The sequence below is a fragment of the Pinus tabuliformis genome, chromosome Q (assembly GCF_031772625.1).
Source record: "Pinus tabuliformis cultivar Carrire ecotype Pingquan chromosome Q, CPIR1, whole genome shotgun sequence".
Lineage (NCBI taxonomy): Eukaryota > Viridiplantae > Streptophyta > Pinopsida > Pinales > Pinaceae > Pinus > Pinus tabuliformis.
The window spans coordinates 1,147,343,675-1,147,487,853 of NC_142296.1; the positions used below are offsets into that span (position 1 = coordinate 1,147,343,675).

A 144,179-nucleotide genomic window follows, 5' to 3' on the forward strand; every position below is an offset into this window, starting at 1 on the left:
ACATTTCACGGACGATGATGGCCAACGAAAATCATTAAGGGGAAAGAACCGAGGGGTGTCCTTGAGGTTCATCTCCTCCTTGCAACTAATGAAATTTAGGCGAAAGGGGTGTCAATTGTTCTCAGTGGTCACTCTAAACGAAAAGAGTGACTCTGAAGGTCTTGATAAACACCCAATTCTTGTTGAATTTAAGGATGTATTTCCCGAAGAACTACCCGGGCTACCCCCAAGGAGGGAAATTGATTTCACCATCGACCTTAAACCAGGCTCGGAGCCTATTGCAAAGGCACCCTATCGGATGTCGGCTCCAGAGCTAAAGGAATTGCAGTTCCAATTAAAGGAACTACTAGACTTGGGGTTCATACGACCTAGCACATCTCCATGGGGAGCCCCAGTGATTTTTGTTAAAAAAAAGGATGGGTCTTGGCGACTGTGCATTGATTACCGCCAGTTGAATAAAGTGACTATAAAGAATCAATACCCTTTGCCTAGGATAGATGACTTATTTGATCAAATGAAAGGGGCAACGGTGTTTTCAAAAATAGATCTGAGGTCGGGATATCATCAGTTGAGAATCAAAGAAGAAGATATTTCGAAGACAGCCTTTAAAACAAGATTTGGGCATTATGAATTTGTAGTCTTACCCTTTGGACTGACAAATGCCCCGGGTGTTTTCATGAGTTTGATGAACGGAATATTTCGGGATTACTTAGACAAGTTTGTACAAGTCTTTATCGATGACATTTTGATCTACTCAAAGACCCCAGAAGAGCATGATGAACACTTGAGGATAGTTCTTCAATGTCTTAGAGAAAACCAATTGTACGGGAAGTTGTCAAAGTGTTCCTTTTACCAAACCAAGATTCATTATCTTGGACACATTATCTCTGGGGAGGGTATTGCAGTAGACCCAGTAAAGATCGAGGCCATCATGGAATGGCCAACACCAACCAATGTTCATGAAATACGAAGTTTCATGGGCATGGCAGGATACTATCGTAGATTTGTCGAAGGGTTTTCAAAAATAGCAAACCCCATTACTGAGCTCCAAAGAAAGAACAAGAAATTCATCTGGACTGAAAAATGTGAAGAGGCATTCCAAAGGTTAAAGGTGTTATTAACGACAACACCAATTTTGAAGGTGCCGGATATGGAACAAGAATTTTTGGTTTGCACTGATGCCTCCAAAGAAGGATTGGGTTGTGTGTTGATGCAAGAAGGAAGAGTAATAGCCTATGCATCAAGGAAACTCAGACCCCACGAAGAAAAATACGCAACCCATGATCTAGAAATGGCAGCAATTGTTTATGCACTAAAAATTTGGAGACACTACCTTCTAAGAAGGAAGTTTGATCTTAGGACTGACCATTGTGGGTTACAACACATATTCACTCAAGATCACTTAAATGCAAGGCAAAGGCGATGGTCTGAGCTAATTAGTGAATATGATTTCGATATCACCTACATCAAAGGAATAGTGAATAGGGTGGTTGATGCTTTAAGTAGGAGGCCGCGGATATTTTCAGTCATTCCCTTGAAAACAAATTTGAGGGAGAAACTGCTTGAATTACAAATTAGAGACGCCTGGTATCAGGAGGTTAGAAAAAGTTTGAGGGAGGATGAAATGAGGGTCCCAAAATATGAGGAATACTCCCTTGATAATGATGGGCTACTACGATTTCGAGGAAGGATATATGTACCACCAAATGAAGATATTCGCCAATTAATCTTAAATGAAGCACATCGCGCTGTATACATGGCACACCCTGGTGTTAAGAAAATGAGTGCGGATCTAAAGCCACTCTTCTTTTGGAAAGGGATGAAGAAGGACATCGTGAACTTGGTAGCTAGATGCTTAGAGTGTCAGCGAGTAAAAGCCGAGCACAGGCATCCGGCAGGCTTATTGCAGCCCCATGAGATACCAAAATCTAAATGGGAAGTTATATCAATGGACTTCATTGTGGGACTACCAATGACCTCAAGAAGACATGATTCCATATTTGTGGTAGTGGACACGTTGACCAAAAGCGCCCATTTCATACCAGTTAAGACTACATATAAGGCACCAGAAATTGCGAGGGTTTTTATTAATGAGATTATGAGATTACATGGAGTGCCTAGAAAGATCATATCCGATAGGGGAGCAGTGTTTACTGGAAGATTTTGGACCAGTTTCCAAGAAGCTTTGGGAACCCAGTTGAACTTCAGCACTGCTTATCACCCAGAAACAGATGGGCAGTCTGAGAGGACAAACCAAATCCTTGAAGACATGCTTCGGATGTATGTGATGGACCAACAAAAGAGATGGGAGGAGTTTTTACCACTCGTAGAATTTGCTTACAATAATAGTTATCAGAGTTCCATAAAGATGGCACCATTTGAGTTCTTATATGGAAGACCTTGCAGAACACCTCTCAGTTGGGACCGACTAGAGGACCGAGTATTAATAGGACCTGAAGTGGTGCAAGAGATGGAAGAACAAATGACCATGATTAGGAGGAGGTTAAAGGAAGCGCAAGATCGACAAAAGAGCTATGTTGATGCTCATCGAGTAGACCGAAGTTATGAAGTGGGGGATAGGGTGTTCCTGAGAGTGAGGCCCCAAAAAAGCTCTATAAAATTTGGAAAAGGAGAAAAATTGTCTCCACGGTTTGTGGGACCTTTTGAAATCTTAGAAAGGAAAAGCCCAGTGGCATATAGGCTTGCCTTACCTCCATCTTTAGCACGTATGCATGATGTGTTTCATGTGTCTGTTTTACGTCATTATATTTCAGATCCTTCGCATATTATTGATTTTGGTCATTTGCAGGTTTCGGACGAGGGAGCAGTGATGACTGAACCAGTTTGCATACTGGACCAGAGAAATTTGCAGCTTAGACGACGGTTGGTGGACCAGGTCAAGGTCCAGTGGGACAATTATAGTCCTAGTTCAGCTACTTGGGAGGACGCCGAGGAGATGCGTCACCGTTTTCCTTACCTATTCCAGTGACTTCGAGACGAAGTCTATTATTAAGAGGGGGTGTATGTAGTGCCCGCTCTAGTTGACTGACAGTGATATGACACAAACATTTATTTAGCCATAAGGCCCACACTTTATTCTTTGAGGACCTCAGGTTGAGGATCCGGGCACTTGACACTATTATTAGTGATTGAGATATTCATGGTTGTGATGTTTATGAATGCTTTCCATTGATATTATGATAGCATGAATGGTTATGTATTGGTGTTCGGATGATTGCAACATTAAATAGTCTCTGTATCTTATCTATTGGTGTTCTGATGATTGCAACATTAAATAGTTAAGTTTGGTCTCTAGTTGAATTTATGATGATGAGGGTAGTAAAGAATATGTATGCTCTCTACTAAAAGCATGATGATGATAAATTTGATGGATAGGCATATTTTCTAATTGCTGTTACGATGTTGATAGATTAATAAATATGTATTTTTCCATTGATGTTTAATGATGATAGCCATGATGGATGTGTACCTACTTCCTTTAGTTCAGGCTTACAATGGACAATGATGTGAATGACTAGGGATTGTTAATGATGCTATTATGACAATGACTAACATTGAGAAACCTTGTTACTGATGATTATTGAGTATGGCAGGAAACCATCAGAGGCACTCGCATATGACGAGTTGATGACACCTGGTTTGATGAAAATTCATATTATTTTTATATTTGAAAGTCTAAGTCGATCTTGAAATCTGCCATATATGTTTAACTATATTCTGATGATATGTTAATGGTTGCAGGCACAGATTAGTTGCTTGACCGAATGACTCACATATGGGTGATGGGGTTGTACAAGTGGATGGAACTACATGGGAGGGGTGGGACAGAGTCCCTGATCTCACCCACTAGCACTCCCGCCGTGACTTGGGTTGGAAGGGTTGAAACACCTTCGCCTTGAAGATCACGATGCCATGAGGGCAAGTCCCAAAGTTGGGTCGCTCATGAGGACTTTACCGGGGGGCGCGCATCAAGGCGGATTCCTTGATCCCCGACACCATTAGTCTCACTATAGCAGGCAACATAAGAGATGATAGTAGTCTATGATGTTGCACTATACTTTCCCCTCGTAGTCACTGGATGCTTGAAGGGCAAGTGGTGTGGCACCCTTGGAACTTCAGGAGAATTTCTTGAAGGGCACAACCAACTTGGCACCCTTGGCATCACAAATAAACTATTAGGTGTGACACCCTTGGAACTTCTAGGGAAGTTCTTGAAGGGCACAACCAAACTGACACCCTTGACATCACAAATAAACTATTAGGTGTGGCACCCTTGGAACTTCTAGGGAAGTTCTTGAAGGGCACAACCGAACTTGGCACCCTTGGAATCTTTAAAGATAAATAATAATAAATAAATATAAGCAAGGAATGAAAACTAGGTAAATTTACATCAAGGGTAAATGGTGATTAGAAACCAATGTAATTAAATCAAAATGAAACTTGGAATAAGGAAGATCATAGGAAGAATTAAAATAGAGTACCTTAAAAACTCTATCCTTCCCATGTTGGAAAGTACTAGGAAGATTATGTTGTTTAATCAGGAAAAAGGGGAAAGACAAACATAATTGTAAGGATAAAGATTAATCCTAAAACTAATTTAAACCTAATTAAGAAAGAGGAAGGTGAATTAAAATGAGAATAATAAATTAAATTTAAAGAAATGTAGAGAAGCTCCATGTGTCATCAACCAACATAAGAATACCCATCTAAGAGATAACCTGAGTTAAATTAGGGAGTAGATTGGGGATAAAATCCTGACTCATTAATTGACTTCAAGTAATGAACACAAATTAAAGAATAAAAGGGGGGAATAAAGAGACAACTAGGAGAAGAAATAGGAATCTTGTTGAGGTGAGGAAAATATTAGTTTTAAATAAAAAGTTAAGTAAATAATTTTGGGTGACCCTTGATGAGAAAGTGACACATGGATAGGTGAATAATCAAACTATTAAATTATAAAAAAAAAATATAATTATGCATGACATGCCAAGTGTCATCTAGGAGGACTCTTATAAAAGAAGGGGCAAGCCATAGGAGAAAGGACTTTTTGAAACCCTATTGTTGGATGGATGAGATGTTGTCAGAGCAGTGATTACGAAGCTACAGTGAGTTTGGTGAGGTAGAGGATTTTTAGAGAAGGGACTCTTGAGCCAAGGTGTTCTCTCCTCTACTAGCTAGTGCCTTCCTCCATTGTACAACCCCATTGCAGCTCGGGGGTCCGCGGGGAAGAAGAGTACCCAAGGAGTAGGCTGGGAGGTTAACCAGTGAGTCTTCGCATTCGATCAAGTGCGTCATCATTCACTCGCGGAGGTGACCAGCTACAAGGGAATACCAGCAACAGCAGAGCAATTGGAGTCTCGCCTTCTGGTGAACGGTACATATGTATTTCATGCCTATTGATCTTAGTTAACAGTATGAAAATGTTATGATATGTTTCATGAAATGAGTAGCAGGAATGTGTGTGTTAAATAAATTGAATTTCAATGCGCTTCTTCTCTGGTTGTATTTGTTGTTTAAAAAAAAAAAAATGTATATAGTCTCCATACGGTCCTTACAATGCATGGCGGTGCTACTCCACATCTACAATGTTTGATAATATGTGTGCTCTCATAGGTGAACACTTCTTCTGCAGAGAGTTGTTGAAGCACTTATAGTTTCATCCACAATGTCAAAAGAAACATGTTAAATGTAAATCAGGGAAAGAGCTTGATTTATGTTCATTACAACTTGTGATTGTTCTCCCATTACTTTAAGGAGGCAAAAACAAATAAAGACTTAAAGGTTTGCGAAAAAATTCCAAAGGATAATTTGGAGGACAGAGTGTTGTATTTAGAGAAATTGGATGATGCTCTTATCCAGGATGATGATGATAGTGTTGAAATGCCACCCCCATCCACTACCCTTGTTCCCATGTTCAAGTCTTCAACATCAACAACAAAGGCTTCATCTTCAGTTCCATGGCCACAATCTACTTCACTGCCACCACATGGAGGCCCACACAATAGTCATGGTGGTGTACTGAGAAGAGATTAGTAGATAGATCATAGCTTCACAGTTAACTATCTTATTTGACATAGTCTATAGATGATATATTAGAGTCTTAGAAATTATTGTTGTGAATTTGAGCTTTTTAGCCTCCCTACTTTAGTGTGCCGATGGTGTGGCCTATTCTGTGAACATTATTGTTTGGTTATGTTGAACAAATGACAGTTGCTTCATTAGTTATTTGAATATTTTTAGCTTCATTAGTTATTATCTTGCATATGCTTAAAATTTGATACTTTGTACCTTTTATTGTCTGTGATATGATTACAAATTTGATGTTTGTTGGTAATCAATAGAATCTAGATGGTTGGTGCTCGAATAATTAATTAGTAATGTACTATGGATGTCATTTCTATCTTAATTTATATACAAATATGTGTGTTTTCATTTCTTCTACAACTAATTTGGCATTCTAGATGTATTTTTTGAATATAAATACATATATATATATATATGGAAAATAGCACTTTTTGACACTTGCTTCCAGAAAGCACACTTTGTCCTCACTTAGTACAAGACTGATACATGCTAAAAATTTATGTGGCAAAAATTTAGTATCTGTCCTTACATTTCTTGGTTTACATTTCTTGGTTTACATACTATTGGGAAAAAAAAAAAAGTTACTGAAAGATGAAGCATGCAATTACATAATCAATTAAATAAACAAAAATACTTCAGAATTTGTACAAATAACCATACTCGACATATGCAACGCATGTTTCAATCATGTTAGTCATGCCATAACAGTGGAGGGTCTAGAGTCGAGGGCTATTTTTCTTCCGTATAGTTCGAGGGTATAGAGTATAGGGATGGGGGATATGTGCTGCCATGATCAATGGTTGGGGCTCTTATGTGAAAAGAAGGGGGAAAATCACATATGCATTGCTCCTGCAATACCAGCTGCTGCACCAAGAACTGTTGTTGGAATGAACACGTTCACAACTGTGCCAACAGTGGGCCCTATAATAGGTATCTTCGTAACAGTTCCTTTTAACAAATGGACCACCAAAATACCTCCCACAATGAAAAAACCTAGTCTTTTACCCCTCTCCAGTGCTACACGCTTCAAAACTTTTCTGGCTATCTCGTCAAAGCGTTCTATGTTGATAGGTCGTTCAATGTTGATAGTTGGATCACTTTGTAGCACTGCATCAATGTCATCTTGAGTAATAGGCCTAAGGCACAGTTTCCCAACCTTCGCATCCAGTTCATCTTTTATCTTCTGCAGTTGCAAAAGATCAAAAATATGTATATTAGGATAACGGGAATATAGCAACATATCTTGAGATTTCATCATAAATTCCTCTAAAGTCATTAGATACCCATTAAAACCTATGGAAATGTCTCTGCCCACACATTAACAATACAAGAAAGTTCACGGGCGATATCTCAACCTTACCCAAGAAAAACCAAAACAAAAAGGAAGAGGAATTTTTGAAGCATAGAGAAAATCTGTGTTAGAATTTTCAATTTCCAACCTTCCGCACTATTGCAACATAGTATATCAAATTTCCCTAAGGATACTATGTCTTAGTACTATGGAACGTTCGAAGTTAAAAATTCCAACAGTTTTTCCTGACCCTTGAAATATCACTATCATGTGGAAAAGATGAATACAAGGAAAATTTATGCACACCCATAAGAATGTCCTAAGTCTATTGCCATCAACGTTACTGTAACTTGTTCAATTTTCACGTGTTACATATTATGTCATTTTATGAACCTCAAGTTCTATGTAGTCAACAACAGTACTATATGACAGATAAGGAAATTTACAACATAAAAATTTTAAAAAATGCATCTTATATTTACAGAAAAATAATTACAAATTAAGAACAAAAAGGAGGATGTATATAATGAACATCATGATCACTTCCATAATGTAACTAAAAAAGAAATAAAGTCAGAATAAACCATGCGTTGTAAATAGTGAGCATCCTTGATCAACAGTGCACAATTGGCTAAATGCTGATGGTGTCCCTCACTATGCTACATGCTACAAAACAGGCAATGAACTGGCCTCATGCTCAAAAACAAATTTACACCTGATTTTCCAAAGAATGAATAATGCTGAAATCCTCAAACAGTGCCATACCCCTGTCAAAGAAGAACAAATCAAGAAACCACAACCACAAAACAAAGCAGCTTGGCGAAAAACCCTGCCCTGAAATGGGAATGAACACTGATCTTGCAAATACCTCCAACAACTCTGAGAAAAATACAATCCTTGAGGATGTGCTTCATTGTCTTTTGAGTGGCTACAAACATAGAAAAGTGCATCCAAGAGCCTACTCTTGGCCAAACGGGTTTTAGATAGGATCCCCAAATACAACACCAACCACATAAATCCCCTCAGCTTATAAGAAAGCCGACAAATCCATCTCCCCTCCAGGTCAAAAGACATCCCCAGATACAGCACCAACCATATAAATACCCTCAGCTTATAAGAAAGCCAACAAATTCATCTCTCCTCCAGGACAAAGGACACCCATCATGCATTAAGGACCAGGGATAACAGATGTCAAAGATGCAATACCATAAAGAGTCGTCAGCATAGTTACCAGATTCACCTTAAGGCACCCCACACCTGCATCCAATTTTTAATGGAATCTCGAACCCATGTTGGATTCTTGGGATTTTTCGTATTTTGGAGCAAATCTGTTTCCTAAAATTGGATCTGTTTCCAATATAAGTAGATCCAGATCGGAATGACAGAATTGTGGAAGATTTACCCCTTACTTGCATGTTTTGAACAATTTTTAACATCATCAGATCCAAGAACAATGAGCACACAGTTTACATGATAATTATTTGCTAACTTGGTCAAATTTGAATAATTTGTTCCCAAATGCTCAAGCTGATCATTTTAGAGTTAGTATTATTGTAGTTGTAATCATCATGCTTATATCAATACTGTATTTTAGTAATTCTGTACATTGAGTTGTCCTTAGAGTATGCCTTCCAGAGAACTATAACTCTCATCTGCACGGTTAAATTTCACTTGCAATGTGTCTCTCTACTTGATGGATCTCTCTTTGCATATAGCTTTTGTCGTTAATGTTGTCATAGGTTGGTAATCTGAATTCAGAAGCATTCACACTACATAGTTTTCCACTACTTCTAAATTTTGTCTCTCCTCTTGCAATTAGAGAAATCCGTTTTGCTTCTTCTCACCGTTCTTCAATTTGGCTAATAACATTTTGGTGTTATAGCTGTAAATATTTGATGATGCTATCTACTTAGCAATTGCAGCCATTGAATCTCCAGCAAACTTGGTGGTTTTGTCCCATTCCTCAATTGGCAATGAGTAAGAAAGTGAAACGGTTGATATGTTTTAACTCAAGTTTCCTTGGTTTTGTTTTAATACAAAATTTAAATTTTTAAATATTGATTTATAAAAAAAACAGTTAGGGTCCAGGTTCTGAATCTTGATTCCTAATTTCGAAACAAGCACAGCACTTGCACTGGATTCTTCTGTCAATTTCAATAGCACCCACAATTCATGTTACTTCAGTCATCATGAATCGCAATAGAGGGTGACCAAAACTTCATCCCTAATCCCTCCAGAAAGACTCAGGCATCCCAATATTCAATTGAAAGTATCCACCTCTAGTACAAGTTGTCACAACTCCATAGTCACTAGATGATAAAAGGAAAGCAATCTATACTCCTAGCTAAATGGTTTATGTTATAGAAAAATCTAGCACCCACAAAATATAAAGTTTCAAGTGCAAGGTGTTATTTGTGCGACTCAGGAAGGCTACTCATCGTCATCTTTCCAGCTCTTCCTTTGTCTTTAGGTTGGCTCTTCTCCAACTCAAGGGGGCTTACCCCTAAGGCAAGTCCAAGGTTTAAATGTGTCAATGGAGTGCTCAAGGACTTAATGTGATTCGGTTTCTAATCTACTTTGCAAGTGTTTCGATGAAGTGTGTATGTTTAGATTCCCAACCAAGTACATAGGGTAGTGAATGTTAAGTGCAATAAACCCAAAATAAAAATATCTATTTTATTATTTAACTCATTATATGTTACATTGATGCATGGCCTGCATTGTATACAAATAGGGTGTAAGAGTCATGACTTTTCATATGGCCACAATATACATTGGAATATAGTAATTTATTAATTATTTACCTATATCTAATCCTATTTTAAATATACTATATTATGTGTTTAGACTTTTGTCAAATCTCAAGTTTAAATGATGCTATGTGGAGATGTTTTCTCTGATTTGCAAATAAACAATGCGAGCAAAATAAAGTACGAAATGCTGATGCTCACTAATGCAATATAGAAATTATTTTTCTCTGTTAAATATGAGTACAAAATGCAGAAATTTACAAGTGAAATTCTAATGTAATATTCTAAAATGCTAAATACTCAAATTGAGCCTAATATGTGATCTAAAGGTGAAGCTCAAAGCTCTAATACAATCTGGAAAAAGTGGATTTCTTAAACTTGATGTAACACAGAAATTTAAACTAATTATAGAATGTGGAAAATCCCGTATTCCATGGGAAAATGGCCCCCAGGGTGGGGGGTGTGCCTCGAACATTTCCCATGCTTCGGGGACAGGGAGACACCTGGGGAAAGACTTCCCCACGTCCCCTTTTGGGGAAACTCAGGGAAATGTATAGGGAAATGTTTCCTAGTGTGGGGGTCATGTTTCCCTAAAAGGGGGACATCTGAGCACCCCTCGTCCCCTATAAGGGAGACACCTATGTGCTCCTCTTCCCACCCACAAATTTTTTTGTCTAACAACCCATAAAGATAGAAAAAGAAGGGATAGAAATTTGAGCAGTCTAGGAACTTGGTCAGTAATGGTAATATTAAATTCTTAAAGTACAATTTCATATTCTATTTGGATTCTGGAATTCGGCAGACTTAATAGTATTCATGATTTCAGGAATAACAAGATTATAACATTTCCACTAGATTGCACAATGGTGAATTTGCATGGGATGAATTGCTATTATTGGGATTTTATAATTATTCTTTTTATCTTTTATGATTTTAGAGACAGGGACCCCAACGTCACCCCATCCCCCCTGAATTTTCCTAAAATTTGGAGGTGCTCCCACACATCCCCCTTGTGTGTCACCCTGCTCATGCGCTCCCGTCCTAAAGAATTGGCGAAACATAGGGAAAATCAGATTTTACCTAGGCTATTATGAAATTTGAGGTTTTAGGTCATCATGCAAGGCTTGAAATGTGATTTCTGAAGTGTTGAAATTGCACAAAACTCAAAACCGGGATCTAAAATATCATTTCTAACATGCATAAAATCAAATTACTCTAGTATAAGGTATAAAATTAAGATCCTTAACTAAAATTAAATTTCTAAACAAAACGTGTGGTAAAAATTACAAAATACTCAAAATAGAAATTTATATGTGATTTCCAGAATATAAAAGAAGTAGAAATTGCTAGGAAAAAAAAATATTTGTTTCATTGTATGATGGATGAAAGAGGTAGACTAGTGCCTAGCCTATCCCTGGGCTAATAGAGTCATAAACTATTCATGAGGTTCTAAATTTATCCATTTTTGAGGATCAAAGGGCTGCCCCAAAGCATGCTATAAGAATCCTCTATGGCCGAAAACTTGAGCTAGGCATTATGCAAGAAAATTATCCTAAAAGGTATCAATTTCAATATCAAACCTAGCTATTTGCTTGCCTAAATATCATTAAATCTAGTTGCTACTATTTAAGAAATTAGATTATAAGTATCTAAAAGAAACAATATAAAATAAACAAGAGAGAGCTCACACACGAACTGATCCACCACTTGAAGTTGTTTCTTGCTTGGATGGCCTTGGTCCAATCCCTTGGCTCCCAGAAATAAAGCTCCAACCCACAACAAATTGCTCACACAACATAAAATCAATGATCTCCAATATATTTTCTCCAAGAAGTAATGCTCTAATGTTATCTTACTCAACAACCAAAACAAATGAGAGTGGCTTTTTATTTATAGAGTTCTACGCTCAACCTCCTCACAATAAAAAATAATAACCTAGTGATCGTGTTTGATGAGTCAAACAAGTAATGAAAAAAAGTCACAATGGATTTGAATTGGTCATCAAGTAATAGTATGATTCTACCATGAAAGAATCAATAAGCTAAAGCACATAACAAGGTGGTCTATCCAACATATAATAATAAAATACTCTCCATAAGGGCACACTCTAGGAGATGGTTCAAGGTGGTTGCAACCACTATCCCAAAATAGAATGTAACAACCTGCAGCAAGTGTGCCATCCAAATAGCACAAGTGATCGACAAAGAGAGGGTATAACACTCCAAAAATAGCATGAGACCACGTCAATGAATAACGTAACAGTCTCCAAGAGAATCTCAAACCATGTGAAGAGTCTCCCAAAATAGCAAGGGTGTATGAGTTCCAAGTCAAAAACTCTTCATCAAGGTGAACACATAGTGTGACCATGGCTTATTCAAAGGTGTAAATGGACATTCCAACAGAGCAAACCACCTAGAATGACTAGAAAAGTAGCTAAAATGAATGTGAAAATAAACAAATGACTAGGGTGTGTTGTCGCACAAAATGTCTAGGCACTGCGACAACGGCTCAAATCGAGGGTTGTCACACTGATATCCAATCACTCCATTTGAGTTGTCTCCGAATAGCAGATTAAAGCGGGTAGGCCCTATGGAAATGGAAAAATGATAGATTAGTTGGGAACCAACCAACCTGGGAGACACAGCTAAGCAACCAATACTTGTTTTAGATTGCGCAAGGTTTTAAAAGTTCAAAATGATTTGAATAGAATGATACCAATGCCTTGTGGAGTCAACTATCTTGCAAAGAAAATAAGGTTCAAGTAAAGGATGGGAAACTGTTGCTGAAAAGATTCCACTGTCTCATATGCAAATGCAAAATTTAAAACCATGTGAAATGTAGAGACTTAAGTCTCAAAAAGGTGGTGTTCTAACTTCTAAATGTGAACGCAGATACTTATTCCAGCACTGCAAAATGTAAAATCTGCACAAATAATTACTGAAATGCACAATGAACTGAAATGTAAAATGATGGAATAAAACACCTTTAAATTCAAAAATTCATTTGTATAAAATACTCAATCAAGATCATTAGATGCATAAGTAAAACTACATTAGTCATACTTGCATAAGCATGTAAAAAACAAATAAACTTCAGAAATTAAACTAAATGTTTTAAACTCAAATCACATTAATGAAATATCAGTGTAGTAATCAGCGCTTACATCAAATGTTAAAACCAACAATATATTCTAAAACATCAGTGATGTAACCATGCAATATTCATAAATTTCGATGTATAACAGCAGAAAATTTTAAATGACAAACTGATAACTACAATTAAGAAAATTTCTAAGTTTAATTATTTCTGATCTATGGATGTATTTGATCTAAAAAACTCATAAATAAACTACCAAACAGCAGTAAAACAATTTTCGGAAAATTGTTTGCAAAAGTTACTGCAGTTAACTTCTATTTCTGTGATTATAGAGTGGTAAAAATGTAAATTAAATCTGCTGCTAGAGTCAGAAAATTTCTGAGTTTAATTCTTTTTGATCTATTGATATATTTGATCTAAAAACTCAGAAAATTACTAAAAAAACAGTGAAATAATATTTAGAAAATAGCATGCAAAAATTTCTAAAAGTAATTATATTTCTGAAATGTATTGCAGTGAAATATGCAAACTAATTTGCTGCTAAATTTCAGATAACTATAATTTTATGTCAGTATTAATCTTGCTTTCAATTAGATAAGACGTAAGGGTTTAGAGGATGTGCACCAATCAGCCCCTAGGGGCTTGAAAACACTTGAAGATGGGCTGCCCAAGTCACTAAAAATTCCCCAATGCAAATGCCAAACTCAGAAATTTTTTGTTAAATTTTTTAGGGAAATTAATGGAGAAAATTTAGTGATAAAGGAGGGTGAAGAAAGGAAGGCTGAAAGAAGAATGATGTGAAGCCGTAAGGAGGTGGGAGATGGCCAATGCAGGGCCTCAAGGCCCTAAAAAAAAATTCCCACAATCTTCTTGCAAATTTTCTTCAACTTTGTAAGTAAGATATTCTATAAGATGACTTCATAAATTAAAAACACAGTGGACTCTTTTAGATTATGTAAACTGAGAGTCGATCCAGCTAAGGACTTCCCCAAACGCTCAAATTCTGAATGATAACTTCTGCACACTTAAATCTGTTTGTTAGGTTAATAGGGATTTAAAAAATGATCATAAAATTGTCAAGAAATAGAGATACCTGCTACTTCTATCAAATTAAAATGCTTTTCTAAAAAACCCAAAAATCTGTGCAAAATCCCTGTACACAGATCAATCCTCAAAGGCTATTAACCAGCAAATGCAAATAAAAGCAGCAAAGGATTAAGAACAATATTACCACATAAATCTGAAAGAAGAACACCGCGATCTGAAACCCCAAAGTCTTTGCGTTTTATTAATCAGAAAAAATTACAAGAGTTTTCTTAGAGCAAGTACACAATTCAAAAATCGAATCCAAATAATAGAAAGAAGCCTCTCATTTATAAAAAAAAAATTCTCCAATGGCTAATTAGCTTCATCCCCGTTAAAACAATCTCAACCGTTGATGAAGATCAAATGATCTTTTAATCATCACCGTTGAAATAAAGTTACTTTTTGAGGAAATTCGAATTTCACTTTTAATTAACTCAAAAATGATTATTTTGAGTTAGTTGCCGCAAAAAGTTGAATTTGACTTGGCCCAAGGGTTCAAAATATCTTGAAATTTTCAATTTTCTTGGCTAGGGACCTCCAAAAATTAAAAGCTTTAAAACCCACGAATTTTAAATGTTGGAGAATTTAATTTTGCCTAGGACCTTAATTAATTAAATTTTTAGCTTTAGCATTTTAATTTATTTTAGCCAGAAATTTTAATTAATTGACTTATGAGGGGATTATTAATTTTAATTTTTCCAACCCTCTAGTATTTAGCCATGGTGTCTAACTATGAAGGACCATGCACTAAATATTTTTTTACATGAAATATTATATTTCTAGCCCATGAAGGGGGAACACCCATTCGTTATAGACCCTCAATAATTACCCATTTCTACGACAAAATATGATCTAGTAGACTAAGTGACTTGTAATAAAATAATATAACCAAATAGTTAGAATTATTCCCAAATCACTTTTACTGATACTCGATAAATAATCCACCCTAACTTTGGGGTGAGGCTGGAGGGAAAAACTTTGTCGATCATCCGTGTTTAGAAACACACATGAATCAGTGAGACTAAAAACCTCCTAGGATAGAAATCATCATCAGAAAAATAAATTTACCTAGGTTGTTACATACATTTGTCTTACTGGGATCATTTACATTACAAAATGCAGAATGGGTTTACATAACTCCAGTGTACATATAGATGATAATGATGAATCTGTGGATCATCTGAGTGCTCGGACATGATGGAAATCCCTACACAAAAAGATGTATAGCTATCGGGTAGTTGACATGGAGTGGTCAATAGGAAGCACGCATAACTAGCCCTCAAAAATTGTGTAAGCTCAACCACCTCCTCAACACGTGCCAATAAAAAAGAATGATCAATAAGTGTGGCACGTGTATCGCTAGGATTCAACAGGTTCGTGAAGAACTATCAGTTGTAGGGGAAGTCGTGGATGATTCAGAGCTTGTAAAAGTAGCCTTGAAGGGTTGTGCCAAGCAATAGACCATTTTTGTGGAGGGGATCCTTGTTAGGCAACAACTTCCAGATTATAACTAGTTATGGGATGACATTACCTAGAAGGAGATCTGAGAAAGTTCGATGACTGGTGGGCAGCGCAAGGGTGGAGATGAGAACCTTGCTCTTGTTGGGCAAGTGAATAAGGGCAAGGGAAATCCAAGCATAACTAGGGTGGAGGAGCACCTTCACAAGGGAAAAAGGATTATCAACAAAGTTAAATGCTTTGCATGTCAAAAGTTCAATCATTGTGCCAGACAATGTCCCAACAAAAAGAAAGGCGAAGGGAAAACTTCTACAGCAATAGTAGCGCAGATGGATGATCATTCCAAGAAGTTTGAAAAGGAGTTTGCTTTGGTCTCTTGCTTTTTTGGCACCATCGCTCGTGGTCGGTAGTTTGTGGGCAATGGAGCTTCTCATCATAGTGTCATACAAAAGGATCTCAAGACCTCTTTACCAACTTTACCAAGGAGCACCAAGATCTCCATGCAGAGCTTGGAGATAATGGGAGATGTGTAGTAGAGGGCGTTGGCAGCATATTCCAAGTGGACTCAAGGAGTCCTATGGAAGTTAAGGAGGTGTTATATGTATCGGGGTTGAAGAAGAACTTGCTCTCCATATTGGCCATGGTAGACAGGGGACTTAAGGTCAACTTCATGGGAGATGAAGTTTCTGTGAGGCCTAGAGGAGTTGATCCCAGGATGAGGCGTGTGATATGGATCAAGGAGAGCAACCTATATTTGTTGAGAGGACAACTTGTAAAGGCCCTGGTGCATGACAGTGACAAGTACAATGAGCTTTGGCACAAGAGGATGGGGCATCTACATTACAGGGCTTTACCACACTATTGGGGGAGATTGTCACTGGTTTTCTAGAGATCAGGGTGGAGTAGGAGGGTGTGCGTAATGGATGTGCACTTAGCAAACATGCCAAGGCAACCTCTCCTCACAGTGAGACCAATTCCAAGAGAGTATTGGACTTGGTGGATTCGTATGCATGTGGTCCTATGTCAGTAGCGTCAATCACAAGGTTCAGTTACCTTCATATATGACTATTCCGAGAAGACATAGATCTACTTCTTGAAGACCAAGGATGAGCTCTTCAATGGGTTCCAAGAGTTTAAAACTCTTGTGGAGAATCATACTAGAAAGAAGATCAAGGCGGTGAGATCAAACAACGAGGATGAGTATACCTCCAATGAGTTCAAGGGTTTCCTTAGGGAGGGAGGAATCAAGAGAGAACTCATGGTGCCTTATAGCCCTCAAGAGAATAGGGTTGTGGAGAGGAAGAACAGGACCACAGTTCGAGCAATGAAGGTAATGATCCACAATTAAGACTTGCTTATGTTCTTGTGAGCGGAGGCTTGCAATACAACAATATACCTACAAAACAGGAGTTCTCACAAGGCAATCAAGGGCAAGACTCCTTAGGGGGCAACTTTTACAAGAGTGAGACTAGAGGTGAGCCACCTTCTTATATTTGGTAGTCCATTTTATGTCCATATTCTATCAGAGAAGAAGACTAAGTTGGAGCCCTCTTCTGAGAGAGGGATCTTTGTGGGCTATAGTGAGGTCTCAAAGGCCTACAGGGTCTACATTCCAACACAAAAGAGAGTCACCATCAACATGGATGTTAGATTCGAGGAGCGTAGGACCTTTAGGAGGTCACATGATACTAAGCCAATGGTGATAGAGGAGTGGGAGTGAGAGGCACCGAAGGTTGAGGAGGGACTAGCGACACCGGCAGTGGGGAAATAGCCTTTAGTTTAGGAGGAGCAAGGTATTCCTTCTAGCTTTACCAGGAGGAGGTTGAGATGGGCCGAGCAAAATTTGAGAGATGCAGAGGAGCATGTGGAAGCTCCTAGTAGGATGTTCAAGCAGAGTAGAAGACCAACTAGATTTTCCAGCTACATGGCCTTGACAAACAACATCAGTGATTTCGAGCCTTCTACTTTCGAGGAAGCAGTCTGGAGGGATGCCATGGTGGAGGAATACAATTCCATTGTGAGGAACGATATATGGGACATAGTGTCGAGGCCTGAGACGAAGTTAACGATCACTTCTTGATAGATCTATAAGATCAAGCATACAACATATGGCAATGTCGAGAAGTATGAGGCAAGGTTCGTGGCAAGAGGATTCTCCTAGAAGAAGGGAGTGGACTACGAAGAGACCTTTGCACTTGTCACTAAACATGCATCTATCAAGGTGGTCCTATCTATTGCTTCAAAGATGGGGAGGAGGATACATTAGATGGATTTGAAGACTGTCTTCCTCAATGGGGTGATTGAGGAAGAGGAGTATGTTGAGCAGCCTCAGGGATTTGAAGTGCATGCGAGGGAGTTTCATGTTTGGAAATTGACGAAGGCCCTTTATGGACTTAAGCAGGCATCGCATGCACGATGGGTACTTTCTTGGATTGGGCTTCACCAAGAGTGTGGTGGGCTCAAACTTGTAATATGTACTTGTTGAGGGTGAGCTACTCATCTTGGTCCTCTATGTTGATGATCTCTTCTTGATGGGATCAAAGAGGCTCATTGGGATGTGTAAGAAGGACCTTGCTTCAGAGTTCGAGATGGAGGATATTGGGCTGATGCACTTCTTTTTGGGATTGGAGGTGTGGCAACAGGCAAGAGAAATTTTCCTTGGGCAAGGCAAATATGCAATTGAGATTCTATGTAGATTCAGGATGGGGGATTGTAGGCCCGTGTCTACATCCATGATCACCAACTTCAAGAAGATTGATGTTTTTGAGAGTGAGTTGGTGGATCCCACTAACTTATTGGGCCCTTGATGTATCTAGTCAATATTAAGCTAGATCTATGCTTTGCAATGAACACACTCAACGAATTTATGGTGGAGTCGAGGCAAGTTCATTACAGGATTGCGGGGGAGCGGTCCCCCCCCTCTCGAATCCGCTCCCAGAGCGCACTCCCTTCAGGAGAGACTCAAGAGCGACCCCGGGAGCATGCTCCCACAGGGAGCGACCCTGAGAGTGAAATTTTCGCCCCCTAGCCTTTTTTGCAATTGAGAGTCGTTCCGACCTCATTGGATTTCATATGGACAAAGTAGAATTTTAGAACTCATTCAAAATCCAGCAGACTTATCAGTTTTCTAGGATTGGGGGAATTGCAATGTTTCCATTAGATTTTGTCATGTATTAGGGTATGGAACTCGTTTTTAATCAAGAGCACCAATCCCTCTATGTACCTTGATGTTAGTGACATTGTTTGTCGAACTCCTCTATCATGACCCTACTAAAAATGTACCCATCACTCAAGCAAAATCTTGACTTGACATGCCATGTTTTTTCTATCTCATGTTAATGCTTAGAGGATGATATTAATGACAAATATCCCTATGCAGATCCAGAGGTAATGACAAAGATACCTCTGGATATTAATGCTTAGAGGGTGATATTAATGACAAAGATCCTGATTTTCAAACAAGACTAAAAAATTAGACATTTCTCGTGGCGGGAAGAGGCCCAAGCATTAGCAATAGATAATAGATTTACTTGTCTTTTCTAGTTTCTAGTAGTTTTTATAGTTGTTGACTCTCTCATATTTATTATGATATTTTTTGTAAACAATATATGACAATTTAAGTTTGGAGTTTGAAGTTGGCAATTACAACTCATTGGTCATGAATTATGAATATGATGCTTCGTGAAAGTTGAAAGTTGTTTCATTTCATTTCATTTTATAACATTTCATTTCATGTTAGAATTTTTATATAATTTTGGTGACCAATGATGATAAATGTTACGTATTGAATTTTGAAAGCTTGAAACTTTAAGATTGATGAATCATAAAACTCGATATGTTGTATGTTACTAACTTGTGGACGTGGTTGACAAAGATTATAACTTCTAGACGATTGATGTTATATGGTTCAATCTATGTTTTTATGCTTTTTTATATCTAATTCATCATTCTACATGCTTTTGTTGACATATATGCATCAAAATATACAAAATATATATTATATAAAAATTCGTTCCCAAACCGAGAGCTTTTGAAAATGTCACTCTGCCCCCACCCCTGCTCCTAAGTAACCTTGGTTCATTAAGAGGCAACAAAACATGTGTTGAAGTGCCTTCATGGTATAGTGGATTTTGGATTGAGGTATGTCAAAGTTGGTGAAGTACAGTTGTAAGCGTATACATATTTTGATTGGGCAAGGAGTGCAATAGATGGGAAATCTACTTCTAGGTTAGTTTTAGCTTGGGTTCATCAATGACCTTGAGGTTCAACAATCAACATTCAATGGCACTTAGCTCAGAAGATGGGGAGTACATGGCAATGAGTCTGGCAAGTGGTGAGGCCATCTGACTTCACAAGATGCTCATAGGTTTATTTGATCTCAATATGGGACCTACCATTATACACTACGATAACCAAAGTTGCATCAAACTTTTGGAGATTCCAGTGTTTCATTGTAAGTCCAAGCACATAGAGATCAGATATCACTTCATCAAAGATATGGTCAAGAGAGGTGTTGTGAGATCGCAGTACATACCTAAAGGGAAGGAGGTTGTAGATATTCTCACCAAGCCTCTAGTGAAGGGGGAAGTTCAAGTTTTACAAGGATTGGGGGTGGTAGAGAATCCCTTCCTAGCTCGGAGGCAGTGTTGACTTTTGTTGTTGTGGAAGGTATTCTTCTAGCTTGGTGTCTTAGCTGTTGAAAATGTAGCGAGTGAAGGTCTTCTACCTTGTGCCTTAGCCAGTGAAGACCTCAATTTGTCTTTCTCTAGCATGAGTGTGAGCTCATGAGTTAGACTTCAGTTAGGATGAGTTTATTTCTAGTTTACTGGAATGATCATCAAGACGGCATGCGTAGAGTTGGAGCTTCAGTTACGTGGTGTCTTCTTCAATTTGACTACAAAACGAGGTGGCAGTTACAAGTTCAGCTAGAACGAGTTAGTTTTCACTATTGATTGAGGGGAGAACGAGTTAAGGCTCCAAGTGTTGATTGGAGAGAGAATTAATTGAACTCTCAGTTGACACGCAATCACAACTTGACTTCTAAAATTGAACTGGGTCTTCCTTGCATGCTCTAATTGTGTCTATAAAGAAAAGGACGAAGGCACATAATTAACATATTGTTGTGAGATCATTCTTTGATTATGTGTGCACAAATTGGAGGAGCTTGTGTCCTAAGAAATAGGAGATCACAAGTGCGCAAGGAAATAGGGACCTAAGCTATAAAATAGGGGCCTCTTGTGTGCTAGGAAATAAGAGAATTTGCACAAGGATATAGGGGTTGCTAGTGCGCAAGCTAAGAAACCAGGTTCATCAAAACCCCCTCTCGTGTCCCGAATCCCACGAATCAGACATGATTTGTTGGGACAGGGGTCCTGTGAGCATGTCCAACGTGTCCTGGATCATAGGAGTCGACAGACAAGCGAATCCTAACAACGTGCTCCACGTGTCTCAATTTCGGAACACGTGTCCCCTCAAAAAGTGTCGCGCGGCCAATTAATCCTGATTTTGGGCTCATTTGGCACTCATTGTTGAGTGTGTCTTCTATTGTGAGTGTGTGGCAGCTTCTAGCAAAGGGTTTGGGAGCATTTTGGAGGTGATTCAAGCAACAAGTGCATTTTGGAGGTGATTCAAGCAACAAGTAAGTGCATTTTGCTTCTTTTTTTGCATTTTTACTACAACAATTTGCATGTGCATTTTGTTGGCATTATGACTGATGTGTTGTCCTTGATGAGGTGTCCTTTGATGGAAACCTACTTGATGAAGATGTCAACGAGATGTGTCTACATGTGACAGAGAGTTTGATCAAAGGTATAGCAGTTCAGAGATAGAGAAACGATAAAGATGAAGTTTGAAAAAGTATACACAGGTTTCGTGAAGCAAAGTCGAGTATACACAAGTTATATGAAGCAAAGTCGAGTATACAAAGGTTCTATGAAGCAAAGTAGCGTACACACTGAGGTTTAGAGAAGCAAAGTAAAGTATACGTGGGTTCTGTGAAGCAAAGACGCGCATCCACACACGTGTATGAAATAGCAAAGGCACGTACAGTTTCTACATCATGGTATTTTAAATACCAAGGGTCCTTACCATGGTATTGCCCTGTGGTATTGAGCCCAGCAATAATTGTTTTGATCCCATCTAAGAAAACCATCAGCTGGAGTATAGTTTTGACCTGTGGTATTGGGTAAGGGCTACGCTATATAAAGAGATGAAGATCAAAGTGGTAGTGGTTATGCAAGTGATGAATATTTTATGAATAGTTAGATCTGAAGCAAATATGCATATAATGGATTGTTAATGTTTTGCTTGATCTAAAACTAAGTATACACCCGAGAATTTGATGATGGATCAGATATAATAAATCTGAGATGACAATCTTGATTATAAGGTGATTTGATCTGTGTTGGTAGTGTCTTGACGCATGATTTTTTTGTGTATGCCGAGATTTGGGTATGTCTGAAGTTTTGTGATGCAGTGAAGTTTTTGTGCGAGTAAATGCATAATTGTATGCGGTTTTTCTAGCCTAAAGGGCGCGTATACATGCGGTTTTGATTCTGGTAAGTCGCGTATATATCTTGATCTATATGCGGGCTTGTTTCCTGAAAAACGCGTATACATGCAGATATGCTTTGAGGAAAGCGCATACAGAAACTAGGGTTTTGATGAAAAGGATGTCTGATCAGTTTAATCAATCCTGATATATTTCTCATGTTTGTCAATGAAGTCTTCTTGATGATATGGGCTTAAACAGTGATGTTTTGATTAAGGATTGATTGATTGAAGAATGATGATGATACTTATTGTTTGTGATTGAAGTTCAGTGAAGGTTTTGTGATTATTTCAAAATGATGCAGTGGTTTTGTGTATGACACAGTGTTTAGTTCAAGATGACAGTGGTTCACTTTCAAGATTCAGTGGTTTAATATCTGTACACGAGTATGCTTTATGAAAAGCGCGTACACATGCGGGTTTGCTACTGTAAAATAGCATATATATTTTGATATATGGTTGATCAAGGTTTGCAGTAACAAAATCTGGTTTTTGTGATGTGCAGTATGTTGATTGGTATTCTGGTTATAGTGATCTGACTATTTTGGTTGTTTAAGTTTGGGTTTCAGTTGATTGGTTGAGTTTTGGTTGATTCAGTTGATTCAGTGATTGGGTTTCAGTTGATGGTTGATTCAATTGGGTCAAATATTGGTTGTTTCAAATGATGATTGAGTGATTTGTTGCAGTGATCAGTTTCAATTTTGATATTTGTTTTTGGGCTTAAATGTTGGTAGTGGATTCAATATGAAAATTTGATGAAACAATGCCTACAAGTTGTAATGTATTGTAGCAAGTGGATCCAGTATGAAAATTTATTAAACGTGGTCCCCGAAGGTGTTGAAGGTTGGAGCCTTCAATGAGGGAGTTGAAGCTTCCTTCCAGTGGTAGCTGGTAAATCTAATCAGGGAGTTGGAGCTCCCTTCCGATGGGTGCCAGTAAACGAGATCAAGGAGTTGGAGCTCCCTTCCAGTGGGTGCTGGAGAACGAGAGAAGGTTGTAGCCTTCTGTAGGTGGGTGCTGGTATGAGTTTGCGCCAGCAATGGTCTTTTCCCACATTGGGTTTCAATCTTAAATCCTGGTGTTCATGTGTGATGGTTTATTTTGTTCTTACTGCACATGGTTACTGTTTATATAATGTTGAATAAGTACTGATGCATTGGCTTAAGATAAACAAAAGATGAATTAACTGAAGAAAATAAATAAATAAATAAATAAAATGAAAAAAAATGTTTTACTGGATATACGCTACTTGTATGAATAACAGTCACGTACAAACGTGGGTTCCCTTCAGTAAAGTCGCGTACAAAAATCAGGTTGTGAAATTGAAAAGTTTAATTATTTGAAAATATTGATTCATCCCCCCCCCCCCCCAATTTTTTTCCCAACAATTGGTATTAGAGAAAGTCCTTCAAAGGAAGCTTGATCGCTTGAAGGAGATCTGTCAAAACAATGGGTAAGAAGCAAAAGAAGAAGACATCTCAAAGAAATTGTGACAGTGAAGATTTTCTATTAGATGGAAGCGAATATTCAGATTCAAAATCACCTCCCTTTGTATTAATCCAAAATGAAGATGATCAAACAAAAGAATTATCAGGTATTGATTTTTGTTCCACTTGTGATCCATTTCCCTGTTCATGTAATATTGAAGATAGTGAATATGACGGTGAATCAACTGAATTTGCTCTTATGGGTAAAAGTGAAATAAATCTAATGGTCCTAGAAGTAGAGGTTAAAAGGCTCACAGATAAAATTAGAGATCAGCAAAATATATTTGATAAAAGGGATTGTACCTACAAAGAAGAGATTACCAGGTTAAAGACTCAGTTGCAAGAGGGAAACAAAATAAGGAAGCAGTACAAGGAAAAGGAAGATCAATGTCAAAGGCTACAAGATGAAGTAACATCATTAAGAAATCAAGTGAATGAAAAAGATACAACAACCAAGGAACTTAAAGAAAGAACCAGTTATTGTGAAGGACTTGAAGCAGAAATCATTTCTCTCAAATCCAATCTTGAAAAGTCAAACAAACGATATGAGGAGACTCTTCAAGTATTCGAAGAACAAGGAAACAGGTTTAAGAAGGAAATCATTGAGTTAAGAACTCAATTGGAAAAGACTAGAAGTGAAAAAGAGGTTGAGGTAAGTATTCTAGAAGGTAAGTTAGCAGAAAAGGATAAGCAATTGAGATTTCAAGATAGCTCAAAGATATTAGACAATATCCTTAGCAATCAAAGGTCTCCCTCCATCAAATCTAGTCTTGGATTTGTTGAAAATGAAAAAGAAGAATCTAGCTCACAAGCTTGTGCAAGCAATCATAAAGCTATCAAAGCAAATTCTGAAAAACCAGATAAAGAAGTGAACAGTCAATCAATCCAACAACCAAAGAAAGAAAATTTTCAAAGGAAATCATTTTCTCCTAACTATAGAAGTAACAATCACAAGAATGTTGAATGTTTTATCTGTCATAACTTTGGACATGTTGCAGCCAACTGCAGAAGCAGATTGTTTCAATCTCAAGCAAATAGCCACTTCACAACAAGATCAGCTCCTAGACATAAAGGATGGTTTTATGGGTATTGCTTTTCTTGTAACTCATTTGGGCATAAGGCCATTGATTGCAGGTCTAGTATGCAAAACAAAACTAGGAGATGGGATAAGTTCCAACACATGGGTAAAAAGTGCAAACAGATTTGGAGGAAGAAGGAACATCAGTCAGAAACATAGGGAAGATTGACCCTACTACAGTCCATTATTTTAAAAGCTTACTTCTCACAGTGATTGCAGAAGTGATGTGAGGTACATGACCTCATGAGAACATAAGATGATTATCAGGTCCTCAGGATCAATGATGTATAATCTTAGGGGGAGCAATACATGTTTTGTCTTGATGATGTTTCCCATGATTGTTTTGATATTCATGTTGCTTATATTACTGACAGAGCATCTGGTGTAGTAACAATGAATAGGTACAGACAGTACAGGCTCAGGGGGAGTTGAAGGTGTGAAATTTCAGTATTTCACTTTTTGTATGTGGATCCTATAAAGACAAGCCACGTATATACACGAGTTCTAAACTGAACAGACGCATATATCTTGGTATGATGAAGAAACAGTGGGACAGACTCGGGAAAAAGGTTTGATATGCTTCAGTCAATTATTGTTTGGCTTTCCTGTTCTGATGGTTGATGATTACAGTCTATTATAAGTTGTTGATACCTTGATGGATGACTGATTGACGAAGATACTTTGATGTCCTCACTGATGGATGAGTTGATGTGATCAGATCTAACAGTGAACAACTGGCACAGGTTTAGGGGGAGCATTTGCTATGCTTCTAATAATGCATTGTTGGCATTATGTTTGCTTGGTACGTAATAATGCTTATCAATGGTGATGATGCTTATGTTGCTGAAGTTTTTAAATGATGCATCATGTTATGTTGCGGTCATGGGTTGCCTATGATGAAATCATGGATGATACTTATATATTGCTTGAGCCACATAGTTGTTATGATGCTACTAATCAGATTTATGGATGATTCTTTTGATGATGCATATGGTACATATGTTATGTTGCTTACATGGTAATCTTCATAAGTTCAAGGAGATAGATAGAGCTTGATTATACAACCTCATTATTTGATGATGATGAGTGTCGCTCATTACTTTTATGATGTTGTCATTATGCCTTCAAAGATGCATAATTTTCATATGGTGCAGTTATGGATGATGATTCCTATAGTGCTTGGCTCTCACATGGTATATTGTTTCTTTTGATGAGATGAGTTACTAACAAAGTTTGACAAATGATGGTGAGCTCATGGTTTGCTTTTCTCATTGATGAGAAGAGAGATGCATACTGCTATCTCATTGATGAGAAGAGAGATGCATACTGCTATCTCTATGATGGATGAACTACAGATAAGGATCTTATGGATGACTACTTAAGTTGCATGTTGATGAAGTGATGTTGGTGTGATAGTTCTTGCATTAAGAAAATTGGCCAAGAGAACCGTGTTACTGCAGGTTTCATGAAGACATGGCTATTTGGAGACACGGCATACTTAGTCACATATTGATGATGTTAAGTAATGATGAATACTTCTCCCTATCTTACTTTATGATGATATGCTTGGTTCTCACATATGTTGATTGATGCATGAGTTGTTAATCATGGTTGATGCTTATTAGTTGTGGGATGTTAGAAAAACTCCCTAGCAATGATACATGTATGATATGTTGGGGGTTGTTGTGGAAAGAACGTGTAGTTCTTGCTATGATTATTTGATGATGATGTTCTTGTCATGGATGATGACTATGGTGCTTACACGTATACATGATATGATGTGAATGGTTTTGTGAAGATATGGTTATTACTGTTATATCTACTAGATGATACTTGGAGACATGACATATGCTTGGTTGATACATGAAAAACTATGCTTTGATGAACATGGATTAAGGCTTTTTCTACTAAGGGAAAACAGCAACTTGGCCTTGATGAGGTCAAGAGGATAAGTTAATAGTCGACCTCTACATGTTGCATACATGGTCACAGATTGATGATATTAAAACTACATTGTCTTATATTGTGAATTAATGATGGAAATGTACATGTTGTTGTTCTTGGTGTTGCTAACAGTTGTTGATAACTATCATGGTCTTATTGAGGTCTTTGTCTTGGTTATACATGTCATATTTATCATTTGATGTAAAGGTCATGTAAAGACCTATGATGTAATCATTGTAAAATTCAATCATGTATGGACTATTGTGGTCAAGTCCTTTTGGACATGTGATGTAGTTTCTAACCTCACTGTGCTTGGGAAGTTGATGTAATAATGATATCAAATATGTAAACCCACTTTGATTGGGTGATTGATGTAAGTTTGAGTCCTTGGTGATAGCAAAAGTCATATGAGTCATAAAGTCATGTACTTCATTGTACATCCTTCAAAAATTTCAGCATGTGCTCAAGGGGAGCATGGTCAGTATTCAGTGTTCACAATCAGCAGTGCAAATATACCGAAGCCTTCATTCAGTATTGGTCATCCCTTTGCCCTTGATGTCAAAGGGGGAGAGCAACTTGGTGTTTGAAAAGCTTGGTTCTTAGCTTGATGTGTTTTTGTTAAAATTGGCAACTAGGGCCAAACTCCACATGGGTTATCTTATGACAGCTGATATTTTTCTTGGATTCCTCTCTCCGAGAGGTATAGGATTGATCTAAAGATCATCCGATTCTGACATGTACAAATGAAGATATGAATTTATTTATGTTATGGACAAATTGTCAAGGTCGGCCAGCAAACTCAGGTAGGCTCAGAAGCCCAACAGTCACGTATATTCATCCTCAACGCTTGCCTATAAATACATGATGCCTCATCCTCATTTGAACATCACTCATCTTCACACATCTCTCTCTCCTCATCTGATTGGGTACGGATTTCTTGGCAGCTTCCCTCTCCACACGTGCAAAGGGATGGAAGGGCTTTTTCTGTTTCAGCGTTGACCAGGTTTGACCGAAAATTTCAAAGGTTGTTTTTGGGTTGCATTGACCAAGCATTAACCTGTTTTTAATGCGATTTTGGGTGGAGGAATTTTGTCCTAGCTGGCCATAGATCTGGGCACGAGAACCGAGGCAATATGACCTCTTGTTTGACCAACGTTGATTGTACTAAGGCTGACCACAAGGTTGACTTTTGTTGACCAATTTTGATTGGACTTTTTCAGACTATTTTGGGTTGATTAGACTTGTTGGAGGCCAAAGTTGACTAGGTTTGACCGAGCTTAATTGAGGAAGAAATCTTCCCTGTTGACCAGCATTGACTTTTCTGGTTAGGGCTCTTTTGCTGCTGTTATAAATTATCAAAATTTGTAAATTGTACTATCTCTCTCTGTTGAACTATTGAAGACTAAAAGAATATTTGATCAAGGGTTTCCCCACATTGGTGTTTGTCCTTGGCTGGTGCCATATCTTGTGTCCTCTTGTCTTGGCTTGTCTTCTACTGTTTATGTTTATGTTCTATCAGCGTTTTACTTACATGTTTATGTGATTGCTAAACTGAAATTGATATTGGGCTCTTAAAGAAATTGAAGTAAAATTGCTCTAAAGCATAGAACATACCATTGTTGCCTAAAATTAATAGTTTTACAGGTATCTACAGGGTGTGGTGACCAAACACCAAAGTGGTTGCCATCAAATCCAAAGGAGGAGATTGTTGGCATTATGATTGATGTGTTGTCCTTAATGGATACCTACATGATGAGGTGTCCTTTGATGGAAACCTACTTGATGAAGATGTCAACAGGATGTGTCTACATGTGATAGAGAGTTTGATCAAAGGCATATCAGTTCAAAGACAGAGAAATGCTAAAGATGATTAATGTGTTGAAAGGCATAGCAGTTTAGAGACAGAGAAATGATAAAGATGAAGTTTGAAAAAGTATACGCAAGTTTGGTGAAGCAAAGTAGAGTATACACAAGTTATATGAAGCAAAGTCGAGTATACACAAGTTCTATGAAGCAAAGTAGCGTACACACTCAGGTTTGGTGAAGCAAAGTAGATTATACGCGAGTTCTGTGAAGCAAATCCACATACACACGCGGGTATGATGAAGCAAAGGCGCGTACAGTTTCCACACCATGGTATTTTAAATACCAAGGGTCCTTACCATGGTATTGCCCTGCGGTATTGAGCCCAACAATGGATGTTTTGATCCCGTATAAGAAAACCATCAGCTGGAGTATGGTTTTGACCTGTGGTATTGGATAAAGGCTAAGCTATATAAGGAGATGAAGATCAAAGTGGTAGTGGGTGTGGGTGTGCAAGTGATGAATATTTTATGAAAAGTTAGATCTGAAGCAAATATGCATTTAATGGGCTGTTAATGTTTTGCTTGATCTAAAACTAAGTATGCGCCTAGGAATTTAATGATGGATCAGATCTAATAGATCTGAGATGACAATCTTGATTATGAGGTAATTTGATCTATGTTGGTAGTGTCTTGATGCATGATTCTTCTATGTATGCCGAGATTTGGGTATGTCTGAAGTTCTATGATGCAACGAAGTTTTTGTGCGAGTAAATGTAGATCTGTATGCGGTTTTTATAGCTTGAAGGGCGCATATACACACGGGTTTAATACTGGTAAGTCGCATATATATCCTTATCTATACGCGGGTTTGTTTCCTGAAAAACGCATATACACACGAATATTCTTTGAGGAAAGCGCGTACAGAAACTAGAATTTTGATGAAAAGGAAGTTTGATCAGTTTAATCAGTCTTGCTATATTTCTGAAGTTTGTTAATGATCTGGGCTTAAACAGTGATGTTTTGATTACGGATTGATTGATTGAAGAATGATGATCATGATACTTCTTGTTTGTGATTGAAGTTCAGTGAAGGTTCTGTGATTAATTCAGAATGTTGCAGTGGTTGTGTGTATGACACGCTGTTTAGTTCAGGATGACAATGGTTCACTTTCAAGATTCAGTGGTTTAAGATCTGTACGCAGGTATGCTTTATGAAAAGAGCGTACACACGCCTCAAAGGCCTTTCGGATTTACTTTGCTTCATATAACTTGTGTATACTCGACTTTGCTTCACGAAACCTGTGTATACTTTTTCAAACTTCATCTTTATCGTTTCTCTATCTCTGAACTGCTATACCTTTGATCAAACTCTCTGTCACATGTAGACACATCTCGTTGACATCTTCATCAAGTAGGTTTCCATCAAAGGACACCTCATCAAGGACAACACATCAGTCATAATGCCAACAAAATGCACATGCAAATTGTTGTAGTAAAAATGCAAAAAAAATAAGCAAAATGCACTTACTTGTTGCTTGAATCACCTCCAAAATGCACTTGTTGCTTGAATCACCTCCAAAATGCTCCCAAACCCTTTGCTAGAAGCTGCCACACACTCACAATAGAAGACACACTCAACGATGAGTGCCAAATGAGCCCAAAATCAGGATTTATTGGCCGCGCGACACTTTTTGAGGGGACACGTGTTCCGAAATTGAGACACGTCGAGCACGTTGTTAGGATTCGCTTGTCTGTCGACTCCTATGATCCAGGACACGTTGGACATGCTCACAGGACCCCTGTCCCAACAAATCATGTCTGATTCGTGGGATTCGGGACACGAGAGGGGGCTTTGATGAACCTAGTTTCTTAGCTTGCGCACTAGCAACCCCTATATCCTTGTGCAAATTCTCTTATTTCCTAGAACACAAGAGGCCCCTATTTTATAGCTTAGGTCCCTATTTCCTTGCGCACTTGTGATCTCCTATTTCTTAGGACACAAGCTCCTCCAATTTGTGCACACATAATCAAAGAATGATCTCACAACAATATGTTAATTATGTGCCTTCGTCCTCTTCTTTATAGACACAATTAGAGCATGCAAGGAAGACCCAGTGCAATTTTAGAAGGCAAGTTGTGATTGCGTGTCAACTGAGAGTTCAATTAATTCTCTCTCCAATCAACACTTGGAGCCTTAACTCGTTCTCCCCTCAATCAATAGTGAAAACTAACTCGTTCTAGCTGAACTTGTAACTGCCACCTCGTTTTGTAGTCAAATTGAAGAAGACACCACGTAACTGAAGCTCCAACTCTACGCATGCCGTCTTGATGATCATTCCAGTAAACTAGAAATAAACTCATCCTAACTGAAGTCTAACTCATGAGCTCACACTCATGCTAGAGAAAGACAAATTGAGGTCTTCACTGGCTAAGGCACAAGGTAGAAGACCTTCACTCGCTACATTTTCAACAGCTAAGACACCAAGCTAGAAGAATACCTTCCACAACAACAAAAGTCAACACTGCCTCCGAGCTAGGAAGGGATTCTCTACCACCCCCAATCCTTGTAAAACTTGAACTTCCCCCTTCACTAGAGGCTTGGTGAGAATATCTACAACCTCCTTCCCTTTAGGTATGTACTGCGATCTCACAACACCTCTCTTGACCATATCTTTGATGAAGTGATATCTGATCTCTATGTGCTTGGACTTACAATGAAACACTGGAATCTCCAAAAGTTTGATGCAACTTTGGTTACCGTAGTGTATAATGGTAGGTCCCATATTGAGATCAAATAAACCTATGAGCATCTTGTGAAGTCAGATGGCCTCACCACTTGCCAGACTCATTGCCATGTACTCCCCATCTTCTGAGCTAAGTGCCATTGAATGTTGTTGATTGTTGAACCACAAGATCATTGATGAACCCAAGCTAAAACTAACCTAGAAGTAGATTTCCCATCTATTGCACTCCTTGCCCAATCAAAATATGTAAACGCTTACAACTGTACTTCACCAACTTTGACATACCTCAATCCAAAATCCACTATACCATGAAGGCACCTCAACACATGTTTTGTTGCCTCTTAATGAACCAAGGTTACTTAGGAGCAGGGCGGGGGCGGAGTGACATTTTCAAAAGCTCTCGGTTTGGGAGCGAATTTTTATATAATATATATTTTGTATATTTTGATGCATATATGTCAACAAAAGCATGTAGAATGATGAATTAGATATAAAAAGCATAAAAACATAGATTGAACCATATAACATCAATCGTCTAGAAGTTATAATCTTTGTCAACCACGTCCACAAGTTAGTAACATACAACATATCGAGTTTTATGATTCATCAATCTTAAAGTTTCAAGCTTTCAAAATTCAATACGTAACATTTATCATCATTGGTCACCAAAATTATATAAAAATTCTAACATGAAATGAAATGTTATAAAATGAAATGAAATGAAACAACTTTCAACTTTCACGAAGCATCATATTCATAATTCATGACCAATGAGTTGTAATTGCCAACTTCAAACTCCAAATTTAAATTGTCATATATTGTTTACAAAAAATATCATAATAAATATGAGAGAGTCAACAACTATAAAAACTACTAGAAACTAGAAAAGACAAGTAAATCTATTATCTATTGCTAATGCTTGGGCCTCTTCCCGCCACGAGAAATGTCTAATTTTTTATGCTTTATGAAGAGAAGGGTATCTTTGTGGGCTACAGTGAGACCTCAAAGGCCTTTCGGATTTACATTCCTGCACAGAGGAGAGTTGTTGTCAGACGGGATGTGAAGTTCGAGGAGGACAGGGCCTTTAGGAGGTCACGGGAGTTAGAGTATCTGGATCAGCCAGACCCTCAGCAGCAGTTGAGTCAGTCGCAGGGATCCAATGGGCAGGGATCAGGAGGATCCGGAGGTACATCTATGAGGATGTCAGGTCCGTCAGTGAGCAGTGGCTCGTCGAGCCAAAGGGGTGGTGCTCCGGGCAGCATGCAGAGCAGTTCACAAAGCAGTTCACTAGGGAGTCCACTGATGGACAGTTCACACGGTACCTCAGCTTCTACAGGTTCAGGTGCAGGCAGGACGACAACAGACAGACAGTCAGGAGTTCAGGCTACTGATGGTGATGAGGAGGAGGAGTTTCATTCTCCTATGGGAGAAGCATGCTCAGGGAAGAGAAAGCCCAAGTGGCTTCAGGACACCTTGAGAGATGCCACATCTGTTGCTGAGCCGAAGAGGCCGGTCAGAGAGAGTAGACCACCTGAGAGGTTTTGTAGCTATATGGCGATGGTTACCAGCATCCTTGACTCTGAGCCTTCTAGCTATGAGGAGGCAGCTAGCCAGCAGGTCTGGAGAGTGGCCATGCAGGAGGAGTATTCTTCTATCATGAAGAATGATGTTTGGGAGGTGGTGCCGAGGCCTGAGGGCAAATCCGTGGTTACTTCCAGATGGCTTTACAAGGTAAAGCATGCTGCAGATGGCAGCATTGAGAAATTCAAAGCGAGGTTTGTGGCTAGAGGGTTCTCCCAGGTAGAGGGAGTTGATTATGAGGAGACCTTCGCTCCCGTGGCTCGATATACTTCGATCCACTCCATTATATCGATAGCAGCAGAGATGGGTTGGAAGATCCACCAGATGGATGTGAAGACCACATTTCTCAATGGCTTCATACAGGAGGAGGTGTACATTGAGCAACCACAGGGCTTTGAAGTGCATGGGAAGGAGTCCCATGTGTGCAGACTGAAGAAGGCCCTTTATGGCCTGAAGCAAGCTCCCAGAGCTTGGTACTCCAGGATAGATACATATTTGCAGGGGATGGGTTTCACAAGAGTGAGGCAGATCCGAACCTTTACTTTATTGTGATTGGTGAGGAGCCTCTCATTCTGGTGCTGTATGTGGATGACTTGATCATTACAGGTGCAGAGAGACTCATAGAGCACTGCAAGAGAGATCTTGCAACGGAGTTTGAGATGAAGGACATCGGCTTGATGCATTACTTTTTGGGTTTGGAGGTGTGGCAGGAGGAGGGGCATTTCTTCTTGGGGCAGGGGAAGTATATTGTGGACATCCTTAGCAGATTCCACATGGAGGATTGTAGACCCATGTCGACATCGATGATCACCAACTGGAAGAAGCTTCATGCTTCGGATTCCGAGTTGGTGGATCCCACATTGTACAGGCAGCTGATTGGTTCCTTGATGTATTTGGTCAACACTACACCAGATATCTGTTTTGCAGTCAACACGATGAGTCAGTTTATGTGTGAGCCTAGGAAGGTTCACTGGGTGGCTGCAAAACACATTTTGCGATACTTGCAGGGGATAGTGGATTATGGTCTGGACTACAGGCAGGGAGATGGAGTGAGATTGGCAGGATACACTGATTCTGATTGGGCAGGTTGTGCTTCTGATAGGAAGAGCACTTCAGGGTGCTGTTTTGGGTTGGGTTCAGCAGTAGTGTCATGGTTCAGCCGGAAGCAGCAGTCAGTAGCACTGAGTTCAGTGGAAGCAGAGTATATGGCAGCCAGTCTAGCTAGTTGTGAGGCTATCTGGCTTCGCAAGATGTTGTTTGGCTTATTTGGTCAGCCGTTGAGACCTTCAGTGATTTACTGTGATAATCAGAGTTGCATTAAACTCACGGAGAATCCAGTATTTCATGACAGGTCAAAGCATATCGGGATCAAATATCATTTCATCAGAGACTATGTTCAGAAGGGAGTTGTGAAGCTTGAGTATATTTCCACTGATGAGCAGGTTGCAGATATCCTTACCAAAGCCTTACCACGGGGCAAGCATGTCTACTTCAGAGACAAGATGGGTGTGGTGAGGAACACCTTCCTCAGTAAGAGGGAGTGTTGAAATTTGGTACCGGAGGACAAGTGGTTCCCTTAGGCTTTGATCTTTGGCCTACGGAAAAGTGTCCAAAAGAATTTAATTTTTCTCCTAAAGTGACTTTATAATTTTATAAAGTTAAATCTAATTTAAAAGTGACTTTAAGTGATAAAGTTACTAAGTCTAATTTTAAAGTGACTTTTATAAAGTCAATGAAAAATTAGAAAGGAAAAGTGACTTTGGAAATAAATGACTAAGTGGGTCTTTATTAAAGTGGGGTGAATTAAAAAATAAAAAGTGAGATTTAAATGAGCATTTAATCTCAGCCATTGATCTAAATCTATTTCAGCCATTGGATTTAGAGATCACCCAAAAGTCACTTGGGTCACCCAAAAGTCATTTGGAGTTATATTAAGGGAGGAAAAGGAGGAAAAGATAACATTCGATTCAATTCTTTCATGAGCAGATTGGGAGAAGGAGAGCAAGAGAGCAAGAGAGATTTCTGAGCAGGGAGGAGAAGGAAACAGCAGCTTGGCACACATTCCAAGGCAGCAGTTGAGCAGATTTGTACAGCTAATTCAGCACACAGTGAAAGGCAGATTTTGGCACGATTTTCGAGGAGAGGTTTGCACAAAAATCGAGGAGCAGTTTGCTGGTTTTTCTGCACGCAAAACGAGGGCCATACAGCAGCATTTAATGCTGAAAGTGGGCACGAAAATCGAGGAGACCGTACAACATTTATTGCTGTCATGTTTGCTGTAATTTCCAGTTTGCTGTGAAGCATGGGAAAAGAGATAAGTTGTAAATTTGCTTGCTGATTTTTTTGCTGAAAATTTCTCACTGTAAAGGGCAATTTTCAAAAATAAAGAAGAGCTCTCAAACTGGTTATCCCCAAGAGTTGTAGGGGGTTTTTCCAGGGTCACATTGACCAAAAATCTCAGTGTTTAAATGTGTTTTAATGGCTGTTTATTACTGCTGATTTTTATTTCTGCAATTTCCAGCATTCTATAAAATTTCCAGAATTTGTGTTTTCAGCAAATTTATTTTTTTCAGCTTGTTAAATGTATGATTATGGGAAAGGGCATTTAACTATATGGGAGAAATAAGGAGAAACTGAAAACCGGGGTGGGAAAAACAGAAATTTCTACAGAAAAAGAGGCCAATGTTGGTGTGGCAATGGTGGTTGCATCATCTAAAAAAACAAGAATGATGATCCCCTTCCATTCTTAAGGAAGAGCAACAACAAATTTCCATTTGAGAGTTTTGGTGGGGGTGTGGGTCAAGTAGCAAAAAGAAAGGCAATGGCACTTGGTCCAATGGACAAGATTTTTCAGAAAGAGAGACGGGAAGAGTTTGATCTCACCATTGCATTCTTTTTCTATCAAAACTTCATATCCTTTAATGTTGCACGTTCACCTTCATTTCTTGAGATGTGTCGAGCTCTAACTCAAGGAGCTCCATCAGGGTATGTGCCTCCTAGTTCAGAGAAGCTTAGAACCACATTGTTGACTAAGGCAAAGAAAAAGGTGGACAAAATGCTTGAGCCTATTAAATTAGCATGGCCAACATTTGGGGTTAATACTGTTTCTGATGGATGGACAGATCCAGCACGCAACCCACTCATCAACTTCATGGTGTCTTCCTTGAATGGACAAGTTTTCTTGAAATTAGTAGATGCATTTGGACAATACAAAGATGCACAATATATATTGAAGATGTAGGTGTTGATTCTTGTGTGCAAATCATTACAGATAATGCACTTGTTTGCAAGGTTGCTAGCATGATTGTGGAAGCTAAATATCCACTAGTATTTTGGACACCTTGCATTGTCCATTCCTTGAATTTAGCACTTAAATCTATTGCTTCTGATGTGCCTTGGATTGGAAGTATTATTGAGGATGCACGACATATCCGCAACTTTGTACAAAATCATACAAATGCCCTCACAATCTACGAGTACACCAATCTATCATTGTTGAAGATTGCAGATACACAGTTTGCCTCTTCATTCATCATGTTGAAGAGGTTGAGGGAGGTCAAGACCGCTCTTGGGGCCATGGCTATTTCAGTATTTTGGTCTTTTTGGAGACAGATAGATCAAGCAGCCCCAAAAAGAGTCAAGGACACAGTGTTAGATGATACTTGTTGGTAGAGGGTAGATCTCACTATTAAAATCATGGACCCTATCATTGCTTTGCTACGATTTGCAGATACAGACCAACCCATCCTAAGAGAGTACGATTTGTAGATACAAACCAACCCATCCTAAGAGAGGTTTATGAGGGTTGGGCTCAAATGATTGAGTTCGCGAGGACCATCATTTTACAGAGTGAGTGCCCTAAGTATGAGACATCATCAGAGGCCTTCTTCACCACCATACAAGATATTCTTGTCAACATATGGGACAAGAATTGCACACCTTTGCATTGTTTGGCTCACTCATTGAACCCAAAATACTACAACCATGAGTGGCTAAATGGTGGACCTTTTCGCAGATTCGCTCTTCACATGGATGATGAACTTTCATAGGGGTGGAAGGATGCATTGAGGAGGATATTTCAAGATAGAGCATCCCTTGATGAGGTGGAGGATGCCTTTCCAAATTTTTCCACTGGCATTGGGCAATTTGCAAGCTCTGATTTGATTAGAGACAGGGGGGCTAAGAAGCCCTATTCTTGGTGGGCAACTCATGGGGCAACAAGCCCTCCTCTACAACAGTTAGCCATGAGGCTCCTCTCTTAGGTGACTTCATCCTCTTGTTGCGAGAGGAATTGGAGCACATATGGGAATTTGTATAGTGTCAAGAAGAGCAGGCTTGGGAAATCTAGGGCAAAGACAATGGGGTATGTGCAAACCAACCTTCGTCTTATTTACAGGCAGAGGGATGAGTGGTTGAAGGGAAAGACAAAGATGTGGGATGTCTTCCCTGATGATATGGTTTTGGACAGAAGTGTAGAGATGGCATTGGCCAACTTGGATCTTAATGAGCCAATGCTAGAGCCTGTCAGTTTTGATGATGGTGATGCTATTGAGGGGTCATCCTCCACACCAACAGATACAGAGGAGGAGAATGCAGCAGAGGAGAGCAGTGGTGACCATGACAGTGATGTTGATTTTGATGATGATGATTGATGACTCATGAGTCATGAGCTACCTACTACCTTGAGGCTTGTAGTTGTTTTGTATTTGCTATTTCTATTTTCCATTGGCATTGCTACTACCTATGTAACACATTTTGATTTTGATGACTTAATGAGAAAACTATAGTTTCTTGTCTTTCTCCTATTGGATCATTGATGAATCTGTCACAATTGTATTTGTATGCATAATGTTACTTTGTAAAACTTACAAATTTTAAATTTACAATGTAGAATCTAGATCTATGTCTGAATTTGTATCATGAATGAGAATTTGTGTAAGAAATATTTATTTAGTATTAATTTTTAATATATATATATATATATATATATAAGTGTCCTATTCTGGGGGGTCAATGTGTCCTTGTCGGACACTCGAATTTTCGTGTCCTGCGTGTCCCCATGTCAGATGACTTAGCTAAGTAGGGACCGATCCAACAAACTACAGGGGTATTTTGCTACCAACTGGTCACATTTATGGCTTCTGTATAAGGGCAGGAACAACCAAATCTAGGTTGACTCAGAACCTTACATGAAGCACACTGTCACACCCTTCGAGGGAAAGAACAAACCAGTTGCTTTCACAGATCCTAGCTTTGGAAATTGCTTCTTGGAGACTAACCTAGGGTGTTACCTTGCTCAACCTTCCCTAGTCCCACTAGACACACAGTTGGAACTCCTTCCTAGTCCAACTGGCAGAAATGACCTTTGTACAATAGATAGTAGTAGTACTAGTGTAGGGCATAGTTCTTGTACATATGATGTTTGGACTTTGTTTTTTGATGGTTCTAAGACACAAGAGGGCTCTGGAGCTGGTTTTGTTTTAATAGACCCGTGACAAAGAAAACACCTGATCTCTAGCTGCTTGGAATTCGAGTGCACTAAGAATGTTGTGGAATATGAGGCACTCATCTTGGGCTTACAGAAGGCCATTGACCTCAAATTTGTTCTTAAAGTAGTAAGTGACTCTGAGATCGTCGTACAGAAGGTACGAGATACTATGCATTGTGTCACCTAATTTGAAAAGTTATCAACAAGAGGTATGGCGTTTAATTTCTCAATTCCAAGCTTTCAATATTGTATCTGTTCCTAGAATGTGTAACGTAGCTGTAGATGCATTAGCAAATGTTGTTGCTAGGTTGTCACCGCTTAGGGACGGTTTTTCTATTGAAATTCTTTATAAGCCATATGTCCCCGATAATATCACTAATTTATGCGTTTTTAGTGATGACCAACAAATACTTTATTTCATGGCGAACATTGAGGTATTCAAAGATGCAGCCATTGGCGAGGACAAGCACGATAAGCGTTGCAAGATGCAGCTTGGGCAAGCAAGGAGAACCCCATGTCGAAGGGTGTGGTATCATTAGAGAAGTTGTATGACTTGCAGAATCGCTTTAGAGGACCAGTCAACGTCAAAACCCACAGTTCAATGTTGTCACATGAGTAGACCAATCTTGGAAAAAGAAAAGATCCAAAGTTTGTTAATCTCGGTACTTGTTGCACACCACAAGAGCGACAAGCCTTCATCCGCTTATTCAAGCAATATTGAGATGTTTTCATGTGGACATATGATGAGCTCAAAACTTACGACACAAATAATCCAACATGTCATCCCAATTAAGGAAGAGGCCAAGCCTTTTCAGCAGAAGCTACAAAAGGTGCATCCGACGCTTAAGCCCTTGATTCAAAAGGAGTTGAGGAAGTTGTTGGATGCTTGGATCATTTACAAGGTGCAACATTCAACATGGGTGTCAAATTTGGTCCCAGTAAGGAAGAAGTTCAGGTAAATACGCTTCTACGTGGACTTCTGAAATCTCAACCGCACCTCGAACAAAGACAATTACCCTGTGTCGTGAATGGAGCAGATATTATAACACAGTATTGGGTTAGAAATGTTTTCTTTACTTGACGAATATTCGAGTTACAACCACGTTCTAGTCTCCGAGCCTGATAGACTTAAAACTACCTTTCAAACTAAGTGGGGCATGTTCGCATTCAAAAGAATGCCTTTTGGGCTAGTTAATGTTGGTGCAACCTTTCAATGTGCGATGGACATCACCTTTTGTGGACTGACCGGTCAAAGCGTGGTGGTGTATCTTAATGATGTCATGGTGTTTTCAAAGAAGAGATCCGCCCATCTATGCCATTTGAAGCAAATATTTGAGCGATGTCAAAAATACAAGATATCTCTTAATCCCAAGAAGAACATTTTTGCAAGGTCCAATGGAAACCTCTTGGGCCATATCATAGCGAAAAGTGGGATTAAAGTAGACCCTGAAATGGGCAAAGCAATTATGCAGATTCCCTTCCCAATGAACAAGAAAGCCATACAGTCCTTCATGGGGAAGATAAACTTTCTTTGCAAGTTCATCTTTGATAACACTCAAATTGTGAAGCCTATGCAGGAGATGGTGAGGAAGGATGCAATTTACAAGTGGTACAAAATGAAAAAGGATGCATTTTCTCGTATTAAGCAAGCTATCGCAGAAGAAACAGCCTTGTACAGCCCATATTTCAACAAATATTTTCTGCTCTACACCTTTGCTTCTAATACTTCTCTTGTCATCGTGCATACGTAGAAAGATGATCAAAACAATGAGCAGCCCATATCTTTTATGAGTGCTAGCCTCCAAGGACCTAAACTTAACTATCTTGCCATCGATAAACAGGCGTATGTAGTCTATGAGGCGGTGAAGCAGTTCCGGCCCTATCTCCTAAAAAAACATTGTATTATCTTTGTTCCACACCCAGCAGTTAGATCGTTGTTTGTCCAACAAGAGCTGGGTGAGAGAAGAGTGAACTGGATAACCAATTTACAAGAGTATGATCTAGAATTCAAACCAGTTCACATTATTAAGGTCCATGGTCTATGTCAGTGAGCAGCAGCAGCGATGAACGCAACAAAAGATGATCCATTCGGTTGGGAGCAGGAAATCAAGATGAATAATGTTGAGCAAGCCATCCCCACTACTATCGCAGACTCTTGGTAAACAGATGTGTGCCAGTATCTTGAGCATGGCACTTTGTCCTCTCACTTATCTGCACGACAAAAGAGGGTAGTCAGGTTGAAAGCATTATCTTACTAGTTAGTGCATGGGATGATTTACATAAAGCACCATAATAGAGTATTGCTCAAATTCTTGGAAGCACATGATTCAGAGAAAGTGTTGCGTGATCTCCATGATGGACCAGCCAAAGGACACTTCGCGGGTGACACTACAGCGCATAAAGTCATGTGGGTTGGTGTTTATTGGCCCACATTATTCAAAGATGCTCACGCATATGCTCACAAGTGCCTGGTCTGTCAAAAGTGTGTTGGCCGAGGAAAGAAGTCAATCACCCCGTTACAGCCTATCACTATGGAAGAACCATTTTAATAATGGGGCCTAGATGTCATTAATGAGATTTTTTCGCACTCATCGAAGCAGCACCACTATATTCTCACTGCCACTAATTACTTTACACGGTGGACAAAAGCGGTTCCACTCAAGCAAGTGAATGATCAGGAAGTCATCAACTTCCTCAACAAAATATCATTTCTAGGTTTGGTGTTCCGACTTCACTTGTTTTTGACAATGCAATGTACTTTTCATCATTAAGATTATATGATTTTGCATTAGAAAATGGTATTGTATTGAAACATTCTGCTAATTACTATCCGCAGGGAAATGGTCTTGCTGAGTCTACCAATAAGAACCTTATATGTATCATTAAGAAGACCATTTTCTCTAAACAGAGGAATTGGCACTCCGCTTTGGTGAATGCCTTATGGGTTGACCGAGTCACACCTAAACCTTCTCTGAATACGTCTCCCTACTTCCTGGTGTATGGAAAAGAAGCCATCCTACCCCCGAACATCTATTTTCCTTCCCTTCAACTTTCACAAGAATCCCAGGGCAAGCCATGCTTATTGGTTCAGAGTAGGATAGACACCGATGTAGGAAGAGAGACAAAAGGCTAAAGAGAAATTTTATCTTCATCAAAGTCATATCAAGAGGTGGTTTGATAAGAAGTCTGCAGGGAAAAATGAATTCAGTGTGGGTGACCTAGTCTTGAAGTGGGACAAAGCCCACGAAGACAAAGGCAAACATACTAAGTTCCAATCCCTGTGGATCAGACCGTTCACTGTAAACGAAAAGCTTGGCCAACACACATATCGTATTCAATCTTTAGACAAGAAGATTGACTCTCTTCCTGTTAATGGCCAAGATTTAAAACAATATTTTCAATGATGGTCTAGGGTTGTGCCCTACCCTATGTACATAGTTTGTTTTCTTGTTTCTTTGTTTGTTTGGTCTTGTGTTTTGTTTTCATTCATGTAAATAAGCGTCATGTGTGAACGTGTTTTCCAGCTTCTTTGTGTGTGGCTGAGTTGAAAAGAGTCTTATGACACTACAACATTTGGCTAACCTTTGGTCCTCCTTTGTTTTGGTTACGTCTTTTGGTCAATGATGTTCTAATGCAAAATACAATCCTTTCGTAAGGAGAGTTTTGTGTTGAACCATGATACCTGTGTTTATTCTGGAAAACCTTATGCCCATGCTCGATTCTTTATGTTTCGATATTTTCACGCTTATCCAATCAAGTAGAAGATGAAAAGGGGAAAATCTAAATGAGCAAACCTAAATCAAAGGTCCTTATATGCTTCTCTGTAAGAACAACCTCTCTCGGTCCTCCTTTGTTTTTGGTTACGTCTTTTGGTCAATGATGTTCTGACGGAAAATGCAATCCTTTCGTAAGGAGAGTTTTGTGTTGAACCATGATACATGTGTCTATTTTGGAAAACCTTATGCCTATAATCGATTCTTTATGTTTCAATGTTTTCACGCTTATCCAATCAAGTAGAAGATGAAAAGGAGAAAAATCTAAATGAGAAAACCTAAATCAGAGGTCCTTATATGCTTCTCTGAAAGAACAACCTCTCTTGCTCTCAATAAGTCGAGATCCTTCTTCCACCCACGAAATAAATAAGTGCCTACGAACAGTCCTATATAAATATATAAATAAAGGCGAAAGAATCGAAAGGCTTCCTGCGTAGAGAGGTGAAGCAAGCAACTCTGCCAGGGTATTGTCTGGGCTCGTTGGGAACGAAGCAATGTTTATGTTCCGATAGTGACTCTGCCTAGGTACTGTCTAGGCCTGCTGGCAGCAGAGCAACACCAGAGATGAAAAACTATACACTGAAAATCTAAAGCTCGCAAACTATAACCCTTTCCTAATTCGAAACATTGCGATATTTTTTATCTTATATCTGTGCTCAACCGAGAAGGGACGAAGGGGACTATGATTATTCACGGGGTAAGTGGGGAAACCAAAGTGATCTGCACGATGAATCAATACTCCCTAAAGAACTAGACCCTGCACAAAAGAATCAACCTAGACAAAGAAGTTGGAATTCTACCAGTGTGTTGCCAAGTGTTGTCGCTGCTACAACACCCTCCAAAATTTTGGCCTACACCCAAATTTCGGAGCCTACCTTGATCTTGCATATTGTCGTCGCAAGCATTAGAACTTGTTACATGTGTTTTTTCAAGTGTCTTTGTCCCATTTGCAAGAAAATCAAAGTGTCGTCTTTTCGCATGTCAAGTGTCGCACATCGCATGAAAGCTAGTTTTGGTGGTTTCAAGGGGTAATCTTTGCGTAAATGAGTTGGTCTTACCATGTAAACATATGTCGCACTCATTTCCAAAGTTTTAAGCATTGTCGCACAAGTGTCGTCACAGTCGTCGTAAAGTGTATCTTTGGTGTCACACTTGTCGTCGCAAAGTTGTCGCACTAAGGGAAGTATGTTGTTCATGTTTTCTGGATGATCTATGTTGTGTCATCAAGTGTTCTAAGTGTGTGATCACAATCAAGTCTTGTCACTGTTCACATCAGCTTCATAGATCCCACACTTAGTCAAATTCAGAAAACTTCCCAACCAAGCAACTTAGCCTCATCTGACCCTCCTGAACTGCGCATTGCGCAGTCTCAGCCCTCAAGCAGCAACCCTGCCTCTTGGCACTGCACAATGCACAATTCCTGCCTCCTAGGACTGTGCACTGTGCAGTCTTAGTGCTCAAGCCCGGCCCCTGAGCTCCAAAATTGCGCAATCCATCTCTCCATCCAGGCCTAAACTGCAGTCTCAGTCCTCAAGTCTAGCCCTTGAGCTCTTGAACTGGGCAATTGCACAGTCACCTGGCCTTCCTATCCTTCCAGCACTGCGCAGTGGGCAACTTCAGTCATCAAACCCTCAACCTGGCTCCTTGAGCTCCCCAACTACGCAATCAGCAAGTCTAGTTCAGCTTGAACTGCGCATTGTACAGTCTCAAGGCTTAGCCCTGACCCTTGACTGCCTGAGCTGCCCAATTGCGCGGTCACTGAGCCTCTCCCTCAACCTGCGACTCAGTTCTGGTTCAGTCAGTGGATCATCTTGTAGCCATCTTAGACTAGGGGTTTATGGGACTGATGTTGTCTTGTCATGAGTGAATTTCAAATGGAGGAACTCTACCATGCTATGACAGGATGATGAAGAAGGAGATGGAGAAGGAGTTGTCATGAGTGAATTTCAAATGGAGGAACTCTATCATGCTATGACAGGATGATGAAGAAGGAGATGGAGAAGGAGAACATGCTAGAAGACACCTTTGTAGCTGAAGATGCAAGTTGATCAATTAGGAGAATGCAAAGGGACATCAGTTTGCGACCGCAACTCAAGACTTGATAACACTGAAGACTCCTCATCTCTAAGCCATTTGGAGGTGGACAGAAGATCATTCTCAAGAAGACACATAGCAAGAAGCAGCAAGAATGACTTGACATTGCCATATCATGAATCATCATATGCCACATCATTTTGTGGATTACATAAATTCTTCTTTGAAAATGTATTGTAAAGTGGAAGTCCAAAGAACATGTAGAGAATATGAAGAGTCATGTAAAGTCGAAAAGTCATAGGGAAGTCAAACAGTCATGAGGGTAGTCAAAGAGTCACAAGGGAGATGAAGGATCACCCCATTGGTTATATATACACCCTCATTGTACAAGCAAAGGACTTTTCACCTTGGCTCCCCCCACAAGGCATCAGAGAGTCAAGCTAGTTCTTTTGGGGAGCAAGTAGTGGCTCCAACACTCCACTATTGGAGCTAGTGGAGTTCGTTGTATATATGTTGTAGGAATTTACAGGGTAAGTTCCTCAGAAAGAATACCAAAAGGACACCGCTCACAACCAGATCACAGATCAATACACCAGTATTTTTGACGTGGTTAAAACCCTCAAAGAGGGAAACAGTCCACGGCCTGTCCCAACGTGGGTACTACAGGCAATTTATTAATCAAAGAATGAAAATTTACATAAGCTTCTCTCATGCACGGATTACCCGAACAATGACCCTCCATGCGCTTTAAATAGAACTCATGGACCAATCGGGTGTCAAGCCACGGATCAAGTGTCGGTAATACCGAGGAGAGAATGAACCGTCGGATCACTACATATCGTGACCGTCGGATTGTAAGTTACAAAATGTACAACGGTAAAGAAACACACTTTACCTAACTCTATACCTAACTCTACACTAGACCAAGTTGAACTTAACTATATCCTATGTGTCGGAATATCCTAACATCCCCCCTTAAGAACAACTTGGGATAGGATTGAAGGATTTACAAATATGACACAATAGGAGAAGGAAGGAGGCACTAGAGCCTATCCCCCCTTAGTGACAACTTCCTGAACTCCAAGCATATATCGAAGTTTAGTGAACTTCGCCTCTGTGAGAGCCTTTGTGAAGATGTCTGCAACCTGATCATCTGTTGGACAATATTGCACTTCAAGAACATGGTCATGAATGAGCTTTCTGATGAAGTGCATGTGTAGTTCAATGTGTTTGCTGCGCTGATGCTGGACTGGATCTTTGCATAGCTGAATGGCACTTTGATTATCACACCAAAGTGTGGTTGGATGCTGCTGCTCAAAGCCAAACTCTGATAGGATCTGACGAAGCCACAAGGCTTCCTTACTAGCTTCCACGGCACCACGATACTCTGCTTCTGCTGACGAAAGAGAAATGGCAGCCTGTTTCTTACAAGCCCATGTAATAGGTCCTGAACCAAGAGTGAAGACATAACCGGCAGTAGACTTCCGATCATCAGGGTCACCAGCCCAATCAGAATCAGTGAAACCAACTAACAGAGGAGCTGCTTTGGCACTGTAATGAATCCCAAACTGTACTGTACCTCGAACATAACGAAGTATTCTTTTAGCTGCTTTCCAATGACTTTCACGGGGGTTTTGCATAAAACGAGCAACAAGGCCAACAGCAAAGGAAAGATCAGGACGAGTATGGGTTAAATACAAGAGTTTTCCTACAAGTTGACGGTATAAGGTAGCATCAACTTCAGGAGAAGTACAAGAGACTGAAAGTTTGACTCCAGACTGAAAGGGAGAAGGGGCTGGCTTACAGTCTTCCATGTGAAAATGACGAAGAATATCACAAGCATACTTGGACTGGGAAAGGAAAATACCCTCCTTGGATTGCAAGACTTGAAGACCGAGAAAATAGTGTAAGTGTCCTAAGTCTGTCATTTCAAATTTCTTTTTAAGGCTGGACTTCACATGGTTTATAAGGTTGGGATCACTACCAGTAAGAATAAGATCATCAACATAAAGAACAAGGATGATAAGAGAGTTGCCCACTTTCTTGGTGTAGACAGTATTGTCAGAATGACACCTAGAAAAGCCAGATTCTAAAAGAAAGCTATCCATTTTGGCATACCAAGCCCGAGGAGCTTGCTTGAGGCCATAAAGGGATTTCTTAAGTCGACAAACAAGGCTGGAGTCTGTTTGTATGAAGCCAATGGGTTGTTCCATATAGATTTCTTCCTGCAAGTCCCCATGCAAGAAGGCAGATTTAACATCCATCTGATGGACTTCCCATTTTAAAGAGGCAGCAAGGGAAAGAACAAGGCGGATAGAGTTCATTTTGGCAACAGGGGAGAAGGTTTCAGTGTAGTCAATGCCTTCAACCTGTGAAAAGCCCTTAGCAACGAGACGAGCTTTATGTTTATCAACTTTCCCATCTGGTCCATACTTGGTTCTGTAAACCCATTTACATCTAACAAGTTTGCGTCCCTTTGGTAGAGGAACAAGATCCCATGTATCATTTGTCAACAATGAATGATATTCTTCATTCATAGCTGCTTCCCAATGTGGATGGCCTGAAGCTTCTGCAAAAGTGTCAGGATCATGATTTACTGGAGCTTGAGCCAGTAAAGAAGAGGCTCTTTCAAACTGAGAACGTGTACGTCGCTGATCTGTAGGATCACCGGCAAGATCACCTGCTGCATCCCGAGTAGCACGGACCCATCTTGGAAGTTGAGGATCCTGAGAAGGTGGGGGAGGATTATCATCCTCGCTTTCATCATCTGAAGAAGAAATGTTTTCAAAAGTAGAAGAGATAGGAAGAGGTGGCACATCCGCCGGACTAGGCTCGCAGGCCGATTTATTTTCATCAAATTTTACATCTCTTCTAATGATAACATTTTTGGACTTAAATGGAATAAGTCTATAACCTTTTACATCTTCAGAATATCCAACAAAAGTACATTTCTCACTCTTAGGTTCTAAAGCTTTATGCTTTTCATCTGGAATATGGGCCCATGCTTCACTTCCAAACACACGAAAGTGACTTACATCTGGTTTAATGGAACTCCAAGCTTCTTCTGGAGTGATATTCTCTAGAACCTTAGTAGGAGTGCGATTGATTATATAATTTGCACAATTAATTGCTTCGGCCCAAAAACTAAGACTGAGTCCTTTAGATTGCAGCATACAATTAGCCATTTCCTTTAAGGTGCGATTTTTCCTTTCAGCTACACCATTTTGTTGTGGAGTGTATGGAACAGTATGTTGCATTTGAATTCCATTTTCGGTGCAAAAGTTGATGAATGTGTTTTTAACATATTCTCCACCATTATCAGTTCTTAGCTTAAGAATTTGATGTCCAGATTGTTTTTCAACAAAGGCTTTGAAGGCCAAAAATGTGTTAAATACTTCGCTCTTGAGTTTTAAGAAGTATACCCAAGTGCGTCTGGAGAAATCATCAATGAAAGTTAAGAAGTACTTGCAGCCAGAGAATGAAGCAACAGGAAGAGGACCACATAAATCACTGTGCACAAGCTGTAAAGGGGCTGAGGCGTGCCAAGAGGCACGTTTGTCAAAACTGTCCCGATGATGTTTTCCGAGTACACATCCGGAACAAACACCATCTCTGCAAGATACCATAGGAAGACCTGTCACCATATTTTCTTTACATAGATGCTGAAGGGAGCGATAGTTTAAGTGACCAAATCGCTCATGCCAAAGTTTGCTCACTTCATCATTATGAGCAACAAATACTGAGGGAAGATTTGATGACCCAAAGTTGTGAAACTTATACAACCTTGTGGAATCATCAGCAAGACCAGTAGCTAGAATCTGTTTAGGATCTTTTAGATCCTTGATTACAACATCATGAGGTGAAAATTCAACAATTTTACCTTCACCTGAATGAGTTATCTGATAGACAGATAGAAGGTTGCAGGATAAGGTTGGAACACATAATACATCATTAAACTGACCATTGTCTAGATGAACAGTTCCAGTCCCTACAACATTAAGAGATCTATCATCACCAACATATATATTTTTGGTGTTACAATCATTTAAAGAAGAAAACATGGCTTGGTTTTTGGCCATGTGATAAGAGGCTCCAGAATCAATGAGCCACTCATGAGAATGAGAAGAAGAAGAAGATACATTTAATGCATAACCAGACTGAGATGATTGACAACGACATGCAGAAAGTGCCATTCCGGAAGTTGAAGTTGAAGTAGGCTCCACATGGATGTTATGTTTCTTCATTGCGGCTTCCAAGGCTTCCATCTTCTTAAAGCATTTAGATTCTAAGTGGCCATCTCGATTACAAAAGTTACAATGTCTATCAGTCTTCTTCCATTTGTTTTTATTGGTCTTATCATTTTGCTGAAATGATCTTTCATTTTGAGGCTGAGTTGGTTTAGGACCATTCTTTTGAGGATATGACTTCTTAGGATTCTTTGAATTTGGTTGCTGCTGGGCGGCTAACGCTTTCGTGGAAGAGTTTCCAAGATTAAGAAGACCAAGGTGTAAGAGTTTTTCTTGTTCTCTTATTAAGGAATCACAAAAGGAGTCAAAGGAAGGGGCCTTGTAGTCTTTTCCTTGACAAATGAAAGCTTCCCTTGTAGAATGGAAAGTGGAAACAAATACAGAGTAGGCTGGTCCCAACTTAGTAAGGATGGAATAAATAAGGTTACCATCTTCTTTCTTAACTTTAACACCTTCCAAGAGATATCTAAGGGTCTTGAATTTGGACAAGAAATCTTCAATGCAAGAAAAATTATTAGGATCCAAAGTAAGCAACTCATTTTCAAGTTGATGGGCTCTAATTTCATTTTTAATCCCAAAAACTTTAGCGAGTTTTTCTAATGCTTCATGAGGAGTCTCAAGTTTTGCAATGTGGAATCTAAGATCAGGAGAAATAGACATCCCTATCAAACCACGTGCTTGATCTTGTCTATTTTCCCATTTTGCAGCCTTGTCTTCATCTTTTGGTTTCTTCTCTTGGTCTGTGGCTATTCTGAAGAGACCTTTACTTCTAAGTAAATCTTCCATGTAGGCTACCCATTGGAAGTAGTTAGTGCTGTCAAGAATGACTTGGCATGGACTTTCCATTTTTTAAAAAACTGAAGCTGAAGATGCTGAAAGTAAGTGTTCCAATGGATAGATCTCGAAAAAATAGGCGGTTTTAAAAAAAACGGCTCTGAAAAAGGCTTCCGGATGAAGAAGTTATGGCTTTTTGAAAAAAAATTGTTGACGTTGCCGGCAAAGTGCGCGAATGTGCGGGAATGAAAAAATCCGCCCCCACAAAATGGAGACTTGAACCCAAGACCTCTACTCTCTTAAAATAGCTTTGAACCAATTGATCTATACAAAAAATTTGAGAGAGAGAGAGGGGGGGGGCCTTGGTTTGCGTGCTTGCCTTGAGAAAGCTCTTTTTCCCTACAAAACACAAAACACAAAACCCAACACGAATATGCAAAGAAAAACGAACCTTGCGGCTCGAAGTTAGCTTTAGCCAAAAAAACTAGAAATTTTTAAAAAAAATCTCAAAGTTAGCTTTAGCCGAAAAACTAAATATTTTTCTCAATGTTTCTGATTTTCCGAGATCACACTAAGGTGCAGGGAAAAGAGCATACGCATGAGAAAAATCCTTCCTTTCTGTTTCTGATTTGCCCAGATCGCACAGAGTCGCAGGGCAAAGAGCATACGCAGAAATGAAAGGTATAGATCCGGTTAAAAAAAAGGCTAAATAAACCGAAACCGAAATAAGCAGAGAGAAAATAACAGTAAACTGCAAAAAACACTGTATACCTCCCGATCTGAAAAATGACGCAGCTAGGGCTACCGGAAACCTTTTCGCGTGAAACGAAAGGGGTTCCTCACTGGAACAGATGCTCCGAACGCAACAGAGCAGTCCTCTCGGCCCGAAAGCAGTCAGAAACAGCAGATCTAGGAAACGACAGCCGCATGCAGTTCTACCGGCTTCAGATTTGGATCACCAACGGACGCGGCCCTCAAATAGCTCTGATACCATGTAGGAATTTACAGGGTAAGTTCCTACAACCAGATCACAGATCAATACACCAGTATTTTTGACGTGGTTAAAACCCTCAAAGAGGGAAACAGTCCACGGCCTGTCCCAACGTGGGTACTACAGGCAATTTATTAATCAAAGAATGAAAATTTACATAAACTTCTCTCATGCACGGATTACCCGAACAATGACCCTCCATGCGCTTTAAATAGAACTCATGGACCAATCGGGTGTCAAGCCACGGATCAAGTGTCGGTAATACCGAGGAGAGAATGAACCGTCGGATCACTACATATCGTGACCGTCGGATTGTAAGTTACAAAATGTACAACGGTAAAGAAACACACTTTACCTAACTCTATACCTAACTCTACACTAGACCAAGTTGAACTTAACTATATCCTATGTGTCGGAATATCCTAACATATGTGTCTTGGGACATTTACTTAATATATGAAGCCTGATGGCCAGCACGTTCTTCATTCATGGATTATGAATAGTTGTAAGATTGTTCTGTGAATGTTTATGATTCATGTTTGTTTTCCCCTGTACTAAAGTAGTTGAACTATTTTGGTTATTTTAAGGCTTATCATATTGATAATGTGTTGTAATGGTTGCAATGATCGTCGCATCTTTGGGGACTATTACGTTGAATGTTAGACGGATCTCTCTTGTTTGTGTCTGTCTCTACTAGGGTAGTACTACTACCTCTCTCTTAGACTCACTTTCTCTTCCCCTCCACAGTAGAATAACCTCGACACACCTACTATCAAACACTCACCAGGCACACTCACTTACTTTTTGAAGGCACATATGTGTTCCTCTCTCTTGCTAACAATTAGAGCCAAGGCAAACCTTTAAGAAAACGGTAACCGGACTGTATTTTGGATGGGGCTCCTATCCCAAATGGTGTGAGGTCTAATTGGGACCACATATCGGGGAGACCCCTTGAATGTTGGCAGGTCCAACACTATCAACATAATTGTTGCACACGAATGCTTGTTTGAGGCCTAAACTCTCTTATATTTATACCTTTTAGTGGGTGCACACGGATGCTTGTTTGAGACCTACACTCTCTTATATTTATACCTTCTAGTGGGTGCAACGAACAACCCTTGAAAGGGTACCTCTAATCACAAGACCGACATGTAATTCTTGTAGCAAACCCACACTTAACATATAAAAAATCATATCTCGCTTTGCAAACCTCCGATCTTGGTGCTTGAAGTTGCCCCTTGCTCCTCTAAGGGTCCTCTTCCATCTCCAAGAGTCAAACCAACAAAAGTCAACATGGTTTTAGCCCAACTCCCATGGGTACAGAACCCCCCACCTTAGGTTCTAAGCCCACAAACCATTAGGGCTTGGAGTACCTCCCAAGCTACAAATCTTAACAATCCTCTGCCCTATCAACCTAAGCTGCTTTTCAACCCCCCATCCAACTATTGGCTCGTTCACTACCCCTACCCTTGCACTCACACATAACCCTGTACAATGGTTGCTCTTTTCATTTCAATTGCTACCCCCCCCCCGATATATAATACACGACAACTCTATCAAACTTGCAGTGGATGGCAGTTATCGACCACTGCTTGGTAGTCAACCCTTTTTCTGGATGCAACTTGACTACTCCAATCACTCACAGCGGCTCCGTTGACTCAGCCAACTCCTAGCTACTCCTGTCGACCTAGTCCCTATAGTCTGCGCTAACTTGTCCAAGGCTTCCTCTTTGTGTGGTTGAGTAGTCAGTATAGATCCATATGGCCGATCTCCTTCAACCCTGAAAAAAAAATAAAAAATATTGAAAAAAAATTGTGACTCTCGCACGATCATGGCCCCGACGATCCTGTATGAACTTGGCTCCTTGAGTGATTTGGAGATTGGTTTTCAGAGATCAAGCTCTAATACCATGTTAATTTCCTTTAAACCTAGCATCTGACACTTTATTGACCTAGTAGATTACTAATCTACTAAATAAAGGCACGACTAAGTTCTTAACATTCAATGGAAGAAAATATATATCAACCAATCTCATAACATGACAAACATATTCTGCCCAATCAAATCAATTCATCATGAACAATGATTCAAAACCTAATTTGGCTCCTATACTAGGATAATGGTCCAACTAAGAAAATACTATATACAAAATAAACCTAGACCTGATCCAACAAATCTACCCTAGATCAATGATTGATCTTCTCTACAAATCTGGATCTCTAGTCTGCCCACACTCCCTTGCTCCCTTGGACCCAACAGACTACTCACTGAGTTGCCTCTCTTAATCTTGTGTTGTTGTAGTGTGTCTTTCTCCTCTCCTTAACCTTGCTTTATAACTTTACATTCAGCTAAATCCCTAACCCTAATCTCAAATTGATTAACATCCAACATTAGATCTCGCCTCACTTGAGATCAACAACTAAGATTAAAACATAATCAGTAAAGTAAATTATTTACTTTTCCTAAGTTTCTTTAGCTCAATAGGTCAACATAACAATATGTTCTTTTTCCTATGTTAGACTTAGGCTAAGTTGCATTAGCAACTTGTGCACACTTGAGCAAGCATTCTAAGGAGAATGTGGGCAACTTTTGCATGCCTAGACACAAAGCCTATGCAGAAGTATCTGCTCAAGCTTCAAACATCAACAAAAATTCCTTGAGTGAAGCATTCTTTAGACATCGAATCCAGCTCAACAATCTCCAGTTGCAAGAACCTTAGAGTATAGTTATGCCTACCATTAGGTGGAGAGTGGTTTTCCCTTCTTCAGTTTCTAGCTATGTTGCATGAAACTTCTAGGAACCCAACATTTCAGGACGTACCTGTACCCGAAACTTCGAAACTCAACCGAAACTCGACCATCATGTAATCATCTATGAGTGTTAATATAGACTTGGCTTTCCTTCTAAATTGTCATCTATGGGTCCTATTCCCCTTTTTCTTGCAAGATAATGTGTTATTCACTTATTTATAACCTTCTTTTTATATATATAAGAATATATGATGTTTCGGCCAACGTTTCTAGTTTTGGGAGGTAACGTTTCTAAACGTACCTGTTTCAGAAACTCTGAAACGTTTCGGCGCTTCGAGCAACTTAGGTTTCCAACAAGTTTAATTGAATCAAATAAGTGAAATATATCTTGTTCTAAAAATGCATGAACTCTGATGTTGAATTTGGTTGAAGGACTGACTATGATAGCAATAGTTTCTAAACTAAAGTGGTAAGTGTATGTTGATATGAGCTTATTAAGGCCCCCTGTGTCCCTAGAAATAAGACAACTTATGGTCCCTTCTCTGTTACCTAAGAAATGGAGAGGAGGAAGCCTGAAGTAGCCTAGTTAAAGGCAATGGATTGATTTGTTTTCAAAGTTGTTGAAGAGCTATTAATATCAAATGTGATTATGTAGAAATTTTGGATTTTACTTGAATTTTGGAGTTTGGGAAGTCTCAATCTTAGCCCCTGATCACATGGCCCAATGGTAGCCGTGACCAAGAGCCACGCAGAAGGGGTGGCTTACTAGAATACTAGGACACTAGAAGAATAAAAGAAATGACCTTTAGGGAACTCCGGTATTGCACTTCTCTGGTCAACAAAATTCACTCAACGACAAAAACTATGTTAATTGGACACGTTATCTAAGGGCACTAAATACCAAAGTACCAAAGAATCTTGAAGAACGATGTCGCCATGACGTTGCAAATGATGACATGGAAGTGCCAAGTGGAGGACACCTGTCAGTTATATATGACATTTTAAGACCACAAAAGGTATGAGAACTAGTGTCACATGTCAAAGGAAACATCAACATTCACCACATGTCAAATGGTGATTGGGTATTAGAGAATGATGTGGCATGCTGAGTTATCATACTAGCCTACTGACATATTAGGATATTTTGTCATACCGACATATCAATATATCGAGATACAAGAACACAAGAATTGGAAAACACACATTTTATGAAAACTTTGGCATGACGAACTGGCAGCACATGTGGACCAATACGGGAGTGACATGTGAACATGAAATTGTGTGACCTTCATAAGATCATTGTTGATTATGTCTAATTTGGTCACCTCCATGGCTCGCAATTTGTTCCACAATACCAAATTTTTGTTTATATTCTCACTCTAGTAAAGACTAACCAAGGCATTGAACATCTCCTTCATCGTTTTCTTCTCAGTATATGAGGGATGAAATGATTCTTTAATGTATCCAAGATTATCTACTTGGTTGTCTCTTTCTTCTTGTAAATCGCCAACTAATGTGAATCTATAGGCAGAGAGATCATTCTCCTCTAATAAATGTAACCCTCTATTTCCATGATAAAAAATTCAAAGCACCATCCAATTTGTCCTCAAATTTGGTGCTCGTTGATGCCATCTCTAAGGTCTACCACAAAAACTCCCAAATCTCATAATTATTTTTCAAACCTTCTAACCACTAGTCCTTTCTTGCAATTGATTTACCATTGTAAATACTTAACAATCTCAATCAAAGAAGCAGATCCAGAACCATGTGAAAATTTCCAAGCCTAAGGGACTAATGTCCTTATGATCTCAATTAAACAAATAAATGTGGAATTGAAATAATGCAAAAATAAATTTCAAAGCATATCATCAATCACACAATCACTGGAAATTAAATAACATAAGCATAATATTAATTTCACACATACACATGTAGTTACTCCTTCAAATCAGCTTTTAATTCCTTTGAAAAAACTTACAAGGAAACTTGCACATGTTTCCCACTAAAAAAACACAATGCATGACTCCAAGAATCACCTTGAACTAACTGGAATGGCCTACTGAGAAAGTATAGCCTTCTATGCAACTATGCAACCAATTGTATAGACTACTAAGAAAGTACAACCTTCTAAGCAGTTGTGCAACCAATTGTACAACCTATCCATACAAGTTGTCTACACACAATGTACAAGTGCCTATACAATCTATTCATACAAATGTATGTATCTGTATGGTCCTATCCATATGACTGTACAGGATTGTGTGCCACCCAGAAATGTCTTTCTTAGCTACCTACACTTTATCTCTCTCTCTCTATCAATCAATCTACTCAAATGCTCAAGTGTATGTGAAAACCTCTATCTCGACCTACCATGATACTCTTAGATAAGACCAAAACCCTTATCTATTTTTTAATTTACTCCTAGTATAAGTCATGCCATAGTCTTTAAACTCAAACACAAAATCAGTCGAGGGTTAGCTCAAACTCTGGCTCGAACATGGATCGACACGAACCAATCTAATTCTAGTGACTCGGTCCACTAAAAAATACATAATATAATTAAATGTTAGTGAAAAAAATTGAGGATTTTATACCATTAGAGACAATTTATGCAAAATTTGCTCATGTATATACCATGTAAGATGTAGGGACCTTCCCTGTGACACTTTTTTTAACTATAAATAATGCAGTTAAGTTTGGAGTACAACCATAAGCAAATAGGTATTTTCAATTTAACTAATCATTTGCTAGTGACATCCATACCAAGATCACATAATACCTTAAATATCCACCAACATTGAAAACACAGATATTTTAAGGCATTTACATCAAACGTCTATAATTTACAATGCATTCCACATATCATCTATTTTTACATTCTGGTAATTATTGATACAACAAAATCAGGTAATAGAACATCATGAATACAACAGGAAGATTTGATTTTGGCCTTGCCACTACTTGCACTCCCTTGCTGTCATCCACATCCAAGTGTGCATGTTGTTGTGTTCCGACCAAATGTTAGTAACCCATCAATAGACCTCCAAGCCTACTCCTTGGGTACTTTTCTTCCCCGTGGACCCCCGAGCTGCAATGGGGCTATATAATAGAGTAAGAATGCTAACTAATGAAGGTGAGCACTCTTTGGCTCAGGAGTCCCCTCTCTAAAGACCTCCACCTCACCAAAATCACTATAACTCATACTCACTCACAATAACATAATCTCATCCATCCAACAATAGGGTAAGCAAAAGTCCCTTCTCCCATAGGTTGCCCCTTCTTTTATAGGAGCCTTCATAGGTGACACTTAGCACTTCATGCATGTTAAAATTAGGATAGCATGTTCTTTGCTTAGGTCAATTACTTAATAAGCCCATTTATCCTTTAGCAATCACATTAACCATTATCTTATGACAGTAACTAATGAAAGAACATTCAACATAATTGCAGAAGACAGGAATTGGCTCAAGCCAGGGAAAAACCCCAAGATGGGGAAAACCCTTGATCAATCTTCTTATTAAATATATCAAATGTTCAGTAGAGAGAGATAAGATTACAATAATCTAAAGTCAATTGATTTAACATCACAGCCTCTAGACAAATCGATGGTACACACAAAAATGCAATCCTAACATGAACTAAATGAAGAGGGTTGAACTGGTTAGGATTGCATGTTGTCCCTTCGCATTGTATCATAACTCCTCCTCGTATTTGCGGCTTTGCTTGACAAGAAGGATGCTATCCTTTGTCGGCTCTTAGGGCTAAACTATGATTCAGACCTAAAGTTCATCTTGTAGCATCATTCTTCCAAAAAGGCTACAACCTTCCTTCCTTATATTTCGAATCAATCTGGCAGCAAAAATACAAGATCAAGATACCTTGTATATCCTCCTAGGCCATACTACAATTCATCGAGCTGCTACACAAGGACTTTTGATCACGGTTACAAAGAATACACCCTCTGTCCAAGTTGCAGTGTACTCCTTGCACCTGCGGTTTAGAGAGAAGACACAACACTGGGCCTCTCAATCCTCCAACAAGTTACTCCAACCTTGTTGTAGCTACAGCAAGCTCTGCAGCCTAGAACAAATGGTAAATAACACTTGAAATTAGCACATAATGGCTCACACTTACCTTTGATATCTCGGCCCTGCTCCTCCAAGAGATCCGCACCAAAACATCAAGACAATCCTCCCCAAACTTCGTCTTCCTACTCAGCCTCAGTCCTGCGATATTTCAGAGGTGTCTCTAATGAGGATGGAGGATGCCTATATATACAAATAGATATGTTGATTTTCCCTTATGGAGGTGAAGCCAACCTTGACACTTGGAGGCAAATTCAAATTTCAAATTTACAACTTTTCCTACCTTGATAAGGTCATGCCTTATAGAATTTATTTTTGTATAAATTAATATTTTTCTTTATCCAAATTTGGAGATCTTTTGGTCAATTTTGATCCTCTCGAGAAGAGGAATTTAATGCAAGGATTATCTTCATCAGATGAGCTGACCAAAGTGGAATTTGGCCTAGTTTCCAATTTTAACAATGCCTAATTAATTATTTTTATTAATCCAAAAGTTTGATTATTCACCCACCCATGTGTCACCCTCTCACCAAGGCTCTCCAAAATTATTTACTTAAATTTTAATTCAAAAATAATATTTTTCCTCACCCCAACAAGACTCCCTATTTCTTCTCCTAGTTGTCTCTTGATCCCCCTTTTCTACTCCTTAATTTGTGTTCATTACTGAAGTCAACTGACAAGTCTCAAATTTGGTCCCCTAACTACCTCTTAATTTAACTCAATTTGCCTCTTAGATGGATATTCTTATGTTGGCTCTTGCCACATGGAGGTTCTCTAAATTTCTTTAATTTAATTTATTAATCTTTATTTTTATTCACCACCCTCTTTTCTTAATGAAGTTTAACTATTTTAGGATTAATCTTTCTAATTAACTCTATGTCCCTCTTCCCCCCTTTCACCTACCTAATATTTTCCAACATGGGAAGGGTAGAGTTCTCAAGTGGTACAATATTTTTATTTCTTCCTATTCTCCCTTTACCCCAAGTTTTATTCTTGATTTAATTTCCTTGGTTCTAAAACCTCATTTACCACCTTATGTGAATTAGTAGGATTTTCATATCTTGATTATATTCAGTAATTTCTTCTTGATGCCAAGGGTGCCAAGTCAGTTGTGCCCTTCAAGAACTTCCCTTGAAGTTCCAAAGGTGCCACGCCACTTGCCATTCAAGCATCCAGTTACTGAGGGGAAGATATAGGTGCAATGACAGAGACCGCCATCGTCTCTCATGTTGCCCTCTATAGTGAGGCTAATGGTGTTGGGGATCAAGGAAATTGCCTCGATGCATGCCCCCCAATAAAATCCTCGTGAGAGGCCCAATCTAGGGCCTTCCCCCATGACATCGTGATCTTCAAGGCAAAGGTATACCAACCTTTCCAGCCAATGTCACGGTGGGAGTACTAGTGGGTGAAATCAAGGACGTTGTCCCACCCCTCCCATGAAGTTCCATCTATCTGTACGACCCTATCACCCATGTGTGAGTCATTGGTCAAACAACTAACCTGTGTCTGCAACCACGAATATGTCATTAGAATTTATAGCAAAATCCAAACTAAACTTTAAAATTTTGGAGACAAAATATTGAATTCCATCAAATCAAAGGTCGTCGACTCATCACATGTGAGTGCATTTGGTGGTCTCCTACCATATTCGATAATCAGTAGTAATAATGTTGCATAGTGTTAGTCATTAACATAATAGCATATGTTAAATCATCAACATCATTGTTCACCATGAGCCATAACAATGTAAATAGCCAACATAATGAATCCATCACATGATTAGACACTCATAAAACACATCCATCACAGTTATTACCATCATAACATCAACCAGAAAACATACATATCCATCACAGCTATCATCATCATAACATTAACTAGCAAGCAACACATCCATCATAGCTATTATCATCATAACAACGACTACGAAAAAAACACAACCATCATAGCTATCATCATCGTAACATCGACTAGGAAACAAACACATTCATCATCCACTAATAGTAAGAGTCAAGTATCTGAATCCTCAACCTGAGGTCCTCAAAGAATAATGAGTGAGCCTTAAGGCTATATCAATGCTAATGTCATATCAAGGTCAGTAAACAAGAGCAGGGCACCACATAAGAGTGGATATATAAAAATAGCACCAAGAGATACATTTCGGCAACAAAATGCATAATCAATGAGGCTCTAAATGGCCTCTAGATCCTAGAAAACATGCTACACACTATTGGCCTATTACACAGTACATACTATATAGCAAAAACCATTGATGAAATGATCAGTGATCAAACTCATCACCACTACTAGCAATGGGATCATCAATAGGAGCTACAAAACCATCCTCTAGCTCAAAGTCTTCAAACTCCTCAAACTCCTAATACTTTTCACATGGTAGAAAAAGCTTAACATGCCTAACTAATGATTTCGTTTTGAGTGAAGGCTACATTTTTGCTAAGGCCATGGCAGAGAATTTCAATGATCAATACCACTAAGATCAAGGTACATAAAGGACTCGGTGCTCTTGATTAAATGCCAATCCCATACCATACTTTCATACATGATAGAATTCAATGAAAATGTTGCAATCTTACCAATCCTAAAATCCTAAAATTGTTAAGTCTGTTGAATTTTGATCGAGTTCAAGTCAACTCAAATTGACTTTCAAAACTATGAGTCATGCATGCATGAGATACATTTTTTTAGCTTAACAGCTAAATATAAAACTTTCACTTTTTTATTGAAGTGAATTACAAAATAGAATTATTTTTTTAAAATAGAATTACTTTTCTAAAGAATCTCGTCCAAATTCTCACACATTCACATTGAACCTGTGCGGAAAGTTCCTATCTGAGCTCTGATTCTCAACATAGTTGACTGTATATTTTGAGTTTATGGTGGTTGTGTTCTAGCTATTAACCAATAATTAATAACAGATATTCTTAATCATCTCTATCTATATATTTCCTCTAATGCAAAGGGAAATCATATAATTATATTTGAGATACCCACTTATTTGTTCAAATAAATGTGATGTAAAAAAAGGATTCCAAAATAGTAAGATAGGATTGGTTTAATCTCATAAAATGAAGCATATTGAATGAAAAAAATGTCCTCGGATTGGAATGCCCTTAAATCGATATTCTTAAATGCAAATTATTGATTGTTTGGGAGTCACTATTTTCAGCGTATGAATAAAATTTTCTCCCAAATGTGATATTCATTAAGTTGCATATGTTATTTTAATATGGTTTCACACAACTCTATATACCAACACATCTTAACATGAGTAGTTCAAAATGAATATTCAAATTGTTGAACATGAGCAATTTAGAATGTAAATTCAGATTGTGTTCAACTTGTAAATGAATATAAAATTATTGTCGTACCAATTCTTCTATTTTGGCCTTTACTCCATAATTTAGTTGGCTTCCAAAGGATGGTGACCAATTCAACAATGGTTGTGTTTCTTGGAGAGGTGAGCTAATTGATTATGACAAGTTGCCATTTAAGCCCAGAACCAGTTCCAACTTTCAGAGAGAGAGAGTGACAGCAATAGTGATAGCTGTGAGAAGAAACTGGAAGCCCTTGCCATTGTAACATATGCAAGGATAGCTATTAGTGCTATGGAAATTGTCAGAGAACACTATCATTGTCTTCAAAAAGTAACCGTGGATTATGAAACCATTCATGATGTTGGAAAGCTGAAAATACCTCAGGGTCACTAAGCTTACGAATATTTGCATTTACAGTATGTAAATGTCACAGATGAAGCCTTAAAAGTTGTAGGTCAATTCAATGTTTAACCTAAAACACTTATATTGTGTAGTTTCCAAAATTTTACAAACAAGAGCTTTCATGCAATAGGAAATGGATGCTTGACATTAAATGTTTTTTTCTTGGACTGACTTATTTTTTTAAACAACCAAAGTTTAATTGTAATTGCTAATGGGTGTAGTGAACTTAAATGACTTAATGGGTGTAGTGAACTTAAATGACTTGAACTGAATGGTTGGATTCTTAAGACTCTCTAATTGTTGATATTTCCATCCACGTTATGTGACATTTGGTCTTTCATTACTGGTTCAATATACTATATGAATTATTGACAATACTACCAACTACTTCATGCATAGTATAAAGGACCACCAGTGTATTTATACATCTACCATATTTATTGATTAATGAGCGCCTATGATCTTTGGGAATCACTTTTGCATCTGAGGTAATTTTGAAATGAGTTGTAAGATAAAAGCAAAAGAATCATGGAAGGATCTTTCAAATGAAGAACAAATCCTTGTATAATCTTCAATGGATCTAAAGTTTATATGCAAGAACAACTGTTACTTGGGTCTTCATGTTTACTTTTGAAATGCACATGCATTTTGAAGGGAATGTACAAAGGAAAATGAGACGTTTTCAAAATTGATTCACAGAATAACATGATCCTTAGAGTAGGAACCTACACAGTAGATATTTGTGGCGGTAATCATTTCTCCAGGAAATTTCAGTTATGTCAATCTAAATTTAGAAGCTTTCACTTTGTCTCAGTAACTACTTAAATTTGAGAACTATAACTGATTTTGGAAGGACAAGAAATCACCAAGCTGTAAACAATTCCATTCACCAAATGGATCATTGTTGAGAAGCTCTACCAGTACCTCTACTCCTGCCACCTGATTATGCTAACCTAAACATGGTTCAGGGTTGGGAATGAAACCTCATCAGGAGCAAGGGTAATTAGTACCTTCAAGAAGAAGAATTGCTGGCATATAACAGTTCTAATGAGAACAATGGACTGAATGTAGTGTTTTGATCTAAGTCTCGTAATATTCACCTACAAGTTAGCTAAGCAATAGGCAGCGGTCTTTTTAATTACTTCTTGAAGCTCTTTGTGACACCTAAATCAGCATAGCCAGCGTTTCATCCGTCAGTGGACCCTTTTTAAAACAAAAGAGGAAATAGTGAAGGATCTTCACTTTCGCAAATGTATTTTCCATAGAATTATTTCATTCTGTGAATTGTTTAGGCAATTATTCCTTTGCCAGGTCTAGGTATTTTTTTTCCATCAATGGTTGTAGACTCATTGTTGATTGGCACTAGAACCTATGTGGGATTTATTGTCTTTCATCAAGTAGACCGTCTTCAACAGATGGCTTGAGATAGACCTTGATATCCGGACAGGTTCTTGAATTACCACATAAGGAATTTAGCAGTCCTTCAATTCCACTTATATGGAAATCCTATATGGTAACTTCAGATTTTTGAGGACAAAGAAGTTGGATCTAGCACCGTATACAGGTATCTAAGCAAGGCCTATGTTGATAGGGATTCATAATTTTTTTTCACGTAGTTTGTTAAAAGGTTTGTTCTTTTGGTAGTTAAAAGGTACGGAGCTCCATCCAAAATCTGCTTTCAATCCAGCTACCTTTGGCTGAGAAGCATGACAAAGGGTATCTATAAGTTACCCAGGAACTGCATCATCCAGTGGAAAGCTATCTTTGGCTAAGAGCCACAACTAAGGGTAATCTATTCTATCAAGGTTACTTAGGAATTGCCTTTGGCCTCATCCCCATGGAAGACCCTATTAAGAAGCAGAGTGAGCCCATCGGTTTCGAACTTCTTTGGCTGAGAAGCATGACAAAGGGTATCTATAAGTTACCCAGGAATTGCATCGTCCAGTGGAAAGCTATCTTTGGCTAAGAGCCACAACCAAGGGTAATCTATTCTATCAAAGTTACTTAGGAATTGCCTTTGGCCTCATCCCCATGGAAGATCCTATTAAGAAGCAGAGTGAGCCCATCGGTTTCGAACTTCCGTCATTATTAATGCAAGTACTCCAACTTGCCCCCAAACCACAGCCCAATATGCTTGTTTTTCAACACTAGGCTCTTGTGAATTCCAAAATTCTGTGGCAAAATCAGTGCATAGTTGAGATAAGTCTATAGCAGTCGACAGTAAAATTTGACATTAAACGCAGTGGTCCTCACAACCAGGATTAGAATGGTATTCGCGCCGCTAATACATCAAACCATGGGTTGAATCAATGGGAAATGAACTAAAGACCACCTTGAGATAACACGCGTTTAAAACCCAACTTAGAAAAATCCAGAACCATTGTATTTCATGGAATTAAACAAAGTAAACAAGTTACAGTACCTGTACAAGAAACTGTAGAGCAAGCAGTAGGTGGGCAGTTGGAAGAATTGCATTGGGTGGTGGAGTTTGAAATCGAACGAAAGCTGATCTGAGTGCTGTCACATAGCGAGGCGTTGCGTCCAGTAGTTTGTCAACCCTCTCCGCCCAACTTGGAGTTTCTCCCTTGTTATTATTCCTCGCTTCTTCGCCCATTAGTCCTGTCTGATCACCCACCACTTTATTTCGCATAACCCACCAATCTATTTCGCTAAAATATACAGAGGCGATTTAAACAATTAATATTGTTTCTCTTGCAGGAGAATTTTACAGAAGCTCCCCTCGTTTGAATTATATATGACCCTTACCATTTGGCACTCATTACATTTGCTATTTTCCAACCTATCTATATACATGACCCTTACCATTTGGTACTCATTACATTTGCTATTTTCCAACCTATCTATATATATGACCCTTACCATTTGGCACTCATTACATTTGTTATTTTCCAACTTATCTAAATATATGACCCGTACCAAGCCCTGACGGGTAGCCTGATCGGTCGATTTTCCCTGCCATTCCATTAACCCTCTCTCACGAGGCGGAGATTCTAGATCGGGTTCACCCGGATCAGGCTCCGATACTCGAGTCGAATGAGCATGTAGTTTGTTTTTGTTTTTGTTTTTGTTTTTGTTTTTGTTTTTTGTTTTGGTTTTTTTTTTTTTTTTCCGAAGGTGACAAAACCTATCAAACTCAGGTGTCAAACCAACAGTGAGGACAGCCATCTCTGGCTGCTATCCGCGAATGTCGGTTTGACTCATCACTGTTATCAAGGAAAACCACGCCACCTGTAATAACCCGCTGGTGGTCCGTAAGGGAGCAGGTTTCACTCCTGCCAGATGCCTCTGGGTCTTGGGCCGTTAACCTGTTTCCTTACGTCCGAGGAAGACGAGCTCTTAGCCAAGCAGAAGCAGTTTTACGGCATACTCCAGGCCGAGAATGAGCATGTAGTTTGGGTGGTAGGATGGTTATTAATTTTAAAAATAAAATTTTAAAAACCGAAAGAAAAAAAAAATGGTTAAAATCATAAGTTTTATAAGTGAACTCTTCACAATTGAAATGCCTTAGAGGTTTTTGAGGGTGTTGAATTCATATTTCTAGTCAAAAAACGAGTTTAAACAACACAAATCAATATTTGGCCATAAATTTTTTCACTGAACTCTGACCAAAAATTCATCGAAAACTCAAAAAAGTCGCACTTAAAGACTACACCAAAAAAAAACGGCCCCTACCATTTCACATTCATTACATTTGTTTTTTCCTTTTATATCAAAGTGGTTGAAATAATTTTGACTAGGCTCAAGGTAAAATTTTGTGACTCTCACTATAAGAGCCCTAGGGTCATTGCTATGATAAAAATAAAATATGACCCCTACCAATTGGCGTTCATTACATTTGTTTTTTCCTTTTATATCAAGGTGGTTGAAGTAATTTTGACGAGTTCTAAGATAAAATTTTGTGATTGTCATTATAACAACCGTGGGTAGCCTAGTTGGTTGAAGCCCCCCTGCAAAGTCTTTAGCCCTATATCATGAGGTTGTGGGTTTAATTTTCCTTGGATCCATCAAGGCTAGGCTCCATTAGTTGAGTTGACTTGGCACACCCCTTTGGGTTGAATTTGCCCTGGCCGATATACGAGGAAAAAAAAACAACCCATAAGCCACATATACCAAGAATTAATGATTTAGCAAGACCCTGAATTCAATGGGTTGGGAGCCTACCCATTGAAACTTATCACAAGGGGCCAAGCGCAAGACAAAACTTCTTTGTTGTCATTATAACTACCCATAAGCTGGATATACCAAGAATTTATGATTTAACAAGAATTGAGATTCCATGGGGTGGTGAGTGGGGAGCCTACTCATCGACACTTATAACAAGGGGTCAAAGATATTCCCTCGTCGTATTTGAAATAGAGATATAACATCCCATTATTCCAACCACTCAATCCTCCCACAAGAATGCATGTACTACACCTTAATAGCCTTTACCTTTTGACATAATGGATGTACTTATTCATAATTATTTTAAACTTTTTTAATAACCTTTTAGCATATCTTCTAAAGTTTCATCCATGTAATTTATTTTCTTCCCATGGTTGCTTTACTTCTTTCTTTACCTATTTAGCTTTATTGATTATATCATTTTAGAAATATATATATATATAAGCATATATGCACAGTTTAGTAGCCTTTTAGTACCTTTTAACATAGTAGATGTACTTGTTCATAATTATTCTTAACTTCGTAATAGTTTTAAAAATCATTTGTAGATCTTTTTTCAAATTTATAATATTTTTTACACGTATTCATTGAAGAATGAAATATTTAATTCTCTAAATAACTATGCAAATTAATCATTTGTCAAGTTTTCTTTTATCCCTTTAGTTTTGTTGACTATATCATTTTTAGCAATATTAAATGTAAACACATGTACAAAGGTTAAATGTAAGCGTGTGTGCAATGCCTCAAGAGCCTTTTAACATGTGGATGTACTTGTTCACGACTATTCTTAACCCCTTGAGAGTCTTTTAGCACCGCTTGTAAAGTTTCCTCGATTAACCATCCTACAAACTTTGCAGACTACTAGGGCATAAAAATGGTTGTACATGTATTATTGTAATAGTTGCATTATCCTCTTATTAGCATGTCTTTACCATGTGTGATTCATTATTTGCATGCATTTGTTTCATTGCATATCATTATCCAAGTTTCTCTTTTGCATGATGCTATTGTCTTTCTTTGAAATATTCATGTGTTTTCCCTCTATGCATCTTGAATGTTGTCAACATATTATCTCATGTTCTTTGTGTTTGTCTATCCCTTTCCATCCCTTTCAATCTTTGTTGCCTATAATATCATCTTCTACATGGTTGGGGTCCCTTTCCATGCATACAGCAACAAGTCTCACAAGTGAGAGTTGTATTTATAATGAACATGTAAAATAATAGTATATATTCCAATATTTTATCGAGCTGGATTTTTCAATATGGGTTGTTTTTAATCATATCAATTATTCTAAATTTGAACTATATATGTTAATTATAGTTAAATTAAAACAATAATTGATTATTAGTGGTTATTCTTGTTCATTCAAGTAATTTGGAGCCATGAAAGAGGCATGCATCTCCACCATTATAGAATGTGAGTCTCATCTTATCATTTCCACATTTTGTTGGCATATTAGTTGTTATTCATGTTTCCTATAAAAGGGTTAGCCTTCCTTGACCCATAGTTAGCACAATAGCCACTATCATGCTAACAATAAATGCCATTATATCAAATTCCCTTTTCTCATTGCTTCTTGCATCACTTAAAGGTTGTACGTGTGTTGTTAGAGGTTTTTTAAGTAAAAAAGGAAAGGTGATCCATGATCTCAAGAATGAATTCAAATGAACCCCAATTGATTTACAATTAATGTTCTTTCCCTTGTGTCTATGATTCGAGACTTTTTTGAAGGCTTTCTTAAACCAAAATCTCCATCTGCATGACCTTTTACTAACACTTATATCTGCATGTGAAACATGAGCATTACATTCTCTAAACAATACTTCAGAAATCCATCAACATAAACAAGAAGCAAATAACCATGAAGCAATCATAACACAACACATGATAATGGAGTTCGTCTAGTGTGGACTACGTCTCTAGGCCCTGGGTCAATAGTGGGGAGGCCGCTTCATTAGTCTCAACAAAAGATAATGAGTACATGGCAGATCTTCGTCAACACAAGGATAGATCTCTCATCTTGAGTGGCAATGTCTCTCCTATAGAGACATGTTCTCCTACAAAAAACTCTCACTCACAGAGTCTTCTCCTTTAACAAGATAAAGAAATGACTTCTCACAAAAGTCGCATAAAATGGACACTCTCGAATAAGTGGCAATGGGTCCCTCTGAATTCGCTGATCAAATTCAAAACATAATCATCATCATCATAATTGTCTCGAAATTATGATACCAATGGTTGTAAACATAACTACTTTATGATGAAGTGTCAACATGGCCCTCTTTCATCACCACACCATCTTATTTTTTGTGCAATGGCTAAAATGATGAATTTATTGCAAAGATTCAGATCTCGTTGTCCTACTGTGGCATACAAAGATCACCAGAACCTGCAACACACATCCATCCTTTCAACAACAACAAAAAACAAACAAACTGGCCAAAATGCATCATTATACCTCCCAATCTGACGATGGCCTAAAAGTTGGCTGCTTAAATGCCAAAACAAACTACGCCATCACAATCCTTGCGAAAATTCGTGAAATTTGAGTATAAATTTGACCCCATTTTGAAAATTCCAAATCTAGGCCTCTAAGGAATCTAAAATATTCCTCACAGATCCATGCATCAAGGTCCCACCCTCAAGGTTCCACAGTCAAGGTTCAACCTCTAGAAAATAGGTTGCTCATATCAGAAAACTATCTACAGTATCAGATTCCTGGCGAAATTTTGAGCAATCTAAGTATAAAGTTGACCCCATTTCGTCACTATCAATTTTAAGCCCCTGAGGAATCTAAAACATTCCTCGCATATTCCTACATCAGGGTTCCACCTCCTGGAACTGCGTCAAGGTTCCACTACTCAGGGTTCCGCACTGTGTCACGATTTTTCACCTCGTTCTCTGCTCATTGTTTTGTGGCTCCTCTGCCTGACGCGCAAATGAATTGGGTTTATATACAAAAATTGTTGGTATATTTACCAACGCTTGGTCATTGGCTCAATGGCTAATATATGGTAATTGTGTGTTTGGGGTTTCGTTGGGTGTGGGTTCAAACCTCGCCCGCTGAGTATTTTTGGTGTGTTGTTTTAATTTGTTGGCGTGTTTTATCTGGAGGGTTATTGTTGGGCGGCCAACCCTATATATAATGTGGTAATTGAAGGTTGGGCGGGTCTACTGATGGTGGCCTGCCCACCATATATATTATATTTTTATATGTTGACTATGGGATGACGGGGTTATGGGCCTGCCACCTTTTTTTTTAATGTTTTTTTAACAAAATGTTTTGAAATTGTCTATCGGATTTTGAGGGGTCACTGAAAAAATTAATGAATTTGACCATTCCTAGCTGTCGTTAAGTACTAATTTGTCACTCGGCCAGTTGCCACCAAATTTATTGGGTTTCACCAAATTTAGTCAGGCTGCCAAATTTAGTTGTGCTCCAAATTTATCTCGCGACAAAAGTCCTACTCCTTTGACTTAAAAATTTGACTATCAATTACTTACACATACGAAGTAAGATCTGAGTGTTGTTTGCGCTGTTGGAATCAAGATGATGAGCTCTTCGATCTGGTCCTAGTTTCGATGAAATCTGAAGACTTCGATATTTTAGCCTCTCCAGAGCCACCTAGATCATTCCTCCCCACTAAGGAGCTTTTGGTCCTCCAAAAACATAAACATGATTGCATCTTGATTTTCATAATAAATGCCTATGACAGGCCACCTTCCCTTTCCTTCACCTTTATACTTCCAAACTCGGAATGATGAAACCGACACTTGTACCCATATGCAAACTCGTAGCTGCTAATACATGCTCAATTATAAGAGTAGACATGACCCAAGAAAACCCCCTACTTGCCAAGAGTTTATAACACGCTCATGGTCAAGTTTACAACATAATTATAATAGAAACCATATCCTAGGCTATCAACTAAAAGGCCAAAATATCGCCATGTTGCATTCATAAGTAATGGCAAACATTTCAACACTTTTACAAACATTTTTCGCAACGTGTGATTTACAAATGTGGCCATACTCAACTATTTAAAAATTTTTTGATGCCACCATATCTCACCCAACTAGTTGAATGGGTCTTCTTCTTGTATCTAATTCTCTTGTTTGAACCGCTTCAATGGCTAGTTCCTTCACAAGTGCTTTCACATGCTTCATGTTCTTCTTTAGTCATTGCTCTGAATGGATCTTCCAACACGTAGCTCTCTGATGTCCACCTTTGTTTCAATGGTTGCAAAAGTTCTTTCTTTCTCAGGATTTCATTACCTTCTTTCTACCCTAATGTGGGGAAGGGTCCTCATGTCTCCTCTTCCTTGTTGCCATTCTTTTCCAAAACTTGGCAACAAAATGGTTATTCAAACCACAAAAGGTACATGGTTTTCTATGTCACAATTTTTGCTCATCATTATTCATTTGCTTGTAATCAAAATGAACATTAAAATATCGATATTGTTTATACATTACTTGGTTGTCTCTGGTGCAAGCATGGCGAGAAGTACTTGCCTTAACTCTTCCTCTGCAATTCTCACTATCATGGGAAGATTGTGATGTACTCTCAATATCCTCTTTCCTCGATGGTTTTGGTAATGGCTTGGATTCTTTTTTTGAAGAATCCCTTGCTTCTGCTGCCTTTGAACATTCTCCTTCAATAGACCCCAATCCTGCAAATTGAGGCCTTCTTACAACCTCCAATGGTTGAGTAATTCCTTGGCCATTAATACCAAGTCCTCCTCCTTTATACCCCATCTTAGTGAGGAGTCTCATGTCAATCCCTAAAATAGGTATCTCAATGCTTCGAATAGAAATAACATCATGAGAAGAAGAATTTTCTTTTACCTTCGATCCTGTTGGTGATGTTTGGTCATCTTCTTTGGCCAACTCTCCTTTTGTAGTGGAACATTCTCCCATTTGTTCCTCCATAGCTTGCTCTAACATGAGCCTCAATTTTCGCTTCTCTTCCTCTGCATCTTGTAGAAGCCTTCTAAGCTTTGCATTCTCTGCTTGAATGCAATGGTTAATCTCTTCCAACTCTTGAAGTCTTGCTCGCTTCAATCCTTTGCCCATGATGACATTCACAATCCCTAGAAAAATGGTCAAACTGCTCTAATACCACTTGATCCCAGATTTTTTTAAAGTCTTTCCTAAACCAAATTCTCCATCTACAGGACCCTTTACTGACACTTATATTTACATGTGAAACATGAGCAATACATTCTCCAAACAATACTTCAGAAGTCCATCAACATAAACAAGAAACAAATAACCATGAAGCAATCATAACACAACACGTGATAATGGAGTTCATCTAGTGTGAATTACGTCTCCAGGCCTTGGGTCAATGATTGGGAGGTCGCTTCATTAGTCTCAACAAATAATAACGAGTACATGTAAATCTTTGTCAACACAAGGATATATCTCTCATCATGAGTGGCAATGTCTCTCCTACAAAGAACTGTCACTCACTGAGTCTTCTCCTTTAACAAGACAAAGAAATGACTTCTCACAAAAGTGTCATAAAATGTACACTCAGACATAAGTGGCAATGGGTCCCTCTGAATATGCTAATCAAATCCAAAACATATTCATCATCATTATAATCGTCTTGAGATTCTAAGACCAATGGTTGTAAACATGACTAGTTTTGGATGAAGTGTCAACATGGCCCTCTTTCATCTCCGCACCATCTTGGTTTTCATTCAACGGCTAAAATGATGAATTTCCTACAAAGATTCAGATCTCGTTGTCCTACTGCAAAATACAAAGATCACTAAAACATGCAACAGACATCCATCCTTTTGCCAAAACAAAAACAAGAAAAGTGGCCAAAATACATCATTATACCTCCCAATCTGACGATGGCCTCAAAATTGGCTGCTCAAATGCCAAAACAGATAGTGTCGCCGTGATCCTTGTGAAGAATCATGAAATTTGATTATAAATTTGACCCGATTCTGAAACTACCAAATTTGGGCCTCCAGGGAATCTAAAAGATTCCTCACAGATTCTTGCGTCAAGGTTCCATGCTCAAGGTTCTGCCTCTGGTTAATCAGTTGCTCAAATCATAAAACTGTTTACACCATCATATTCCTGGTGAAATTCTGAGCAATCTGAGTATAAAGTTGATCCCATTTCGTCACTATCAATTTTGGGCCTCTAAGGAATCTAAAAGACACCTCACATATTCTTGTGTCAGGGTTCCACCTCCTGGAAATGTGTCAAGGTTCCACTACAAAAGGTTCTGCACTGTGTCACGGTTCCACACCTCGTTCTCCAGTCATTGTTATGCAACTTCTCTACCTGACACACAAATGAATTGGGGTTTATATATAAAAATTGTTGGCGGATTTACCAACATTTGGTTGTTGTCCCGATGGCTAATATATGATAATTGTGTGTTTGGGGTTCTGTTGGGCATAGGTTCAAACCCCACCCACTGAGTACTTTTGGCGTGTTGTTTTAATTTGATAGCATTTGTTAGTTGGAGGGTCGTTGTTGGGCAAGTCAGCCGACAGTCAACGCGAGTTTGATACCCGCTGACCTTATATATAATGTGGTCGTTGAAGGTTGGGAAAGTCTGCTGGTGGTGGGCTGCCCATCATATCTATTATATTGTTATATGTTGATTTTGGGGTGATGGGGTTGATGGACCACCACCCTATTTTTTTAATATTTTTTTTTTTTTTTTTAACAAACCATTTTGAAATTGTTTGTCGAATTCCGAGGGCCACTAGAAAAATTGACTAGGCTAGCAAATTTAGTTTTGCTCCAAATTTAGCTGGCGACAAAAGTCCTACTCCTTTGACTTGAAACTTTGACAGACAATAACTTAAACATACGAAGTCGGATTTGAGTGTTGTTTGCGCCATTGGAATCAGGATGATGAGATCTTCGATTGTTCCTGGTTTTGATGAAATCAAAAGGCTTCATTTTTTGGGCTTCTCTAGAGCCACTTGAATCAGTCTATACAAACCTAATAAAACCTCATTATATTGTAGATGCATGGGAATGAATAAGCAAGAGAGAAGTACAAAAGTAAAGAAGAAGCAAAAAATTACAAATGAATAGTACTACATTATAACCATTGTTATTACCCATGCTACAAGTGTTTTGATGTGTCATCTAAGTACCTTCATACTTAACATCCATGTTGTGAAGCTATAAGCATACATTTAGCTGAGAACACATTTTTTCCTCTACACCTCACAAAATGCTAATATTGAACCCTAAAGTTACCTTTTGATGGCTCAAAAAGAAGATAATGCTTTTTAATTACGTTACCTAAGATCAATATAAGAAAGAAATAAAAAAGCATGTAGATAAAAAAAATCCTATTTGAATACAAGTGGCACCCACGAGAGGCATAAACTAAGATCTTCCACACATTACCAAGCCAATGAAATACCTACTAACATTAGAATACTAATAGTACAATGATCTAGGATGAAACATTAGCAAAGTGAAATGAAAAAAGAAAATTACAATGTCAATGATATTAATACGAGTGGATTATCCAAATAGCAACTCGTAAATAACACCAGATTCTAGTACATAGGTAATGTGAAAGTTGGCCTACACAATAACTTTCTATAAATGTTTCCTATGCAATTGATTTCAGTAGGAGGCATAGGTAACCTCGTAAATAACACTATATGTTATTATAGAGGAGATGTGAAAGTTGTCCTACACAAGATCTCTCTCTATAAAAGTAGATTTTTAATATAAAACTATATAAAATAGAAAAGGAAATTACCATGAACTTTATAATTAATGGAATGAGCAGTGAGTAGAGTGTATAATTTTTCATGGCTTACCCTTTCAACTATCAAAAACTTGACTTGCTATTCAAACTTGGTAATATAATCATTTTCCCACTTTAGTTGCTCTAGGAGATCATGAACATTTATCTTTGTGGCTTGAGAGAATGTTGTGCCTACTAAAGCCATAGAAATTGGATCGTTTCTAGTGTCAGGCATGATAGGTCTCTCAGTGGTGACCTACACTAGAGGCAAATGTGGGGTAGAGAATTTTTTCTATGTATTCTCTTGATCTAGGTGGATATTGGTGGCCACCCTCCTATTCCACCTAGACCTCCAGACAGTTTCGTTCATTTCCTTGATTATAGTAGCATTTACTATTTTTAGCAGTTTTTTGAGTCCTGAACTTCTGAATCTATTTTGACCCCCTAAACAACATTTTTTTTTAGGCCTACAGCAGGCCTATAGCCGTAGGTATTAATTGGAGAGATATTTCCAATAAGGTATCGTACGTGCCAAACAGATATCATATGACCAAGTTACGACTCTGAGAAGTTGGCTGCCCAACTAACCTTAATGAGGCCCACAAACTCTTGGCATTTCATCTCTTGGGGTTAGGGTTTTGGTTGTTTAGGGTTTTCCCTTGTTGTTCAATAATAAAAAGGCCCTTGCGCATCATTGTAACACATTTCAGAGGCATGTAGCTGCCACATCTCTTCTTAGAGATAAGCTACCATCACCTGAGCTAGTTTATTTACATTCTGTATGTAAGCATATTTCAGTTCTTTGTTATTAATGAAATGAAGTTTTATTTTTGTTGCATCTTTGTGTTCATGTTTATATCTATATTTTGTTGCGTTCCTGCATAAGTCTGGATCAGTGGTCTCAGAGTAGTCTGCTCTTTCTCTGTTTTTCTTTGCATGTCCCCAAAGAGGTCAGGGTATAAGGAGTTAGGGCTCGAACTCGTTGAACCTTTGCAAGACCAACCTTGCAAACCCTAATGACCTCCTATGGTGAAAGAAAATAAAAACGAGGGGGCAAGATATCCTTTCAAAATATTGCTCGAGGACACCCTCGAGCGACATAAGAACGTGATGATGGATAACTTGGCCCAAATCCTTCGGTGGCTACCCGCCAGTGACGCATCTTCATCTAGCAACCACTTTGGAGGCGCCGCTCCTTTTAAGGTACAAGTTAACTTTGATATTCCCATATTTTAAGGCCAGATAAATGCAGACGCCATAGATAGATGGTTAAATATATTGGAAGGATATTTTTTGGTTCATGACTTTTCCAATAGGGAAAATATTACTTTTTCACTCCTCAAATCTACCCCACATGTCAAGGATTGGTGGGAAACCTACTACGAACAAAAGGACGAGAGGGAATCCTCAATGTTTTCAGTTGCACGCACTTGGAATTCTTTTCGAGACGTTATCAAGGAACAATATTACCCTGTTGAGAGTTATGAAGATAAATACATAAAGTGGACCCTATTGCGGTAGGGAAGGGACAAAGATGTACCGAAGTTCACAAATATTTTCCATACCCTTTGCACGAAGCTAGGCATCAAGAATTCTAAGCGATATTTGGTACTCAAGTACCGCAGTTGTTTACACAAGTACATTCCGGACGAGATGGAGTTCCTGGACATCTCCTCGCTTGGTGTCACCTATCGATATGCTGTTAAGATCGAGCATAAATTTAAACAGAAGAAGCGAGACTTTGGATCTGCGAATTTGAAGCAAGGGAAAGGCACTCCAAAACTGCAGAACAAAGGACAAAGCCAAGGCAGGGTGACCCAGGAAAACCTGTCGAAGCCGCAAGAAAAGAACAACACCATGAAGACAAAGAAGGACATAGGGAAATGTTGTGAGCTCCATAAGATCCTCACTCACAACACAAGTGAGTGTTAAGCCAAGTAGTCACTGGTGGCCGAGCTGAAGGCTTCCAAATCAGATGCATATTCTGACTATAAGTCAGAAACCAACAAGGGGAATGAAAAAGGGAAGCAGATTATGATGTGGAGCCTAGAGCCACCATTTCCATCATTAAGACCCAAAAGGTTGAGCCCGAAGATCTAGAGGAGGGAGTGACTCTTCCACTCACATGTGTGGGTGAAGGGTTCTCTACTGTAGTTCATTGTTGATAGTGGAGGCCAAAAGAACCTCATTTCAGTAGAGGTCGTGAAGCAGTTGGGCCTACCGACCACACCACACCTACAACCATACACCATCGGGTGGCTTCACCAAGGGCGAGATCTTCGCATCAACCAACAATGTTGCCCTCCTGACAACATCAAGTCCTTCACATATGAGGTATTGTGTGATGTTTCTCCTCTCGAAGTTTGTTATGTATTATTAGGCCAACTATACTTGTGGAAACATCATGCTGTGTATGAGTCTAGGCCTCGCACTGTCATTATTTCTTTGGGAAATAAGTTATATAGGATACCGGAGGTAGCACCACTTACCATCATCTCTTTCATCTCTGTGAAGCAATACAATAAGATCATTTCCCAGACCAGGAAATTTATCTTCCTTATGATTTTCCCTTATGGAAAGAAGAAGACCGTGGTCACATCCACAACCTCCAGACAAGGCTCCTCCACAAAGAAAAAACAAATGGACAAGGTCATGGAAGAGTACAGGGAAATCTTCACCTCACCCACAGGGGTACCCCTACATTTCCAGGTCAAGCACTCCATTGATCTGACACCGGGCGCGTCACTACACAACGGACCGATCTACATACACTCTTTTTTGGAGAACGATGGAATTAAGAGGCAAATTCAAGAGCTCTTGTAGAAAGGGCACATTAGGCCAAGTTCATCACCCTGTGGAAGCATGATCGTGTTGGTGCAAAAGAGATACGACACCTGGAGACTCTGTATTGACTATCGGGCGCTGAATAAGATCACTGTCTAGAATAAGTATCTAATCCCATAAATTGATGATCTTCTGGACCAGCTCAAGGGGGTCAAATATCTCAACAAGATTGACTTGAAGTCTAGGTACCAATTGAACCCTTAGATGTGTGAAAGACTGCCTTCAAAACCAAGGAGGGCCTTTTCGAATGGCTAGTCATGCCTTTCGGGTTGACGAATGCCCCCACAACGTTCATGGAGTAGATGGAAGACATGTTGCGGCCCTTTACCAACTCATTCATGGTGGTGTACCTAGACGACAACCTACTCTTCAACAGTAGTTGGGAAGAACACATACACCATATCTGACAGGTCCTCCAAACCCTGCGATAACACAAATTGTGTGCCAATTTGGAGAAATGCACTTTTGGTATGACCCAGGTTCAATATATCGAGTACATCATGATGCGTCGAAATTCGTTGCAACAACATGGTCAAGGACTTGAATACGTCCCTTTTCTGTTTGGAATAGTGGCTCCAACTAGGGATAATGGGACCTGTTTCCCAATGAAATGTGATAGAGTTGATGTATAATGCTTATAACCAAAACTAAGTGATGAATGGAAGTGATTGTAAACTGAAATACATGTATATATCTATCTATTACTTGGGTTTATTTGTGTTCATTTGTATGTGATCTAAAGTGATTGTCGTTAGTGTATGATAATAAAGATTAATCAAACACTTGTAGAAATGAAAACATTTAAGATAATTACTTTGATTAAAAAATTTAAGCAAAATAATTGATGAAACATGTGTCGCATCAAATAACATAATAAATCATTGATATATGTATTAAAGATGGCAACTCTAGCATGTTTTGAAGTGAATTAATGCAAAATTGTGTTAAAAATGTACATATAAAAACAATGCAAAGAGGAATGATTGTTAATTACATAAACAGAACAAAATACAAAGTAGAAATACCCGATGTATGTTACTCTGCATATGAAAGAAAGCAGTCATGGTCTGGTCTTCTTATTATGATTCTTCTAAAAGTACAAAAGTGCAAGCTCTCCAAGGCTTTCCTTCTAAAATCTGGGGGCCACTTTTACATATACATGAAAGGGTTTATATAGTGAATACAAAAATGCAAAAATAGAAATTACACAAAACGCTTATGAGGTTTGAACAATTCCCCTTATAATCAGTGATAATAAGACACAAATAGAATTAGTTTGATGACGCGCTGAGGAGTATCATTTTGTCTCTTCTCTCATTTGCTGCCTGAGCCCGAAATATCTAACATTAGCTGACTTTAGGGGATGACTTGTCTTTAATGCGCAATTGTCCATTATAGGTGGCACCTGAAAGTGTAGAAACAAGTAAGCAGATAAGTCAATAGGTAAATGCGAAATATCTAAGTACTTACATTGCGAATTGTCGAAGTACCTTGAGACCTGAAACCACAAACATCGTTAAGCCTTCATAATAATTAAAAATATGAGTTTGGTGATTAATGAAGACAATTCAACTTGCTATTGAATGGACAAATCACATCGCAAAAGACTTCTTGTGACACCTTTAAAGCATGACTAACTTCTTCCTCGAAATGCGATATGCGATCCTAATATTGCATATCTCACAGAATCGCAATCGCAATCGCAATTTCGCAACATCGTAGTGTATGGTGAAGGTTTAATGAACAATGACATTGCGATGCAATATATCGCCTCAGAAGTTCGAAGGCGAAGAATCACAATAAGTGATAGAGGGATTCACGATTGCGGACTCACGATGGGTCACGTGGCATTGGGATGATGTGGCATCGGGATGGGTCCTGCCAGTGACTTACTCTGTTTCAATGTGCTTTTCCTTTGTTATTTATTCATTGTTCGTTTATGAATTTAAAGTTGTTCTTTGTGATAAACTTTATCGCAACCGGGAGATCGGAGGTGAATGGAGTGGCATGCCTCTGCAAATCTGCGATCCATCTAGACACGACATATTATAGATTTGCATTGACTGTTATATCAAGGCCTGAGGGTTTATCGCATATCACAATCGGAGTGGTCATCAGAGTTTTTAAACTGCGCTCGTTATAACTTTTGTGATGTTGGAAGCTCTGATATGGAGCGGACTTTGGATAAATGATTTGGATTATAGTCAAACTTTGGTTAATGGTTTTTTATTATAACTTTGATATATGATATTCAATCAATTATCACATTTAATAATACTTAAGGTTTAAAGCCTAAGTATTTCTCTTGTTCTCGAGGGCTATGTTCATTGGGATTTGTGATATGCGATATACTTTATCGCATGGCATTGTTTCAAGAGATAAAATAATGGGTGCTTATTAAGATTGCGAAATGCGATAAGCAGTGGGACTTTTTAAAACATGTTTATTTGAATTGCGCAGGCCAATGAGATTTGAGGTTTTAAATTCAAATAAATTCAAATTTGTCCTAAAAACACTAAAATGTTTTATTTTTCTATGATTTAGAAATTAAAAAGGGTCCCCATTATTTATGTAATAATTTCCTAAGACATTTATATATAAATAATGGGGGGTTGTTGAATACCACAACAATTGGCGATTCACTGGAAGAACCAGTTATCTCTGATAAATAATAATGAAATTTCAAAAATTAAGTAAAAATAATTCAGGAAAGGGAAACTATTTTCAAAATATTTAGATAAATAAAATTACTCTGAATATAAAAACTCACTTAATTGCAACCTCTTTTAAAACCTTTCATAGATGAAAATACCTATTTGTCTACATCAATCCTTAATTGGTTATAAAGATAAAGTAGGGGGCCTTTTACAACTTAGCCTTTTGATTTAGAATCCCATCCTTTTAAGAGTGTAGTCGTTAGAGATAAACTCAAAAACATATATATTTATTTTTCTTTGTTTTTTTCTTTTTTTTTGTTAATTTTTTCAACAGTAACTAAAAGCCATTGTCCTAGCTTGGTGGCTAGAAAGTGACAATGCCATTCACTGGTTGTAATTAAACTGAACAAGCTGGCTCATGATGAGACCCCTTGTCTTATAATTGAAATAATCATAAGCCATTACCCTGGTTTGATATTCAGTAATTGGTAATGTCAGTCTATTAATTCCCTATGATCATGGTAAGCAGGCTCGTGATGAGACCTCTTATCTTTTAGGTTTAATATATTTTTGAATTACACTCTAAAAAATATGTCTTAATAGATGGAGAGAATCATTGACTCTTTAAGAGTTTTGGATGACAATTTTAGAGTTAAAGATGCCTAGATGTAAGACAATCTTTACTTTGTTAAAGAAAACCTTTCTTGACTGATAATAGAGTAAAAGGATTTTATAAATTTTAGGTTTAAAAGAATTTACAACTTCAATGGAAAAATTTCAGAGTTTTATGATTTTTATTTAATTTTCAATTTTGTAATCACTTCCTTAAGAATTCCTACTTTCAAAGTGAAAAAATCATAAAATGATTTAAGAGATGTTTATGGAAAGCCAAAAGTATGTCATTTAACATTATTATCTAACAAAAAATGTAAATGCAATAATATTTACAAAATAGAAGATATGATATTCTAATAAAAGAATTTTCTCAAAATAAGCCTATTCACATAAATGATGTGAGAGTCACCAAAACCAAATCAAAAGGAAAAGGAAAAGAAAAAGAACTCTAATCTAAAGTAAGAAAAGAAATCAGCAGACAAAATAAAAATAAAAAAATGAAGAAGAAGAAAGGTGAAAGAAAAACGAAATCTAAAAGATAAACTCCAACCAGATTGTTTATACAAATTTCTTAACAAAAGAAGTAAAAGAAGATAATCATATAAACGTTCCTTCTTAGTTTGAGATTTAGATAAATTTTAGCTTGCAAATTTATAATCATTTAATAACAGTCACGATAAAATTTAGTCCAAATGAAGAAATTTCTATCTGCTGTAGATTTTCTTGTTCAAAAGAAAAATCGACAAAAAGCATCTTAAACATTTTCTAATAAAAGTAATGCTTAAAGAAACAGATGAAAGGTTTAGAAACTTCTCAGTTTAGTTGATTCGATGAGGATCGTTACTGCTTCTTTTAAAAACTTAAAATCAAACCCAGAGAATGAGCTTAAAATCTGATCTGGTAGAGGTATGAAAAGTTTATGAAGAGTTGCAAAAGAGAGCTTTATATAAGGAAAAACTTAAAAACAAAATTGTACCTAAAAAGTAAAGAAATGAAAATGAATGAAAGTGGGCACAGTGAAACTTACCATTGAAGAATTTCATTTAACCTTACCTGAGAGATATGACTTTCTCCAATGCAAGGTAACTTCTTCTTTTAATTGAAATTTAAAACATGAAGAGGTTGAATTCTTTTGAAATTTCATTATCCCAAAATCATTATTTATTAAATCTAATCTAAAGTAAGCAGTAAACTTAAGAAAGTAATGTCTCTTGTTCAAGGAATCAGAAGTAAACCAAATCTATCAGAAAATGAAAAATGAGGATATGCTTCTTTATGAATTGCGATGTTTTTTTTTTTTTTTGAATTTATATCAGCCCCAAAATATTGAAATCGATTCAAAATCCAAATAATGTAGCAATTATGTATATGATGAGGACTTGAACCTTTATATAATAAGTATGGAGTGATATATCAAAAATTTTAAAAAAGAATTCAAAAATGAATTAACCATGGTCCATTAGCTTTACATGTTCCATATTCTTTATTAACGAAGCAAATTGCCAAGAAGAGTGAAAAGACCCATGTGCATGCATTATGAAGAATATATCTATATATATATATATATATATATATATATATATATATATATATATATATATATATATATATATATATATATATATATATATATATATATATATATATATATAGATATATATATATATAGTCACTAAGTCATCCTGCTGGATGAATGCTTGGATTTTCTTGAAATTATGATTAAACTACATCCAAGCTCTGTTCCAACATGATAACATGAAAGTACCATGTATAAAATGATAATCAAACAAGACTTCATGTTAACATAGTGAAAGATCATAATGAATTGATCAGAGACCTACGAAGTTTCTTAACCAGATATTCTTAAAATTACATGTTTACAAGAGAATCAAAGTAAAAGAAAAGAGCTAAAGTTTTCCAAAAATTATGGGTAAAACTTCGATAATCAAAAACCTTGCTTTATAATGTTTCAAAATATTAAAAGAAAGCAAGATATTGGAACAAAAGTTTTTTGTGTAATTTTTACAAACAAAACTTGCGATATTGATCATGTCCAATAACGAATGTTTGTTAGATGTATAATGTAGGAACATTGTCTTTCTGGAACATCAAACATTCATGTCTCGGAGGTTAAACATTTCATAAGATTTTATAAAGTAGTTCTTATGACTTTCATCCCAATAATAAGAAGGTTTTGTAAAAATTATTGCAAGAGCACTTACATTTACTTGTAAAATAAGCTTCGAAGGAAAGGAATCTGATACTTAATGATTATGAAAACAAATCAACTGTCAAAGGTCTCGGAAACCTTTTCTAAAGCCAAAATTATCATAGAAAATCTCTAAAAAATGAAAAGCATAAAATTGGGATTTCAAAATTCACCGATTAGAGGCTTTGAATCCCTTCGGAAGAAAGGAGTATCAATAAAGGGCAATAATGTGCATGAGTGTTATGCAATGGTTTATCTCAACTTGGCAAATTGTAATATTTGGAACACGCGTAAATAAAATCACAGATAATATCATTTGCCATAAGATTCAAAAGAAAGCACTCGACTAAACTTTGCTTTTAAAATAAAAACCCTTTTAATAATTTAAGTAATCATCGAGAGTTTCAATCGGAGAAAGATGCTATCGGTACTTTCTTATGACGAGAGTTACAAAATATAACGATTCGATTGAAATCTTTCAATAATGTATTTTTTCCGAGAAAAAAATTGAACTTTTCATTACAAGACAAAAAGTTACATTGTATATGTTGTTAGGCATTCAAGTGACTGTATGATTTTTAGTCATAGAGTTGCTGAGATGTTGCTTGAGGGATGCACCCTTTTGTCATCTCGATTATCTGATTCTGATTCACTGATCAATTTTGAAACCAAGGCCTCCTCAGAGAGGAGAAAAGCCCCGGTTGATCAATTTCCTGAGCATCATAACCACATCATTGGTCTCTATATTCAACAGTAAAACTAAACTGATGTGGCTGAATCATTCTCGGGTCTCCTCAGAAGGGAAAACAACCCAAACAGGAATGAGTCAGCTGGAAACTTTTGAGAGTTTTTAAATTGTTAAGGAGTTTAAATAGTGCAAGTAGTTGTTGTTTTGAACGGAAAAGAAAAGAAAAAGAAAAAAACTAAAAAGGAAGGAGAGTGCTTGAGCCCAAGTCTTGGACTTAGAGAGATTGAATTTAAGCATAGGGTGGATGATCCGACACACGGATCTCGTCCATCTCTGTGTCCTCTATCCACCAACTGCCCACATTTTGTTGCAGACACGCTTTAGAAAGCTAGTCTGCAGAGTCATTGTGTTCCCTGTATATATGACATAGAGAAATGATGCTAAAATGAAATTTAAATGTAAGGTTTCTTCTAGTAATGGAGATAGAATGTAATTCTGACATCTACTTGTTCCATTGAACCATTTGACAATATTCAGAGAATCCCTGAAGAGCTAAATCGTGGATATGCCCAGTTGGATGAGCCAGCAAAGAAGGAGTTTTAAGGTTGTCAGCTCGGCGAAGTTATTAGTTCCAGTCCCTATACCCACTGAGGCTTTGAGGCATCTATGGGGTTGTAGGTGAATGATCAACCCAACATCGCATTTTGTGTTTTGGCCGGAGGACCCATCGAAATATGCCCATGGAACCCCTTCCTTAATACTCTCTTCTTTGACTGGGCGGGGTAAATCCTTGTGAATGGGCTTAGGAATGCTTGTGAAGATAGATGCACTTCCGACAGATGTGCTCTCCACCGAGGGAATTTGATCTTAAAAGATACTTTTATTCCTTGCGATCCATAACCCCCATGAGATGATTAGGGGAAGGTTCCTCATATTTTCTTCAGGATGTTGGATCCACCAAGATTTCCAGGCTTCAGCTATCGTCCACCCATTCCATGAGACTCTTTTGTGGATCAGTTCCCCGACAGCTTGCTAGACTGCTTTGGAGAAGGAACAATCAATAAAGAGGTGAAAAATTGACTCAGAGGCCATTTTACAGAGGGCGCATCTCCCTGGACCTGACTTATATCTTTTCTGTAGGATGTCCCAGGTTGGTACCTTCTCCTTTAGGATGCACCAGAAGAACATTTGGGCTTTGGATGGGCATTGCATTTTCCAGATTGAGGTTACCCACCAGTCCTGATTTCCCCAACCTTTCTTTGTCATTAGGTAATCGTAACCTTGTTTTGGGGAGTATTTGCCTGAGTTTGCATGGGCCCAAACTAACTGATCTGGTCTATCTCTTAGTCGGACATTTGATCGAGATAGCTCTGAGGTGAAAGTGATTCATTCCCCTCTCCATTGAGGGTTGAGATTTAGGTCTGATCCTGTAAGCCATGCTTGGCCCCAGATGGAGGAGTTACCATGGTTCTCAATCTGGCTAAGGTTATTAATGCCTCTTGTATTAGGATGGTTGATGAGACTTGAGGATAGTATGAATCTTTGTTGCATCGTACCCAAGGATCCTTCCCTATTTGGACATGTTCTCCATTCCCTACCTGCCAGGATAGGCCTTGTTCAATGATCTTAAAGCCATCTAATGTTGCTTTCCACACCACTAAGGCACTGCCTTTCTTTTTGGTTGGGCTTTTGATCCAATCTTCCAACGACATTGGATCAATATATTTTCGTTTGACCACCATAGTCTAGAGGTTCTCCATTTTGATAAGCCTCCATCCCAACTTTGCTGCCAGCGATGGTCCGAAGGTGGTTAAATATTTTATTCCCCATCCTCCCCAATCCTTTGGCCTTGCCACCTTTTCCCAGGCCACCCATGGGAGTACCGAGTCTTCCTTTGATCCTGCCCATAAGAATTTGTTGCAGACTCTTCTGATTTTCTCCAGAATCCCTTTCGGGACCTAGGTTAATGCAACCCAGTAGACTGGTATAGCCAGGAGGACTGATTTGATAAGTGTCAATCTGCCAGCTCTAGATAGCCATTTGAAACTCCAGTGGGTGATTCTTGATTCGATTTTTGCTATTAGCCAGTGCCAATCCTGCTTCCTGTATGAGCAGGGCTTTAGGAAGAACCCAAGGTATTTGAAGTAGTCTTGGAGCCTCCTGTCCTTGAAGGGAAAGTCCTCTTTGATTTGGGTTACTTCTTGCTTGTTGAATCCTTCCAGCAAAAGTTGTGATTTATCTTTGTTAACTTGTAGTCTTGTTGCCTTTAAGAAGAGATTTAGTATCCTTTTTAATTCCTGAGTTTCAGACCTTCTTCCATTAGAGAATAGCAGGATGTCATCCACGAACAGGAGGTGGGTTATTTTTAGATTGACTGCCACTTCCAGCCCTTGGATATTTCCTTTCCTTCGGGCATCAAGGAGCAATTGACTGAGGCCTTCTACTGCTAGAAGGAAGAGGAGGGGAGAGAGGGGGCATCCTTGTCATAATCCTCTCTGACTTTGAAAAAATGAGGAGGTTGCTCCGTTGATGAGGACTGCAAAGCTTACACTGGTTAAGCATCCCATTACCCAGTTTATGAAGTCAATATGAAACCCCAGGTGCATGAGAAGCATCCGAATGTACATCCAACTGACCCTGTCAAATGCTTTGGATAGGTCTATTTTCACTACTGCTCCTTTGATTTTTTTTTTCCTGGATGATACTATGAATGGTTTCCTGGGCTACTCCAACTGCTTCATGGATCTGCCTCCCATTCAGAAAACCAAACTATTCTCTTGACATGTGCCTGGATAAAATTGGTTTAACCCGGAGGGCTATCACCTTTGCTATGATTTTATAGATACAGTTGCAGAGGGAGATCGGTCGGAAGTCCCAGAAAGAGGAAGGGTATTCTTTTTTCAGTATGAGGGCTATGAAGGTTGAGTTGAAGGGTGGATAGATTACCCCTTTTCTTCTAGATTCTTCAACAACTTCAGTAAGATCTTGCCCTAATTGCTCGAAGAAATGTTGGAACAGCTCCACTGTCCAATCGTCTGGGCTAGGGCTTTTATCTTTTGGCATTTCTTTTACAATTCCTTCCACCTCCCCCTTGGTGACTTCTCCCATTAGTTCCAACGAATCCTCTTCTTCCACATAACAAGCAAAAGTCTGGGCTATTTGGATTACTTTCGCAAGGAAATTCTGCCCTGGTCTGAGAATAGGTTTTGAAAGTGTCTTGTGCCCATCTGGGATCCTCGAAGGATCGGGCCTCTCTGCCTCCTTCTTCTTTTAGGTGCCAGATGGTGTTTGTGTTCTTCCTTCCTCTGGCATAATTTTGGAAGAATTTGGTGTTTTCATCCCCTGCCTTTAGCCAAATGGCTCTGCTTTTCATTCGCCATTGTTCTTCTCTTGCCAAGAGAATTTTATTCCTTTGGGCTTCCTGCTGCATGATTTTTTCCCTTTTCTCTTGAGTTTCATAGCCATCGGCTTCAGGGCTTTCAAGCCATTGGAGATTCCTTCCTATTTGGATGAGGTCTTCATCTTCTTTCAATTTCTTTTCCTTGGCCCAATTCACTGTGGCTTTTTTAAGGCACTTCAGATTCTCCATAAAGAGGAAGGCTTTATCATCGGAGTCTCTGGTCCTTGTAAGTCTCCAAGTGGACTTAAAGAGGGAGTTGGAGGAATCCTCTTGAAGCTAGGTGGGATTGAATTTGAAGGGGGCTGCCGATTTTTTGGGGAGCTTGGATAGTTCTAGCAAGACTAGCATATGGTTCGAGTTCCCCCTTCACCCACCCACTGACGAAAGGCTGGGATCTTTGCTGCTGCTTCCTCCCGCGGGAGGAAATGGTCCAATCTTTTTGCTACACGGCCATCCCCTATTCTCCTATTTCTCCAGGTAGGTCTTACCTTTAGCAAGTTAATGTCCAACAATTTGTTGTCTCTGAAAAGATTGGTGAAAAACTCTGATAGTTGATCTTCTCTGGCCGATAACCAAGTCGGGATTGTTCATTAAGGATTTGGAGAGGAGGGTCTTCCAGAAGAGGGCTCTTCCCTGGCAGGGGCCATAAATGTTTACTATCAACAGAGTGGTGCAGAGTTCTTAGGAGTAGACTTCCAACCCCATTACCTGGTCCATCCCATAGGAGTTTAGGGATTTAAATTTCTCTTGCTTAAATGCCATGGCTAGGCTCCCAGAATGACCTTTGGCGTCCAAGACCTGGATGATCCAGCTTGGCAGAATTTTTAATAGTGATTTTGAGACTTCTTCGCCTACTCCCAGGGTTTCTTGAAGGAGGAGAATATCCAGACTGTAGGTTCGGAATACTTCTTTTAAGGCCAACTTTTTTGGGTTGCTGGCTAAACCTCTGCAATTCCATGAGAGAATGATCATTGGTTAACCTCTAGAGGGGGTTTTGCTGCTCTAAGTGCCCCAAAAATGGAAATTTGCTTACCATCTACAATGTCTATCTTGGCTCTTAGCTGAGCCTTGGATAGGTTTGTTTTTCTCCCTCTTGTCTTCCTGTCTCCTCGATGGGAGGATTGCATGTCGATTCCTCCCACTACCTCCAAAATTCCCCACGGGGGAGGTTTTATCTCTCGAGGCCTAAGGTTATAAGGATTGGATGCAGTGAGGGTTTCTTATCTTAGAGTGATAGCATTGGTTAGGGCATATTCACGATTCAAATCTGTGTTGGGAATGGAGGTGATTATACTCTCAACTTGCATATTTTCTGAGTGAAGAATATAAGCCACAATGTTCTGTTGCCTGGAGGGACCAGGCACTAGTTCAACTATATTTAAAGAATTTACAGGAGAAACAGAAGGTGGGTTTAAGGCTAGACCCATACCCTCTTTGTCGATAGTGTGGCTTTCTTCAATCTCTGCTTGAGAGTCCTGGATTGTTGCATTCCCTTCGAGCTAGATGGGAAGCTGGTGCTACTGGCTGGCCTTCTGGTGCTCTTCTATTTTCCCGTCTGGTCCTTCTGGGGTCCGTCTATGTCCATTAGATCTTCCCCCTTGTTTCCTTTCGGTGGGTTGGTTCTTTGCATTTCCACTGCTAATCCCCCTATCTCGGCCTTCTTTTTCTTTCCTCGACGTTTGAGATCCATCGAGCATTCTTTTGTCAAGTGTCCATAAATGTGACACTTGTGGCATCTAAATGGCAGGTGTTAATAGTCGATTTGTTGTAGGTATTTGAACTCTTTGTAATGCAACTGGATTTCTTCTGCCAATCCTGCCCGAGGGGTGAGGCTTACCAAGATGCGAGCCATCCCCAAATCTCTGGTTTGTAAAAAGGACATGTCCATTTCCATGTATTTCCCTAGGTGGTTCTCGATAGACCTGAAGACTGATTCAACCCAGAGGAACGATGGGAGCCCTAGCAAGCAGACCCAAACTAGTAACTCATCGACTCTTTCCCTCTTAGCATCAAACAGAGGGTTCCATCGCTTGAATAGGATCGGGTTCCTTCCAAATGCCCAATTTTTTCCCAATACCAAGTCTGTCACTTCTCTTTTTGCAAATTTAACCATAAACCATCCCTTTGTGAGTGTCGAGACTTGAAAGGCTGAGTCTGGGGCTTCCTTCCAGTGATGGGAAGCCCACTCCTGAATGAAATTTGCTGAGTGCTTTTTCCCTCTTTCCCTTCCAACCAGCATTAGATCTGTGATTTCCATGGCTTCGTCTATTAACACATTCATTCCTAGGATCAGGTTTGCAACCAATTCTTTTCTCTTAATTATCTTAGGCTTTTTCCTCTTTTCCCCCGCCTGCCTCTGCCATGTCCCTTCCTCCCTTCCCTGAGCGGTCACTTCCACATCTGCAGCTTATACTTGGAGCGTTCTTGTTCTCCTTTCTTCCTTGGTAAGCCCTCTTCCTTCGTTTGATCTGCCTTCTACTTGTCCATCTTTGCTTCTTTCCTCTGCCCCTCTGAGTGTTGTTTCCTCCCCTTGCTTCAGACCCCCCTCCGCTGTCTTCCCCTCTTCCTCAACCCCATCTGCTAGGTTCAGAATCCCCGCAAAACTAGACCCTGGACCCAGAATTTGTTGTTTTGCCTGTCTGCGGCTAGTAGGGTTTTGGGGTTTTGCAGCCTGATCTAGGCTCCAACGTGGCTGTGCATTTCTTCCTTGAGCCACTCCTGGCTTCAAGCCTGAGTTATTTCCTTCAATGCTTCCCAGCCCACAGCTTATCACGACGTCTTCTAACCCTCTAGAAAAGAATAGGCTAAGGGGATGGGGGTTTGCTTGACTTACTTGCAGGTTTTTTGATGCCGCTGCTGCCGATTCTTCCTGAGTCTGCATCTCTTGGATGAAAGGGAATTCTTTCTGACTGTTTAGAAATGACAGACCTAGGTTGTCCTCCAGCTGCCCTAGGGTTCCCTTCTAATCCCAGGCCTCCTCCGAACCTCGAGTTTCCTTCCCATATCTTCCAGCTGGATGAATATACCGTTCTATGTTCTGATCTGTGACCTCCAGACCCTAGACCGACAGGATGTCGCCAGGTTCAGGGTCCAGATCAACGGTGTCATTCGGGTTGACCATCCTCTTGCCGGCTGCTCCTTGGTAACTGTTGGCTACACCTTGGTAACTACTGGTCGTAAAAATCGCCTTTGTTCGAGCTTCCACCATTTGCGTGTTGTGGGCTAAGAGCAGAAGCACTGCTAGCCTTGCTGGTTAACCCCGTTTTGGTTCCCATGTCCATTTCCTTAAGCCGCGCATGGATTCTTTTTCCTCTGTTTCGGGTTGGGCTCATCTGTCGTCCTTTTCCAGCTATCTCCTTCCTCGTGCCCTTCTCTGATGTCCTTTCCCGACTAGCATCCAACCGTCTACCTCCCGTACATGCCCCTGTCCTTGTCTAGGCCTTGAGGCCTCCACCTGTAGGCCTTCTTGCCCCTACACCCACCTGCTTCCTTGCTTCAAAACCCTAGCCTCCATCCTGCCACCTTTGTTGCATCAAACCAAGAATATGATATAAATGCCCCTTTTTTCATTAAACCACAGGACCTTAAGGTAGGGCAACACCATACAACAATCCTTTTATGAAAGGATAAACACCTTTATGAAAGTGGTTACTTGTATTTGAAGACATTCCTAAGATAATACAAGTTTGTTAATGTCAAGAGGATTTGTCTTTCCAGGATCAAAAGGAGTACACCACTGTACCAATAGACACATCAACTTCGAGGGGCCTTCTCTTCCGATAATGTATTAAAGAGTTCTAAATCGAATTTTAATGAATAGAAGCAAATTTAAAGAATTCTCAAATTTTGACAAAACAATAAATACTTCCTTGAACATGTTGCAGATTTATATAATAAAAAGTTGGCCGCTTGCTTTATTTCAAGCCTCGAAAATAAAATCAGGTTGAAGACTTGCAAAAGAAACAGAAAAATAAGAAATAATGATGAAGAAGAAAAACTAACAATAGATGAAGATGAACTTGTAAAATGCATACCTGGAATAATTTTGACTGTAATTTACCTCATGAATCTTCAGATTCTCCCATGTATTTGTCAAATTTTTCATATGTTCAATATCATCTATTTATTTAATCTAAAATGCTAAGTAATGAACTTTCAGATTGCATCCACCTCAAATTTACATCAAAAGACAAGAGTGGCGACTATGAGCTTTTCAAAGGTCCTTGTGAATCAAAGATTGCCAAGCCATAGCAATTCTTTTTAATTTCTTCACATATGTTTTTAAAAGCATTATTGTCAGTGTGATTGAGTTTTTGCAAAATCAAGAAAATCAAGTGGTTCACAAGCCTATGATATGTTCTAAGCCACTTTGTCATAAAATGAAAAGGGACGCCGAAAATATCAGATTCATTACTTGCTTATTGAAATCTGCAATAATAAAGTAAGCGCAAACATAAAAGGAATCTAACCTGAATTAATATATTCCTAATTACTAATTGAATGGGAGGAAACATGATTAGGTATAGTCATACTTCCAATATAACCATTCTCTCATTTTAACTCCTGCATGTATGTACAGGTCAAACATTAGTAACAATATAACGAAATCAAACAAAATAAAACAAAATTCATTATATATATAAAATTATGTACAAAAGTAAGTTTATTTATAAAAAACCTCTTAGTAAACCATCTGCTTTGGAAATCATTCTCTAAACAAATATCTATTGGATCATCAAAGAATAAATGAATATTTGTCAGAGAGTGAAGACTTACCAAATGGGATGATGGCAAGGCATGCTGTGAGGGAACACTCTCAAGATTTAGATCTAAATGACGATGCGATGATTGGAATGAACTTCTGAATATCAAGTTAAATTGGAAACAAAATGATTTTTGATATTTAGGGTTTTGAAAAACCAATTCATCGTTATTACTTCATAGATCTCGAGGACGTTCAATATTGCAAGATTGAACATGCTTGCAATAAAAAGAGAAAACAAAACAAAAGAATGAAGAAACAAACAAATTGTTATAAAAACTAAAATTACAAGATAATGTTACTAGGCAACTTAGGAATCTATTATTAAATTTAGGGCTTGTAATCGTTGAATTTCCACTAAAAGGACATTCCATCACAGACTTATAAATGCAAGTTTCTCTCAAAGTTAAATCATCAAAATTGTTAAAATTAAATTTGTGTTTAGTAAGAGGAGACATAATTAAAGCATGTGAACCTTCACGAGATAGATCAAATTTTGAAATTGGCACACTTTGTATAAGATGTGATTCTTTGTCACCATTGTCATGATAATTATCATAAATTACCTTCTTCTCATGATAATCAAATGGCTGATCTGAACTAACAGAATCATAAAATATAAAAGAAGAGGGTTTTGAAATTAAAGAATGATCATCCAAATGAGTGATAGATGCAGATTTTTCAGAACAAGGACTAGGACCATTTTCAAATGAAAGATTGAGATGATCATCATTGACTATACTTTGATTTGAAAAGACATTAGGATAAAGAAAATAATGTATGCCAGAGTATAATGACAGCTAGAATGATTCATCTATACAACTTGCTACATTATAATCCTGGTTTAAGGAAATTATTTCAATTAAAGAAACATGTTCTGAATTTTCTGAATTCGCCTTAAAAAAAGATAAACTAAAATGTTCATTATTCAAATCTTGTTGTAGATTGTATTTTATTGGATTTGTTGATTGATCACATACATCATTAAAAATTGTTTCAATTGCATTTTCAGATTCTGTGTTTATATTTGAAATATTCGTTTCAGAAATGAGAAAATGAGAATTGAAATTTTCTAAAGATAAAGGTTGTGATCCAATTACGATTTCAGGTTCGGGTTCAATAAAATCGTTTACTGATTCAAGACTAATAAATGAATTATATATGTCTTGTTATTCATTAATTAATTCATTATCTTCAGAATTGGAGAAAATAAGAGAAGTGAAATGTCAATTAAATCTTCAGTTAAAGGAAAATCATCTAAATGAAATCTATAGAAAAGTGTCCAAAATCTATTATAAAAAACATCTAAAGATTCATCATCTTACATGTAAAGATTATCCAATTCTAAACACAAACAATCGTAACTATAATTTTGATGCGCTTTGAGAAATACCTGGCAAAAATGTTTCCATGAATGAATCGACTTTGTAGGAAGCACTAGGAACCATTTGTGGATTCGTCCTCTGAATGTGAGAGTGAAAAGTTTGCAAATCTCGTTATTGACGATTATATTAAAATATTTACATCTATTAACAAAATAAGAAGTATGGGAAGTTTTTTTGCCAAGGAGAAATTCCTGAGCTCTGCGATCAGCTCTGAGCGCTGCCGCCTCAGCTCGGCCTTCGGCCTTTCCGCCCCCAGCGCATAGCAGATCGAGCCTCGGATCTGTTGATCAGATCGCTGCTCCTTGACCATCTTTTGTCCCCTGCGCGCTTCTTCTGCAGGTGAGCTATCTGAGGATCTGCCCAAGCGTGGCCCCAGGTCATGGACAACCAGATCTAGGGCCCATGGAGGTGTTGGGTACCCCCCAGGCCCCTTCCTCCTCCCCTCCGTCGGCAAGCTCCCTAGCTGAAGCGTTCAGTCGACTTCTGGAAAGGTTGCCCAGGAAGAAAAATGCAGAAGCAGCGAAATTCGTCAAGAAACTCGACGATATCCCCGAGATTTCTTTACCCCCGGAAACCCCGATCCAGGTTGCTCTGTCCCTGTCTGAGCGGGCCCTCATAGGCCAGTTTACTGGTCTATGGCCTTCTCCCAAGACGACAGAGAGTTGGGTTAAAAGAAACTGGTCGCCGCTGATCAACGAAAGTGTGACATCTTATTTCCTGGGCCGAGGATTCTTCCTCTTTGAATTTACCTCCAAAGAAGATAAAGAGCTGATCTTTCGAAATGGCCCTTACTTTATGGGCCCCCAGGGTCTGTACCTGAATAAATGGACCCCTGACTTTGACCCAGCAATAGACGTACCCAAAGCTGTTCCGGTATGGGTAAGGCTCCCCAATCTCCCGGTTCATTGCTGGAACTGGGATTCCCTGATGCATATTGGAAATGCCCTGGGGAAATTCATAGACCGAGCGAACAGCAAGGATCAATACGACTGCACAAGGATCTGCGTAGAGGTGGATCTGGAGGAGGGGCTTCCGGAGGCCATCAAACTCAAAGTAGGAAAATGGACGCATGTGCAGAAGCTAGATTATGAACAGTTGCCTTTCAAATGCCGGAAATGCCAGGTCTATGGGCACTTCGCCAGAAACTGCCCAACGACCAATGAAGCAGCTCAAGGGAAGGAGGCCGGCTGGAATCAGGTAAAACGATCCAAAATGGCATCCAAGACTCAGAAGCCGGGAGGAGCTATAGGCAAAGGCCTCCCGCAGGACCCAGTTCAGCAGATCCAGCAGCCCCAGCCCTCGTTCAATCTAGAGAACAGGTTCGGCCCTCTCAGCTCCCAACCAGAGGACTCTCATGAAGTAGCAGTTCAAAAGCCAGAGTCCCCAGACAAAGGTTCCCAACCGCCCAGCGTTAAGGACAAGGGAGCTGCTGAAAGCTCAAAAGGAACCCCTGAAGTAGTCGAGGAGGAGGATCAAGAATCAGAAGAATCAGAGGAGGAAGGGGAAATAGGAGAATCCCAATCCTCGGTAAGGAGATCTACAAGAGGACGTAAAACGGATCAGGAGAAAAGAGAGCATGAAACATACAAAGATAAACTCCAGGGCAGCCAACCAACATTGGAAAAGCTGTTAGCAAAAAAGCCAAAGATGGTAAGAAACCAGCATCAAGGCTCCAAGGGAGCCCAGCCAAACAAAGGTAAATAATGAAGATCATCTCCTGGAACTGTAGGGGTATGGGCAACAAAATAAAAGAAGAAGCTACTCGAAATCTAATAAGAACAGAGGCCCCGGACATACTCCTTCTCCAGGAGACTAAGATGGAGGAACTTGATTTTCTTCAGGTAGGTAAAAAACTATGGAAAAACAATAATGCATCAGTTGTCTCAGCCCGAGGAGCCTCTGGAGGGTTGTGCACTCTTTGGAATGAAAACAGATATTTCGCTGGTGGCAGAGGCATCAAATACCCACTGGGCGATATTAAAGATGCAGCATGTTACTACAAAGGAAATCCTTTGCCTTTTTAATGTTTATGTTCCGGTAAATGCTGGAGAAAAAAAGAGCTGCTGGGACTTCTTAAGGCAGCAAGTAGATCTGGATACTTTAGAAAATGTCATCATAGCAGGAGACCTGAACATCACTTTGCATTCTTCTGAAAAGAGAGGAGGCTCCATTGTACGAGACCTGGCAAGGGAATGGGTCAAGGATCTCCTCCAAGACTGGGATCTGCTAGATATCAAGCCCGTCTCAGGTATGTACACTTGGTCCAATAAAAGAATAGGTCCAGGCCATATTGCAACAAGGCTGGATAGATTCTTGGTGCAGAGCTCTTTTCTCCTGCTTGGTCTAGACGCTAGCATGCATATTCTTCCTCGTAGCATCTCTGATCACAAGCCAATCAAGCTCACCCTCCGAGCTCACGTTGATCTAGGTCCCATTCCCTTCAAGTTTAGCCCATTGTGGATCAAGGAACCAAATTTCTTGCAGATTGTGAAAGAAAGCTGGTTTCAGCCAGTTACTGGATCTCCATTTTATATCTGGGAAGAAAAGCTCAGGAGATTGAAATCAGTCCTGAAGAGTTGGGCCAAATCTATTGCAAATCCAGCAGCTGATAGGAAAAATATCCAAAGCCAGCTTGAAGCATTTCATCTGAACGCAGAAGAGGCGCACATAACCAGAGAGACTTTAGACAAGGAGGCACATCTTCAACAATGCTACCATAAAGCTTGCCTGGCTGAAGAGGAAACGTGGAGGATCAAATCGCGATGCCTCTGGCTAAAGGCAGGTGACAAAAATACATCATTCTTTCATAAGCACGCGGAAGCCAGAAAAGGTTTCAACTCCATCAATGAAATTAAGGAAGCGGATATCACTCATAAGGACTTTGCAAGTATTAAACAGGCAGCTCATCACCATTTCAAAGGGTTGTACAGTGAAGATAATAATACGAATCAGAACTTTAGTTTGTTGGACGGGATTCCCTCCTCAATATCTGTTGATATGAACCAGCATCTAGAAAGTAAAGTCACTATGGATGAAGTCAAAAGAGCCCTCTATGCCATGAATCCTGACAAATCCCCTGGCCCTGATGGCTTTTCTGCCTCTTTCCTTCAAACCTGCTGGCACATAGTGGGGAAAGACCTATATAAAATGGTCCTAAAATCGCAGGCTTGCCAGAAATTAGGAGGAAGTACCAACTCCTCTTTCCTAGCACTCATTCCCAAGGAAAAGGGAGCCAATTCCTTCAATAGGTTTCGCCCTATATCCCTGTGCAACATTGGCTACAAACTGATCACAAAAGTTATTGCTAATAGGCTGAGGCATATTCTTCCTAAAGTCATCCCGGAGAACCAAGGAGGCTTCATTCACGGAAGGCATTTAGTGGACAATTTCACACTTGTCCAAGAGGCAATTCTATCAAGTCAGCAGCGCAAGGAACAAGGTATGGCTATCAAACTGGACCTAGCAAATGCCTTTGACCAAGTTAATCATAGTTTTCTTTTGAATGTGTTGAAAAAATTTGGTTTTAGGGTGAGATTCATCAATTGGATCTGGGCCTGCATCTTGGAACCATGGATCGCCCCTTTAATCAATGGTAGATCTGCAGGTTTATTCAAAGCTACAAGAGGGTTAAGACAGGGTTGCCCCATGTCTCCCCTGCTGTTTGTAATCCAAGCTACAGTCCTCAGTTTCCACCTAAACAATCAAATGCAAGCACAGGAGATATTAGGGATATCCATAGCAAGGGGGGTCCAAAATATAAATCATGCATTATTTGCAGATGACACTCTGCTGCTTGGGACAGCTTTGATCCATTCGGCCAGAAGATTTAAAGAGACGCTCGATGAGTACTGCATGGAGTCTGGTAGCAGCCTCAACAAGGGTAAGTGCCACACTTACTGCTGGAATACCCCGCCCTCTTTGATCAACTCCATCTCCAGATGCCTAGGATTCGCAGCTTCCTCAGAATGGACATCGTTCAAGTATCTGGGGCTGCCCATCTTCCTCAAACGAGCCCACAGTAGGGACTGGATGCCTCAGGTAGAAAAATTTAAAAGTAAACTCCAGGCATGGGGAGTTAATTGGTTAAATATGGCAGGTAAGACAGTCCTCATTAAAGCTGTCCTTAGCAGCCTCCCGTTATTTCAGTTTTCTGTGCTTCTGGCGCCCAAGGGTATACTCCAGAAAATGGAACAATATATCAGAAATTTCTTTTGGAAAGGGGGTAAACACAATGAGAGAAGATTCCAGCTTGTCAAATGGGAGACTGTTCTCAAGCCTAAGATGGAGGGAGGGCTCAATTTCAAAAAACTCCTTCATCAGAACATAGCAATGGGAGCTAAACTTCTATGGAGACTAATTGCGCCTAAGCCAGGCTGGGCACAGACAGCTCTCTGGCGAAAATATCTCAAAGGCGCAAGACTGAGATGCTTAGACGGACCCCTGCCTCAAGGAAACACGCCTTTCGTCAAACTCTGTTCCAAAGCCGCCCCCTTGATTCAATCAAAAGCCTATTGGATTCCCGGAAATGGTAAAAAAATTAATTTATGGAAGGACTGGATCATGGATCGAGAACCTATCGGAGAAAGTCCAAAGCTGAAATCGCTGAAGGATTGGTTGGTGGCTGCAGGGAAGAACAAATTGTGGGATATCTCCACTTGGAATGGCATGCAGTGGGCGGGCTGGAGCCTACCGGATCTGCCCTCAGACCTGCAACAAGAAGCCGCCAACCTCCGCGATCTACTAAATGGCATAGCAACCGCGCGAGTTAACAAGAAGGACAGGCGAGGATGGGGCGACCATTCGACTGGTTACACAGTCGCCCAAGGATATGCGTGCCTAGACGCAATTCCAAATGCGCCCATTGACCCGGCCTCGTGGAAAGCAGTATGGGGCAATCCCACGCTGCCGAAAATCGATATCTTTTGCTGGATACTATGTCACAGAAAAATATTAACCGAAGATAAACTTCAGAGGCGCGGTTTCTACGGACCATCCAGGTGCTCGTTATGCCATGACTATGAGGAAAGCGCCACACATCTGATTCTTAATTGCAAATTCTCAATTCAGGCCTGGAGAGAACTGATGGAGTATTGGAACCCCAAATTCGAGCTTCCAGCGACCATATTAGACCTGTTTGCCACCTGGAAAACCTGCTATCCCGGACCCCCTCCCAAAAACAAAGGGATCAAAGCGGCCTGGGCATCACTACTAAAAATCTGTTGTTGGCAGCTATGGCTTGAGCGCAACAGCAGAATCTTCAGGAATCTCCATCACAATGCCAAGACGGTGGCGACCAAGGTAAAGTCCCAAATAAAAGAATGTTTGGGAGGTCACAAAGATGACTCCAACCTTACCCAGTTAGACAGAGATTGGGGGTCCTCCTTGAACCTGAATTTCCAACAAAATATCAGAAGCATGGCTCCTCCAGAGGAATGGAAAATAAGGGGAAAAGGCAGAGAGGACTTCCAAAACTGGATTCTCAATCAGAGGATGCACTCCCTCTTCTTTGACGGTGCAGCAAAAGGTAACCCGGGCAGCGCTGGAGCAGGGGGAGTAATTAAAAACATAGATGGTGCAGAGATCCTCCATTTTGCCTGGGGATTAGGAATCAACTCCAGCATCCAAGCTGAAGCATTTGCCCTCTTCCAAGGACTCAAACAGCTTCAGAACCTGGAAATCAAGGAGGCCAATATCCTGGGGGACTCTGAAGTGATCATCAAACTTATGGTGACTAGCTCTATTCCACAGGATTTAAGATTAGCAAGACTGATCCATAGAATCAGAGGAATGGCAACGATGTTCCAAAATCTGAAATTCTTTCACGTGCTGAGAGACCACAACAAAGAGGCAGATCTCGAAGCCAATAAAGTTGCTCAGCTATCGGTCAGGACATTGAAAAGAGATGGGGAAGAAGCATGGGTTCCAATTCCTTAAAGCATTTCAAAAGATGTTTTTTTGCTTAATTCTAAAGCTGTTTGTATGTATATTTAAACTAGGGCAAATAGGAAATAAAAGCGCAATTGTTGATTCCAAATGGAAGCGGACAACAAGGCTAAAAGAATCTCAGAAGGAAGAATCCAACTGGATAGTGCCCATACCTATTGTATTCAGAAGACTGGTATTTAAGCCAACTCATTAATACAATTCATAACCGTTCCTGTTAAAAAGAAAAAACAAAATAAGAAGTGTGATTTAATGTAAAAATATTACTCTCACCATTGAATTTTAATTTTGACAAGGACTCAATCTGCTTCTTGGACATGCCTTGTGTAGGCTTAGGTGAATTGAATGCATGACCAAGTGTAGGAATGCATATAGGAGCCATGATTAGTTAAAAAATGATATAACAAAATTTAAACAAATAACTAATTCAAGGCCCTCCTTCTAGCACCAAAATTTTGATGCCTCGAAATTCGCTGCAACAACATGGGGGATAACCACCCAGTCGGGGACTTGAATACCGCCCCTTTTCCGTTTGGAATAGTGGCTCTCACTGGGGATAATGGGACCAATTTCCCAATGAAATGTGATAGAGTGGATGTATAATGCTTATAACCAAAACTAAGTGATTAATGTAAATTATTGTAAACTAAAATACATGTATATATCTATCTATTACCCGGGTTTATTTGTGTTCCTTTGTATGCAATCTAAAGTGATTGTCCTTAGTGTATGATAATAAAGAATACTCAAACACTTGTAGAAATGAAAACATTTAAGATAATTACTTTGATTAAAAAGTTAAGCAAAATAATTGATGAAGCATGTATCACATCAAATAACATAATAAATCACTGATATATGTATTAAAGATGGCAATTCTAGCATGTTCAGAAGTGAATTAATGCAGAATTGTGTTAAAAAGATACATATAAAAACAATGCAAAGAGGAATGACTGTTAATTACATAAACAGAACATAATACAAAGATAGAAATACCCGATGTATGTTACTCTGCATATGAAAGAAAACAGTCGTGGTCTGGTCTTCTTATTTTGATGCTTCCAAAAGTACAAAAGTGCAAGCTTCCAAAAGCCTTCTTTACAAAAATCCAGAACCTTGATCCGGTCGTTCTATTAAGAGGAGTTCGAGAAGTACAAAAGTGCAAGCTTCTCAAAATCATTCTTATAAAATTTTGAGACCTGACCCAGTCTTCCTATTAGGATAAGCTTGAAGAGTACAAAAGTGCAAGCTCTCCAAGGCTTTCCTTCTAAAATCTGGGTGCCACTTTTACATATACATGAAAGGGTTTATATAGTGAATACAAAAACGCAAAAATAGAAATTACACATAACGCTCGGGAGGTTTAAACAATTCCCCTTATAATCAGTGATAATAAGACACAAATAAAATCTATTTGATGACGAGATGCGGAGTATCATTTTGTCTCTTCTCTCATTTGCTTCTTGAGCTTGAAATATCTAACATTGGCTGACTTTAGGGGGATGACCTATCTTTTATGCGCAACTGTCCTATATATGTGGGACCTAAAAGCGTAAAAACAAGTAAGCGGATGAGTCAATAGGTAAATGTGAAATATCTAAGTACTTACATTGTGAACCGTCGAATTACCTTGAGACCTGAAACCACAAACATCATTAAGCCTTCATAATAATTAAAAATATGAGTATGATGATTAATGAAGACAACTCAACTTTTGTTATGAAACCAGTTCACACAAGATATAAAAGATAGATCAATGACTTCAAAATCAGTGTCTTCGAGGGGGCAACCTCCTTTAAATTATACAAATGAACAATTCTTGGATGATACAAATGACAGGACCTCCTTTCTATATATAGGAGTCTAAGTGGTCCCAATACAGTCAGAGCCTACATAACAATAATATTGTAGGTGCACAATTATTAACAATAGTGGGCTTCTATGGGGTACAATAATAACAACATGGGGACTATATGGGCACAATAATACAATAAGGGGGCTGCACTAATAACATTAAGGGTTTACACTAGTTGTATAGGGACCTAACATGCCCCTCTCCTTCAAAAAGTGTTGTCCTCAATGCTTGAGTAGTTCTGGATGCTTCTGTATAAAATTCTCATCCTCCCATGTGGAATCTTCAGTGGGTAAGTTCTTCCACATGATGAGATACTCTGAAATTGATCGATTTCGTAGCTGTCAATTTCTTGTTTCTGTGACTGCTTCGGGTTCCAATATGATTTTTCCTTCTTTGTCAAGTTCTGGCAATATTGTTTGAACTAGGATCTTCTGAAACTTTTGAATGAGTGCCCACACTTCTTCATCATTGTACCATTCATCCTTTGCTTTGTTTGTCCAATCTAGTTGGATAATAGAACTGGCACAAAACAATGCTTCCACATCCTCATCCTTTCTTGAGAGTGCATCTGCAACAATGTTTTGCTCCCCTTTTTTGTATATGATTTCAAAGTCATAACCCAACATCTTTGTGACCCATTTTTGTTGTTCTTCTCAAGATAATCTTTGTTCTAAAAAGTATTTAAGACTATCGTGATCCATTTTTACCTTTAAGTGTCTTCGCATTCGTTAGGTCTGATGTTTGGAGGAACACTTCCTAGAATCAAATGGATAGCATGATCATGATCACGAATAGGTTGGAGGCCTTTAGGAGTCTCAAATACCTTGGAATGATTGTCCAAGACTTTTTGGATATCTAGAGAAATAGATGATTTCGATGTGGGAACCTCTAGCGAACATAATTGTGCAATTATGCCTCGTTGTTCTGTCTTTAGAAGCTTTGTCATTACGTTAAAGCTGATTATCTTTCCGAGATTCCGTGTGATACCCCTTAATTCAACTTCCTTTCCTTTTGAAAAAAAAATTTGATGAAAAGTTCTTGAAAATTAAAAGCTATTGTACCCAAGGATTGTAGCCATTGGATTCCTAGTACAACATCAACACCACCCATTGGAATGGAAAGCATTGGGCTATTCAATACATATTCTCCCATGGATAGCTTGATATTATGGCACTTTCCAGAGAAATTTATGGTTCCTCCACTTGCAATCGTCACTTGACACTCTGGTGCCGGATATAGGAAGCAATTCAATTCCTTGGCTATCTTACAATGATTAAATTATGGGTACTGCCCGAATCAATCAACACTATTACCTTTTTCTTCTTGATATGTCCTTCTATTTTGATAGTTTGAGAAGTGGTAATTCCAGCCAATGCATTACAAGATATGGTCGGATTCATTTCTTCTTTCTATAGGATTTGTTCCTGGTGTATATCCTCTTCTTTTGATGTTTCTTGTTCCTTTTCTTCCTCCTCTTCACAATCTATGTAAAATAATTTCCTCTCAGCACACTTATGACCTTTAGTGTATTTTCTATCACAACTGTAGCAAAGCCATTTTTCTCTTTTTTCTTCCAATTGTTGTGGTGTCAACCTTGTAGGTTGTGGAAGGCTAGGGGCAACAACACTTCCATCTTTATAGTTATGAGTGGTAGGCTTCCTTGTTGCCATAATTTTGCTTTCCATTTTTCTTGCCAACCTGAATGCCTTCTCCAATGAATCAGGTTCCTAAAGACGAACCTCATGTTGAATGTTATCCTTTAAAGTCCCTGTGAAGACAACAATCCTATGTTTCTCTGGAATATCATTTACCCTTATATTCAATTTTTGGAAGTCCTCAATGTGCTTTGCCATTGAACCCTTTTGTTTGAGATTTATCAATTGGCTAAAGAAGGTGTTTTTCTTTGTATCCTCATAATGTGCTATCATTTCCTCCATGAAAATTGATCAAGTGACAAGTGGTTTACGAGAACAAAGCCCTTTATACCATAAAAATTGATTCGATTCTAAATATAAAGATGCAATACATACCTTTTGTAACAATTGAACATCATGTAGATCAAAATATTTCTCCATCTGTAGTATCCATGATATGTGATCCTTGACATCAAACTTCCTCATATCGATATTTGGAATATGGTTGGTCTTCAATCCAATGTTAGATTCTATGAGATCATGATTAACATTTATTTTTTTCTCATCATTAGTTTCCTCTACTACCTTTTCATCATTAGGAGGCATTTCTTGTAGCATCTTTGTCCCACCTTCCTTCAAACCTTCCATGGATTTCTTTAAATCTTCCATGCCTTTCTTCAAATCTGCTTCCATGGCACATATAAAACTGTTTATCTTAGCTTCGATCACATTCTTCAAATCATCCATCCAATTTTTCTTACTAGGTGTTTCTATTTTCTTGATTCGAGTCATTATTTTTCTTAGTTTTAGGATCTCAATCTTGAATCTATGGTATCTTTGAAATTTCGGAGCTCCAAGGTCTGAAATTGCAACCTATTGTAGCCCTCTGCGTCCTCTTTCCAATTCCACAAGTCTGATTAATATTGGATTCTTCAATAAAGAGTTATGCCAAATCTCCTACAATGACCTGATTATAGACTAGTTCAGGAGAGCGAACTTGTACGACCTGCCATGTGTCATTGTTTTGACCTTCGGACCTGAAAAAAATACATAGAAAAGTAAAATCCTTCCTCTTTCCGTATCTTCTTACGAAATTTCAATCTAATGCTCAGAGAGAAAGTTATGACGATTTTCCCAAGGTCACCTATTTGGAATGTAATTCGGGAGTCTACAAAAACCCTAAATGTCTTGGACCGTATATCCGAAAATATAGCGAAACAAGATCTAAAATTCGGGTTCGAGCTTCACCAAGATTTCGGATAAAATGGGTTTTAATTTGAGAGTCTGAACCTTCGTAGATTTTTTTTTTTAGCGAAAATTCCATGATGGCTTGTTTGAGATGGAATTCTAGAGCTTGCAAAAACCCTAAGTTCCTCAGATCATATTTCCAAAAATATAGTGAGACAAGCTCTGAAATTTGGACCCAAGGATCACCGAGATTTCGGCTCAAATGAGTTTTTTTTAGCTTCTAAAATGTCGTAGAAAAAATGTTATAGTGAAAATGCCACAATGTTCTTTTTTGGAGCAACGAAACCCTAGAATCCAAAGCTCTGATACCAAATGTTATGAAACCAGTTCACAAAAGATAGAAGATATAGATCAACGACTTCAAAATCAGCCTCTTCAAGGGGGCAACCTCCTTTACATTACACAAATGAACAATTATTGGATGATGCAAATGACAATACGTCCTTTCTATATATAGGAGTGCAAGCGGTCCCAATACAATCAGAGCCTACATAACAATAATATTGTAGGGGCACAATAATAACAATAGTGGGCTTCTATGGTGTACAATAATAACAACATGGGGACTATATGGGCACAATAATACAATAAGGGGGTTGCACTAATAACAATAAGGGTTTACACTAGTAGTATAGGGACCTAACAACTTTCTATTAAATGGAGAAATTGCATCGCAAAAGACCTCTTGTGACAACTTTAAAACATGACTAATTGCTTCCCCGAAATGCGATATGCGATCGCAATATCACAAATCTCGCAGAATCGCAATCCTATTTAATCATAGTCTCGCAACATCACAATGTATGGCGAAGGTTTTAATGAAAAGTGACATTGTGATGCAATATATCACATCGAAAGTTCGAAGGCGAAGATTCATAATAAGTGATAGAGGGATTCACGATTGCAGAATCGCGATGGGTGACATGGCATTGGGATGACGTGGCATCGGGATGGGTCCCACCAGTGACTTACTCTATTTCAATGTGATTTTCCTTTGTTATTTATTCATTGTTCGTTTATGAATTTAACATTGTGCTTTGTGATAAACTTTATCGCAATCGGGAGATCGGAGGTGAATGGAGTGACATGCCTTTGCAAATCTACGATCCATTCAGATGCGACATATTATAGATTTGTGTTGACTGCTATATCGGGTCCAGAGGGTTTATCGCATATCGCAATCGGAGTGGTCATAAGAGTTTTTAACCTACACTTTTATAACTTTTGCAATGTGGGAAGCTCTGATATGGAGCAGACTTTGGATAAATGATTTGGATTATAGTCAAAATTTGGTTAATGGTTTTGTATTATAACTCTGATATATGATATTCAATCAATTATCACATTTAATAATACTTAAGGTTTAAGCCTAAGTATTATTCTTGTTCTCGAGGGCTATGTTCATTGGGATTTGCAATATGTGGTATACTTTATCACATCACATTGTTTCAAGAGATAAAAGAATGGGTGCTTATTAAGATTGCAAAATGCAATAAGCGGTGGGATTTTTTTTTTTTAAACAGGTTTATTGAATTGCGCGAGCCAATGACATTTGAGGTTTTAAATTTAAATAAATTCAAATTTGTCCTAAAAACACTAAAATGTTTTATTTTTTTATGATTTAGAAATTAAAAAGGATCCCCATTATTTATGTAATAATTTCCTAAGACATTTATATATAAATAATGGGGGGTTGTTGAATAACACAACAGGAACCAACCAAGATACAAGTTATTTGAGATTGGTCAACCCCAACCACTCTAACAAAGCTCGCAACTTTCTAGGCCTTGCCAATTTCTATCACAAGTTCATGTTGGGATTCTCTCATATTACTTGGCCTTTGAGTCAAGTTACTAAGGGCAGAGCAAAAGAAAAGTTCTTTTGGTCTGAATCCCAACAGAAGGCATTTGTCAAGTTGAAGCATCGCCTCTGCTATGCACCAGTGCTCACATTACCAGACCTGCAACAACCATTTGAAATTGAGACATACCGCCTCTGACTATGCTATTGGTGCAGTTCTTACCCAGCAAAGGCGTTCGATGGCATATCACAGCAAGACACTTTCAGATACAGTCTGAAAGCATCCCACTTACGAAAAAGAGATGTATTCTATTATGCAGGCCTACTGATAATGGAAGCATTACATTTTGGGGAAGGAAACGGTCATCCACACAGACCACTGACCCCTATAGTTCATACAAACATAAGGGAAGTTGCAGAACGATTGCCATCATAAATGGTCCACATATCTGCAAAAATTCCATTTGAACATTAAGTATAAGAAGGACAACACCAACAATGTTGCATACTGTCTCAGCTGACCACCGGTCATGGCACTGACCACTGTGCTCGACTCTTGTGGACACGAGACTTCGCGGTGGGCACATCTTTACAAGAGCGATCTAGAATTCGACAACACCTACCAAATTCTCCTGGAAGGCAGGAAAGTTCCATATTTTCACCTCCAGGGCTCACTATTATGCCACATGGGACACCTCTATGTTCCTATAAGCGAGTATGCCAAGATTATTTGGAAGGCGAATTGTAGTCCGGTCACTAGACACTTCAGAGTAGAGAAAACAATGGCAGTGTTGCAGAAGTATTTTTATTAGCCGAACCTTTGACATGATGTTAAGAAGTACATCAGATCCTGCACTGCCTGCGTCATTTCCAAACCAAAAATCAAGAAGCAAGGCCTATATACTCCTCTACCTACTCCTATTCGGCCTTGGGAATCCATCTCCTTGGATTACATGTCGGACCTTCCTTCTACTAAGGATGACAATGACTACGTGTTCGTGGTCATCGACAGATTCTCTAAGATGGCCATTTTGGCGGCTTGCGAGAAGAGTATCATAGCAGAAGCCACTGCTAACCTCTTCTTTGAATGAGTTGGGTACATTTTGGGATCCCACAGTCCATTATCTTAGATCAGGATAGGAGATTCTTGAGTACATTTTGGTCAATCCTCTAGTCAATGTTGGATACCAAGCTCACTAAGTTCGCGACCTTCCACCCCCAAACTGATGGCCAAATAGAGGTTGTCAATAAGATGATCATGCACATTTTTCACATGTACAACTTGAAGCATCCACGCACATGGGATGAAAGCCTCCCTTATGTCCAACACAACTACAACAAAGCTATCCATTGCTCCATTAGCCATAACCCTTTTCAGGTGGGGTTGGGATTCCAACCACTATGTCCCATTGATGTGACCATACCATTTACAGCTACTCAAGAAGATTCAGCTCATGTCCAATCCGAAGTTGACCGGGCTAACAACTTCATTGAGTACATTCAGCACATCCACCAGCAGGTCCATGACATATTGGATAGAGCCAATGCTAAGTACAAGCAGCGTCATGATCAACATCGGGTGCCACATAAGTTCCAGGTGGGTGACAAAGTTTAGTTACATTTGTAGAAGGATCGCCTCATTGGGCCCCACCATAAGCTTCGCCTGCTCCGATATGGGTTGTACACCATCATCAAGGTTGTAGGGGACAATGCCTTTGAGCTCAACATTCCACCTCTCCTTGGTCTGCAACCAATATTCAATGTGGACCGGTTGTGACCATACTTTCCTCCATTGTTGGAAACATCTGACGTCGCAGAGCAGCTAACACCAACAGAGCTCAACCCAAGCTGCATTGAGCAGGCCACAACCGACAAGATCATGGAAACACAAATTAAAAACACTCGCCATCAGAGGATCTAGCTATATCGAGTTGTCAAAGAAGGCCAACTCCTTCACCAAGGCAAGTGGTTCACCAGGGACCAGGTTCAACAAAAATTTTCTCACCTAATGGAGGCTTTGCACGCATTGGGGACCATTTCTTCCTAAGGGGGAGGACTGATCCAAGTGGATATTGGTGGCCACTCGCCTATTCCACTTAGACCTCCTGTCGGTTTTGTCTATTTCCTTGGTTATAGCAACATTTACTATTTTTAGTATTTTTTTGGGTCCTGAACTTCCAGAGCTGTTTTGACCCCCTAAATGACGTTTTTTTGAGGTCCGCAACAAGCTATTGGCCTTTGGCATATCGTGTATTACTTGGAGAGATATTTCCAGCAAGGTATCGTATGCGCCAAACATAGATCATATGACCAAGTTATGACCCTGGGAAGTTGGATACCCAACTAATCTTAATGGGGTCCGCAAACCCTTAGCGTTTCATCTCCTGAGATTAGGGTTTTGGGTTTTTAGGGTTTTCCCTTATTGTTCAATAATAAAAAGGCCCTTGAGCCTCATTGTAACACAATTCATAGGCATGTAGCCACCACATCTCTTCTCAAAGATAATCTACCATCGCCCGAGCTAGTTTATTTCCATTCTGTATGTAAGCATATTTCAGTTCTTTGATATTAATGAAATGAAGTTTTATTTCTGCTACATCTAGGTGTTCATGTTTATATATGTATTTTTTTACATTCCTGCATAAGCCTGGATCAATTATGCTATCAGGTTCAAGCTGAACAAACCTGTATCTACCTAGATTGACCACTTTCTTCCTTTTAGTTGTTGTGATGCCCATTTCTGTCACTAGCAAGTGGCCCGGTGTAATCACAGAAGCTACTAGTTGGATTGGGTCTACATCCATGGCATTCAAATATGGTTGTACAATTGGCTTCTCTTATTCTTGTTGGGCCTTAAGAACTTCTTCTCTAAATTTGGCTTATAATTCATCTTATTCATATAATTCATTTTATTCTTTCTTCCTCTACCCTTCTCTCTCTCTCTCTCTCTCTCTATCATCCTTTCTCCCTCCCATTATTTAAGCTCACTTTCTTGGGCTATAAGGGATGCTTCTTGGTCCCACTTCAACTTTTTCTCTTACTTGATTCTAGTTGACTCTTGTTGTTGAGCAACCTGATTCTAGGCCAAGGATTCCTTATCATATTGAGACTTTTATTTTTTGGTTTTGGTAGGATTGTAACCTATTCTTAAAATAACCTTTGATAAATTTAAGGCATTCTTTTATTTCTCCTCCTCTGCCCAAATCTCTTATTGGTAATCCCACCTATACTTGCATGACTTGCAATAAATTTTCACTACAAATTTTGGATCATACCTATGGAATGTCAAGTTCCCAAAATGGAAAAATGTTTGTGCATAAAAATCTTCTTTGGCTTTCTTGATATCCTTTAACTAATATTTCCCTGGGTGTAAAGTCACGTGTGGCCAGGGATGCTTCTTGTCCCGTGAGAGTGCTCCACCTTCGCTTGTGTAAACATGATATGTTATTTCTTGAAGTACCACTATGTCAGTTGCAAACTTGGGTAGTGTTACCACAAAATCTAGTAGGACTTGGAGACAGAAACCCTAAAAGACAAGATCTAGACAAGTGCTAACAATGGGGTAGAGGCCCAATGTCACCTTAGCCCAAACCCCCTGCTCTTTATGGGTTTTCACCAATGGGAGGAGTCATGGTAAGAGAGGAAGAGATTGATTCTAAGATAGATAGGTTGCAGATATGGTATAAGATGATGTCACTAGGGCTCATTCAAGAGAGAGATGCAATATAAGTTCAAAGGCTTCTTTAAGGAAGTAATTCGTTCTTAATGAAAAGACCTAGAAAAGGGAGGTACAAGACCTAGGATTTGATGTATTTGATGATAATGGGGGCTCCAAAGGTGACGACTAAAGAGAAAAAGGTTCCTTGTTATGGATTCCAATAATTACAAGGCTCGTGAAACCTTCAAGAAAGTCCTCAAGTTGAGGGAGAAGAAACTAGGGTTTCCCTCTTAGGGAAACACCTAAGGCAAGAAATTTTATGGATGAAATTTAAGTGGATGCCCACTACAATGATAGATCATGCTATCAAGACCTACTTCTTGATGTTTAGGCTCTTAAACCACAAAAAGCCTCCTCCATAGAATTTCGCTCTAAGCCCTAGATCTCCTTCATAGACTTAAATGAACCTTAAGGAGATAAATTTTATAGAGGAAATTTCAAGATGATCACCAAGTGATAAGGCTAGTACCTTGTCTTATGGGCGTATGGAGTCTAGGATGCTTATGATAAGCTAAATTTGTTCCCAAGGAGGCAAAAACTTGATGTCCTAGCTATCAAATTTCTAGCATTTACCCATTCAATGGAAAAATGGAGTTTCGTGGGAGAGCTACAAGGAGATCACCACTAGGAACATTCATTACATGTTATGATGAGTAATGCATACAACATCCATCTAGATATTCTTCAATAAATTGATCTTCAACATATTAGGGCACCAATTCAACCTATAATCAATAGTTCCATGCATTATACATTCAAGAAAAGATATTCAACAATAGTATCTACTTACAAGATAACAAGCAATATATCCTTCCATTAAACCAAGAATAGCTCCCAAAAAATCCAAAAATCAACTTTCAAACATGAAAGTGCATCCTATGATCTCCAACTCACCCATAAGAAGCAAGTGTGAGTTCTATAAGGAGCTCTAAATTCACAAAGTTGGTGATGAGAGAGATCAAAAGAAGTCTCTCTAATATCTATGTGCCCAATGATGTCTAATTTAACCTATTAATCCCTCAAAAAATAATATAATGGGCAAATACTAGGTAAGGGCTATAGGATTTAACCTTGTATAGAAATTCCCTGCACTCAAATTCTAAAAACAAAAAATAAACAATGGTGAGAACACAAAACAAAAAACATCTATACACAAATATTTTCCCCTAGATCCCAAAACCGGATTACTAGATTGATTTTTCATTATCTTCCTTTTAATGTTACAATACATATATATTCATGCCGAAGAATTCATAAACCCCAACCATTAACCCTAGATTAGTACATAACCTTAGTTTCCTTGTCCAGATCTACAAAATATCATGGGTAGAAAACCATCATGCCCAAAACCATGTGCGAAACCCATGCACAAAACCATAGGTAGGTCCGCCCACCTAATATAGGGTCCAAAAAAAATTCACGGGATGTTTCCTCGGACCCCGTACAGGGGGGCTACTACCCCCCTAAAACCCCTTGATAGGGGGGTCTGTGCCCCCCTTGTAACTCCCCTATTGCGCGTGTGACTAGTCGTGGAAAGAATATAACACACATCCAACATTCTCCCACTTGTTGTTTTATTTTCCATGCAAGAGGCCACAAGAGAGCTTAGTCATTGGTCCAACCCTACAACTCCCATTGTTTATCTACACCAAGAAAACTTCTCACTGGTCACAGAGTTCGTTAATGCATCTGCAACATTCTTCAAAGTTTCCACCTTTACCAGCAACAACTTTTTGTCCTAAACCATACCCCTCACAAAGTGATACTGAACAACAATGTGCTTTGTCTTTGAATGATAAGTAGGGTTCTTTGCCAAGAAAATTACACTTTGACTGTTACAGTTTATCCTTATAGCTCGTTTTACTAACCCCATACTTGAACACAATATATGCAACCAAACTACTTCCTTGCTTGCATGAGTGGATGACATGTATTCTGTCTCTGTAGTTGAAAGTGCCACTACATACTGTCTCTTTCTCATCCAATTGACTACATCTCCAAATAAGTTAAACACATACCCACTTGTAGATCTTCTTTGATCCGGATCTCTAGCCCAATCTACATCAAAAAAGCCATAGATGTCCAAAACTTTGTCCAACCCTGGTCTTCCTTGGTAGCACAAACCATAATCACTAGTGCCATGCAAATACCTGAAAACTGGCTTCACTGCTATCCAATGCTCCTTCCCTGGTTTTGACATAAATTTGCTCAATACTCCCATTGCATGTGCAATGTCTGGTCTAATACAGACCATTGCATACATGAGGCTACTGGCTGCACTTGTGTATGGGACACAGGACATGTCTTCTTCCTCTTCTTGTGTCCTGGGACATTGTTCAGCAAATAGATTTAAACCTACAGGAATAGGAACCTTCATCGGTTTACTATCTTGCATATTAAATCTCTACAGTATTGTCCCGACATACTTCCACTGGTTTAACCAGAGCTTCCTCTTTGCCTGATATCATTTAATTTCCATGCCCAAAATATAGTTTGCAGCATCAAGATCCTTCATGTTGAATTTGGAGGACAATCGGGTCTTCAAATCCTGGATAGTTTATTTGTCATTTCCGATCAACAACATATCATCCACATACAAGACTAGATAAATAACATAGTCACCAATTAATTTAAAATACACATAGTGATCCACTTTGCTTCTGGTGAAGCCAAGTCCCTGTATATATGTATCAAATTTCTGATACCACATCCTTGGTGACTGTTTTAACCCATACAAAGACTATTTTAACCTGCATACCAATTATTTCTTTCCCTTTATTGCAAAGGCTTCAAGTTGCTTCAGGTAAATCTCTTCTTCCAGATCTCCATGAAGAAATGTTGTCTTCACATCTATCTATTCTACCTCAAAATAAAAATCAACAACAACATATCAAAGTAATCTTATAGAAGCTACCTTGGCAACAAGAGAAAAAATACCACCAAAATAAATTCTCAGCACCTGGGAATAACCTTTTGCTAACAACAGAGCTTTGTCTTTCTCCACCTTGCCTTTTTCATTCATCTTCTTCTTAAACACCCATTTTCTTCCAATGGGTTTCCTTCCAGCCGGCAACTCCACCAGATCCCAAGCCTCATTTTTGTCCAAAGATGCCATTTCATCAACCATGGCCTCTTTCCAGAGTTTGCCATCTTCTGAATTTCCTGTCTTCTTGACAATTCTGGCATCATCATCAATAATAGATAAAGAAAAATTTGAACAAAAAGTAGATGGACTATACCTTTATGGTTGCCTTCTTTCTTGAATTGATATTCTTAGAACTGGAGTTTGTGGATCTTCATCTCCTGATTCCTATTCTGCTGTAGAGTCCGATTCTTCCTCCTTTAGCTCAAAATCTATATTCTCGGGTTCCTTTTGTAGGACTTCATGTTTAATAACATCTTTCACCTCTCTAAACACCACATCTCAGTTGTACACAACCTTCATTGTTTCTAGGTTACAAAGCTTATAACCTTGTAAACCATCCTTATACCCAATAAATATGCACCTTTTAGATTTACTATCCAACTTGGTTCTTTTCTCCTTTGGAACATGTACATATACATCACAAACAAATACCCTCAAATGTGAAAGAGAGGGTTTCTTACTAGTCCACACCTCATGTGGAGTCTTATCCTCCAACACTGATGAAGGTGACCTATTAACAAGGTAACATGCAGTCTCGACCGCCTCTGCCCAGAATTCCTATCCTAACCCGACACCACTCAGCATGCTTCTTGCCTTTTCCATCAATGTCATGTTCAATATTTCCGCAACTCCGTTTTTTTGAGGTGTGTATGGTGTAGTATTCTTCCGTGACATACCACACTTCTTACAAAAATCTTCAAATTCCTTCTTACAAAACTCTCCACCATTATCTGTCCTCAACACCTTTATATTTTTCTCTATATGGTTATTCACCAGAGCCTTAAATATTTTAAACCTGTTAAGGACTTCAGATTTATACTTAAGGAAATATATCCATGTATTTCTTGAGAAGTCATCTATAAATGATACATAATACATAGACTTACCTAGTGATGGAACCGACATAGGTCCAAACACATCACTGTGCACAAGCTCTAATATCCCTTTCGCCCTCTTAGTACCAGAGGGCAAACTCACTTGATTCTGCTTCCCATATACACAATGTTCATAGAAATTGAAACCCAGAGAGCAATTAGACATACCTTCTACCATACCATTACCATGAAGTATTCGAATTCCCTTCTCTCCAATATGTCCAAGCCTTTGATGCCATAGCATGGCCTTTTCTCCAGAGACCACTATATTTTTTGCTCCACTTTCAAGAACCACAAGACTGTTGCACCCATCAATAATAGTACTACCTAGAAGCTTGTACAGAGTTCAAATCCCAACTCCCCGCATCAATACGAGTGCTCCCCAAACCATCTTGCAGGTATCTTTCTCGAACACTATTTTTACACCTGCATCATCCATCTTGCTTATAGAAATCAGATCTCCGGCCAATGCAGGAATATGCAGAAAACCCAAAAATGTTCTAATCCTTCCACCTTGCAGCTTCATCTTGACTTTCTGTGTTCGACGATTCTAGCCTTCCTATCATCCCCTAAGAAGACATCACCACCATCATATTTCTCATACTCGCACAACCACTCCCTATGGGGAGTGAAGTGAAAGGATGCACCTGAGTCAATAAACCATGCCTCATGATCTACATGTGTATTTGAATAAGAAGCCAAGTACACATCCCCACCTTCATCTGAGGTGGTTTTCGCCTTTGCAGAAGGAGCATCATCATATCCCTTTCATTTCTCAGGAGCTTTAGATCTACAGTCCTTTTTAAAATGCCCTTCCTTTATGCATTTCTAACACACCTTTACAGGTTTTCCTGGAGATTTAGATCTCCCACTCGAGGACTTATTTTTCTTTATGTTTTGGGACCATCCTCGTACAAACAAGGCATCTCCAATCTATCCCTCTATATTTTTCTGTCTCATCTCCTCCGAAAGAAAGGATGAGACTATTTCATCAAACTTCAAGGTAGTTGTATTGCTACCTATTGCAACAACCATACTATCCCACGAATCTGGTAGAGAACACAACAAACTAATGCACTTATCTTCATCTAAATTTTAATATCAACAAATAACAACTAGCTTACCACAGTATTAAAAGCGTTCAGATGCTCTGTAACCGAGTCTCCATCCTTCATCCTCTGGCTATACAACTTTTTCTGTAGGAACAGTTTGTTCACCAGAGACTTGGATTGGTACAAAGTCCCTAACTTTTCCCACAAAGCCTTTGACATAGCTTCCCTTGATACATTCAATGATATTGAATTTGAGATACACAACTATATTGTGCTCTTTACTTTCCGATCAAAATTTGTCGAGTTTGACATTGTCGTTGGTTTAGTACCCAAATCTACCGCGATCCATTGATCTTTATCCACCAGCAAATCCTCCATCTTGAGTTTCCACAACTTAAAACTCTGACCATTAAATTTCTTGATCTCTATCTTTGCACTGCTCACCATATTATTTCATTGCAAGAATCGATCTTGCAGATCTCCCACTGAACAGAGACTACCACAGGCCTAAGCAAAACCCCTCAGCAGCAAAGGCGTCTCCTTGAAGTCGAAACAAATATGATACCAAATGTAAGTTTTAACCATGTACATAAATTACCTACATATGAATTCTAAAAACAAAAAATAAACAATGGCGAGAACATAAAACATAAAACATATATACACAGAGATTTTCCCGTGGATCCCAAAATCGAGACTACAAGATTGATTTTTCATTATCTTCCTTTCAATGTTACAATACATATATATACATGTTAAAGCATTCATAACCCCAATCCATTAACCCTGGATTAGAACATAATTGTAGTTCCCTTGACCGGATCTACAAAATACCATGGGCAGAAAACCATCATGCCCAAAACCATGTGTGAAATCCATGCACAAAACTATAGGTAGGTCTGCCCACCTAATATAGGGTCAATTTTTTTTTCCCAAGGCACTACCCCAAACCCCGTATAGGGGGGCTACTGCCCCCCTGAAACCCCCCAACAGGAGGGGCCGCAGCCCCCCCTGCTGCGCATGTGACTAGTCGTGGAAATAATATAACACACACCCAACAAGGGCACAATATGACCTTATAGCCAATGTGAAAACATAATAATTAACCCATAGGAGGGAAAAATGTTGGTTTCATGCATGCATAAGCCTCCTTTAGGCAACTATTGGGCTCCTCTAGTGCAAAATGAATGTAGAGGGCTCCAAAAATTCAATGTCTAGGGGTTGGCCCCTAGATTTCCATGAAAATCATTCTACGGATCCCAGTTTTGGGTTTTGGGTTTGGGCATAAAAGCTGGTCTCATGGGTCTATTGGTGGTGAAATAGACTATTTTTTGTCCAACCTTGAGGGCTTTGAGGATGGTGATAGCTCACCCATGTCTCAAGCGATGAGACAAACCTCATTTAGGCCTTGAATCATTACCAAACCATGTGATGACTTCTAAGCCGACCAGGGCATGTTGGTCCAAGTGCATCATCTCATGAATAATATGGGGAAAAGTGTAAGTTTGTTGAGGTGTTGAGGGTGCCCCATGGATATGAATGATGTTATGCAAGTGGACTCCCATGGCTCTTAATGCTTCACATGTAGGGTGTCATATTCTCCTGTAATGGGTTTGGGTCCTAGTTAAGTTGCCTGGCCACGATGAAAACCACCTAGCAATCACACACAATATCCAATGTTGTATATTCACCATTAGGTATAATAATCATTAGTGCATCTAAGTGGACCAAGCTTGTTAATCAAGGGAAAAATGACACTTCATACATGTCTTCCCTTCCAAATTTGGGGATTTGATCACGTAATAGTGTTACCTCCCTAGGTTGGAGTGGCTAATGGGTGACCCTATTAGGTGTTCCCAACCCCTAAGGGGAAAGACAAGTCCCTGGTACATCCTTCAATCAATAGGTGACATATGAATGATGATGGAACAAAGGGGAAAAGGGGTCTTCGAGCCAAATTCCATGGTTAAATGGGTAGAATGATGAGAAAACCCACATTTTGGGCATATAGATGTGAGGAGGGAGAAATCATGGATGCATGAGTTACCCTGACCTTTAATTTTCTACCCCTCTTATTGCCTTTTTATTTTTCTTGATTTTTCTTTGTATTACTGCCTGAAGCTCTAGGAAAGTAGAACATGCTTTGAATGATGTGTAACAGTCGTTACCCCCTTAGTGGTGGGTTAGTGCATCACCCACCAGTAGTAGGGACATGCAAGGGTTCCTTTCCATCACGTGGGAGGGAAACATTGGCCCTATGAACTGGGTGATGGCCATAATGATAAGGGGTAGAGCTCATGCTTAGCTTTTTCCCACATGCTAATGTTAATGTCCCAACCATCTTTTGAATTTTACAATTTTCTTTATTTTGTATCTTGTTTGTGGCCATGATATGCTCTTTCCTTTTCTTTTAGCTACATCAACCTCTCGAGGCAAAATTTCTAGGCCTGACCGAGATATGCAGAAAAAGGGAGGGGGTGTGTTAAATCTTAGTGGACCCATGGTTAAGTGGTCCTGAAGATGGGAGGTGGAGTATAGGGCTCGTAATGTACAGAGGAAAGTGATAAGTATGGATTGGGGGAAAAAGGGACCATGTGATCTCAATCAGGGTTTCCAAGTAGTGCCCTTCCTAAATCCATGGGCCATCAGGGAAGGTCACACAAGACTAGGATCGAAGATTAACCCCCTGAGGGAAAAAAACCATGGTCAAAACCCTTCCTTCTTCCAAGCCACCCCATAATCCATGCCAAATGCCCAAATGAAAAACATGTTAGGATCACACAAAACCTTTAAATAGGCTACATCGAAGATGAATACCATGGGGAAAACCATGGATGCCCATAAACCTGGAGCCCAAAACCATGGGTAACGTGACCAAGTCAAGTTTACCAAATCCACCCTAATAATCCCCCCTTTAAACTTGACTATGAGAGATTGACCTAGTCCCATTCATTTTTGTTGAAGTCCATATAAAAAAGTTTTTGTCTACTAGATTACATGGGTAACTAGCCCAATTCTGTAGGACACCTTTTTGCGTACATGATTCATTAGCCATCTCATCTACGATCTCACATTACCCTCCTTAAGCTAGGATACTGGTATATTTGTCACCCTGGTATCTCTCCAAATGATTTATTCCATATCTTGATGAATCCATGCACAACTGCACTGCATGTATGCCTGAGCAAACTATTAAGGCCTTACAACTATGCGTGCTTCCGCACAACATGTCTACCTAAACATTAGATCTTACAAATTCCTAGGGAAATGCCTTCCTTATACCAAAACCCTTAGGGTGTTCACTCATTACACATTAGCTCCTTCATTAAACTTCAACACTCTTTAGTCCATCTTAGTTCTTCTCTGTTATATACGACCACTCTCTTGGATTCCATATCTAGGTCGATCCGTACCTTTACCTTTGGTTTCAATATGACTTCCATTCGACTGGTCCTTAACTTGGCAGCCACAACTCAACACTTTACAATGCAACATTTTGCTACATTCAACATTCCCATGCAACACAACAACAACTTTCAATGCATCACAAATTTAGTGCATACACAACCACACTTCAACACTCAACTTCATTGCTCAAAGGTTTTTGAAAATCCGATGCTCCTCCTTGTTAGGAAGTGAGAAATACTTCTAACCAAGAGTTGCAAGCCAACCTTATTGAGACCCTGAAATAGACTTTCCAGATTTTTCCTTGTCACAATTGTCGTTCTCCTTTACCTCCATGGCCATTTCATTGTTGGCCCTTTATATTCCATGCTGACTGCAGCAAAACCAACTACACACACTAGCAGTTGCAAACACCAACAACTACACAACTAGACACATGGGCTCACAAGGACTTTGAAATAACCAGAATTCTGGTAGCTTGTTACCATGCACAATATAATGCATATCCACTTATACTTTAATTTAGCTCCACACAACCTCGGTTGACCTTATGTGCAACTCCACTCGACGATCTATTCCTTTCCAATGCAACTCAACTCTAATTCAAGGTTTAAATGCGTGAATTTACATTTCCACAAGCTCTGCTCTATATCTCATACAATTCATATGCTCAACACCTCCACAACGCACTGTTTTCTCAGCTCCAACTCGGCTCTAGACATGGATTCAACACAGTACATAGCTCCAAATAAAAAAATTCTCCTCGCACATCCTTCAAAGCTCATGCTGCTAGGTCCACACACAACTCTCCACCCGCTATAAATCTTTGCACACGCTCATATTTCCACCATGGATTAATGATCACAATTCCTGGTGGTCCAGACTTTATCTGTCAGTCCAAATCCACAACAAAACATAGTTGTTCTGGTCATTTCTTCTTCTACTGGCTCTTTCAAGCAACGCTTCTTGGAGCAATACCTTTTACTGGCTAATATCTCCTTCTAAATGCACTCACACTACTAAGTAGGATTTTGAAGGTGATTCACAAACAACACAACAATCATGTCTTTATAAACGTATTCCTCTTAATGTTACAATATATTATATACATGTCAAAGCATTCATAATTCCTAATCCATGAACCCTGGATTAGAACATAATAGTAGTTCCCTTGATAAGATCTACAAAATAACATAGGAAAAAACCACCATGCCCAAAACACTGCACAAAAAACCATTCACAAAAACATGGGTAGGTCTTCCCACCATCCTTGGGTTTGCCCTCCGTCCTTGGGTCTATCCTCCATCCTTGGGTCCACCTAACCATTATTGGGTCCGCATAACAATATTTTTTTTTGTTGGTTTTTTCTTTAGCATATCTTCTCACATTTCCACTCTTAGAGCATTCCCTTTCCATCACACTCTCCGAGATGTATGCTCTCCTAATGAATCTAACTTCCATGGTTGCCTTCACTGGTCTAAACTGAACATATGCACCATGTTCTTCTAAATCCGCAACTTCATGCTTGCTTTAATCACTTCTCAATTTCCAAGTTCTTTATTGAACCAAAATTCTAATAAAATTTCAATTATACACACCCACATGACTTCCTTAAATCCTTTCATGCACATGTTTTAGTGTTGTCGAGTGTGCCATGGATCTGGTTCCCAAACTGCCTGTTTAATTTAACTAAACCTAGATCATTTCACCTCCTATCGTTTCTAACTCCCGTCAACAATATCGGTGCTCCATGAACCATCTTGTCGGTATCATTCTTGAACACTATTTTTACATTTGCAACATCCATCTTGTTTATAGAAATTAGATTTTTGGCCAGTCCAGGAATGTGTAGAACACTAGGAAGTGTTCTAATCCTTCCACCTTGCAATTTCAACTTGATTTTTCCACGTCCTATGATTCTGGTCTTCCTGTCATCACCTAGGAAGACATCACCACCATCATGTTTCTCGTACTCACACCCGATTCAATCAACCATGCCTCATGATCTACATGTGTACTTGAAGAAGAAGCAAAGTACACATCCCCACCTTCATTTGAGGCAATTTTCACCTCTACAGAAGGAACATCATTCGATCCCTTTCCTTTCTTAGGAGTTTTAGATCTACAATCCTTTTTATAGTGCCTTTCTTTTATGCATTTCCAACATAACTTTATAGATTTTCTTGGAGATTTAGATCTCCATATATATTTAGATCTCCCACTTGAGTACTTATTTATGTTTATGTTATGGGGTATGTTTTGCATAATTTACGATTGCGGACAAAAGTATATTCCCTAGACTGAGTGGACTAGTCTAAAACAACAGAAAGAAAAGAATATAGAGTTTCCCTTAGAGAAATTGAAGAATGGGAAAGAGGCTTACTTGGTGTTATAGGCCATTTTATCGCATCTGGTCAATAGGCCTGTAAACTAGATCAATCACCGTCCATGAACATGTTGTCATCATCCCTACACAAAGCCCTAAGCATGAAATTTCCAAATGCCTAAGTTTTTGGGTCTAACTCCTTCAAATCAATGCTTTTAAGGCCCGGCGCACCTTGCCCCTTTAGAGACCTGCGTTTAGTAGCAGGTTGCTCCATTTGCACCAAAGTTGATAAGCAACAACTTGTCCCTTGCTTGGGGTGCGCTAATTCTAGAAATTTGGTAAAATTAAAAAGGATATCGAAGCTTCCTCTTCCAAAAGCTTCCAGAAGTTGTTTTAACCATTTCCCTTGGATAAGAAGTTCAAATCCTATCTGAGCCTACCTTGGAGATTTCACCTCTTATCCCTTGAGCTCATCCTCCCATCTTAAGTGGATCCCAAGCTTAGATTGGTAAATGGATAAGAATTTTTAAACTACAATGCCTCTCCTATAAGTTTACTGTCATCTACAACATCAAGGTTCGATTTTGGAGACTGATCATGCCCTCATGTTGTTGCCTTGAATCTAAGAGAGTCATCATCTTCATGCATTAGGGTGACATTGAGGTGTGCTTTGTGGCAAGCAAGGATAAGTCAATTTGGGGAGATCTCTACAAGATCAATTATTATTCTTGGTTGTAAACTCTGTTAGGTCCCTATAATACGAGTGTATTCCATCACTATTACTAGTGTAGCCCCCTTATTGTTATTGTTGTGCCCCATAGAAGCTCGCTATTGTTATTGTTGTGCCCTTACATTATTATTGCTATGTCGGCTTTGATTATATTTTGACCCCTTAGACTCCTATATATAAAAAGATGGTTTTGTCATTTGAATTATCCAAGAATCATTCATTTGTGTAATGTAAAGGAGGTTTCCCCTTGAAGAGGTTGATTTTGAAGTCGTTGATCTATATTTTCTTCTAATTTGTGAGTTGGTTGCATAACATTTGGTATCAGAGCTTTGAATTCTAGGGTTTCACTGCTTCAAACAGGTCATCGTGGAAGTTTTGCTATAACTTTGTTTATAGGAAGTTTCAGAAGCTGAAAAAAACCCATTTGAGAAGGCATCTTGAAAATATTCCTACCCAAATTTCATACCATTTCTCGCAAAATTTTCGGATATATGAACCGAGGAAGTTAGGGTTTTTACAGGCTCCCGAATTCCATCCCAAACAGGTGACCTTGGGAAAATCGTCATAACTTTCTATCTGAGAATTAGATTCAAATCTTGTAAGAAGATACAAAAATAGGATGGACTATAGTTTGTTGGGTATCGTTTTTAAAGCCGAAGGTTAAAACAATGACACGTGACACTTCGTACAAGTTCTCTCTACTGAACTAATTTAGAATCAGGCCATTGTGGGAGATTGGGCATAAATCTTTCTTGGAAAATCCAATCTTGACCGGACTTGTGGGGTTGGAAAGAGGAATCATAAGTATATGAGAGGAAGACATTTCAAACCGTGGAGATCTGAAATTTCATAGATACATCAGATTCAAAATCGAGCTCCTACAAAGCAAAACAAACAAATATAAGGTGTGTAGTCTTTTTTAAAGTTTGCATAAGTTTTGTTTGAAAAATTAGTTTGAAGTGATTTAAAGCGAATAGTTAAGCATAATTATCATTAATTGATGCCCCAAAGAAATAAAATGTAAACACCTAGTAAGAAACCCGAAATCTCTTCTATGACTCATGAAGAAGAGGAAGAAATGCAACATGATATATCAAAATTACGAGACCAAGTGCAACAAATTTCACTCTCACAAAAAGTAATAGAAGCTAAGATGGATGGTTTGAAGAATGGCATGGAAGATAAGATGGATGGTTTGAAGAATGGCATGGAAGCTAAGATGGATGGTTTGAAGAATGGAATGGAAGCTAATATTTATGGTTTGAAGAATGGCATCAATGAATCAAAAGGCAACATTGAAGATTTGAAGAAAGACATGGAAGGTTTGAAGGGAGGTTTGGCAAAGTTGCTACACGAAATGCTTCCTAATGGCGAAAAGGTAGTAGAGGAAACTCATGATGAGAACAAAATAAATGTTAATCATGATTTCATAGACTCTAATATTGGATTGAAGACCCACCATATTCCAAAGATCGATATGAGGAAGTTTGATGGCAAGGATCCCGTAACATGGATACTACAGATGGAGCAATATTTTGATCTCCATAATGTGCAAAACACACAAAAGTTACGCATTGCAACTTTATATTTAGAACCGAATCAGTTTGTATGGTATCGATGGATTTTCTATTGTAAACAAATTGTTATTTGGTTACTTTTTACGAAGGAAATGATAGCACATTGTGAGGATTGAAAGAGCAACTCCTTCTTTAGCCAATTGATAAATCTCAAACAAAATGGTTTAATAGTGGAGCACATTGAGGACTTCCAAAGTTGAATATAAGGGTAAATTATATTTCATAGGAGCATAGGATTGATGTATTCATAGGGAATCTAAAGGATAACATCCAACATGAGGTTCTCCTTTGGGAACTTGATTAATTGGAGAAGACATTCAGGTTGGTAAGAAAAATTGGAAGCTAAATTATGGAAAATGGAAATAAGGAAGCCTACCACTCATAACTATAAAGATGGAAGTGTGGTTGCTCCTATCCTTTTACAACCTACAAGGTTGACCCCACAAAAATTGGAAGAAAAAAGAGCAAAAGGGCTTTGTTACAGTTGTGATAGCAAGTACACTAAAGGTCATAAGTGTGCTGAGAATAAATTATTTTACATTGATTGTGAAGAGGAGGAAGAAAATGAATAAGAAATTTCAAAAGAAGAAGATATACACCGGGAACCAACCCCAGAGAAAGAAGAAATGATTCCGACCATATCTTGTAATGCATTGGCAGGAATTACCACTCCTCAAACTCTCAAGATATAAGGACATATCAAGAAGAAAAAGGTAATAGTGTTGATTGATTCGGGTAGTACCCATAATTTTATTCATTGTAAGATAGCTAAGAATTAAATTTCTTCCTATATCCAGCACCAGAGTGTCAAGTGATGGTTGCAAATGGAGGAACCATAAATTGCTTGGGAAAGTGCCATAATATCAAGCTATCCATGGGAGAATATGTATTGAATAGTCCAATGCTTTCCATTCCAATGGGTGGTGCTGATGTTGTATTAGGAGTCCAATGGTTACAATCTTTGGGTATGATAGCTTTTAATTTTCAAGAACTTTCCTTGAATTTTTTTTGGGAAGGAAAGGAATTTGAATTAAGGGGTATCGCAGGGAAACCAAGAAAGATAATCAACTATAATAGCATGACAAAGCTTCTAATGAAAGAACAACAGGGTGTAATTGCACAATTATGTTCACTTGAGGCTCAAACATCGAAATCATCTATTTCTCCAGAACTTCAAAAAGTCTTGGAAAAACATTCCAAGGTATTTGAGACTCCCAAAGGCCTCCTACCTATTCGTGATCATGATCATGCTATTCATTTGATTCCAGGAAGTATTCCTCCAAACATCAGGGTTTATAGATATCCCTATGCCCAAAAGAGTGAAATTGAGCATATGGTTGCAGAAATGCTAAAGGCTGGTATAATTCAACCTAGTCAAAGTTCTTTTTCTGCTCCAGTGGTATTGGTGCACAAGAAGGATGGATCATGGCACATGTGTTCGGATTATAGTGAGGTCAACAAGCTCACTATTAAATATAAATTTCCCATTCGTGTCATTGATGAATTATTGGATGAATTACATGGAGAAATTTACTTCACCAAGTTGGATCTTCATTCAGGATATCATCAAATAAGAATGACGACTGAAGATGTTTTGAAAACAACATTTAGAACTCATGAGGGTCATTATGAATTTTTGGTCATGCCTTTTGGCCTTACCAATGCACCTTCTACATTTCAAGGTTTGATGAATTCCATTTTCAAACCCTTAGAAAATTTGTGTTAGTATTTTTTGATGATATTGTAGAGTCCAAGGACTGCCTTACCTTGACACCCTTTTTGCCTTTACTTCTTCCTTTTTCCTATACCTATCACCTAAATAAATACAATAGACACAAGGTTTTGTTAAGGTAAGCACTTACATGTCATTTTTTTCATAATTTGTCTACATACCTTGTTGTTTTATTAAAGTTTTCATTCAGCTATGGAATTGGCCTGTTTCTGTAGCTAATCCGTATTTCCACAACTACCTCCATGGTTGAGAGGGTTTGAGTCAACTAAGGAAAAGAAGATATGGATGGATGAGGAATGATCCCCTCGTGGATTCTTTCCTATTATCTCGAGCCAACCCTTCAAGAAGATCACATTGTAACACAGTCAACCTCAAAGTCAACTGCAAGATTATGTGTCGGGACAGAGTTCGAATTTTCTGAAATCTTATCGATTTGCTTTTACAAATAGCAAATCAATTATTTAGTGATATAGTTTGTTTAATAAGGATCACAATAAAGATATGTAGTATTAAAACTCTCATACTGTTACTTGGATAAATATTATAAGAGCAATGGTCACTCTGTGTTTGGGGGCACGCGGTTATATGTAAATTTTAAAGAACATCCTGTTAAACTTGTTTGTGAGTAATAGACTTGGTTCATATTTTCCATGCTGCATTGATTGAAGATTGTCAACTGTCTCGTGGAGGGACCCTACGTCCAATACAGGTCTTTGATTGATTGCAAATAGATTTCTTTGATTTCTTAAAGTTAAATTATGGATGCTCTGTTTTGTGTTTTGAAATGCAGTATAATGGAATTCACGATTAAACTGTTGTCTGCATAAGCAATTTCCTTTGCTTTCTACCTAGCATAATCCTGTTATTTCATTTGATTTTTACTTGGTACAATTTGATCATATCATTTGCTTTCTACCTAGTGTAATTCAGTTGTCTCATTTCACAACTTAGTTGTTTTCTAGTTTATCAGTTTTAGTTCTTGTTTGAATGAAGTTGCATTAGCTAAAGAGTGTCATCCTTTTCCTTGGAAATTAAGTTCAGACATCCTTCATTTTCAATTTGATAGAATAGATCTCTCTTACACATATTAATCTAGTTTGGCTACAACATAAAATTCAAGATAAAATAAAAAAACATTCTAACAGAGTAGAGTTTAGGATCACTCTCCAACCATCCTCAAAACTTGATTCAACTGAGATTATTTTTTAGGATAACTAGCTAACAACTTTAAGAATAATACTCTAATATAATCAATAATACCATATCCATATTCATTCTAAGTTTAGACCTTAACAATAACATAGATATCTTAACAACATAAAATAACTTTCTAGCACATATAATGCACTTGTGCTTCATCAGTATACCTGCCCTGGTTGATAATTTATGCTGACAATTTAAGAACATTAAATTGGCTAAACATTTTGGCGCCGTTTATGGGAAGTACAAATAGAAGTTAAATAAAGAGAGAAAAATTTTCAATTCAAAACATGATATTTATAGGGATAGAGACTTTAGAGGTAGATTTGTAGGAAGAGGAAGAAGCTTGATTCCCACAAATCCACTCACTTCACCACGACTTCGAAATTCCACACCACCTACTCAAATTTGAATTCTATTTGCAGGTCGACAAAGACTTCTTGAAGTCTCAAGATCAGAAATCCAATCTAGAACTTCACCTACTTCATCCAATGAAGCTGTAATTGAAGAAAATACTGCATCCCCAACTACAGGAGTAGTTTTTTCTATCCTCCACTGGTGAACAAATTTAGGAGAAGAATTAGAAGTTCCTAGCGAAGAAGAGGAACATGAAACTTATTTTGACCACCCATTAATAGAGGAACCAGAAGAATTAGAAGAACCTTACATTAGTTCTGAGGAATCTATCATGGCTGAAGAAGGGGAAGGAGAGGTACACAATGTCAATGGTGAGGGAAATAGGATTGGGGGAGGAATAGGAAGAGGAGGAGGTGGAGATAGGAATAGAGGAGGGGGTAGAGGTAGAGGAAATCAAGATCCTTTTGGATTTCCTATTTTTGATGAAGATACAACCCTCACAATGAAAAATATATCACCCTCAATTCTTTTTAATTTCCACAGAAAAAAAAAATGAAGACCCAAAGACATTTCTCTTCAAATTTGAAGTATTATGTAGATCATATGACTATCTGCATGATGCTTAAAAATTGAAATTGTTCCCTGCTACCTTAAAGGATTCAAAATTAAAATGGTTCATGAGTTTAGGAATGAATTCTATAAGAACATGGGCAGAAATGAAAGAGGCTTTCTTACGCAAATATAGAGATTAATGTATGCCTAGCAACCTTAAAGATGAAGTCTTCAAAATGACACAAAAGGAAGATGAAAATATTGAAGACTTAGTAGAGAGATTTGTCTACAATATTAAAAGAGCAAAAATGAATAATTTGGATGAGGAAACTTTGAAAACCCTCCTGCTCAAAGCTATCAAAGATGAATGGATCGATCTCCTTAACTTAACAGGGAAAGGAGATATTTCTCAATTACCATTTGCAGATATTTGTGATCTATGTGTACATATCTCAAGGGGTAAAGCACGAGTTGGAAGGAGTCCTAGAGACCCTCTCTTATCAAGAATTAATAAATATGCAGCTGGGACAGTCAGCAGGGTAGAATTAGGAATCTTGCTTGATACCTTAAAGACAAATATTTTAGGGAGTCTAAGTGAACAGATAGACACCCTTAAAATACAAAATAAGCAAAAATCTGAAAATGTTGCATTATCTATTTTCTATCCTAGATGTTGAAAGAAGCATGCCTTAAGAGAGTGTCCCTTAGATTCAAAAGCTATAGAAACTTGTGCCATATGTGCAGATAATCATGATACTAAGGAGTGTCCTTCTTTACCAGGTCTCAAGGCTATATTTAATGATGAAGGAATATAAGAACAAGTAGACCCTCTTTACTTTATAGCCAAGAGACCATGGAAAAAATCCCAACCAAATCAACCACAAGGCTTCAGACCACAACAATTTGCTCAGTCTTCACAAAATAATTGGAATCCATCTTTGCAACCTTAGGTTCGTCCACAATCACAATCTTGGAATCAAGAATGGCAAAGTCCTTATGGGGCTTATGCTCAATATCAACAATATTCACCATCCTATCTTCCACTGCAATTTCTACCCCAATCTAATCAAATTCCCCAAGCTAATCAATTACCTCAAATCTAAGTTCAGAATAAAAACCCACAGCTCTCCCTACCATTTACACAAAAACCAAATCAACCACCTGCTCAACCACTTCTGAATCCTAATAATAAAATGCCACAATGACCTGTGTACAACATGGAAGGGAAAAATCCTCAAACTTATGTAATAACTCCACTAGATCTGAATAATGTCCAATTAAGGTACGAAAGAGTGTTACAAAGAAAACCCCCTGTTGTTATTCAGGAAGCAAGACCAAATCTTCAAAAACATAAAAATCAATCTGAAGAAGGAGAGACCTCTCTCCCTCAAAAAGAGAATAATCAAACAAAAAATGTTCCAATAAATACTCCTATTATAGAACAACCTTGGGTATCAATTAGACCACCTTTTCCTGAACGGTTGAAAATTGATGAAGGAGTAGAAAAACAAATCACATTGTTTGATTATAATATGTTGGATGAATTAAGAAATGTCTGTATCAAAATTCCTTTGTTACAAGCCATAAAATAAATACCAATCTTTGCAAAAACAATTAAGGAATTAAGTACTCAAAGATCAGGAAGAAAAATAAAAGACATAAAAAGAATTCAATTAGTTGGGAAAATTGCAGACATCATGATGGGGAAAACAAAAATCCAAAAATATCTAGATCCAGGAAGCCCCATTGTAAAAATTCACATCAATGGAATAGAAATACCAAACACACTGATTGATCTAGGAGTAGCCATAAACATAATGAGTATACAAGTTATGGATTCACTTAGGCTTCCTAACCTTCAATACACACCAACACTATTACAATTAGCATATAGGTATGTGATTAAACCTGATGGTGTGTTGGAAGATGTTTGTGTATCTTTATATTCTTGGGAATATCCTGTTGATTTCATGGTCTTAACGACCAAGAATAATTTAGGAGGACATCCATTAATCATAGGAAGACCTTGGTTAGCTATAGCTGATGCTTTTATCGGTTGTAGATCAGGTGACATGTTTATCTCAAATGGAAATTCTACAAATAAATTTACATTATACCCTCCTACAAGAACAACAATAGAAACATAGAATGAGGAATGGATAGATGATGAAGATGATATACAACCTGTTTTCACTGATGGACAAGTAAGAGAGGAAGACCAAATTTTAAATCTATTGGAAAATAATGAATCTTCCTCACATTATGACCATAGTCGAAATGAATATCTCTCATCTAGACAAGTATCATTGCTATCCCTGGAAAAATTTGGGAATTCTTTGATAGAAATATTTCCAGATAAAACTTTGAATGTTAATGAAAACTTGGAAGGATTACAAAATAATCAACTGGTAGAAGTCTTACAGAAAAATTATTCTTCTTTTGCATGGGAATACATTGATATGAGATGAATTGATCCTAAAACTTGCATACATCATATCTACATCGAACAAAGTGCAAGACCAGTTAGACAGTCGCAACGAAGAATGAACCCAAATCTAAAAGAAATTGTTAAGGAGGAATTGCAAAAGCTACTAAATGTAAATTTCATCTATCCAATATCAGACAGTCAGTGGGTCTCACCCCTAGTAATCATTCCAAAGAAAAATGGAAAATGGAGAGTATGCATCGATTACAGGGAATTGAATAAAGCAACATTAAAAGACCACTTTCCACTTCCTTTCATAGACCAAGTCTTAGACACATTAGCAGGGAAAAAGTACTTTTCATTTTTGGACGGTTTTAGTGGATATAACCAGATTCAAGTAGCACCTGAAGATCAAGATAAAACCACATTCACCTGTCCATGGGGAACTTATGCTTATCGAGTACTTCCCTTTGGATTATGCAATGCTCCAACAACATTCCAAAGAGCAGTCCTCAGAATTTTCTTTGATCTTATTCATGATTGTGTGGAAGTGTACATGGATGATTTCACAGTTTATGGAGATTCTTTTAATGAAGCACTTGAAAATTTAGAAAAAGTTTTAATAAGATGTAAAGAAACAAATCTCTCGTTAAGTCATGAGAAATGTTTCATGATGTTTAACGAAGGAATTGTTTTAGGTCACCATATTTCAGGAGATGGAATTAAGGTAGACTCATCTAAAGTCGAGGTCATTTCTAAATTATCAGTGCCAAACTATCAACGAGATGTTAGGAGTTTTCTTGGTTTTATTGGATATTATAGAAGATTTATAGAAAAATTCACAAAAATTGCATCTCCACTCTTTAAACTACTTACCAAGGACTGTGAATTCAATTGGAATTCTGATTGTCAAGTTTCCTTTGAAACTTTGAAAAAGATAATTTCTGAAGCACCTATCCTAAAAGGACCTAATTGGAAGTTTCCTTTCCATATATCAACTGATGCTTCAGATACAGCCTTGAGAGCTATCTTAGGGCAAAAAATACCTTACTCCTTATGAAATCTATTATACCAGTAAAAATTTAACTCCTATAGAGCTAAATTATACTATAACTGAGAAGGAGTTTTTAGCCGTAGTTCATGCCATTAACAAATTCAGAGATTATATAATTGACTATGAAACTTTCATTCACACAGACCATTCTGCCATTAGATACCTAATGAATAAACCAATCACTAATAGAAGAATAACCATATGGCTCTTATTGTTACAATAATTCAACATCGTTATTCTAGATATACCCATAAAACATAACACAATCGCTGACTTTTTATCTAGAATTCAGAATGATAATAATGATCAACCTGTAGAAGATAAATTTCTTGATGAATATCTTTTTGCAATATCTACTAAATCACTTTGGTATGTAGATATTGCTAATTATTTAGCTATAGGGAAAATGCCATTTCATTTGTCTCCTAGAGAAAAGAGGAGGATAGTTCACAATAGCACATCTTATTCATGGATAAACGAAGAGTTATACAAAACAGGACCAGATCTCATCATCAGAAGATGTGTTCGAGAGGATGAAATACTAGAAATACTTAAAGCTTGCCATGATGAACCATGTGGAGGACATTTTTCTGATTTAAAAAAAAAAAAAAAACAAACAAACAAAACCATGCTTATAAAGTCTTACTTTTAGGATATTATTGGCCTTCCATTTTCACGGATACCAATGAATATGTTAAAAGGTGTGATAGTTGTCAGAGAATGGGCAAACCCACTCTTTCAAGTGAAATTCCATTAGAGCCACAGGTGGTTATTCGACCATTTGAAAAATGGGCACTAGATTTTGTTGGTCCAATTAGCCCACCTTCAAAGCAAAAAAGGTATATTCTGGTATGTACTGATTATGTCACTAAATGGGTAGAAGCTAAAGAACTTCCTTTTGCTACTGAAAATGCTGTAGTTTCATTTCTTTTTGAGGATATTTTCACTCATTTTGGTGTTCCAAGAGAAATTGTAACATATCAAGGAACACAGTTTACATCTGGATTAGTGCAGAAGCTTATGGAGCAGTACAAAATCAAACATTGAAAGTCCACTCCATACCATCCACAAGCCAATGGACAAGTTGAGTCTACAAATAAGGTGATTGAAATAATCCTTACCAATATTGTACATTTACACAGGAAGGACTGGGTAAAAAAGCTTCCAGAAGCTTTGTGAGCTTATAGAACTACATGGAGATGTAATAGAGGACATACTCCCTATGAACTTGTTTATGTGAAGCAGGTCTTACTTCCAATAGAGTTCCAGATCCAGACTTATAAAACAATAGTCCAGCTAGATCTTGACTTATCAGAAGCACAAAAGCAAAGGATGAGACAACTTAATGAGCTTGATGAAATAAGATAAGAAGCCCTCCAGAAGACCAGCCTAGTTCAACAACAGAGATCCAAATGGCATGATAAGTACATTAAAGAAAGAAAATTTCATCCAGGAGACTAGGCATTACTCTTCGATTCAAAGTTCAAGAATTTCCAAGGAAAATTCCAAACCCACTGGCTTGGACCTTATGAAGTTGAAAATGTCTTTGACAATGGTGCAGTTAGAATCAGGACTATTGATGAAGAGAAAATTCCTCTTTTAGTAAATGGACATTGACTTAGACTTTATCAAAAGCCATTGACAAAAGAAGAATTTGTCAAAATTTTCCAAGATAATTCAGAATTGAAGATGGTTGAGAAGAGTTCTTCTTCTTTTCCACCTTAGAAATTTTCTATAAAAAATAATAATAAAATAAATAATAAATAAATAATATATATATATATATTAAAAAAATAAAAAATAAAAAAATAAAGTATAAACATGAAAACCAACAAGTTGTTGGCATGCTTATACAAAAAATTTGAAGTGAAAACCAACTCTTGTTGGCACCTTAAATTTTCTTTCCAAAAATAAATTCCCTTTCCTAAAGTTTTTTTCTCAGCTACAGAATTAGTGACTTTCTACAGCTCGGACAAGTTTCTGCAGCTCTAATAAAATTTTTGTAGCCAACTTGACAGGAACACTTGGTGATTTGAATTGAAGAATAATTGACAGTGCAAAGTACCTGCAAGAGATATCAAAGGACAAATAAGGTTAGCAAGTTAGTCAAAGGTATGTGATACTTTAATTTTACAATGAGGATTAATATATTGCATATATGAACTAAGAGGACATAGCACTGCCAAAATAAAACGAAATCATTGCAAATTGTGGGTGATGGTCGCTTGTCAAAATCATCATAATCCACCACTTAAACTCCCGTCTTGTCCTCATTTCGAATCTATCGAAGTAATTGCCGAATCATTATTTTGAATGCACTCTAACGGTCAATTCATTCCCACAGCCTTCATTATAATTTACCTATTCTCCCATTTCTCCGAATTCACATAACCTCCCCATCTCTCCGCCACTGAACAAAACCCTACCAACACCATTTTTCCTGTCAAGTGAGTAGTCCTTGAGACGAAGCATCTTCCATAATGGGTGTTATTGTTTGAAACGAACCAGCAGGGAAGAAGTTCTTAGAAGGATATCCTCAGACCAGGGAGTTGTTGCAGAAAATATAGTGGTTACAATTTATAGAGAAATTCAATAGTTTCCACAAGGAGGTGACGAAGACTTTTGCACGTTCTTTTGATGGGATGAAGGTTGAAATAGGAGACATCAAATTCACCATAACGGAGTCCCTGATCACAGAAGCTACTGAATTACCCAGAAGTGGAGAAAAATGGTTTAAAAACAAAGGAATCAATGGGGAAGATTGGAAAGTTTTCCTGAAAAATCCAAACATGGACACCACAATCTTCAAGAAAGGTATTCCTAGTACAACCCTTAAGAGTAAATGGAGGAACTTGCTTCTTGTACTTTAGAAATTTATTACTTGTGAAGGTCGGTTTGGATACATGTATTTCTACCACATTAGAATAATGATGAATTTTCTTGAGGAGCACCAAATGAATCTTCCTTACTTCCTCTTGCATAGTCTTAAGAAAATGTCCATGAATGTTCAAAAGAAAATTCAATTCATAGACAATACCATGTACCATCATGGATTGATAAAGATCTTGGTTGAGTTTCACCTTCAAAGTATAGGGGATAAATGGGAAAATTTTCTAGTAAGGAACCATTTTGAAGAAAGAGCTCTTGAACAACCCAGCAGTAGTAGAATCCTTAGGGGAAGGAAGAGAACAATGGAAACAATAAAAGAAAAAGAACCAAAGTCTCAACAGGAATGATCAAAGGATGAACCACCTATAGTGGATATTTTGTAGAAAATGAAAAAAGGAAATCTTAGAAGAAAGAAAGCTAGCAAAATAACAGAGGATTTACCACAAACCAAGATCCTTCCTCGGGAAAAGAAGCCAAAAGCTAAAAAGAGGAAAGCACAGGGATCACTGACCTCAGGACTAAGGAGAAGTACCAGATTGAATATGATGCAACAAGTAGTTTCAGGAGCTGCAAAATATATCGATCTTGAGGAGAGGGGGCCGACTGAAGACCCTGAAGGTTCTCCAGAAGGATTACGAAAACTGTCACCAAGGGTGTCATCAGCACCTTGCAGTTCAAATCCAAGAATTCCAGTGCACAGTCCAGGTGTTGATCCTATTCAATAAGAGATTTATGACTGCATAGAGTCATTAGAAAGGAAGAAAGAAACAACTAAAGAATCAATCCAAATTCCAGGAGAAGGAAGCAATCAGTTCAATGAACCACAAGAACCTTCAGCATCTAATGTTTTAAAGCAAGAGATATTTGAGCTGGAGACATTGAACATATATCTCAAAAATGAAAATCAGACATTAAAAGCACAGGATGGGATTCAAATTTCAAAGAGTGACAACCTTATTCTTCATTTGAGTTTATGGTACAAAAAGAACAAGAAGTTGAAGAAAGAAAATAGGGCAATGCAAAGAGAAATAATCAACCTAAAATATAAGATCCTCATGAAGAAACCAAGAATGCCAGTGGTTGCCAGAAAGAAGAAGAAAGTGAATCATGAATGTGATAACTAGAGGGCACAAGAGAATAACAATGATGAATTGTATGAGGACATACAAAACCTCTAGCGCGGGGGAATGTAGAGTCCAAGGATTGCCTTACCTTGACACCCTTTTTGCCTATACTTCTTCCTTTTTCCTATACCTATCACCTAAATAAATGCAATAGACACAAGGTTTTGTTAAGGTAAGCACTTACATGTCCTCTTTTTCATATTTTGTCTATATACCTTATTGTTTTATTAAATTTTGCATTCAGCTACGGAATTGGCCTCTTTCTGCAGCTAACCCGTATTTCCACAACTATGTCCATGGTTGACAGGGTTCGAGTGAACCAGATAAGGAAAAGAAGATATGGATGGATGAGGAATGATCTCCTCGTGGATTCTTTTATATTCTCTCGAGCCAATCCTTCAAGAAGATCGCACTGTAACACGGTCAACCTCAAAGTCAAATACAAGATTATGTGCTGGGACAGAGTGTGAATTTTCTGAAATCTTATTGGTTTGCTTTTCCAAATAGCAAATCGATTGTTTAGTGATATAGTTTGTTTAATAGGGATCGTAATAAAGATATGTAGGCTTAAAACTCTCATACTGTTACTTGGAGAAATATTATAAGAGCAATGGCTGCTCTGTGTTTGGGGGTGCGTCGTTATATGTAAAATTTGAAGAACATGTTGTTAAACTTGTTTGTGAGTAATAGACTTGGTTCATATTTTTCATGCTGCGTTGATTGAAGATTGTCAACTATCTCGTGGAGGGCCCCTATGTCTAGTACAGGTCTTTGATCGATTGCAAATATATTTCTTTGATTTCTTAAAGTTAAATTATGGATGCTCTGTTTTGTGTTTTGAAATGCAGTATAATGGAATTCACGATTAAACTGTTGTCTGCATAAGCAATTTCCTTTGATTTCTACCTAGCATAATCTTGTTATTTCATTTGATTTTTACCTGGTACAGTTTGATCATATTATTTTCTTTCTACCTAGTGTAATTCAATTGTCTCATTTCACAGCTTAGTTGTTTTCCAGTTTATCAGTTTTAGTTCTTGTTTGAATGAAGTTGCATTAGCTAAAGAGTGACAGTCTTTTCCTTGGCAATTAAGTTCAAACATCATTCATTTTCAATTTGATAGAATAAATCTCTCTTACACATAGTAATCTAGTTTGGCTGCAACATAAAATTCAAAATAAAATAAAAAACAATCTAACATAGTAGAGTTTAGGATCACTCTCCAACCATCCACAAATATTGATTCAACTAAGATTAATTTTTAGGATAACCAACCAAAAAATTTAAGAATAATACACTAATATAATCAGTAATACCATCTCCATATTAATTCTAAGTTTAGACCTTAACAATAACATAGATATCTTAACGATATAAAATAAATTCTATCACATATAGTGCACTTGTGCTTCATTAGTATACCTACCCTGGTCGATAATTTATGCTGACAATTTAAGAACATTGAATTGGCTAAACAAATATACTAATCTACAGCAAGTCTTGGAAGTATCATGTTCAACATGTTGATAGGGTGCTCAAGCTATTAGAGGAGAAACAAATTATATGCAAAAACCTCCAAATGTTTCTTTGGAGTACAGGAGGTGGAATATTTGGGTCATATTGTATCTCACGAGGGTGTTAAGGTAGACCCTAGAAAAATTAAATCCATTAAGGAATGGAAAATACCCACATCCATAAAGCATCTGCGAGGATTTCTCGGGTTGACAGGGTATTATCGCAAGTTTGTTAAGAATTATGGGAGAATAACAACACCTCTAACAACATTACTGAAGAAAGATGCATTTTCTTGGACTCTAGAAGAAACTAAGGCCTTTGAGCATCTTAAAGAGGCAATGTGCCAAGCACCAGTCTTAGCTACACCATACTTCACAAATTTTTTTAATGTGGAAGGTGATACCTCAAGAAATGGAATTGGTGTTGTTTTAATGCAAGAAGGAAGACCCATTGCTTTTGAAAGTCATCCAATCAAAGGAAAGTATTTACAAAAAGCTATTTATGAGAAGGAAATGTTGGCAATACTACACGCACTTAAGAAATGGCGACCTTACCTAATGGAAAGAAAATTCAAGGTAAAAACAGATCATGCTATTCTTAAATACTTTTTAGAACAAAGATTATATTTAGAAGAGCAAGAAAAATGGGTCACAAAGATGTTGGGTTATGACTTTTAAAGTATCTACAAAAAAGGGAAGAAAAATGTTGTTGGAGATGCACTCTCAAGAAAGGATGAGGATGTGGAAACATTGCTTTGTGCCATTTCTATTATCCAACCAGATTGGATAACCGAAGTAAGGGATGAATGGAAGAATGACGAATAAGTGTGGGCACTCATTCAAAAGTTGTAGCAAGATACTAGTACATCTAAGACATTCAGTTGGAATAACGATTCATTATGGTACAAAGATCGCTTGTACCTTTGTAAGAATTCCCAACTCAAACAAAAGATTCTTCGAGAATTGCACACCTCTCCCTTAGGAGGGCACTCAGGATTTTTAAAAACTTACCACAGGGTTAAGAATGATTTTTTTTGGGATGGTCTTAAATCTAATATTCAAAAGTTTGTGGTTGAATGTTTGGTTTTCCAACAAAATAAAGTTGATACAATTAAGGCCTCGGGTCTGTTACAACCTTTATCCATTCCAAGTCAACATTGGGAGTAAGTTTCAATGGATTTTATCACAGGTTTACCCAAGTCTGTAGGAAAGAGTGTCATCATGGTGGTAGTTGATAAAATTACCAAGTATGCACACTTTTGTGCATTATCTCATCCATTTAAAGCTAGTACGGTTGCCACTGCATTTGTGGAAACAATTCAAAAGCTACATGGAGACCCAAAGATTATTGTAACTGACAGAGATACTATTTTCATTGGAAATTTTTGGACAAAATTATTTTCTTGTTTGGGTACTCAACTAGCTCATAACTCATCTTATCATCCTTAATCATATGGGCAAACTGAGATAGTGAAAAAATGTTTGGAAGGATATCTTCATTGCTTTGTATATGATAAATAGACACAATGGGTCAAGTGGTTACCTCTGGCTAAATGGTGGTATAACACTTCCTTCCATACTGCATAAAAAATGACCCCATTTATGGCACTTTAGGATATTATCCACCGTCCATCACATCATATTTACAAGAAAATTCTAAGGTTCAAGTAGTGGAAGATCACATTGAGCATCAACAACAAGCTCTCCAACTGTTAAAGAATAACCTCACTTTGGCACAAAATAGAATGAAACAATAGGCTGATCAACATCGCAGTGAAAGAAGTTTTGATGTAGGCGACTGGGTATTTTTACGGCTACAACCATACAAACAAATGTCCCTCAAGCAAGCTAAGAACGATAATAAATTATCACCAAATTATTATGGTCCTTACAAGGTGGCTCAATATTGGTACTATGACATACAAATTGGAGCTTCGTACATCTTCTTGAGTGCACCCAGTTTTGCATGTTTCATGCTTAAAGAATATTATAGGTGACAAGCTCCTAGTTTAAACAATATTGCTAGAACTTGATGAGGAAGGAAAAATCATATTGGAACTTGAAGCAATCACGGAAACAAGAACTCGACAGCTACGAAATCGATCAATTTTAGAGTATCTGACCAAGTGGAAGAACTTACCCGTGGAAGATTCCACATGGGAGGATGAAAATTTTATACAAAAGCATCCAAAACTATTGAAGCGTTGAGGAAAACACTTTTTTTGAAGGAGAGGGGCATGTTAGGTCGCTATAATACTAGTGTATTCCCTCATTGTTATTAGCCTCCTTATTATTATTGTTGTGCCCCATAGAAGCCCACTATTGTTATCTTTGTGCCCTTACATTATTATTATTATGTCGAATCTGATTCTATTTTGACCCTTTAGACTCCTATATATAGAAAGGAGGTTTTGTCATTTGAATCATCCAAGCATTGTTCATTTGTGTAATATAAAGGTGGTTTCCCCCTCGAAGAGGTTGATTTTGAAGTCATTGATCTATCTTTTCTTCTATTTTGTGAGCTGGTTGCATAACAAACTCTCTTCTATTCATCTTAATACAAAGAGTATATCATTTTCCTATATGTGTTATGTTACATTTACATTCATGTATTTCAATTCTTTTTTTATCCTTTAAATAAAGTAATTGAATTATGCTACATAGATGTTGTGGATACTTGGCTTGCTCTGGTTGTATGTGCAGGTTCTAATTATAGGAATCAAAGCTATGATTGGAGCTTACAAGCTAGGGAAAAAGTAAAGCTTGCGACGGATTCCAAGTAAGCCTCTTTCCCATTCTTCAATTTCTCTAAGGGAAACTCTATATTCTTTGTTTTCTATTGTTCTAGACCACTCCAATAGGTCAAGGGAATATACTTTTGTCCGCAATCGTAAATTTCACATAACAAATTGGCGACTCCACTAGGGATCGTTTCTTTCCCTTAATGGTTTCCTCGACCTTAGCCCTTGTTTCATCTCTTGAACATACCTCCATTACCTCACTCATTCTGGATTGAACCTAGGAAGACCTTTAATTGAGCTTGAATTGGCTTTTTGTGTTGGAACTTGGTCCAATCTTAATCAACGCTCCCCCTGGTCTGGAGACAGAGCATTGCATCGCTATCTACCTTTTCTGCACCTACACTACAGAGCACGGGTTTCCTTTCAGCACCTACGTTGACCCTTGTTTGATGCAAAAATTTCCATTTTGTGCTTTTCTTTGTTCTAGCTAGTTCTCCTTGTGTCCCTGAGTGTACCTTGGCCTCTAGAAGCCTTCATCTTGTTTTATTTTAGTTTTGATTTCCTTTGATAAGAATTTGTTTGGATTTTTCTTTGTTCTTTTTTTTTATATCAAGTAAGAGTAGGACCTTCTATTAATCTATCCAAAAATACATAACCTACATGTAGCCGCATCCGCTCTGTGAGATTTCAATAGGCAGCAGGGCAGGCAAAACTCTGAACCATGCACCCAAAACCATGAGAAACCTGAACAAGAAAACCGGGGAGTTCCAGCCAAACACTTTGGACAAAAAGCAAGCAATAGACCATCTGGTCATACTGTTGTGACCAAAAGAAACCCTGAGCGCCTTAGAAGACGGGTTCACTGATCCGAGGCCCACAAAATGCCACAAGTGACCCGCCAAGAGTCCACAAGGCTGCCACCAAAGACCAGCTAAAAATAACAGTAAGCTTGTAGGGCCGCCGACCGTGCGACCCGACTTACCAGGATCCAACAAACATGTGCTGAAAATGGGCCAACATCAAACCACACAAAAAACCTTTCTTACGAACTCGAAGAAAACTTTAGGCCAGCTCTCTAAACTTTTTTGGGTCTGAAATGCCAAACCAACTTGGCCGATCACATATTCACCATTGAGCACCCGACTTGGATCCAACGGTCTTCATAGATATCAGGTGGACAAGTAGTGCAAGGATTAACCACCCGATAAGAGTGGTTTCCCTCGCCTCCTCGCTGCTACGTGTCACACAATGAGTGGAATCAGGGGCCATCCTCAAAAAACCAGATACCACTTGAACCCTGCCCGATAAACCACTTGTGGTTTTTGAATCGATTGCCTCACGGAAAAGCATGCGTGCTCTTTCGCCAAGCAATAACCGTTAATCAAGTCCATCGAACGGTTCTTGAGCCTTCCTCCCAGATTCTCTGCCAAACACCATCTAAACTATATGAAAATGGATGACCAAACCTGTGGTATTTCCCAAGTCGTTCCTTTCGCCACACATCCGATGGAATATTGAGCTTTGGATTGCAGCCAATACCAAAATGGGTAGACAGTTTAGGGTTCCCTATCCTCCCGCCTGTCTCCTGAATCACTTCGATCCATTCTCTTAATCCATAGCTCCATATCTTTGTTCGCCTGATAGAGAGAGTCCTCCAACAGTTTGCTTGGGGGTAACAAATCCCAAGCATACCGCGAATCCCTGTCCATATTGGTGACTCCTTCATTTGCCAAATGATCCGCTAACATGTTAGCTTTCCTTTTCACATGGACAAATCTGATAGCTTTTAAGGTTGTAGGTGGGAGTAGATACGGTGAAAGACTTGCAAAAGCTTCCAATGCTTCGACACTTTATCTGGAGAAGTTCCATTGCATATTTTCTTGGCCGCTCTAATAATCAATTCCGAATTTGCTTCAATGATAACATTATGTGAATTTGAATCCACCAAGATTTCCAAGCATTTCTCTAGTGCCATGAGCTCCGCCATGTTATTAGTGGCCTTCCCCAAGTGGCCATGGAAGATCTTCTTTATTTGACCCTGATCATCTCTTATAGCACCCCCAAAGCCAGCTAACCCTGGGTTGCCCTTAGATGCTCCATCTATATTAACCTTTAAGAAACCATAAGGAGGAGTCTTCCAAAAGTTAATATCTGTATTTATTTGGCTCATTCCCTTAATTATGCCCTGTGGGCTTATGGACTGGAGACCCAAATGAAGTATAATACTTGCCTCTTGGGGCAGAGGAGGATCCTTAGGAAGTGTCCTCAACAAGCTTCTTACTGTGTCTTTGAGCTACCTTAGAATTTGGTCAATTATGTGTTGGGGCTTGCTGACTTTGTTTTTGAAGATCCGACTGTTGCACTCTTTCCAAACTTTCCAGATAACAAAGCCTGGAACTAGAATCCAGACTTTATTAATAATTTCATTCCCTGAGAAGTTTTTCCTCCAGTTCTTCAAAGTATTGGATATGCTAAGTCTGTCCCTGTCTGTTTGTCTAACGATTGAGGCCATCCAGTCCCACACGTTGGATGTGAAAGGACAGAGGTTGAGTAGGTGTTCCATCGTCTCCTCATATGAGCCACAAAGGTAACATTTGGAATGACCAGTGAAGCCTTTTTTTAGGAGATTATCCGAAGTCAAGATTTTCCTTTGATGCACTAGCTAGATGAATAACTTTATTTTCATCTAGTGGGGGCTCTGCCATAGTTTCTTCCAGACTTGATCAAGATTTAGATAGTTAAATCCTGTTACTTCCCGTTTAGCCTCTTTGAGGTTAAAGTTACCTTCGGTGTTCTTTCCCCATCTTAATTGGTCAAGTGAGGAGGATACTAGAATCCTTCTGTGCTCTATATCCTGGGTGAGAGTGTCTGCCTGGGCCTTCAGAGGACTTTCATCACTGTGGCCTAGATCCTTCCAATTCCTCCATTTTCCATTATTCCTTTCTTGGTCCCAGAAGTCTCTTACCATAAGGGATTTTTCTTTGTTCTTGTCAATTAGGTCATTAGCAAATTGATTGCTTGAAATAAATGGTATTTCAGTGATTGTTCTGAATAGTTTTATTTATCAGTGATTTAGCAAATATCTTAGTTTTCATCTAAAAATTAAGTAGATCAAAAAGAAAAATCTCATGCATCATGCATTGCATTTAGGGTTTTGTGTGTGAAATTGAAATTTGGAACAGTTGCATTAGGGGAATTGATTTAAAGATCTTGTTTGTTGCATCTTGTATGTTGCATCACTCTTTGTTATGTTCCCTCCTGTAAATCGATTTTCATTGAAAAGAAGATTTCATTTTGTCATGCTAGATTGAATCTTTAGGATATTCACGTGAAATTCGCAGTGAGCCTTGAAAATTGAAACATAATTCAAGATAAACTTTAAATTTTTTTGAATCAATCTAAAGGATAATTTGAAACATTAACACAAACATCTAGGGGTCTAGGCTAGAGACGTGTTTCGACGTCTATAAACATAGGAGCTGTCATTTTTTGGCAGTGTTGCATTTCAAGGTTGATATCTCGTTCCATGTACATAAGTGTATCAGACCATTCTCCACTTACCTCTGGGTATATTAGATGGTGTTCTAGACATGAAAAGTATATGGGAGCGCTCTCATCGTATGGTTACACATTAGAAAACACTAAGATAGACTGCACTTCCACATACCATCAATTATATTTTTGAAGTCCACCATATGTTGATATCCTCACCTTAGGTAATCGAGTGGGTCCCCTTGTAAACTGTGATACACCAAACACACCATTTAGGGAGATTTCCTACCCGTATATAATTACTTGGTTCTCCAAGGTGGTATATTGTAGTTCACAGTTGCTTGGTAAACTTTTATGCCTAGATTACCCTCTTTGATTTATTTTTGTTGTTAATTTTTAAAATTTAGTAAACCAACATGGAATAACATCACCCTACACTCTTTCGTTCATGTAGAATGAAAAATAAGCCTCCTCTTCCACCTGAGGCAATGCAGACTACCGAATCTAGTGCTTCAGGAGATACTACTTCTAGTCCTCCACCTGAGATAGATCCACCAGAATCATCCTTTCCTATGAGTACTAAACCCGAGATTACTTCTCCATTGGCTGGTGATTTTGACACAGTCAAAACAAAAGCACCTGAAATCTCATTACCTGAGGTTATTGAACCTGACTATACTAAATCAGATACAACACAACCTGAGGTTATACAACCTAAGGCACCTTAGTTATCTACACCTATTACTTTAGGACCTTCCTCTTCTCTTCCTCTGTCTTAGACCCAACCACAACCTATATATCTTGGACCTGACGGTGAACCACTTCCACCTGGTCTTGTGAGTATCGAAGAGATTCCATAGGAAGGTCCTCAACCCTCTTCTCTTATTCGAGTAGGAGCTCATTTCCATCAGGCCCACCCTTTTCCTTCTCCTCATACTCCATCACAAACTCCTTTTTCTAGTTCTTTTCCTTTCAACTCACCCTTGAGCTTCCATCGACAACCCTCTTTGGAATAATTAACCATGATTGAATCTGCTATGGTTTCTTAGCATGTATTTACTACCATGGCCAAGACAACCCATGTTGCAACTTCATCCATGTTTGTAACATCACCAAAGACACATTTGTATGACAGCCCATCCATCCTTCCTGATTACAAATATTTTTCTGGTAGCTTTTCTGGCGCAACATCTAGTCCATGGACCTCTCCCATGTCATCTACATCTAGAATTCCATCTGGCACTTCTTTGATGAGTGCTACACAGTCTTCTCCTCCTCCCCCGTCTACTCTTATTGTTCAACAATAGGTTGGTCCTTATGTTAGTGGGTATGGACACCTACAACAACACAATACACCTCTTATTTGGAACCCTCCTCTTGGGGGAAGTTGCCTCTATATAAACCTCCTCTTTCGGTAGGGGAGAAACCTGTTGCAGGGATATTTCCATCTCCTCAAGTTAGTGCTTAGCCTCATATGAGTCCTCCACATTCAGGAAGGGAAACTAATGCGTTGCAACCCACTACGCTCGTAGAACCTGGTTAAGTTGTGGCTTCATCTTTAGTTCCTTAACCTATTCAAGCTCAACTGAATGTAAGCCAACCTTTACAGGCTACATCTTTAACTCAATCTATTCAACCGTTATCTGGCGCCTTGCAAGCCATGTATACCCAACCTTTTGAAGGTAACTTACAATCACAACCGCTTGTTCAGGCCATTCCTCAAATTCAAGTCGGTCAGAATGTATATGTTATGACACAGGCACAATCTAAACAACCTTATGTTGGGATGATGCAAAATCCCACATGGAAACAATATCAACCATATTAAGGTATACCTCAAATACCTTACAGTCAACAAATCCAAACCCAACCGTTTCAACATTTACAAGGTTATCCTAGAGCTGGGTAACAAGGTTATGTGTATTATGGTTATCAAAATCATCCCTATCTTGGAACACATATACTTATTGTTCAGGCCATCCCATCTTACCCAGGGTATCCTCCATCGGACCTCAACATGCAATTTCCATTTGTGTAACTCTCGAATTATCGGATATGACCAGGCTCACTAATGATCCCATTGCTTATTCTCCTTGGTGGCCTGTTATTCCCACAAAATTTCCCATTGATATCCCTAAATTAAATGGAAATCCTAGAGACGACCCATCTGCACATGTGATGACTTATCATTTGTGGTGTTCTTCGTGTTAAACAAAACTATGGAAAAGACAAATATATGAATGATCGACCTTGAAATGCATTATTATTCACAATGATACATATTTATACAAGTCTAGTGACCCTTGGTTTCATATTCCAAGTGGTCTCTTGGACTCCATTTGACTATTTAACTTCCACACCAACCCCTAGAGGATTAGGTGTCCAACATCCCCCCCTTAATTCGAAGGGGTATGTATGAGTGCAAAAAGAGAGTTGTAATACAAAATGTGAAAAAATGCATGGCAGCACTAGGATGAATGTGCTCTCTGAAATGTTGATATAAGCTGATGGTTTAAGGATGACCACCAACACTGGAATGCTTAGTGAAGTTCCCATAACTCTTCCAAATTTGGCAAGAAGCTAAAGTCTTTTGCTAGAGGAAATGTCCTTAATGATTTGAAGAGGGAAACCTTCAACCTAGAAGAAGGGAGGTCTACAACCTTAGGTGGTTTAAGGATGACCAACAATTCTGGAATGCTTAATGTAATTCCTGGAAATCTTCTAGAATTGATAAGAAGTTGAAGTCTTATACTAGAGGAAGTGTCCCCAATTATTTGAAGAGGGATAAGCTCAACCTAAAAAGGGAGGTCTCAACCCCGCATAGATGGTTTAAGGCTGACCACCAACCAAAGGCATGCTCAGGGGAATCTTTGTCTCTGGCTACAACTCTGAATCTGGTATGGCAGGTTGTGGCCCAGGATCACTTGATGTGGATTTGAAACTTGTATATGACCATCGCTTCCCCCCTGTCAAATAAAAGGTGAGAAGATGGAGAAAACTCAACTGCAAAACTGTTCAATATTCTAGAACAAGTTCTGACATATGACTGAAATATCTTCTTGGATGTTGAAGCCCATTGCCAAGAAGCAATCCATCCAAGGTGAATCTTTTCTCTTGCATAAGGCTTGTTTTTGAAGCATCTGTTTGAATAACGAGTGTGCTAACCACAATGCTTGCATGGGTGAAGATCAAAACAATGGTCTTTCACATGGCCAACTCTATCACAATGTTGGCATTTAACAATCGGTGGCAGCTTTGGAAGAGGACCAGAATCTAGAACAACTGAAGATGAAATTTCATAAAGAAACCCAACACTTTGAAATTGGATGGGCTTGGAATAGTTGGAATATGAAAGGAAACCTCCTTGTCATACCCAAGACCTATTTTGTGCTTGTTGCTGACAAGCTCTTCCCAAGGTCTGATGATTGGCTTGAGAAGTGTAGGTTGAATTTCTGCTTCTGCATGCAAATCTGCTCTTGAACTAGGCACTAAATGTGAATCAACCTCAACTTTATATTCTTGTTGTTGATGGGAGTCTGTCTCAATGTTCTGAATATAAACATGTTTAGAATGATGACTCCACTGTTGTAATTATTCTAGTTGAAACTGAGATTCAAGTTACAAAAAATCAATCTTGTCATGTGCATTTCATAGACAGGTTTGAATGTTAGAGAGAGTGTCTTCTCCAATTTCAATTGTATCATGAACATTGGAGTGCATTAAAGTATTTAGAAACTCTAATAACTTAGTAATTCTCGCCATTTTTCAAGCTCAACTAATAAGTGCAAGTAAAAATTCTGGCCTCAAAGATAGAAAATTATACCAACACTGAGTTTTTAGGTGTATAATTTAACTCAAGAAATATGTGAGAGGGAGATATTACTTCCTTGTACAGGTCATGAGATCAAATATTGTTGCTAAGGATGATTTTAGAAAGAATACTGACAATAAAAGTCACAGCTAGCACTTCAGATTCCACCCTCTTACACCAATAGAAGGTAAACCAATGTGGTCAAATTCAAACCTCTCAAAATGAGGCACCACTTCAAAGTTTTTGAGATTTCGTTGGTTTCCTTGGAGCAATTTGAGTTTCAACCTCCTTCCTTTTGAAACAATATCAACTCTATAAAAGAAATTCAGTAAACTTGCTAGAAACTCAGTTGATTGTACCTAGATGTTCACTGATGGTGATGAGCCCCAAAAATGGATGATTATTTGGGCTCATTCAACCTCCTAATTCAACTTAATCCACCATTCCATTAGTTTATTGCATGTTTTGATTATATTTATGCTAATAGAGTGAATTGGGTTAGTCATTATGCCGACAAGTCTAATGTGTGCTTTGTGTAGCCTTTTTTGTCAATTTGGAGACAAAGTCAATGGTTGAAATGAGCACTTGGCAGCGAAATTTGTGGAGAGTATTTTTAGGAAGTTGTTCCCTTC

At 38.5% G+C, this 144,179-nt stretch overlaps 2 protein-coding genes across 2 annotated transcripts; one reads left to right on the forward strand and one right to left on the reverse strand.

The window, feature by feature from the left end:
- Window positions 1–6,690: 6,690 nt before the first annotated feature.
- LOC149223650 (uncharacterized) lies at window positions 6,691–63,638 on the reverse strand. The gene is made up of 2 exons (XM_089385901.1): window positions 63,275–63,638; window positions 6,691–7,288 (listed from the first exon to the last, which is right to left on the reverse strand). Exons 1-2 carry the CDS (start codon window positions 63,500–63,502, stop codon window positions 6,938–6,940), a joined length of 579 nt encoding a protein of 192 aa, XP_089242027.1. The 5' UTR covers window positions 63,503–63,638; the 3' UTR covers window positions 6,691–6,937.
- Window positions 63,639–91,749: 28,111 nt separating this feature from the next.
- LOC149223651 (uncharacterized) lies at window positions 91,750–97,281 on the forward strand. Its single transcript, XM_089387963.1, has 3 exons — window positions 91,750–92,155; window positions 92,309–92,802; window positions 93,226–97,281. The coding sequence occupies exons 1-3, from the start codon at window positions 91,750–91,752 to the stop codon at window positions 97,279–97,281; spliced, it is 4,956 nt and encodes a 1,651-aa protein (XP_089244089.1).
- Window positions 97,282–144,179: the final 46,898 nt, after the last annotated feature.

Excerpts from the sequence above, each read along its gene's own strand:
- LOC149223650 (XM_089385901.1), bottom strand. The coding sequence starts at position 63,502 with ATGCGAAATAAAGTGGTGGGTGATCAGACAGGACTAATGGGCGAAGAA. Across the intron at positions 7,289-63,274 it reads CTCTACAGTTTCTTGTACAG|AAGATAAAAGATGAACTGGA; the intron begins GTACTGTAACTT and ends TTGCAACTGCAG.
- LOC149223651 (XM_089387963.1), top strand. The coding sequence starts at position 91,750 with ATGGAGGTGTTGGGTACCCCCCAGGCCCCTTCCTCCTCCCCTCCGTCG. Across the intron at positions 92,156-92,308 it reads TTACTTTATGGGCCCCCAGG|ACCGAGCGAACAGCAAGGAT; the intron begins GTCTGTACCTGA and ends GGAAATTCATAG. Across the intron at positions 92,803-93,225 it reads GCTCAAAAGGAACCCCTGAA|TTGTCTCAGCCCGAGGAGCC; the intron begins GTAGTCGAGGAG and ends ATAATGCATCAG.